The sequence below is a fragment of the Dasypus novemcinctus genome, chromosome 15, assembly GCF_030445035.2.
Source record: "Dasypus novemcinctus isolate mDasNov1 chromosome 15, mDasNov1.1.hap2, whole genome shotgun sequence".
NCBI classification, from domain to species: Eukaryota; Metazoa; Chordata; class Mammalia; order Cingulata; family Dasypodidae; genus Dasypus; species Dasypus novemcinctus.
Window position 1 is genome coordinate 32045531 of NC_080687.1, and position 144179 is coordinate 32189709.

The 144179-nt window shown below is 36.1% G+C and overlaps 1 protein-coding gene, 1 long non-coding RNA gene and 1 pseudogene across 6 annotated transcripts; 2 read left to right on the forward strand and 1 right to left on the reverse strand.

Moving 5' to 3' along the window:
* Window positions 1-1203: 1203 nt before the first annotated feature.
* TPP2 (tripeptidyl peptidase 2) lies at window positions 1204-101881 on the reverse strand. Of its 4 annotated transcripts, XM_004458396.2 has the most exons (30): window positions 101515-101881; window positions 94070-94198; window positions 80187-80282; window positions 79068-79175; window positions 76260-76384; window positions 70394-70575; window positions 67299-67453; window positions 66507-66583; window positions 64398-64525; window positions 59256-59355; window positions 57449-57597; window positions 54382-54497; window positions 53678-53846; window positions 52820-52977; window positions 51996-52072; window positions 48588-48694; window positions 45049-45203; window positions 43362-43478; window positions 43007-43107; window positions 41636-41732; window positions 40718-40855; window positions 38559-38803; window positions 38008-38086; window positions 35855-35893; window positions 28870-29015; window positions 19331-19427; window positions 18261-18391; window positions 5180-5387; window positions 3873-3992; window positions 1204-2114 (listed from the first exon to the last, which is right to left on the reverse strand). In XM_004458396.2, the coding sequence occupies exons 1-30, from the start codon at window positions 101677-101679 to the stop codon at window positions 2025-2027; spliced, it is 3804 nt and encodes a 1267-aa protein (XP_004458453.1). In that variant the 5' UTR covers window positions 101680-101881; the 3' UTR covers window positions 1204-2024. The 4 variants fall into 4 exon arrangements, 3 of the variants coding, with proteins under 3 accessions (XP_004458453.1, XP_004458454.1, XP_071064313.1); XR_011645810.1 differs by lacking the exon at window positions 35855-35893 and having other exon boundaries at window positions 18250-18391; XM_004458397.2 differs by lacking the exon at window positions 35855-35893.
* Window positions 85041-86697, forward strand: LOC139436575 (matrin-3 pseudogene; annotated as a pseudogene).
* A 23-nt stretch (window positions 101882-101904) lies between the features above and the next one.
* LOC101424003 (uncharacterized) lies at window positions 101905-114153 on the forward strand. 2 transcript variants are annotated; one of them, XR_011645811.1, is made up of 4 exons: window positions 101905-102158; window positions 104385-104509; window positions 108844-110331; window positions 111730-114153. It is a non-coding gene; the product is annotated as an uncharacterized lncRNA (long non-coding RNA). The 2 variants fall into 2 exon arrangements; XR_011645812.1 differs by having other exon boundaries at window positions 101908-102158; window positions 108844-109050.
* Window positions 114154-144179: the final 30026 nt, after the last annotated feature.

Genomic DNA, 144179 nt, shown 5'->3' on the forward strand with positions numbered 1-144179 from the left:
AAATTACAAGTGTTGGAGAAGATGTGAATAGGAACACATTTCTGGTGGGATATAAAACCACAATGAGATACCATTTCACATGCACTAGAATGGTTACCATTAATAAAATGAAAAATTACAAGTGTTGGAGAAGATGTGGAGAATTAGGAACACTCATTCATTGCTGGTAGCAATGTCAAATTGTGCAGCTGCTGTGGAAGACATTTTGGAAGTTCCTCAGAAAGTTACTTATAGGATTAGTCATATGACCTGACAATCCCACTTCCATGTACACACTAAAGAACTGACAGCAGGGACTTGGACAGATAATTAAATACCAATGTTCATAGCAGAATTATTCACAACTGCCAAAAGATGGAAGCAATCTGTGTCTATCAACTGAAGAAGGAATAAACAAAATGCGGTATATACACAAAATAGAATACTAGTCAGTTGTTAAAAGGAATGAAGTTCTGATAGATGCAATAACATGAATGAACCTTGAAGACATCATGTTGAGTGAAATAAGCCAGACACAAAAGGACAAATATTGTAGGATTTCACTGATATGAAATAATTAGGAATAAGCAAATTCATAAGGGTCAGAATCTAGACTACAGGTTACCAGGGGATGGGGTGGGAGTAGGGAATAGGGAGTTAAGGCTTAAGATATAGAGTTTCTTTTTGGGATGATGGAAATATTTTGGTAATGGATGTTGGTGATGATAGCACAACATTGTAAATATAATTTAATAACAATGAAATATATATCTGATGTGCTTAAAAGGGGAAATGCATATGGTACTAGAATAAAAATTAAAAAGAAAAAAATCCATGGACGTGCACAACACAGTGACCCCTAAGTTAAACCAAGGAATACAGTTAGTAATACAGTTATAATAATATGCTTTCATCAATTGTAACAAATGTACCATACCAATGTTAGGTGCTAATAATAGGGTGGTATGTGGGAATCCTGTTTTTTTTTTATGCATGATTATTCTGTCAACCTACACCTTCTCTAATTAAAAATAAAAAAGGTAGAAATAATAAAAAGCTAAGCATATACAAAAATTAACACAGTAAGAACTGGAAATATACTCAAATTATTGCAAAAGTATACACTTTATGAAATAAATTATGTCATGTAGATTTTTTTGTCTATGGATATTATTTCTGTTCTAATCCCAAATTTTATTTATGAAAAATTAAGACCAACTTCAAGAAGCTTCAATATTACTTTTATTAATTATAAAACAAAAATTAAGATATCAGAATGCATATGGTGTACTGTGATCTTGGTTTTGTACATTTATTCATGTGTTTAACATTATTTCAACTTTAATAAAACATACCATATGTGTTATCTTTATAATACCTGATATAGATTTAGCTGTCTGGCACTTATACATGTAGTATTAGTTCATTCTGATGCTATGCACTCAAGAGGATGTTAAAAATGATTTGCCTTAAATAACTCCAAGATAAAGATTTATTGAAGCAGTTATGCTCCAGCCACACATTGGTGACAGTTTTATTTTTTCGCCTTAATTGAATGTAAACGTTTGCCAAAAAAACTAGAAATGAGGTTGTTACTTTAGTCCAATAAATAATTTTAGCTACACTTAATGTAGCTTTTTTAAGGCCTTCATACAATTGAAAAATTGTAGACCAGCATGTTAAAACCCTGTTCATTTATAAAATAAAAAATAGAATTTTACAGGTTTGCAGTTAAAAGTTACTGTTCAGAACCTATCAGGCATGCAATAAGCTGCAACCCAACTGAAAGTCCTTGGTATTGGCAGTCAGGGCACATCCCGTTGCCAGCAATGTGAGGCATTAAGAAAACACCATGATGTCAGAGGTCTACATTTACATGTATTAAGCCACACGCCAGTGAAATCTCGGATAAATACACATCATTTAATAATCAGCATTTGATAGAGGATGAAAACATGCATTATACTAAAAATGCCACAAATCTGTTTTTATATCCATTCACTATAAAATTTTCTTTTTTAAAATTGTAAGTCTTGGTTCCTATTTTAGAATACACAATAATCAGGAGGATACATGATGGGGAGCCAGTTTTCAGTAAAAGATGCACAATGAGTCCATCCGAGTAATTTCATCAGCTATAATAAAAAAGAATAATATATTATTAAAACAAACATATTTTTCAAGCTCATTATTTAGGGTAAATTCTTTTATTAAGTATTTAATAGCAAAGAAGTAGCATATAGAAGCCTCCTTCAACCCAAACAAGTAAGCTTTCTTCCAGCTATCAACCAATCTTCTTTCCTAACCAACTTTTTCCTTTCTTCTTACCAAACCAACCAATTTTCCTTCTTTCTTACCAATCTTCCTTCCTATCAACAAATCAACCAAATTTCCTACCAACCATCTCCCTTTTCTACCCATCTAGCCTCCGCATTATTCCTAGAAATTTTCCCTTCTTCTCTTCTTGCTACTAACCTTTTCTGTCTTCCTCTCTTCCTTCCAATTTAACTTACTTGATCCGTTCCTACCAACCTAACTTATTTTTTTTCATCAATTTTTTCCTGCGCACCCAATGAGTCAAACACTATTCTAGGCACTGGGAAACAGCACTGGACAAACTCACTTCTTATACTCAGGAAACTTGTTCTATTCAGTAAAGGCAAATAATAAGCAAATGAATGAATGGATGAATAAACAAGTAAATAATTAAGATATATATTAGGTATACAATAAAAATAAAATGTAAAGCAATATTGGGAAGTTAAACAGTCAAGTTAGATAATAAAGAAAAGGATCTCTCCAAGGAAGTAATATTTAACCTGAAATATCAATTATAAGAAGAAACCAATCATGTGAAAACGTGGAGAAAAACATTCCATATAGCAGGAACAGTTAAAGTCAATGTCTTAAGGTAGGAAAGGGCATAGTTGTTGTAGCCAAGCAGAAAGAAAGCCATGTGGCAAAAGCAGAGCAAAAAAGGGGAAATGTGAAATAAGATACAGTCAGAGAGGTAGGCAGGGGCCAGATCACATAAGGTCTTATGGGCCACAGTAAAGAGTTTGGATTTTATTTTAAATGTGATGGAGGTTCACCAATAGGTGTCATAATACATCTTTTCTGGTTGATGTGTGGAGCACAAAACAGTTGGGGAGCACAATGCGTGGGAGAGAAGTTAAAACATTTCTGGATGCAAATGTCTGTATGGATCTCTGGCTTCACATATGAACTGCTTATAGATTATATTCTATGTGATGAGAACCACACTAAATTCTTTTAACTCTCAGATTCAAAGATTTGAGGAAGCTAACATAAAATATCTTACAATGGACTGGCAAGAGTAAAAGTAAAGATAACCTATAGTTTACTTTCATTGTCACTATTTCCACAGGAACTCACTGGTCAGTTTCACATTCAAAGAAGATCTTAATATAAATCAAAATTACTCTAGACCTGGATCCTTTGCCTCATTTGATACAAAATTCTCCTACTTTCATATATCCTATAGGCATAAACCATTATGCAGGTATTAAGACAAGGTAAGACTAAAATCATTTCTGTAGAATTCAATAAATCATTATACTTGTTAATTTGACTTGTGCAAAAAGCTCAACTATAGATTTTCTCTGTATGTAATATGATATATGATAAAATAATGACAAAATGGCCTATTACTGTAAATGAAGATTAAAACCAAATGAAAACTCTAAAATTTCTACCATTTTGGAATTGAGTCAACAATGTATTTAAAAGGAATTATAATAAATTATATTCATAAAAGAAATTCTAATTATACATCTCCAAGGCATTTTGCCTATGTTCTAAACACTGTCAAAGCCAAGAGTATCTAACACAAGAGAGTTTAAATAGAGGTTTTATGGTGTCATTTCACTTACCTGAATACAGTTTTTCCAGTTTTCTTTTGTTGGTTTCTCTTCCACAAGTTTAGTTGCAAATTTAAGGCCTCTCCCATACATTTTATTTACTAATGCATGCTTGTATGCAAATGTCAAAACCTGTGATATAAAACAAGATTAAAACTTCTCTATGATATATTTACATTTTAAGGCTTGCAGGTTTTTATTCATTTTTATATTTCTAATAGCAAGCAGAGTATTTGGCCAATTGTAGACATACAGTCATTGTTTGTTAATAATAACAGCAAATTATTGTTGAAGACCTTCCAGGTACTTAACACTCATTCATAATAGGCCTATGACTATCCTCAGTCAAACTGAGGCATCAAGGTTTAATAACTTGCCTAAATTAACATAAGATAAGAAAGTAGTAGAGACTGGTCTCAAGCTTGTTTCAAGGGGTCTGATTTCAGATTGAAATTCTTAATCTTTGTGCAACACTCAGTCCTTCAGTGTTCTGATCATAGCTGAGTACCTTTTATATATGTATACTACTATACTACTGTGGAAAAAACTGAAGCATAAAAGAATTTTTCCTATTTACTGAACCCTTTACTGCAAATTACCATATTTAATCCTGAAAACACACTTTTGTCTACTAAAAGAAAACAACTGCTTGTGCTGGGTGAGAGGTTCTACTGATTTAATCTACTTTAAATTTATCTCCACAGGAAAGAAAAGTGATAAAAACTTTTAGTTATATAATCTCTAATGTGAGTAATATAGTAGAGACCTAAAAAGGACATAAAAATAATTTTATAATAATCAAAATCCAAAAAAAGTCAATTTACTTTTACTAAACTTTTAAAACTCATGAACTACAAATCAAGATAATTTAGAAGTTAAAAGGGTTTGAAGAAAATAATTATCTAAACTAATCAAAGCAATCTCCTCCCATTCCTATGAATTACAACATTAATAGATGTGAAAAAGTATATAGACAATTTCTAGAAGAATTTATTAATTTTAGCTTCATACACAACTGGTTTAATCTAAAGATTATTATATATATTCTTACAGTTTTCGAAATTAGTGTGGCTAACAGCCACTTTGTAGGCAGATAAAATAATGGCAAAATGTTTTTTTAAAACAGGTAAGACAAATAGAAATCAGCTAAATATAATGTCTTCTTCAGAGCGGAGTTTAGTCTTATTCCATTCAGTCAACTCACCCTTCTGGCTAGTAATCTGTGAAATAGTAAGGAAGCAAGAAATGGGGCACAAGAAAGCAGTTGTTTTTGAAGTAATCACCAGGAACTATGCTAAAATAAGAAGCACAAATGTTACCTTATTGTCAAAAAGATCACTCCATTTTGTAGTTTCCCAAAAAGTTTCTGTCAGAGAATCCAAAGTACTTTCTCCTTCCTCCTCTTTTCCTTCTGCATCACATGAAACAGCCCCATCTTGAGCGTCTGACTGAAGAAGATGGTCTGCCAGTGCACATCCTTTTCGACAAAGGGCATCTACGAGGGTAGATTTTTGTTTGTCCATATCACTGTATACCAAAAGATGAATATTTCACATATCAGTAGAATTTCTTTAAAAGTAAAATCTTAACCTGAATTAAAATTCATACATTTCCTCCTAAGATTCACAATGCAGAAATATTGTATATGTGTGTACATATACTTGAATTATGTACCATACGATTCCTTTAAATTACTAATAAATATCAAATGAGCCACTATATTACACATGAATATTAAATGAGTTAGAGTAAGCTATACTTGGCTGAAATAGAATGCCCAAAGCAACAGAGTTTAAAGATTAATGGGTTCTAAATTCCATCAGCTACATAAGTCTTAGGTTGGTGGTTTTTAAGTTTTCAGATTCCTTACACATATCAGTTATTATATATGTATCTGTATGCATGTACAGATATACAAAGATGCTCTTCTAATCACTGAACATTTTGTATAAACCAAGCAAACGAATATAAAGCTCACAAATAATGTGCCAGTAAGTGTCAAACATTTAAAAATATTATTTCATTTTATGTTCAAAGCAATTTTATGAGTAAGATACTATTATTACTGATAAGTTCAGGATTTCCGGGAAGATGGCGGACATGGGACTCACATCTCTCCTAGCTAGAGACAGGCAGAAATGGCCTGGAATAAAATGTTCTAGGGTTTAGGACACCAGGGGAAGGCTGGATGCTGCCCAGAAGAGACAGGGGCAAAGGAAAACAAGTGCAACGGCAAAACTGTGAATTAAAAGCTACATGCTTCCGGCATCCTCCCCCACCCTATAGACACTTTTGAATTCTCAGGCCTTAGGGCGAGAGGCTACAGACAAACGGGGTCCCAGGGGTCTACCTCCCCAGGAAATGGGAGAGGGAATTATCCTAAGGCTGACACAATTTTTGACCTACAAATTTGGTCTGCTATGTTCTACAAGCCCTTCTAGGCTTCCCTTGGAAGCCAGCACAGGACTGAAGAGATCCAACCCTCTCTACTGACTGGAACTGTTTGTTGAGGATGCAGAGATGAGTGGAATTATTTCCTACACAGGAAAAGGGAGGGGGCTGGCAGCAAAACCTGGAGAACTGCCTCTGAGAAAACTGGAACTACGAGACTCATAGCTTTAGGCAGAGTACTCTATCACACTGATCCACTCTGTGTTGCAGTGAACGCACACCACACAGACCAGGCTTTGAACTGAGAGGTCTTCCAAAGAGCACCATCTGCTGGCAGACCAAGGAAGTGTATGCGATGAAATTAAAAGTAAATAATCAGGAAAGGCTTTTTCTGGCCTTTACAGACTTCCTCTCCAAGGCCCTTGGAAGCAGGTATGCAACTCATTACTGGGTCCAGGGCCCAGATGCGAACAACTAATAGAGATAATCCTAAAGGCCCAGAACAGGTTGAACTAAGAATCCTAGAAGCAATAACAAACAGCCTCCCACCACTAAACCCCTACAAAAGAGAGAGAAATTGAGCATCTGAGTAAACTCACCATAATCAGATGCATGGATATCAGCAAAAAATTACAAGCCATACTAAGAAAACGAAAGAAATGGCCCAAGCAAAGGAATACATCAAAGCCCCAGACGGGAAGCGGACTTGGCCCAGTGGTTAGGGCATCTGTCTACCACATGGGAGGTCTGTGGTTCAAACCCTGGGCCTCCTTGACCTGTGTGGAGTTCGCCCATGTGTAGTGCTGATGTGTGCAAGGAGTGCCCTGCCATGCAGGGGTGTCCCCACGTAGGGGAGCCCCACACACAAGGAGTGCACCCCGTAAGGAGAGCCGCCCAGCGTGAAAGAAAGTACAGCCTGCCCAGGAATGGCATCGCACACCTGGAGAGCTGACACAGCAAGATGATGCAACAAAAAGAAACACAGATTCCCGTGCCGCTGACAACAAAAGAAGTGGACAAAGAAAAACACACAGCAAATAGACACAGAGAATAGACAACTGGGGCGGGAGAGGGGAAGGGGAGTGAAAAAAAAAAATCTAAAAAATAAAAATAAATAAATAAAAATAAATTTAAAAAAAAGCTCCAGATGAGACACAGGACTTGAGACAACTAATCAATGAGATTCACACACAATTTCCAAAATCAAATTAATGAGCTGAAAGACAATATAGACAATATTGGACATCAATATAGGACATCAAGAAGACACTGAGAAAACACAAGAATTTGAAAACTGGAACAGAAAAGTAACAGAGCTCATGGAAATGAAAGGTGAGATTAAAAAACCACACTAGAGACATATGACAGGAGACTCAAAATTGTAGAAGAAAGAATAAGTGATACAGAAGACAGAACAACTAAAATTGAAGAGATGAAAGAACAGAGAGAAAAGAATGGAAAAAATTGAGCAGGGGCTCAGAGACTTGAATGATAACATGAAATGCAAAAATATACGTGACATGGGAGTTCCATAAGGAGAAGAGAAGGGAAAAGGAATAGGAAGAGTATTTTAGGAAATAATGGCAGAAAATTTCTGAACTCTCATGAAAGAAATGAACTTACATGTCCAAGAAGGACAGCACACCCCACTCACAATAAATGTGAACAGACTTACTTCAAGGAACATACTACTCAGAAAGTCAAACATCAAAGATAAAGAGAAAATTCTGAGAGCAGCAAGAGAGAAGCAAACTATCACATACATAGGATGCCCAGTAATATTTAGTGTGGATTTCTCATCAGAAATCATGGAGGTGAGAAGACATGGTATGATATAATTAGGATACTGAAAGGGAAAAAGTGCCAGCTGAGAATTCTTTATCTGGCAAACTTGACCTTCAAATACAAAACTGAGTTTAAAATATTTGCAAACAAACAGAAACTCAGAGAGTTTGTAAAAAAAGAATCCACCTTTGCAGGAAATATTAAAGGGAGGCTTACAGCATGAAAGAAAAAGACAGGAGAGAGAGGCTCAGAAGAGAGTACAGAAGACAAGAAAAGAAAAAAGGATAACAAAAAGAATAAAAGGACAGATGGAAACAAGACATGACATATAAAAACCAAAGAATAAAATGTGGAAGGAAATAATGCATTTATAGTAATATTATTGAATGGGAGTGGATTAAACTCTCCAATCAAAAGATATAGGCTGACAGAATGGATGAAAAAAAACATGAGCCATCCATATGCTGCCAACAAGAGACTCACCTTAGACCCAGAATACAAACTGGTTAAAAGTGAAAGGTTGGAAAAAGATATTCCATGCAAACAGTAACCAAAACTGAGCAGGGATAGCTATACTAATATTGGACAAAATAGACTTTAAATGCAAAAAAGAGGTAAGAGATACAGAAGGTCATTATATATTAATAAAAGGGACAATCCACTAGGAAGAAATAAGTCATAAAATAATTATGCACCTAACCAGGGTGCCCAAAATACATGATGCAAACTCTGCCAAAACTGAAGGGAGAAACAGACATCTCTACAATAACATTTGGAGACTTCAACACACCACTCACATTATTAGATAGAACAACTAGACAGAAGAGCAACAAGGAAACAGAGAAGTCAAACAATATGATGAAAGAGCTAGACCTAACAGACATAGATAGACATTGCACCCAAACTCAGTGGGTTAACGCATTCTTCTCAAGTACTCATAGGTCTTTGTCCAGGATAGTCCATGTTAGGTCACAAGGCAGGTCCCAATAAATATAGAAAAACTGAAATTATACAAAGCACCTTCTCAGATGATAACGGAATGAAACTGGAAATCAATAATAGATGGGAAAGAGGTAAATTCACGAATGTGTGGAGGTTGAAAAACACACACCTAAATAATCAGTGGGTTAAAGCAGAAATTGTAAGTGAAATTAGTAAATATAGAGATGAATGAAACAAGAACACAATTTATCATAACTTATGGGATACAGTGAAGGCAGTGCTGAGAGGGAAATTTATAGCCCTAAACACCTATATTAAAAAAAGAAGAGCTAAAACCCAGTATCTAACTGAAAAAAACTGGAGAATCTAGAAAAAAGAACAAAACATTCCCAAAGCAAGCAGAAGGAAAGAGATAATAATAAAGATTAGCATTCAAATGAAATAACAATCAACAAAACCAAAAGCTGATTCTTTGAGATTATCAGTAAAATAGACAAAATCTCAGCTAGATTAAGAAAAAGAGAGAGATGCAAATAAAATCAGATATGAAAGTGGGGGACCTATAACTGACCTGGCAGAAATAAAAAACATCCTAAGAGAATACTATGAGAAACTGTATGCCAAGAAACTAGACAACCTAGATGAAATGGACAAATTCCTAGAAATGCACAAACCTATACTGATACTACAAGAAATAAGAGAACCTAAGCCAATCATGTTTCAAGAGATGGAATCGGTCATCAAAAATCTCCCAACAAAAAAACGTCTAGGACCAGATGGCTTCACAGGTAAATTCCACCAAGCATTTGGAGAAAAATTAATACCAGTCTTGTTTAAACCCTTCCAAAAAACTGAAGAAGAGGGAAAATTATCCAACACATTTTATGAAGCCAACATCATCTTACTACCAAAGCCAGATAAAGACCCTGCAAGAAAAGTACAGACCAAATCTTTCTAATGAACATATATGCAAAAATTCTAAACAAAATATTTGCAAACAGAATCCAACAACATATCAAAAGACTTATACACCATTACTGTGTGGGGTTTATTCTTGGTATGCAAGGGTGGTTTAACATAACGTCAATTAATGTAATATAGCACATTAACAAATTGAAGGGAAAAAAACCCACATGATCATCTTGATCAATACAGAAAAGGCATTTGACAAAAGAATCCTTTTTTTTTAAAAAAAGATTTATTTTATTTATTTCTCTCCCCTTCTCCATCCCCTTCCCCAATTGTCTGTTCTCTGTGTCCATTTGCTGTGTGTTGTTTTTGGCTGCTTCTGTTGTTGTCAGTGGCATGGGAATCTGTGTTTCTTTTTGTTGCATCATCTTGTTGTGTCAACTCTGTGAATGCGGTGCCATTCCTGGGCAGGCTGCACTTTCTTTTGCACTGAGCGGCTCTCCTTATGGGGTGCACTTCTTGCGCATGGGGCTCCCCTACGCGGGGGACACCCCTGCGTGGCACTGCACTCCTTGTGTGTGTCAGCACTGTGCATGGGCCAGCTCCACGTGGGACTCCCCTATGCGGGGGACACCCCTGCATGGCACTGCACTCCTTGAGTGTGTCAACACTGCATATGGGCCAGTTCCACATGGGTCAAGGAGGCCTGGGGTTTGAACTGTAGACCTCCCATGTGGTAGACGGATGCCCTATCCACTGGGCTAAGTCCACTTCCCAAGAATCCTTTCTTGATAAAAACACTTTGAAAGATAGGAGTATAATGAAAATGCATCAATATGATAAAAGGTATATATGAAAAACCCACAGCCAACATCATACTCAATGGGAAAAGGTTGAAAGCTTTCCCTCTAAGCTTGGGAATAAGACAAGGATGTCCACTGTCACCACTGTTATTCAACATTGTGCTAGAAGTTCTAGCTAGAGCAATAAGACAAGAAAAAAAAAAGATATCCAAATAGAAAAGAGGAAGTAAACTGTATTTGTGGATGACATGATCCAATATTTAAAAAATTCTGAAAATGTCTATGGCAAAGCTACTTTAGCTAATAAACGAGTTCAGCAAAGTGGCAGGATATAATATCAACATGCAAAAAATCAGTAATGTTTCTGTATACTATTGAACAATCTGAAGAAATCAGGGGAAAAAAATTCCATTTACAATAGCAACAAAAAGACTCAAATACTTAGGAATAATTTAACCAAAGAAGTATAAGACCTATATGCAGAAAACTACAAAACAATGCTAAAAGAAATCAATGAAAACCTCAACAAATGAAAGACATTCCATGTTAATGGATTGGAAGACTAAATATTGTGAAGATGTCAATCCTACCCAGACTGATTTACTGATTCAATGCAATATCAATCAAAATTCCAATGGCCTAACTTTACAGAAATAGAAAAGTCAATTACCAAATTCATTTGGAAGGAAACATGTACCTGAATAGCCAAAAGCACTCTAAAAAAGAAGAGCGATGTGGAAGGAATTTGCTTGACCTTGACACATATTACAAAGCTACAGTGGTCATAGCAGCATGGTATTGGCATTAATATAGACACACTGATCAGAGGAACAGAACTGAATCCAGAAATAAAACCTCACTTTTACGGCCAACTGGTTTTCAACAAACGTACCAAAGCCATGGTAACAGGACAAATCATTCTCTTCAGTAAATGGTGCTGGCAGAACTGGATATCCATAACCAAAAGAATGAAAGAGGACCCCATATTACTCCTTAAACAAGAATGAACTCAAAGTGGATCAAAGATCTAAATATAAAAGCCAGGACCATAAGACTACTAGAAGAAAATGTAGGGAAACATCTTAAAGATCTTGTGGTTTCTTGGACCCTACACCCACAGCACAAGCAACAAAAGAAAAAAATAGATAAATGGGACCTCCTCAAAATTAAACACTTTTACCCCTCACAGGTCAAAAGGGTGAAAAGACAGCCAACTCAATGGGAGAAAATATTTGGAAATCACATATCTGGTAAGGGTTTCATATCTATGATATATAAAGAGATGCTCATCTCAACAATTAAAAGACAAATGACCCAATTAAAAAATGGGCAAAAGACTTAATAGATATTTGTCCAAAGAAGAAATACAAATGGCAAAAAATACATGAAAAAACGTTCAACATCACTAGTGATGAGGGAAATGCAAATCAAAGCAACAAGGAGATATCATTTCACACCTATTAGAATGACCACTATTAAAAATTCAGAGAACTATAACCATTAGGAGGATGTGGAGAGATAGGAACATTTATTTACTGTTGGTGGGAATCTAGAATGGGACAGCCACTATGGAGGACTGTTTGGCAGTTCCTAAAGAAGTTGAATATAGATTTGCCATATGATCCAGCAATACCACTTACTGGGTATATACCTAGAAGAACTGAGAACAGTGACACGAACAAACATCTGCACACACATGTTCACAGAGGTATTATTCATGACCCAGGTGCCCATCAACTGATGAATGGATAAACTGTACTGTATACACATGATGGACTATTATGCACATGTAAGAAGAAATGAAGTTGTGAAGCATATGACAACATGGATGAACCTGGAGGACTTTATGCAGAGTGAAGCAAGACAGACACAAAAGGACAAATACTGTATGACTGTGCTACATGGACTAAATATATTGCATAATCTCATGGAGTTAATAACTTGAATATCGGTCACCAGAAATAGAATGAGGTTAGAGAATGGAAAGCTGAGGGTTAACTTGTGCAGAATTGGTAAAAAGTATGTGCACTAATCTTTGGAAATGAATATAAAAGATGAAAACCCAACATAACTATTTGTAACTAGCTATACTATTATGTGGGTATGACAGTGGTTTAAAGGGAAAGTCATGTATATGACTATGAGGAAAGCTAAAAAATGTTAACATGGGACTGTACACCATAGTAAAACCGTATGTGAAATATGAATATGGATAAAATTGTATATATGATTGTTTTTCTTTGAAACTGAACAAATATATGTCAATACTATATACATTTAATACTATTAATACTACAAGATGTTAATATCATACACAAAAAACCCACGTTACGCTAAGTGAAAGAAACCAAAGTACTACTTACTGTATGATTGTTTATACAAAATGTAAATATTAACCAAATAATAAAGACGAAATTAGATTAGTGGTTATATAGGGCTGGGAAAGGATACAGGGATTGAAAGGTGACTGCTAAGGGGTGTGGAGTTTTTTCTTTTTGGAGTAATGAAACTGTTCCAAAATTTTTTTACGTGGATGAATGCACAGCATTGTGATTATACTAAAAGCCAGTGATTATACACTTTGGATAGAGTGTATGGTATGTGAATATATCTCAATAAAACTGCTTAATAAAAAAAAATACTATTATTATCCCCATTTTACAAAGGAGGAACTTGAAGCCCAAAGAGATTATATAAGTTGTTCAAGGTCCCATAGTTAGTATGTGGCAGATCCAAGATTCTAAGCTTAACAGTGTAGTTCTGGAATCCGAGCTCTTAATCATTAACTCCAAGTTAGGAATCTTTATTTCTTCTGATGTGTTCCAAGAGCCTAGAACAATGCTTAAGCACAGAACATTCAATAGACAGTCTCTAGAATGCTTTCCTTAGTCAAAAATGCTTAGTGGAAGCATTCTGTCCAACTCCTATCAGTAAATGTGAAAGCAGTGAGGACAGAAAGTGCTGAGAAAATGACAATGTGGCACTTAGATATGTGATGAGCTGTCTTCAGCAGTAAGAATGACTTTGAAGGACCCCGGGTGAAACATTCAACAATGGGGCTATAAAATCAACATTCAACAATTAAATTGGGGGTGGGAGGTAGAGATTGGGGGATAACAAATTCAACCACTTAGGTGCTCAAGGGCAAATTAGTGTTGGACACCTATTAGTCCTAAGTTAGTTTAAGAGGCTGTATGTTAAGAAATTTGAAGGCTATGTTTCATAAAAAGTTCTGCTGATGAAACATTTCCTTTGACCAGGACATTTTCAGAAGTTCAAAGCCCATTTGAATCTACACCTCAAACAGGAGTGGTAGGGCAATGTGGATAGTATACTTGCCAAGAAATTCTCTATTTGCAGGTTTCATCAAAGAGGATAATCAATCACAGACCTTAACGCATTTGCAATGAAGATGAAGCTATGTCTAAACAATGTCTAAGGGATTCAAGGAATGTTAAAGCTTTAAAGAACTTTCATTGCCTTTTCATGGAAAAGTGTCTAGGGACTGCAGTTGTAATCTTCCTTTGGTTACTTTGGACTTGAGAACAAAAGGATTTATAAGTACTCACTGAACTTAAAAGGTGAGGGGCATCTATATAGCGTCTCATTTATTGTGAGTCCCTTCACGACTACTCTGCCCACCTTTAGATGCCAGGATAGATGTCTTTTAAGCAGTACTTCATTTACTGTTTACAATCAGTATGGCACACTTATTATCCCCATTTTGCAAAGAAGAATAAGGGCCTTGGTACAGAAATGGACTTAGAAAACAAGTTCCATCACTCATACCAATACCAACTGGTTGCCTAGAGAAGGGGTAGAATAGACGTAGAATGCCGAACAATAGAAGGTGGGGGTGGCACAGGGGTTATATATTTACAAGCTATGGAACTAAATCACCTGTAAAATCCCTTCCTATTTTAGCATCTGCAGACCCAATAATCTCAATTCCAAATGTCTGAAATACTCCTTTCTTACCCTCTCCTAACTTAGTACTGACCTGTTCAGACTGAATATCTAATACATTCATGAGGGTTTCCACACTCAGAAAAGTCAGCTTTCTTTCCTTTAGGCTTTTACAATTTAAAATATTTATTATACATCTTAATCACATTCTATCTAGTAATTTTATCTTATGTATCAGCTTATAAGTTTCATAAGGGTAGAAAGTGCCTTCTTCACTTTTTCCAAATCTCTCAGTGATGTCTTACATAGCGTTTGCTCAATAAACATCTTTTTAATTGGATCTAGTTAGTAACCTATAAAGGTAATAATAAATTACATTTTAGGAAGCAACGTAACCTGAATCAGACACTCTAATGGCCTATGTAAGTAAATTACAGTTTAAATTTAACTAAAGATGGATATTAGATCACATACATAAAGTTAATATTACTTTTAAGATTATGAATGACTATCTTATAATTTTAGACACATGAATGATTCAAGTGAAAGTTATTCTGCATGGCAACAAGAAACCAATGCTCAAGTTTGCTGCTACTTGCCCAATAGATAATACTTATAAGAAATATTAAATATTTCCTGATAGCAACTAGCCTTGAAAGCAATGTATTTCAAATCTGGAGATGGTCCTCTGTTCAAAGACAATCTGATCAGAGTCTATTTTAGTTTGGCCAAAGCAAAGGCCTGGGGAAAAATACTTTAATGACAAGGATGGACAAGTTGATCCAATGCTGCTAAAAACTTAACTAGCTTCACTGTTAGAATTTTTACAAAGTCTTATGGCTCCTTTCTAGTTTCATCTCAGTATATCTGAAAGTCTCTACAGGTACATTCTTTAACTGTCAGTACCCCATTTTATTATTATTTTTTGGATAGCCACTGGAGTCAGAGTGTCCAGCAATCTCCAAAGAGTAGAAACTGAAAAAAAATTGAGATTAAAAATAGTGAGAAAAAACTGAAAACACTATTCATATTGAACTTCTGGCTAACTTTAACCTGGAATTAAGATTTTTCTTCTGCCAAAGATTAAATGATTAACATTTAGAAAGCAGTCCAAAATATCAAAAGGAATAAAAAGATCTTATTCTTTACTAAAATATTAAAATGAGCAACATACATACACTTGAATTTGAGGAAATAATCTTATTAAGTAAGAAATAACAAAGTGTAGGGGACAGTAAGAAATAAAACAGTAGGGGACAGCTAAGGTCAGATGCTATAGTGAGGACAAGAAAGACAAAATAGGCCACGGTTTTTGGCAATTAGGTTATCAGCAGTCACCTAGGGAAGACAATTTTAACATGACCAAGGATAGACTCATTCTGTAATAGGATAAGCAGTGACTGGTATATTAAGGAAGAATTGCAATGTGAACTACTCTTGCAATTAGCTAAGGGTAACATGAGGAGATACAAGACATTTGAATATGCCTGCATGTTGAGATGAAGATCCCTGAAGTGAGAATGAAGATAAGGAAAAATGGTCCTGTTAATGGGGTACAGTTATGAAGGTAATGAAGGGAGAGAACTCAGTTATTTAGACAGAAGGGTTAGTCTTGAAGAGGGGAGTCTCCTCATCTGTGAAGGAGGAGAATGTATATAGGGAAAGGGGATTTGATGCTTCTACCTTCAAAAGGCATATTAACCTTTTGAATAGGAAGGGAAGAGGATATAAGGAGTTGCTTATGAAGAAACGGAGGGCACAGGCTTTTGAGACAGATCTCAATTTGAATCCTGGCTCTACCAGTTTGTAGCTTTGTCACCAAAGGCAAATCATTTAACTTCTCTGAACTTGTTTCCTCTTCTATAAAAATGGGGTAGAAATGTCCCTACTTCATATACTTTGTGGAAGATTAAACTGAAATGGGGCAATGTATTTAAAATGGCTCAAATAGTCCCTTGTATATAATAGCACTTAAGTGGTGGTGGCTACACTTTACATTAAGAACAGAAACAACAAAATGGCAATGTTTTGGGATTGCTCCTTTGGAAAATATGAAAAAGTGCTGACATTGGTTAAAATAATAATTTAGAGTAAATTTTATTCTACTTGGAAACTATTGTAATGTGAAGTATTTAATGAACAATATTCATTAGATTGCCTATAATATGCTAATGGACGTAATGTGCCAAGAGTTCTAACAGTTTAGAATGCAAATATTTATTATTTATGGTAAAAAATAAACATATTATGACGGAAGTTGATGGAATCTTTAAGAAAAGTTATAGTAATTTCAGGCAATCTGGACAACTTTGGTTTATTAGTTATAATAACTATAAAAGAAAGAGGACATTCCCATCTTTATCATGCAATAACTCCCTAAACTGAAAATAAGCCCAAGTGTTATGAGGAAAAATTGATATTGAGAGAAATGCAGGGAGATTATGGTATGAGTTTATGGAAGGATGAAGGTGACTGTAGCAGTTTGATATGGTTATGAATTCCAAAAATAGGTATTGGATTATATTTGTAATCTGGTCTGTACCTGGATGTGATCAGGTTATGATCAGGGCTTTAATTGGGCCACATCATTAGGGCATTGAGTCTCCACCCCTTGGTGGATGGGGACTCACAAGTAAAAGGCATAGCAAAGGACAGAGTTGAGGGTTTTTGATTCTGGAGCTTTAATGTTGGAGTTTGATGCTGAAGCCTTAAGCTGGAGCCCCAGGAAGTAAGCACAAAGAGGAAAGAGAAGCAAGCTCCAGGAAGGGAGGAACCCAGGAAGCCTGAACCCTTGCAGATGTCGGCAGCCATCTTGCTCCAACATGTGAAAATTGACTTTGGTGAGGGAAATAACTTATGTTTTATGACGTGGTAACTGTAAGCTCCTACCCCAAATAAATACCTTTTATAAAAACCAACTGATTTCTGGTGTTTTGTATCAGCACCCCTTTGGCTGACTAATACAGTGACCAAATGGCAGACTGGTTTAAAGAGTTGTAGGACAGTTAAACCAATATAAGGAAATCACACACTGACATAAGGAGGAACCACATCAATCACAAACTACTTAAGCCTCTCTGTTTTACATATAATACCAACATATAACACTAGGTTTTATAATGGTTATGCTATAAACTCTTCCCTCCTCTTTTCTCCAAACAATGCCATAAAGCCAGTTTCATAAAATTAAACTTGCTAGATAGTGGCTTTACCTTAATTTATTTTTAAAAAAATAATTTTCTTTATTAGGCATTACAAACTAAATTTTAGTTTTTCTAATGGTACTTGGCAATAGCTAAAACATTATTTTTAATATTTTAAAAATTATTATGATTTTGACTTTTCCAAACATCCAGGCCACACAAATCCTCAAGTGGCTGGACTATTCAATCACAGCTAGTAAATTCCTCCTCTTGACAGCCCCTAATGGTAGAAAACACAAACCACTTTTCTTTGACTTCATTTTAAAGGATTAGAGAATATTATTTCAAAATATCTTAAGTAGGGAATATCCAAATATAGATCATTTAGATTATAAAGATATAACAGTATTAGAAAAGAGGAATTTTCTAAATAAGATTGCTACTTAAAAAAAAATCCCTCCTTTTAAAAAAAAAGTTACTAAGATATGAGATGCAAGAAAGAGTATTTACTGGTTAGGTACTTTTTTATAGTAGCTGCATCGGGCCTCGGGTCAGTCTTCATTGCAATAAAAACTGCTAGAGCCGTTTGATCTATATGAGAAATAACAGCATTTGCAGCTTCGACAATTTCACTCAGTCTTTTCATTCGTTCCTGGGGAGTAAAAAAAGAGGAAACAAGAAAAGTGATGTACGATTCATTATACTGAAGCATTTTTACTTTTGTGTCAATTATTAGAGGTGCAACTAAAGTGTGGGGACAATGGAATCTTGGAGTTTGGCTCAGATATGAAAATACCTAGTTTACATTTCCTCTTGGAGTTAAATGGTAAAACACTAAGCAAAATATAAAGTAAAATGTATCTTTGTTAACAAAAGCAACTCCTTTTCTGTATATCTGAAGATTTTACAGATGTGATTAGTTTTTAGTTCCATACCATATAACAAGCAAAAAAACCAGTCAGCAGAAAATATGAAATGAATTCTCCCTAATCCATAATTAAAAACAAGAAAATGAGAGCAAACAAGAATACAACCAAAAGAGCCCATAACTAAGATTATGATGGTATTCTCAGTAATCTGCTCTTTTCTTATGAAAACATTTTAGACGTCCTCTTTATACTTCCTCTAATTATGGCTGGCACTTTACTAATACAACGATTACTAAGGAGAGCTGGTCCGTGTTAAGACTGCCTGAACTAAAGCTAATTTTCACAAATGAGACTCATTAGTAAAGTTAATGTAAAGCAGGACATTCTTCTTTCACTGAAGATGCTGAAGAATTCCAAGCAGCCAGGACCCTTCTGATCCTTGCACTTATGTTAAGGCCACAAAAGCAATCCTTAGGGAATCCTATCTATTAATACTCCCACTGAACAAATACTGAGTAGCAATCCTCAAAATATGTGAGCTAAACTAAACTCATAGTGGCCAGGTTCTGTAATTAACAGTAATGAAAATAGCTTAGAATGGTCAATTTGATGAAAAACATTTTCAGTCAGTAAGAAGATAATATAAAGATGCAACTCTATTCAACATACAAACCTGATCTAATAAAACAAAACTAAGATTATTAAAAATGAACATGTCCAACCTTTTCAGCATCCAACTGATGAAGTCGTGCAACATACAGAGGAAGATAATTAGGACAGGTTTCTTTCAGTTCATTATATAAATCATTAGAATCCAGCCTATGTAAGTAAGAGAGAGAAACAAATTATTTCATTTGTTTGGAAATTTCAGCCAATTAAATAAAGCATTACTCTGGATTTTAAGTACAGTTACCAAGAAGGACATAAAATTCTTTGCAGGCAGTATAAATGCTGACCTTAAAAACCAAAAAATTCCACAAACAAAAAAACCCAAAAAACCAAAAACCAAACTGACAACTATTTAAATTCAATTTAGATGGTCAGATAAAATCAACAGTTTCCCCACATACTAGCGATATCTAGATTTATGAAAAGGAGGAAAAACACATTCACACATAACAATATTAAAATGTCTAGAAATACCAAAGATCTCTAAGAAGAAAATTTAAAACTTTTCTGAAAAACCTAGTGTTGAATAAATGACAAGATAGTCCATGTGCCCAGAGGGGGAAGTTAAATAAATTAACTATGTTAATTCTACCTGATTAAATGTAATTGGGAAAATATAATTCAAATTAAAACCCCAATGGTGAATAAATATCATCAAAGACAGGTCACCTAAGTAAATTCACTGAAAATATTACCAAAATTCCATAGTAAATAGTGCAAAAAATAATGTTGATTGGGTCCTTTGAGAGCGAGAGTAATTATTTTATGAAAATAAGTTTAACTATTAACAAAATTTAAGTCCATATGCAACTATTTACTAATTCTAGTACAAACAGTAAGTGCTGCATATTTTTCTTTCCCTTCCCCTCTAAAAACAAGAGCAAAATGAACATTTTCATTTACAATTAACTACTGCAGTTTAATTATAAAGAGGACTATTTTTGTGCACAATATTCTTGATAAGGTTTCATAGATTCTGCAAGGAGGTTCACTTTCTAAAAACAACTTTATTTGTAATATTTTAAAAGTCACCTATTTAAAGGGTATAATTCAATGGTTTTCAATATATCCAAAGATATTTGCAACCATCAATATGTCAATTTTAGAATATTTTCATCACCTTAAACAGAAACCCCTGTGCTCTATAGCTATCAATCCCCACTGCCATCCTCCACGGCCCCAAGTAATCACTAATCTACTTTTGTCTCTACATTTTCCTATCCTGGGCATTTCACATGAATTGAATCATACGATATGTGCTTGTGGCAGTTTGATATTTATGAATTCCAAAAAGAGATATTATGTTTGTAAACTGGTCTGTTCCTCTGGGCATGATAACTCTTTGATTGCAGTAAATTCAGGGATTTCACTTTTACTTCAGTAAATCAAGATTAGGGCTTTGATTCAACCACATCGTTAAGAGTGTGTCTCAGTGTTGAATCCCAGCCCCCTTTGTGAGCTGATAAAGCAGACTCACAAGAAGTAGATACAGAGAAGAATACAGAGGAAAAGAGACAGTCCCATAGACATGGCAGAGGCCCCAGGAAGAGGTGAGCCTGATAGTTTGCAGCTGAAGAGAAGAGCAGCTGAGAAGCCCTGAGAGATGAGCATTATGCTAGCCTACAGCTGAGATCAGAAGTTGGGATCATGGAGCCTTAAGAGGAAAGAAGGCTGAACCCTACAGACATTGTCTGCCATCTTGCTTCAACACACGGCAAATGACTTTGGGTGAGAAAGTATTTCTTATGGTTCCTTGAGTTGGACTCTTTAGGGTCTTGTGACTGTAAGCTTCTACTCCAAATAAATATCCTTTATAAAAGCCAAGAGAATTCTGGTACTTTGCATCAGCACCCCTTTTGGCTAATATGGTACTCTTTTTTCACTTAGCACAATGATTTCAAAGTTCACCCATGTTATAGCAAGTATCTGGACTTCAACCCTTTTATGGCAAAATAATATTCCATTATATGAATATAGGACATTTTGTTCATCCATTTGTCAGTTGGTAGACATTTGGAGTTTTTCCCTTTTAGGCAATTATGATTAATGCTGCTATAAACATTTGTGTAAAAGTTTTTGTGTGAACATATTTTTCTTTTTCTTTGGTACATACCTAGGAGTGGAATTGCTGGGTTGTAGCTCTATATTTAATCATTTGAGGAATTGCGAGACTCTTTTCCAAAGCAGCTGCACCATTTTACATCCCCACAGTGAATGACAGTTCAAATTTCTCATTATCCTCACCAACACTTGTATTACCTCACTTTTTGATTCTAATCATCCTAGTGGGTGTGAAAGGTATCTTATTGTGGCTGCAGTTTGCATTTGCTGATGGGTAATGATGTCAAACATCTTTTCATGTGCTTGTTTGGCTAACTGTTTATCTTCTTTGGAGAAATATCAATTCAGATCCTTTGCCTATATTTTAATTGGGTTGATTTTTTACTATTGAGTGCTAAAAGTTCTTTATATGTTATGAACACAAGTTCCTTACAGATATACAACCTACAATTACTTTCTCTTATTCTGTGGGGTGTCTTTCACTTTCTTGAAAGAGTTCTATGAAAAGAAAGTTTTACATTTTCATAAAATGCAAAATCTCTTTTTAAAAATGTTGCTTGTGCTTTTAGTGTCATATCTAAGAATTCAGGGTCAAATTCAAGGCCATGAAGAGTCAACCTTATGTTTTCTTCTATGAGTTTTATAATTTTACTTCTTACATTTAGGTCTTTGATTTATTTTGAGCTAATTTTTGCATATGGTGAGCGGTCAAGGTTTCGACTTCATTCTTCTTCATGTGGTTCATTTCCCAGTACCATTTGTTGAACAGAATATTCTTTCTCCATTGAATGGTCTTGACACCCTTGTCAAAAATCAGGTGATCACAGACATATGGTTGTACTTCTGAGCTCTCAATTCTATTTCATTTATCTATATATCTATCTTTGCGCCAGCACCACACTGTTTACTGTTGCTTTGTATTAACTTTTAAACTTGACATGGACTTTAACTTCCTGTTTTAATTTCCTTCACTGCTCAAGGAAATACCATAAAATAGGTCTGCTTAAAAACAGGAATTTATCAGCTCAGTTTGAGGCTGGGAAAAATGTACAAATCAAGGTATCAAGGTGATGCTTTCTCTCCAAGGACTGTGGCGTTCTGAGATTAGCTGCTGGCAGTCATTGGTCCTTGGCTCCTTTATCACGTAGTAATACACATGGTGGTCTCTCCATTCTCTTCTGAATTCTGCTGGATATCAGCTTCTTGCTTCCTGCAGTTTTTTCTCTCTGTCTGGATTTCATTCTGCTTGTAAAGGACTTCAGTAATAGAATTAATACCCATTCTGATTCAGTTGGGCCATACCTTAAACTTAAGTAACCTAATCAAAAAGTCCTACTTATGATGGGCTCACACCCACAGGAATAGATTTGGATTAAGAACATGTTTTTTTTTTTTTTGTGGGTATGTATAGTTCCAAACCACCACATCTATTCATATTTTCTATTTCTTCTTGAATCAGTTTTGGTAGTTTGTGTGTATCTAAGAATTTGTCCATTTCATCCAAGTTATCTAGTTTATAGATATAATTGTTCATCAAGTTCTTTTCTAATCATTTTATTTCTGTAAGGTCAGTAGTAATAAACCCTTTCATTTCTGATTTTATTAATTTGCAGCTTCTCATTTTCTTACAGGCTAAAGATTTGTCAATCTTCAAATAACCAGATTTTGGTTTCAATTTTTTTTTCTATTTTTTGTTTCACTAATTTCAGATATATGTTTATTATTCCCTTCCTTCTGCTTGCTTTAGGTTTAATCTGTTCTATTGCCAGTGACTTAAGGTAGAAGATTTGGTTATTGATTTGTGAGATCTTCCTTCTTTCTTAATATTTGTTTTCACAGCTACAAATTTCCTTCAAAGAACTACATTAGATACACCTCATGAATTTTGGTATGTTGTGACTTCATTTTTTATTCATCTAAAAGTATTTCCTGATTTTCCTTTAGATTACTTCTTTGACCCACTGGTTTTTTAGGAATGTGTTTTTAAATTTCCATGTATGTGCGACTTTCCCACATTTTTTTCTGTTACTGAATTCTAAAATTTTTCCCTGTGGTTGGAGGACATACTTGGTATAATTTCTTTTCTCTTAAATTTATTGAGATTTTATGGCCTGGTATATGCTCTTTACTGGAGAATGTTCCATGTATACTTAAGAAGAATATATATTCTATTCTTATTGGGTGGTGTGTTCTGTAGTGTCCCATAGATGTCTGTTAGCTTTAGTTATTTTGTAGTGTTAAGTTTTCTATTTCTTTTTTATCTTCTGCCTGGTTGTTCAATTCATTACTGAATAGTGTGTTGAAGTCTCCATTATTGTTGAATTATGTTTCTCTCTTAATTACTGTAGGTTTTTTTTCCCACCCCCTGCCCCGCTCCCCCACCCAGTTGTCTGGGCTCTGTGTCTATTTTGCCGCGCGTTCTTCTTTGCTGGCTTCTGTTGTTGTCAACGGCACAGGAATCTGTATTTCTTTTTGTTGCGTCATCTTGTTGCATCAGTCTCATGTGTGCGGCGCCATTCTTGGGCAGGCTGAATTTTCTTTCACGCTGGGTGGCTCTCCTTATGGGGCACACTCCTTGCGCATGGGGACCCCCTATGTGGGGACACCCCTGCGTGCCACGGCACTCCTTGCGTGCATCAGCACTGCACGTGGGCCAGCTCCACACGGGTCAAGGAGGCCTGGGATTTGAACCGCAAACCTCCCATGTGGTAGATGGACACCCTAACTACTAGGTGAAGTCCATTTCCCTGTAGGATTCTGCTTCTTGTATTTTGGCACCCTGTTATTAGGTACATAAATATTTATAAGTGTCACATATGGTTTCTAATGGACTAACAATTTTTAAGTCTTTTGCTAGGAAGAATTTTGTTTTAAATTCTATTTTGCCTGATGTTAGAAGAGCCAATCCAGCTTTTCTGTGATTGCTATTTACATGATATAACTTCTTCCATCCATTTACTTTTACTCTACTTTTATCTCTGAATCCAAAATTTGTCTCCTGCATATACTTGGAACTTGTGTTTTTATACAGTCTGACAATTTCTGCCTTTTGACTGGATTGTTTAACCTATTCATGTTTAATGTTATTTTTAATATAATTGGATTTACACCTATAAGCTTCAGATTTTTCCTATCTTAATTCCATTGAGATATAGCGCTATTACCCCTCTATAGCTCCTGTCTTTTTTGTGGTACTATTATATATCTTAATAATATAAATACCTTAGTACTTTTCATTGGCAGTCATTTCCTTAGCCTGACCCAGCTTTGTTCCTACCCATCTCCTTCGTGAATATAATAAAAAATTATTTTATACAATTGCTATTTAAATCAGTTAAGAGAAGAAGGATAAGAAACATGAATTTATACTGTCCTTTGTAATTCAATACTTCACTTTACTAGCGCTTTTTGTTTTTTCATGTGGATTAGAATTATCAACTGGGTTAACCTGCTTTCAGCCTAAATAATTTGTTTAGTATTTCATGTAAGGCTCCTAGGAACAAATTCTCTCAGTTTTGGTTTATCTGTGAATATCTTTACTACATCTGCATTTCTAAAAGATTAACTGTTAGATATAAGATTCTTGCTTGAGTTTTGTTCTTTAAGCACTTTTAAATATGTACCCCATTAACTTTTGGTCTTCATCGTTTCTATTCAGAAGTCAGCTGTTAATTTTATTAGGTGTTTTAGTTTCCTAGGCTGCTGAAAGCAGGTATCATGAAATGGGTTGCTTAAAAATGGGAATTTATTAGCTTAGTTTCTTTTTTAAATTTTAAAATGTCTTGCTTTATTTTTATTGCTATTTATAAAGTAAATATTTATTTCAACTTAAAAAAATAAAGTAACAGACAAAAGGCAGCTTAACAAATTATGGAAGCACTACTTTAAACAATTCTGCTTCCAGATTTTAGGCTGCAAAAAATGTCCAAATCAAGGTATCATCAAGGCAATGTTTCCTTCGCAAAGACTGGTTGTTGGCAATCCTGGACTCCTCTGTCGTACAGCAAGGCATGTACTAGTATCTGCTGGTCTCTCCCTTCTCTTTCAGTTTTTCTTGCTTTCAGCTTTTTGCTTCTGTGGTTTTCTCTCTCTTTCTCTCTTCACCCTATTTATAAAGGACTCCAGAAGAGGATTAAGACCCATCCTGAATAAAGTGGGTCACACTTTAACTGTAATAGCCTCATTAAAAGATCTACTTACAATGGGTTTATACCCACAAGAATGGATTAAGAACATACCTTTCTGGAGTACACAGTTTCAAACCATCACATTAGGGTTCCCATTAATTGATGAATCATGTTTCCCTTCCTGCTTTCGAAATTTTCTCCCAGGAGCAGACATAGCTCAAGTGGTTGAGCACCTGCTTCACATGTATGAGGTCCCAGGTTCAATCCCCAGTACCTCCTAAAAACAAAACAAAACAAAAACAAACAAAAAAGCCAATTCTCACTGGGGAGCAGATGTAGCTCCGTGGTTGAGCATTTGGTTCTCACGTACAAGTTCCTGGGTTCAATGCCCAATACCTCCTAAAAAAGATTTTCTCCTTTTTTAAAACTTTCATCATGTCTATTATGACATCTTTTTAGGGATCACTTTGCATTTAATCTACTTCATTAAGCCTAGATGTATATATTAGTGTTTTCCAATGATTTTGGAAACTCTGAATATTTCTTCTGGTATCTCCTCTCCTTCCAGTACTCCCAATTACATGTATACTGGTATGCTAATGGTGTCCCACACTGCTCTGAAGCTCTGTTCATTTTTCTTCATTATTTTCTTTCAGACTGCATAATATCTATCACTCTATCTTCAAGTTTGCTAATTCTTTCTTCTGCCAGGTCAAATCTGCTGTTGAGTCCCTCTGGTAATATTTTTCATTTGAGTTATTTTACTTTCAACTCCACAATTACCATTTGCTTTTTAATAATTTCTATCTATTTAATGATATTCTCTATTTGATGTAACTTTATCATATTTTCCTTTACTTCTTAAATGGTGCTTTTTTAAAACTTCTTCAAACATATTTATAATGGCTATTTTGAAGTCTTTTTCTGTAAAATTCCACATCTGGTTGCTCTCTCAGGCAGTTTCCAGTGTTTTGGGTATTTCTTTGCATGTCTTATGATCTTTTACTGGAAACTGAGCATTTTAAACAATACATTGTGGCAAATAAGGGTACCTGTTACCATGCTGGAGCTTAATACTGTTTGCTTGTTTAGTGACTGCCTGGATTATTTCAGTGGAGTCTATTTCCTCCTAGTAGGTAATGTTAATAAGCCTCTGATGTTGCTCCTCAGGGGTATGTAGCCTTAGGGATACCTACAGTAACCCTGGGACTACACTAGTTTTTGGCAAGGCTTGACCTTCTCTTTCCATGACCAAGCCTAACTGTTAAATTCCACTATTACCAGCTGATTGCTGTACTGTTTTCAATGATTCTTGGGGAATAAATTGCTCACCAAACAAATCCCATCAAAATTTGGTACCTTGAAGGAATAATTACCAGAGATTAGTGTTTTATATATATTTTTTCTGACCCCAGGAGTACCCCAGTCTAGCTGTCTGTTTTCCTGATTCTGTCTCACAAACTAGTCAGTGAAACAGGCTGACTAATCTCTGATCAGTCTACAAATCTCCTGTCAATTGCTTTCATCACAACCTCCACTGTTTTTTAAGAGCCATCAGGCATGAACTGCTCAACGGTTCTGTTGCAAATGAAATCAGTTCCTCTGGGATGAGAAGAGGAACTGTTTTAATACCTGCTCTTTCTCCCAGGCAAATTATCTAAACCAGGGCTCTGGAGCTGGGGTTGGGGACACTGGCATGCTTTTTCTCTTCGTGATACTCCTACTTTAGGAGCTGAGTGCTTGCTGGAAGGGGAGGAAAGTAACTTGAATCTTCTCTGCTTGCCTTTCCTGATGTGGAACCACCACCTTACAAGTTAGGACAAGGATAATTTTGGACCCAGTATTCTCAGCAGTGCCACCCCCAAGGGTGAGCCTTGTTTCATTAATGGAGCTTGTGTGGAAGAAGTGCCTCTCAGGTACCCTCATATAGCAACAGAAAGCTTGAGGTTAGATGAGAAATGCAAATATCCTGCTCATCCTGTGAAGAAAGCAGTGTTCCTAATTGTACCAATTTGGACTGCAGTTTCTGTCTTGATGACGTGAGAGCAGGGACGGAAAAAATAGTCTGCATTCAAATACAACTCACTTTTCTTACTGAATTTTGTAGGTTTTCTTGGATAGATGTTTACACATTTGCTGTAGGTCTTTAGGACTATTTCCAGGGGATTTAAAGGTATTTTTTTAAGTAACTTTCACCAGTTTTACTGGGGAGCAAGTTCACGGAACTTCTCAGCTGTCATGCCAGAAGCCAAACTCGGTAATTTTACTTCTGAAGAATTTACATTTGTACTTTCAACTGCTTATTATATCCTACAATTGGCCAGAGACTGACCTGAAGACTTCCAGTGGAGATAGAACCTAGTTTTAAGTGGGAAGTATGTCTGAACATGGATTGATATTATAATGATTTGTTTGTGAGGAATATTTTCACATTATGCTGACTTCTGTTCCCTATAAGACTTTTTTTTTCCCTGTAAGACTTCTTAAACTGCAAATACACATAAATATTCAGCTAATGAGGACTCACAAAGTAAGTCAGTGGTTAAAGAAATAATAACAGATTAAAAAAATAATAGATTCAACTCTATCCAATAAATTTCTACTATGTGAAAAGCAAGCTTAAAGGCAAAGAATAAATGGGGGATATCTGTGACACAGCAGTTATTATCTATTATATTAAATAGTAAAAATTGATAAGAAAAAACCTAAAATCCCAATAGACAAATGGGCAAAGAACATGTTCAACTGACAGAAACTGCACAATGAAATAACATAGAAAAAGCTCATCTTCAGAAAATAAATAAATAAAAAGCTCATCTTCGATAATATTTCATGAAATGCAATTTAAAAGATCAGTAATGGCTTTCCCGTCAAACTATCTTAGCAAGGCTTATATTTAATAATGTAGTTCACTGTTGGAAACGGTACAGGGGATAAACAGACTCCCTCATATACAGCTGGATCGAGTATAGTTATACTGAGTTTAGAAAGCAATTTGATATTTCTGATTCAGTAATTATATTTTTAAGATTCTATATCATGGAAATAATTAGAAAATATGAAAATATGTATAAAATGGTCATCACAGCATTATAGAAAAAAGCTGTGACCATATATGTCAAAATATTTAAATAGATTATATTGCATCCATAGGAACTTGTATGAAGAAGTCATTAAATTTTGTGTGATATATGTATCTAAAAAAAAGATAAAAAAAGAAAAAAGTTATTAAAGATGGTATTTTAAAGGACTAGTAAATGCTGCAGGAAATAAATCAAAGAGTAATTATAATCCTACCATCCAATACAAATATGTATTTTTGAATACAGTCTGCATATATGCACAATATTGTTTGGAAAATAAAAACACACATTTAGAGGATAAAAATACATTTAAAAACCTACTTTGTCATCCACTGAATCTTAAGATCTCGTAATGCTTCAGTAAACTCTTCTTTTAAATCTTTTTCTTTTTCTGAATCTTTCTCTTTGCTGCCATTCTTAGTCTTTGTTGGTGGAGGAATTAAATAGTAATGAACAGGGATTATATCCTATAAATGTAGAAAGATATGCTTAGATTAATTACTTAATTTTACATATTTTATAATCATCTTCACTAACTGGTTATATATGACATAGGCTGCACTTAAATTGTGCTACACTGTATTGCAGATTATAAAGGCCCCAATATTTAAAAAATTCCAAAATGTGATCAAAGTAATTTCATCCAAACTTTACAGTATCCATGCTTACAATAATATCTCCTTTAAAACAAAAGAATTAAGGACAAACTTTTCTCCATTTTAGCATATTTAGTATTCTTAGTTTTGCTTCACAGACTGACGACAAAAGCCTATTCAGAAAGTGTAAGAAATTAATGTGGAGAGCTTTCATATTTTATATCTGAGAAGGGTAGAAAATGAAAAATTTTGGGGGTGGTTTTAAATTTATTTTTTTACAGCAGTTCTAGGTTTGCAGAAATATCATGCAGAAAGCACTGCTCTACCTCTCTTCCATATATTGCTTCCTCTATTATTAACATTTTGCATTTGTGTGACAGATTTGTTACAAATGATAAGCCAATATTAATATAATCACATTATTAACTATAGTCCATAGCTTATTTGAGTTCACCATCAGTGTTGTACAGTTCTATTTTGAAAATTTTTTTATTGTGGTACCATATATATATAATATAACATCATAACTGAGAAGGGGAAGAAATAAGTTTAAAAATATTTTTAAAAATCCTCTTTTCTCTCTAAATAAGTTTAGAGAGGAATTTATTCCTTCATTCATTCCACAGGATTTACTGAGCCCCTATAATATACTAGGAGATGTTCTACTGGAGTTGAAAAACAAAACAGACAAGTTGCTTCCTTGTCTGCAGAGAACATGAATTCTATTGGTGGGGAGATAGCCAATAATAATATAAGTAAATAATTTCAGATAGTGACAAATGTTATGAAGAAAATAAAATAGAATAAAGGGTTAGAGAGTGACTGCTAGAGGTAAGGTGGGGAAACCAATTTAGATAAAGTGGTAATAGAAAACCACACTAGGTAGGTAATACTGATCTGAGACTGAATGAATAGAGGAAACCCATTCACTCCAGGAACCAGTATTTGAAAGTAGAAAAAAGAGTAAGTTAATGACATGACTAAAAACTTTTGCTTTTTGTTTAACGACTCTGGATATTGCATGTATTATTATTATTATTATTACTTAAGTAATCCTTGAAATTAACTGAAGAATGGGTATTAGAGGGCAAAAATGGAGGCAGGAAAACAAGAACACAAATTCAGGAATCCAAACGGTGTGCTGAATGAAAGAACAAGCAGGAGGAATGGAAGAAAATGAATAGATCTGAAATATTCTTTGAAGATAAAATAAGTAGGGCTTGCTGACGGTATTTAAAACTATGGGGGGAAGCAGATGCGGCTCAAGTGATAGAGCTTCCGCCTACCATATGGAGGACCTGGGTTTGATCCCTGGGGCCTCCTGGTGAATGAGAAGAGAAAGCGTGCCCACACAAGTACCCGTGTGGTGAGCCAGTGCCCTGCGCAAGTAAGTCAGGCAACAAAATGATGATATATCAAAAGATAGACAAGGGCAGAGTCAAGATGAAGTGCAGCAGAAACCAGGAACTGAGGTGGCACAATTGGCAGGGAACCTCTCTCCCCATTAGAAGTCTTCAGAATTGAATCCAGTGAATCCTAGAGGAGAGAAAATGAGAAAAGAAGACAATACTGACAGCAAAAACAGCAGGGCAGGAAGTGGGGAAGCAGGGGAAATAAATAAATAAATCTTAAAAAAAAACCCCAAACAACTATGGGAATGAATAAGATAAGATAGGGAGTAAATATAAAAAAGACTAAGTCTAGGACTTGGATTAAAGCATGCCAATAATCTAGATATTTCTAAGAGTGAGAAAGCGAGAAAACAGAGAACATCTGGGATCACAGACATCCTGAATAAAAAAGTTTCAAGAAAGAGGGAATAGTCAACTGATGACTTGCTGAGAAGTGGTGTATAGATGGGGAAAAAGAAATGACTGTAAAATTTGGCAGCACAGAAGTTGATGATTACCTTGACAAGGGCAATTTTACTATAATATTAAGAGATTGATTAAGAAAGAATAGAAGAGTGAATGGCAAGTGAACAAATATACATAATTCAATGAAGTTTTATCTTGAAGACAACAGAGAAATGAAGTATAATTACATTTATTCTGTTATCAAGATACTAGTATATAAGTCCTTATGAAGTGTATGATAGTTAATATTATGTGTCAATTTGGCCTGGCAATAGCTACGGTAACGTTTTTTATTCAAACACTTACTCACTCTAGATGTAGCTGTGAAGGTATTTTGTAGATGTGGTTAACACCTACAATCAGTTGAAAAGATTACCCTTTAATAGTACCTATCCAATCTGACCTACAGATTTTGGATTTGCTAGCCCCAACAAGAGGCAATCAATTCCTTAAAATAAATTATACATATGTATATATCTCCTATGGTTCAGGAACACTGACTTATAAAAGAAATAATGTATTATCTGGGAAATGAAATCACACATTACAAATACCTGCTAGACATGTATTTGGCAGAACAACCAGATGTCCTTAATTTAATATTAGGTCAATTTCTCAAATTCGATCTTCACATTTCTATTTAAAATGCTGCTAAGGAGAGCACATATAACTCAAGTGGTTGAGTGCCTGCTTCCCATGTATACGGCCCTAGGTTCGAGGCCCAGTACCCCCTAAAAACAAACAAATGAAAAAACCAACTCTCAATAGGAAACAGATATAGCTCAGTGGATGAGCATCTGCTTCCCATGTACAAGGTCTTGGGTTTAATCTCTGGTACCTCCTTAAAAAAATGCTGCTAAGTTAAAATCTTATATTCATTTTAATTCAGTTTTTAAAATTGGAACAAATTATGCAACCAAAATTACTTTTACTGTCCTAATCATAGTAATTCTAAACAAAACAAAACAACTTCACACAGGCTGAGTAAAAAATAAGATTGCAAGCCCCCACTTCCCCTAATACAGGATTTTTAGGTACAAATCCTACATAAATATACCCACTTAAATAATTTTCATAATCTGTATGTGGGGGTCTAAAATAATTATAATAGTAAATATTAGAAATTACTGTTATAGTTCTAATAGGACTCCAACATAAACAATAACTAGTATTTCCAAGAATCTCAATAAAAGCACATAGAACCACTTTAATGCACAATAACCATACAAGTCCATGTTTAGTCATCAGGTGCCACTCTTTCTCTCTGAGGTCAGGGAGCCAAAGCCTATCAACAAAGGCCTTAGAGAAACTGAGAGCTGGAAAAGGACACATGTATTTTGCTTGGGCTAGCTCTTTCCAGATCTGTCACCTATCCTGCCCTTCTCTTCTCTTTCTTGAGGTTTACTCTGCTACAAAGGGCAGTCCTCAGCAAAACCAAGTTAAGGTGCTTGCAAACTTGAGTTGATAATGTTATCTCCAAGTTCCTATAGAAACAGATTGCTTAAGTGTTATCTGCATACAAACGACAGCATACCTGACAACTGAAGATGATAAATGGTCCCCAACACCTACTCTCTGTTAATATATTTCTACTTGCTCTTTGATATCATGCTTATCACTGATGAAACTTTCCTTAATTTAAAAATTAATGGGGTGCTTTTCTTTAGTTTCCCATGCCTCCCTGCACTATTCTAGGGAGAGGACATGGCACCGCAGGGTAGGAAACCAGTGTGTTGTGAGGCAATTCCTCCTCTGAAACTCAGAGTTAAGGCACTTACTTTAGAAAGGAGAGAGAAAACATGAATTTAAAATGAGCAATATATTAAAATTAATTTATGATTAAAAATTAGACCTAATGAAAGCCTATAAAAATAGGAAGAAATAATTTATCACAGCAACCATGTATTATCACTAAAACACAAAAAAAGACAAGCAAAGTTTATTATGAAAGATTTTAGGGAAAAAAATCAAGTTTCTTGTAATCAGCATTTTATATATTAAATACATCAAATTAGCAATTACAATATTAAGCAGGATCTTATAAAATATCTCAAGCCAAGAAATTACCATTAAAAATTATAAACATGGTAGTTTTAATTCCTAAGAAAAAGAATTAGTTTTCATTTACTTTATTAGATCAGAGTCACCTGTTATTTTTATACACAAATATTTTTATAATTCACTTCTTAAGGGTGGATCAAATTATTAGAAATGATTTTGTACCATTAAATCTTGGGAAATCTGGATTACGTTTTAAAAACAATCAAGATTTGGCTCAATGGACAGAGCATCCGATTACCACATGGGAGGTCCTAGTTTCAAACCCAGGGCCTCCTGACCTGTGTGGTGAAGCTGGCCCAGCACAGTGCTGATGCACGCAAGGAGTGCTGTGCCATGCAGGGCTGTCCCCCACGTAGGGGAGCCCCATGCGCAAGGAGTGCACCCCATAAGGAGAGCTACCCAGCGCGAAAAAAGTGCAGCCTGCCCAGGGTGGCGCCACACACATGGAGAGCTGATGCTGCAAGATGACACAACAAAAAGAGACAGATTCCTGGTGCTGCTGACAAGAATATAAGCGGACACAGAAGAACACAGAGCGAATGGACACAGAGTACAGATACCTGGGGTAGTGGCGGGGGGCGGCAGGAAAGGGGAGAGAAATAAATAAAAAAATAAATCTTTAAAAAAAAAAATCAAAAAGAATCCTCAGTGCAGGAATGCTTTGAGGAGTTCCCTACAGCAGATACCAAGAGAAAAATTTTTTTTTATGTTATTCTAGCTCTTCACTAAATATTTAACAAATGTTCAAACTGAACATTATTTAGAAAGCCAAACCTATTTGTCAAATTAATAATTATTCTGTGGGCAACATACCATACCACACTTAAATTTTGGTTAAAAAATTCCAATATCCTTAGTTCTTAAAATATTAATCATCATTAAATTAAAATTTTTAATAAATTTATAGCACCAAAATAGCTATTTTAAAGATTAAAAGCATATTGGTGTGGTATTTATAACCTATAAAAATAACTATTCTTTCATACTATAATGAACTTACAAGAAAGTGATAAACATTTTCAAATCAAAAGCCAAAGAATGAATCTGCTGAGATTTACATTTTACAAAAAGCAAATTGTTATTTTCTTAGTAACTAATTACATATGTATTTATCTTTGTAACGTGTCTATACTACTACAGTAGTAATTTTTAAAATAAGAACGTTACTATATAGTGCTTGCCTTAAAGATAGGGAGAAACAAGTACAAAGCTTTACTAATCATTAAGTAATAAGAGCCTTCCTATACATTTGATACTTTTCTGCCTCATACAACCTAATTTAAACAAAATCCCCACCCAAATCCCAAAAGGTTAAACAAAGTATATTAAAGGAAGAAAAAAACTGGCCATGGCCTTCATGATATACGCCTTCTATTTTGAATGGGTTCCTACAATACTTTCTCATTTTGTAAAGTAGTGCCTTTCAAACTATTTGCAACTGACCTAAAACATATACCTATTTAATATATAAACATGAAAATATAGTTTTATGATACTGACATTTTCTATTTTATTCTATTTTTCCTTCTAATGCTGGTCATGTTCTATTAAATGAATTTACATGGCCGACAAATCAGTCAAGACAGTCGGTTGATAAAAACTGGTCTACAGGTAAGTAGATATTCCTGCATCTGGGAAGATGACTCACAGTGGATTTTGTTTGAATAAAGTGGTTATTATTATTTAATAGGGTGGAACATTTCAGGTGACATTTAACGAAGGAATTTCAACTATTTAAAATGGTGATTGCCAGTCCCACACCTCACACCACTGTGAATTAAGAAAAATAAAGCTATCTTTTGTTAGATTTTAAAATGTAACTTATCTCTTACTATTTATGGTTTTAAAATGTTTATGCTTTAATTTTTGTTCAGCAGTCCTTATTTTTGTTCCCGTTATGTGTTCACTGCCTTTTGTCTCTGACCTTCTGGCACTAAGAAGTTGTAAGAACAGGGAGCAAATTTCATTTAAAAAAGTTGGAATATTTTATTAACAAAATCAGCCAATTTAAGAATCTTTTCAGACCTTAAAAATAAAGCACTTTATCCTATGTAGTTAAAAAGTACCATTCATCTCTGTAGGATTTTAGACATACAAAACTTCAAATATTATTACTTGGTATTGTATCTGTAATTAAGACAGGGAGAGAATTAATTTTTTTTCTGTATGCATATAAAGTGGGGGCCTTCCAGTAACTTGTGAAAAAAAAAAAAGCATTTATAAAAACAGTATGTTGGGGAGCAAATGTGGTTCAAGCAGTTGGGTGCCTGCCTCCCACATGGGAGGTCCTGGGTTTGGTTCCTGATGCTTCCTAAAGTAGACGAACAGATGCCACAACCGCCACAATGAGCAGATGCTGCAATAAGCAACTGAAGCAGGTGCTGTAAAGAGCAAAGGCTTCAACAAACAGATGCCGCAACCACTGCAATAAGCAGACACCACAGGCATTAGATGGTGCAGCCAGTGGGGAGTGGATGTGGCCCACGTGGGAGAGGTCCCGAGTTTAGTTCCCGGTGCCTCCTAGAGAAGACAGGTAGACAACAAACAGACAGATGAGGGAACCATCTTGGGAGGGGGGGTAGTAAAAAAATAAATAAATCTAAAAAACAAAACAAAAACCAGTATGTCTACACTGTAGGTATAGCTAATAACACTTTATTACAGAACTTAAAGGAAAGGGGAGATTTCAAAAAATATTTATAATAGTGACAGAAAAATGTTTAATATGCAAGTAAGGTTTTAAGACATCTCGTTCTCTCTCTCTTTTTTTTTAAAAACTGTGACAATCAGTACCTTTTTAAATTTTCCTTGTCGTTTTGCTGCAGACTGCCCCTGGGAGTTAGAATGACATTCTGTAAGAAAACATGCATAATCTACACAGGATGGAGACACCACTCTAATTTTCTTCCAGTTTATGTTCCACCTATATGTGTCACAGGACTTAAAAGGGTCAGGTCTATGATCAAAATGGCATGCTTTAAAAAAGAAAGCAACACTGCCACTTTAATGAAAATGCACGCAAATATATTATATTCCTAAAGGCAAATGTTATTCACCCTTTTCATTTAAAAAAATAAGTAGAGCAAAATCAATGTCATCAAAACGTTTTTGAAAACATTAAATATAGCTGACAGTCTGCTTTTAAAGGATAGCACAACAATCACACATTCGTATGTATTCTTATAAAAAAGCATCAAAATTATTGTGCAAATAAAACTGAAGCAAAATTAAGTTATTTTCCCAACTACCAAAAATGTAAGAAATGTAAAACTACTAGGGTAACATTAAATAAACAAAAGTATAATTAATTTGATGGTTTTTGCTTTCTTCCCCCAAAAAGCTACCCTGATAAAAAATAACTATAATTAATCCCATGAGTTCATAACAATTTCACAATTGCCTCTGAATTGCTGAAAGAATGCATATATTTTTTGTAATGATAAACTTCTTTTTAGATTATAGATTTACAGAAAAATTACACCAAAAGTATCGAGAATTGCATATCCACTGCCACCACCACTTCCCCCTTTTCAATAACGTTTTGTTCCTTATAAGGAAGTGGACTCTTCACGAGTAACCTAGTGCAATACATAGACTGGGATCTATGCTTCCCAGGAAACAAAATCCACAAAAAAGATGACCAGGATATCTTATTTAAAATCAGTGCATCAATGAAATGGAAAATCATTAACTATTAATTTACTTCAAATTATACAGAAGTATATATATATAAATAGCATAAACTGAAATGAGACCAAACAAATGGCAGGGTTAACAACTTTTACTAAGAACAAAATTCTTAAGTTATGCTTCTACCACAGTGAACAAATGACCTTTGGTTCAACAGTGGCAAGAAATAAATATATTTTTAAAAGATGAATGTGATCATTTTGATTATTTTATAGTTTTAACTTTTTAGATGGTGAATTTACTTAATTTTGTAAGTAATTATTGCTAACGAGAAACACAAAGACACGAGAATGAAAACTTTTAATGACACTGAGCTAAAATAATGACATGACAAAAGTTGATGGATATATAGAAACATTATTTTCATAATAATTTTACTAGAAATTACAGATATAAAACTAACACAGGTACTTACAAAAAATGTAAAGCTTATCTCTAAAACATAACGAGATACATGCTTTTAGCAAAAAAGCAGGGAGAGGATATGGCTCAAGCAGTTGAGCTCCTGACTCCCGCCTGGGAGGGCCCGGGTTCAATTCCCGGTGCCTCCTGAAGAAACAAAAACAAAAAACAAGCAAAACAAATGAAAAAACAAAAATAAAAAAACCAAAAACAACTCAGGGAAGTGGATGTGGCTCAATGGCTGAGTGCCAGCTTCCCACATACAAGGTCCTGGGTTCAATCTCTGGCCCCTAGAACCTTAAAAAATAAAGTGTAATTCTGAAATTTTTAAGACAATGTCAAAAGAAATACCTCATATTTACCACCTATATAATTATGTAAAATTCCAAGAGAAAGGTCTGTACCAATGTGTAAGATATTGTTTAAAAGTGATTATTGTTCTGACTAGTTAACAGAAAAGAAAATGATTTGTTTTTATGGCCATATAATATTATGGCCGAAATCCTATAAAATGCTCTAATTTTAAACATGTCATTTACCTAAGCCACATCTGATATGAACCTATATACAAAAGAAAACATTTAACAAGAATTTCAAGTTATGGTAGCCATGCCCAAGGTAGGACAGGTCCAGAGCTTAAGGACTCAGGCTTGAGAAAAAGAGGACCAAAGATTTAAAAAATAAGATGCATTAAAAAAAAAAACAAACCCAAATATTAACAAACTCTTACTATTAAAATATTTTTCCAGGTATATCTTTTCTTTTACCCATTCTGAAGTGAAATTAATTTCCATATTTAAAGAAATGGAAATTTTGGAATAGGATAATTCCAGTGTAAAACAACTAATACTTACAGCCTTCTTTCCAAGTTCAGTCTTTGATAATGTTAAGGATCCTGCTAGGTAGCATCCAGGTCCTGCCCCTTTAGGAATCCTAAAAGAAAATCAAAAGCAAGAGAGAGAAAAAAAATAAAAAGGCAACAAAAGAAAAATTGCAAAAAGATAAGTAAGGGGAAAAGAATCAAAACAATTCCATTCTGAAATAATTCCCATAGTCAAGGTTTCAAAAAATCCTGCTTCCCATGTATGAGGTCCTGGGTACAATCCCCAGTATCTCCTGAAAAACAAACACACAAACAATAAAAAAAATCCCAACTCTCATTTGGGGAGCAGATATAGCTTGGTGGCTTAGCACCTACTTCCCATGTACAAGGCCCTGGGTTCATTCCTTGGTACCCCCTAAAAAAAAAAAAAAGACAAAAACAAACAAAAAAAGGGAGCAGTAGCCTAAGTCTAAAATGGTAATAATGACAATGTTCTATAAATTCAGTCTAATGTACTGAACTAACATTAAAATATTACAGTATATAAGATAGGTATTAAGTAAAAAGAAGGTTATCACTTACTTATCATCAGGTAAGGAAGTAACAAAGAATGGCTGGTTATATTTGGGTGGCAATGTCAAATTGCTTGATTTCTTCTTTCCTAGAAGTGCAAGACTATGATTTTCATGAATATCTAAGCTCAAGGTATTAGATAACCTATGAGAAACAATAAATGGAAGATCTTTAAGACGTTCCAAATCACTGATTTGCTCATGACGAATCTGTAGTCGAATTGTATAATCTCCTTTCTCCAATTTCAGAGAGTACTAAAAACAAAAACAAAAAACAAAAACAAAAACAAATTTGGGAAAAGTAAAGTTTAACCAAGTGAATGAACTGAAGTCACAGTAAGAGGACAAACAGGAACAATTCTCATTTACAGAGTGCTTACACTACGTGTGGTACAATGCTCGTTACTATACACACAATTACATATACACACAAAGTCCTTATTTTGCTAGTGAGCAAACAGGCTCAGAGATATTTAGTGAATTGCTCTCATTCTTTCCACAAAAGAATAAACCCATACTCTTACCAAAATCAGTGACTGTTGAAGACTGATAAAAGTAATGGTTTTGTAGTTCATGGGCACTCAATGATATGCATAAAACACCACCAAAATTAACAAAACTAAACCATGGCACGCAAAGAAATAATAAAACACAGCACAATAATTAAGGTGCTCTATGACACCTAAGACAAACACATACATGAAAATATATATGAGGTCTGGTAATCTTTATTATAGACCCAAAATGCCAGACTCCTTTATCACAAACAGGAAAAAGAGGAAGCCAACAGAGCTCAAAGAATACAAATCTACTATCCTCCATCTAGTTAATATGTACAGGAGAATGGGATGAATAAGTTTGAAAGTACTTCTGGGGGTGGATGTAGCTCAAGTGGTTAAGCGCCTGCTTCCCACGTACGAGGTTGGGTTCAATCCCCAGTACCTTCTAAATAAATAAATAGGATTAAAAAAAAAGAAGTACTACTAAATAAATCAAAGACACCAATCTTAACTGGTAAACTGTCAAATAATGATAAAAATGGGACATAAACTTTAACTCTGGATTCTCACCTCTTAGTAGAAGCTTCTACTCTTTTCCTTCTAACCTCCCAGCTGCCACTTCTTTTATCATGAGTAACAGTAATTTAAGCCTTACTGTTTAAGAAGAGTCTAAATCACTTAAACCAAAGCTCAATATCATTAAGAATGCAAATTTTACTTTGGCTCTAAGACTTACAAGGAAGTGGGTGTTTCCAGCACTGCCTAGAAGGAGGCTATTTTATAGGCTGGATTCAAGAATAAACACTAAAAAAAAAATAATTAAGAAAAATAAAGGTCTTAAATAAAAACTGAGTATCTTTGCATAATACAGGGTATTCAATAATATCCTTGAAACTGGATATGGCAATAGCTAACATCACCAAAAAGTGGGTGGAACAAAATATAAAAAAAATAAGAACCAAACAAATACTATAATAATTCTTGAGGTTAAGTCATGTACTGGGAGCAAATTCTACCTCACAGGTGTCTTTTCTTCAATATACACACCACAGTACATATTTGAAATAAAGTTCATATAAAGTAAATATGATGGCTGCTGCCAAAATACACTTAAGTACTTGTATAAGAAATTTATAAGTAAAAAAAGGAAACAAAACAATAAAGAGGGTCAAAGTAGTTTGCAAAACTCTTCTCTCTACCATGCTCTCCTAGTAAGAAGAGGAGCACAAAAGGACCTTGGTCTCTATTGGCCACTGTCATAGTGATCTCTTACCAAATTCAAACCTGAGATAATTTCAAGGTGTTCACCTATTTCTAGCCATTTGCTCTAAATATTCAGAAAGGTGGAAGAAGAATAGAGAAAGGAGAACTACTAAAAATAAAAAGCTAGGCTGGCCAATATCTTCAGGTGTCATACTTTTACTCTTGGAACCCAAAACTTGACTCCGTTGAACTTAAAGGGCTGAGCAAGTTTTAAGTTTATTTTGACAACTACAGAAATACAAAACAAAACCTGAGCTTTTAATGGTTTGTAAAAGTACTAAATGTAAACACTTAAAAAAAAAAAGGAAAAAAAAAAAAGGATATTACCATAACAAGAAAACCAGGGATTCATTAGTTTAGGAAATAACTTCTGTTAATTCTAAAAATCACTGCCAGATTTATATACCTGATGTGGATAAGCATCTCCTGAACCCATTTGTCTTTTGTTCTGATCAAAAATAATCCACAGTTGGCTGTCAAATTCTGATTCATACAATAATTCACAAAGTAGCGGGCAGCTTGGAGTTACTTCCCCACTCTTGGGCTATAAAAAATAAGAATGATTACTTGACATGGTTTACATATTATTTCTAATAGAGATGTGTAATATTGTTATTGATATGAGACCTTATAAATTAAAAAAATGCTTCCTTGCAGTAAATAACTTTAAAAACAGAACATTCAGTATGTTGACAAAAGTAAAAGACACTTATTTTAGAAACTGAAAAATGCAAACCTAGGTATTTGTTTTCATTAATAAAGCAACATATGTTCTTCATGACCTCTATTATCATGCAGAATTGAAATACGATAATTCACTGAAATCAATCTTCTCCCTAACATTAAAACCAAATTCACATTGTGCTTTAGTACGAGTTCCACTGAAATCTTACTGATCCTACACGAACTCTTTGAACTGACATTTACAATGGTGTCAGCAACCTTTACCACTCACTGAACTTATTATTTTGCTTTTTTACTGTTCCAGTGTCTGCTTCATAGAAACCAACCAGGTCCAGTATCACAATCAAAAGGTATCTGGCATTTACAAGACATCTAGCATGATTACCACTATATCAGCTATTAGTGAATACAAAAATTAAGGCTTAAAGGGCAGACTACCACTAATTTAGAGTTTGCAATTTCAAAGTTGAATTAAAAATCACAATTTCCTTAAGAATAATCTCAAATTAATCAATGTTAATTACCTGATTACATTTCAAATATATACCTTATACATTATCCTTCCATTTTCAATTTTATGATTTACCAACAAAACACAGAAGACCATTATAGCAGTATAATTTATAATACAAACACTTACTTGATGAAAGTTATATGTCAGGATCATTTCATATAGTTGACGATTATTTGGCAAAACATCTCTTGATCCTAATGGTTTTGTTTTTGCACTCAATGGGCTGTAATTATGCAATCGCATAAATCACTTGATTCAAAAATTCATTTACTGAGACAAAACTACAAGCAACAAAATCTATAACATATTACAAGTAACAAATGAGCATTCCTAAAATTGTCTTTTCAGTATATTTTATACTCTTTTAATCGTTAATTTATCCTCCTTAACTGACTGCAATATACACAGTTCACAGTTTGCAATAAATACTATTACAAAGATAATCTCTTCATGATTAAAACATTCTCAAATGTTAACAAATAGTTCTTAACATAACCAAATCCAAGGAGTGGAGATGACAATCCCCCGGAATGCCAAAGAGGTAGGTTGTTGTGATTTGTGTCCTTCATGCTGAGGTTTAGGCAGGTGCTCACAGCATGGGTCACAACAGGCACCACATAGGTGCTTGCTACAAGTCGGGTGCCATACACAGTACTTTGTTATTTAATCTTCATAGTAATTGTCGAAAATAAGTTATAATACAAATTTTATAGAAAAGAACACCAAAACTGGGGAAAAAAAACTTTTTAATATGATAAAAATGTAAGTTAAAGTTAATCTACTATGCTAACTTTATTCCAATTTTTGATATTGGGGGAAAACTTTAGGATGATACAAGTTGGATAAACCTGGAAATTAAAATCTGTATTGCTAATTCTACAAGGAAGTATATGTTTAGATATTACTGTGCCACTGATTACTATCCCTAATTGGTTATCTTAATCCTTTTATTAATAGGTTTCACACTGATATGAGTTAAGATTGATTAGGCAAAACTCGGGTATCGTTTTAATACTGTGAGTATGCAAGTATAGGTCAGGTGCCCTGCTTATATATGGGGAGCTGTTGGGGCATAAACGTTAGATACACAAGTTTTTACTACTTGATGAAATTTTCCAGTATTGCAAGTTTCTGAAAGTAATTGGGTAAGTATCCACAAAATAATGTCAGAGAGAAGGCTAACTAGTGTTAAGTTTTGGCAATAAATGAAAGGTTAATGCCAAATAATTCACTGAAGTTTACTGCATGACTGGCATCAACTATCACAACCTTCCATCCTTAACCTTGCTGGTCGGGTAGGACAGTGAGGCTGGAAGCAGTTGCTGGGGTGCCTCCCAGGGACTGATCAGGATTTCTAGTCTAGAAAGTCACAAACTGAAATTCATCTCTAGCATTTCACAGGTTAAAAGAAAAAAGATCTCTTTTCAAAAAATGTCAGAAATCCCCTGCCTCTGCATCAATACTCAACATTTCCAATATTTAAACATCTAATAATACCGGAGTGTTTGGACCCAGCTCTTCAAAGTTATGCAGGGAGCCAGATCTTCATACTTCAAGGAAGACTGAACATCAAAACGGTTGATTCCTTCTGATGCATGCTATAATGAACATTTATCAAATTAGTTTCTCCAACTTTATTAAACATGAAACTGCATTTTTAAACAATGCATATAAAATAAATGTTTCTAATGCAAAGTTAATTTAAAAGCAACCATGAATAAAGACTACTGTTAGTTCAGAACCACAGGTAATAGGTAATTTCTCAAGTAAAGTTTAAATCCAACTAATGAGGGTACTTTTAAGCAACACAAAAAACTGACATTAAAAATTATGGAAATGTCATGGAACTTACAATATTTAACTGAGAAGCAGTACAAACTATCCCATGGAAAGAAATGGTATAATCAATATTGACATCACTAAGACTTGCCCACCAACGAGCAATGCAAAATTCAATTGCTTTTCCACCCTGCAAATAAAAATAAAAATAAACAGGTAAATGCTTTTTCTCATTTTTCCTCAAATTACAGAATACAAATACTATATATTTCATAGCAATTCTTATGCTTTCAAACTTTTCCTATTTTTACAGTGAGAAAACTTTAAGAATATTGGTCAAGTTACACAAATCACAGTTGGATAAATGGAGTCTAGGCATAACAATAATTATTTACTCATCATTCTACATTTCTTGACATAAAATACCTGAGACAGATTGAGAGTACATGTAATAAAATAATGATGAAAAATAAATTGGAATAAAAAATAGGACCAAAGTAAAATAATTAAGAACAATGACAAGAGAAAGTATATTATGGCTTTACAAGAAGTGATGTTTTATTTCATGTGTCAACTTGACCAGGATATATGGTATCTGGTTGTTTGGTCAAGCAAGCACTGGCCTGATTGTTGCTGTGAAGGTATTTCATACATGCATTTGCATTTACAGTCAGTTGAATGCATCCAGGACTGATTGTAACTACAATAACAAATGTGAATGCCCTCAGCAATGAGGGGAGTATCCTCATCCAATCAGTTGGAGGTTGTAAAAGCAAGAACTGAGGACTTCAGAAGTGAGAAAGAAGTATTACTCTTCTATTTCAGTCAACGAACCACGTACAGGGGAATTCAACTGCACCTCCATTTAAGTTTCCAGTTTGTGAGTTATCCTACAGAATTCACATTTGCTAATTCCCACAGTTGTGTGAGCCAATTTCTATAACAAATCTTATATATATATATATTTTTTTCTGTCAGTTCTGTATCTCTAGAGAACCTTGACTAATATGTAAAATATTCAAATAGCCATGGTTTAGTTCAGGCTAAGAGGTGCCTGAAAAGCAAATGAAATTATGATCACTTACCAAGTTTTTCCAAAATAAAAAAAAAAAAGGAAGCAAAGTTGTTCCTAGCCCTGACTTTTAAATTAAGCTTTCCAGTAATTAGTGCATGGGCAAGTTTAAAAAGATGAGCCAAAAAACAATGACACACAGAAGGACACACAGTTGTGAAGTAATTAGAAACTATAGTAAGTATGGGAGGGATCATGATACAATAACTGAAAACATAAAGAAGTTTAAAAAAAAATGTCAGTACATTCACATTCTACAGAGGAAGGATTAACCATCATTTCTAATGCTATAAATAAGAATGGAGTAGAAGGCAAATCTGCCAGTAAAGCGGTTCCTCAAAAACAAGGTGTTAAAATAACTTAAATGACATGTAAAGCATTAGATAAATCTAATGTACTTATTTATAAGGAAACAATCCCAAGTAAGGTCCAAACAATAAGGTGTCAGAATCTATCGGATTAGCACTTTTCTTTGTCTAAATCAATCAAGAGATAAAAAGAGATTTTTACTTCCAATTTAGTTTCAAGTATTCTAATTAGACTACCTAACTACCTACTTCATTTATTTAGCATTCACAAGATATACAAACAAATGCACTCAGAATACAAACTTGAAAATTAAATACCTAGTCTACATTAAGAAAGAAAATAAAGTGCTTTAGGATTTCCGAATGTTATTTAAACTTACTAAGACAGGAAAAGCTTCACTCAATGTTCCTTTTTCTGGAAGGGAACAAAATTTATAGAATTCATGACTTCGATATGCTCTTTGCTTCACAAGCTGTACTGCATGAAGAACAAATTTGGCTGACACCTCAGAAGAACATGAACACACTGTAATTTCTATAAGAAGGAAAGAAACAAAGTTTTCAAACAGCTAGTAAGACTTAAAAGATGGACTTGAAGTGATTTTAACGTCTACTTGCTTAAGGAATAATAAATCAAGAATAAAAAGATATTCAAATGAAATTGCTTATTTTCTTATAAACAAATAATTTAGAAAATATATTAATAAAGCTGATGGGGTCAAGATTTAGGTATGGTTAGTAAATCAGCATTAAAATGGACAACCACTATGCTGCAAACATCATGAAACAGCAAGCTGTCTATAGATGAACACAATTACCCTAATTAGGGTAGATTTAAAAATCCCTCCTATCTCTGTCTCTAAATTCAACCTTTTCTTCTCATTTTAGCTAAAAACCAATCAATTCCTGATAAAGGGGATTATAATTTTGGAAACTTCTCTTTGTTTTCATATCTAAATCCCATTAGTATTTACTCATTCAGTATCACTATAACTTTTCTTAGTCTCTTCCTCTTGATCCATTTGCATCCTATTTGCTTCTAGAAAGCATGACCATCAGAACTACATAAGCTTAGCTTTATTCTTAGGTAGATGGAAGTAAGAAAAAATCCTTCTGAAGCAAGACTGGCAGCTTATTTTAAGTATACCTGCTCTAATTTGAAGGAACTAAAGCAAATTTCAATTCTCTAGTATATTAGGAAAAGTTGGCACATAACTTTTTGAACCGAAACAATTGCTAAGAATTCAAAATCCAGTGTTATGACTATTATTAGTTATTAGAATAGGAATTATCTATAGGACATTTCTAATCTAAGACTGCTAAATGCTTATGAGCTACTTCCATTATGGAGCATCATATAAATTCTTACAAAGAAGTAATTATTTCCAATATCAATCTAAGAAAATCATAATAAGAGCATTAGGATTACTGAAATTTACCACTACCAACTATCAGATTAATACTAACTAGCCATAGATTTTAACTCTTTACTATCATTAGTGTACATTTTACCAGAGCCTTTGTGTTGTACAGCTACAAGAGGAATTATGTGAATGGTACCCAGATTTGCTCAATACAGCAGGTGACTATAACCCCCGGAAGAACTGTCAAGTGTATAAATGTCATCTCAGTATGGACATGCTATGTATCAGGAACTTCATAAAATCTTTAAAACTTATGGAAGCCTGAAAACAATATCTCTATTTGAAACAGGAGTTCAGATAGTTAAGGAACTTGTCCAAGACAACTATTAATGTGTGGCAGAGTCTATATTTGAATCCAGACCTGTCCATCTCCAAAGCCTGTGTCCTTTTCCACTACTCCACGTCATGTTCCTTGACTGCAAACTAAAGGGTTTGGACTATATCCTCTACAGACATCACCTATGAGAAAAAAATCTCTGGAAGTAGGGTCCTTTTCTATTAGCCCTTTGAAAAGGGCCTGAAACATAAATAGTACATGAAAAGATTTCTAATGAATCAGTCTAGTGTAACTTCTGATAATCCTCGAAAGGATTGTAATACTGCAATAGCTCCTTTGTTATCCAATGTCCCAACTAAAAGGTCAGAGAAGACCCTATTTAATAGTTGCTTTAACTCCCAGCTTTTGCTATTTATTATTTCACCCTTATCAATTACACAAAGCAAGAAAAGCCTTGCAGAATGTTAGCTATACTTAGGCTGGAGCACAAGCCTTGCATTTCCTGTGATACCCAATGACAGACACATGGACTGCAAATAGATGACCAAAAGATTTTATGAGAAACTACAAAGACAACCAGCTCTTCCCAAACTAGGTCTCATACAATATGGTTTTATTATTTCATTCAGAAAAAGCTCTCAGAACAGATACATCTGTAATTACATATAAGCACAAATAAATACATCCCTAAGTTAAATATGAAACATTTTTATTAAAGACAACTAACTATCTCATTCTGATGTCACTAGATGAAATAATCTATATAAAGTACATAGCAGAGTGCCCAACACGGGTATTCGATAAGTTCTGGCTATTAATTTAAATTGACTGTCATTTGACTGCCTTTATTTGTTTCCTGCCTAATGAAGGATGTTGTTAATGTAGGAAAGTGTGGGAAGGGTAGAGAGCTGGGTATGGGAATCCCCTACATTTTTTATCTAACATTTATGTATTCTAAGTATCTTTAAAAAAAAAAAAGTATTAAAAAAATCGAAGTATCTTAAAAAAAAAGTATTAAAAAAGGAGATATGATAGCTTACATTCTACTTTCCCATACTGATTTCTGAATTGTCTAATTACTTAAGAAATGTAATTTGTGAAGGAAAATATGGTATATATGACATATGATTACTCTAATAGGACTGTAACATATAATTCCACAGCACTGTTTTTAGCAATCACTGACCTACAAAATGTAGGAGACACTAAAATAAAAACCTTATATCCATCAACCATGTGGGATCTAAGCTCTCTCTCGATATAGAGGTGGAGTGGACATCACCAACCCAGGGTCCACAGGATGGAGGAATAAAATATGGATTAGAGTGAATTACTGGTATTCTACTACAGAACTATTGTGACTAGTAATGGAAGAAACTATAGCATTGATCTGGAAAAAGTGGCCACGGTAGTTGCTGAGGGTGAAGGCAGGGAGAGGGAAGAAGAGATGAGATGTGGGGGCATTTTCGGGACTTGGAGTTGTTCTAAGTGATATTGCAGGGACAGATGCTGGACATTATATATCCTGCCATAACCCACTGAATGCGCTGGGGGAAGAGTGTAAACTACAATGTAAACTATAATCCATGCAGTATAGCAGAGCTCCAAAATGTGTTCACCAAATGCAGTGAATGTGCCATAATGATGAAAGAGGTTGTTGATGTGGGAGGAGTGTGTATGGGGGGCGTGGGGTACGTGGGAACCTCTTATATTTTTTGTGATCTACGTACCTTAAAAAAAAAAGACAATTTAATAAAAATAATATATAAAAAACCACAAACGAAAAAAAACCAATTGACATATTAAAAAAAAACTTACAAGCTTCCAATATACAGTGACGAGAGCTCTATTTCTAAAATTTCAAAGCATAAAGTTTGAGGTTTAAGCAACTGCTGGGGTTATTTAAATCGATTTGTAGTTATGGGTTTTTTCTTTAAATCACTGACTGGAAAGATATTATTCAAACTTAGCTTAGAACTTTGAATATTAAAGCATCTTAAGGTGGTTGAGGTAATTTGATGTGTAAGCTAAAACAAAATAGTATTTGATCTTAAAAAAATTATTGAGCCTAACAGCAAATCTAGTGTGCCAGGTATATAATATTTTTCAGAGAAAAGTATGTATATTATACATACATGAAATTTATGTAGTCATAATCCTATTAGGTATAGAATGTATATAAAGGTAAGTGGTTAAGACAAATTTTAATTTTACTTACCAGCCCATGTTGCACCCTCAGGAACTTCAATGAAATGCCTTCGAATTTGACCAGGTTTAAAATGTACATCTGTAAAGGCTAGATCATAATGTGATGATTCATTTACTCTGAAAATTAATAAAAATAAATTATTAAAAAATGATTAATCTCTTGTAAAAAGATCTGGTATGCTACATTTTATTGCATAAATGAAAGAGAAAAGTTCATTAGAAATAAACACAGGGACTTAAAAGCTGGTTAAATGACAGCATGTACAATATTATCCCACTTTTGCAATATGTTAGCAGAAATAATTTCTGGATAGTAGGGATGAATTTCTTTCTACTTTTTTCCCTTTTTAAAAATTTGACTGTAAGATATGCACATATAAATGCACAATTAAAAAGTGTTCTTTTTTTTAATTAAAAGAATTCTAGGGACCAGATGTGGCTCAAGCACTCAAGCACCTGCTTTCCACATGGGAGGTCCTGGGTTCGATTGCCAGTGCCTCCTAAAAACAAAACAAAACAAAACAAATACAAAAGCAAAAAACAAGCAAATAAAAAACAAAACAAAACAGAAATTCAACTTAGGGGAGCTGATGTAGCTTAGTGGCTGAGCACTGGCTTCCCACATATGAGGTCCCAGGTTCAATCCCTGGCCCCGGTACCTCAAAAAAAAAAAAAAAAAAAGGAATTCTACAACATTCATAGTTTTTCAATGACCAGAATATGGACTACAGTGAATCCTAAATATTACAATTATATCATTGATGTGGAGACAGTGGCCACAGGAAAAAGAAGTGTGATAATAGGGCATTTTCAGGACTTGGAATTGTCCTGAATGATAATGAAGGGATAGATGCAGGACATTGTATATCTTGCCATAACCCACTGAATGGACTGGGAGTGACTGTAAACTACAACATAAACTATAATCCATGCTGTGTAGCAATGCCCCAAAATGTATCATCAAATGCAATGAATGTACCACACTAATGAATGAAGTTGTCAGTGTGGGAGGAGTGGGGGATGTGGGGAGTGGGGTATATGGGAACCTCTTACATTTTTTAATGTAACATTTTGTGTGATTATGTACCTTTAAAAAAAAGATAAAAAAAAAAAAATCAAAGGTAATGTTTGTGTGACATTAATACTGTCTTACAATTCATAAAGGTATTAAAATAAACCCCTCTGTAGTTTCAAAATGCTCCTGTGCCATAATGAAACAGGAACGAACTACTTTGATAGCATTTTTGTAAGAAATCAATGAAACATAAAGATCAAGGATGTAATTATCCACTATGGAAGCCTAAAGTCTGTTCCAGAGACAAACTGTAGTTGCTAAGAAAAACACTTAATGAATGCCTACTTTATATAAGGTACTGTGTTAGAAGCTAAAATTATCTCAAGGAATAAGATATGGTCCCTTGCCCTAGACAAAATGATCAGAGGAGTTTAACATAATATGCTCTGGATAGACAAGGAGTGCTAAGGGAGACTAGAAGAAGGGTTCACGCAATCCTCGGTTCACTTAGTTCATGCAAAAGGAGACAGGAAAGCTTCCTGGGGGAGATAAGCTGATTCCTGAAGTTCTTATATATTTATTACCTTATCTAAGTTCCTACTAGACTTCTAGGGAATATATAACTGTGAAAGTAATTGTTCTGCAATTATTCCATTAGTAGTGTACGTCACATCTGCCCAATTTCATTTTACATTTCTTATGGGAGATTTGCTGCATATTTAATATTTACCAGAGTTAACTAACTCAATAGAAACTGTTATTTAGAACTTTTTACTCATTTTCCAGTGTTCTCATAATCTCAATCTCATCCTTTCATTTACTAAACAATATGTTTTGTTTTGTATATTCTGCAAGACAGTGTTCACATATAGGAACACATAAGAGTCCTTGTGCCTATAGTGAGCTCACACAAATGGGTTAAATTTAATAAAAAATTACAAAACATTGATAAAGATGAATAGCAGAGACATGTAAGAAGTGCCATGTAACAAAGGGACTCACTTAATCCAGAGATGACCAGGAATAAGCCTAGCAGTAAGTTAGAGAAAAGAAATTGAAGCAAAGGCATCAGCTGTGCAAATGCACATTATCTCAAGACAACTTGCAGTGTCAAAATCAGAGAATTCATTGAAATGTGCTATGTGATATATGGAATGACAGGAAATATAGCTAAGGCTAGACTGTAAAGGTTCACTGTCTGCTATTTTAAGGAGCCTGGACTTGATCCTGGGAGGTTCCACTGATACATTTTAAGCAAAAAGGAGTATGATGAGATTTGAGTTCCCTGGTTCCAGAGCAGAAGACAAGATGGAGAGGTAGGTAAAAGTTTGGAAACAGATGTAGCAGTTGGGTATTATTTATGAAGTCCAAAAATAGATATTGAATTATGTTTGTGAACTGGTTTGTTCCTCTGGGCATATTAGATTGGATGGGATTCAGAGGTTTCACTTTTACTTAATTAAATAATGAATAAGGCTTTGATTGGGCCACATCAGTAGGATGCTGGGTCCCCACTCCCTTGGTGGGTGGGGACTCACAGAGAAAATGACAAGGCAGAGGATAAAGTGGGTGTTTTGATCCTGGAGCCCCAGGAAGTAAATACAGAGAGAAGCAGATATGTGAGGAAAGAGAGAAGGCTTCATTAGAAATGGCAGAGGTTCTGGGAAGAGAGACAAGTTGTTAGCCTAATAGTCTACAGCTGGACTTGTAGAGAGGTGAGCAGCTGGGCCTGAGAGAAACGAGCCTTATCCTGCCTAGAGCTGATATTGGAAGAAGCCAGGATCACAGAATCTTAAGAGAAAGAGGAAGCCTGAACCCTTGCAGGCATCAGCAGCCATCTTGCTCCAACACATGGCAACAGACTTTGGTGAGGGAGGTAACTTACACTTTATGGACTGGTAACTGTAAGCTTCCACCCCAAATAAATATCCTTTATAAAAGCCAACAGATTTCTGGCATTTTGCATCGCACCCCTTTGGCTAAGACAGTAGGCAGCTAGAAAAGTCTAAGATCCAGGAGAAAATATTAATTTCAGACACAAGGAGAACAAAAAGGAATGGTAGAAGAGAATGAAGTAATATTATTGAATACTGCAGAGGGATTGAGAAAGATGGAAGTTTAAAATATCTTCAGAATTAGGCAATTAGGAGATCATCAGTAACCCTGGTAAAAAGCAGTTTCACTGGAGTGGCAGGAGTAGATGCCAGAATGCAACCAGTTACTCTCACAATTAATGAGCAACAGGATGACTAACCATGTGCCACCTTAAACTTCTATCTAGAAGCAGACCTAAGACTGGACCCAAGTTACCTGGTTGTGGCCAATTAATCTTTTAAAAGTCCATAGTACTACCATAAATAGCCATTAAGTGGAAAAGTGAACTTTTAATAACCTATTACTTACTTTGCTGCTATAACTGCTGTTATTGGAACTCTGAACAGAGGACCTGCATTAGGGGATGCTATATCATAGCCACATACCTTGGAAAAAAGAATGTTAAGTTTCAGTATCAGTAAGGAAATTAAAAAAAAAAAAAAGTAATCTATTCACAGAATAAATTAATCTAATCTTAAAATGTAAAGGTCCTAAACACAGACTGACATCAGGTCACAAAACAGCAATTATTCTAAACAAATACATGTATATAACCCTTGACTGATACAGATTAATAAGGAAACGGGACTAGGACATCAAGTACAAAATATTTAAATAAATCCATTTCAATTATTCTCAACTGAAAATAAACTACATATTACTAACAACTTTGTAAGCAGAGATATTGTTAAGATACTATTTTCTTGACTAAGGTTTTGTTAGTAGGAGAACAAAAACATTTGGCATATGAGTTGTCAAAAAAAAGATTATTTTATGCTTATTTACAACTATCATTTGTTTAACAGATGTTTTCTTCTGTAGAATGTTAAAAGGTAACTACAGCGTAAGTCTAGCTGAATTAAAACAAATTCCAAATTGGAGGCCTAACTGAAGAGGTTTTGCTATACTACTTCTTTCCCTTTCTTCCCTTACACTAGGGCACACATGATATTCTTCAAAGTACATTACAGCTTGCAAGAAGAGAATCATACCAAAGAGCAGTAAAATCAGGCTAGTGTAAAGGTCTAGTTCATAACAAGAAAGACACTGTAAATAACACTTGGCATGGTTAATTTTTAATTGTTAAATATTTTAAAGAGTAAAAGAAAGTAAGAATTACGATAAGCTTATACCTCTGTATAATGTAATCCTTCTCTTAAGCCCCGTGGATCCACACGTATGTTTATATGTCTACATTGATTCATGAGTTCCAAATGGCTAGGGCACTGAACCCAAGATGAATTTGAAGTTAAAGCTAAGTGAAGCTGAAGGGATATTTTTTCAGAGTTTTCTGGCATTAAAAAGACCAAAATTTACAGATTAGTGGTTTTTTAAATTTTTCTTCCATTTTAAAAAGTTCTATTTTCTCTCAAGAAACATTAGTAATTCGGTTCAGACTCAGTTGTAAAATGCAGTAAACATGGACCTCCAAAATGCAGATTAAATAAAACAGTCCTGGCAATCCTTCTTACATTTTAGGATAGCTGGAATCCTTCATACTTTTATTTGAATATATTTCATTATTGAAGATAACACCACTTGGCTGAAATAAAGACTGCCAAATAAGTAATGATGGCTATTTTGTTTATGGCTAATTGAACTGCAAAGTTCTGCCTGGCTGTTTCTACCTCCCATTCTCCAACTGAAAGATTTTTCTTATATCCAAGTACTAAAAGTGGGAAAGAAAAGGAATTTCATGTTTTACTATTTACAATTTAACAAACTTCTGTGTCTCTGTAGGACCATTCTGCTTTATTTCTCAGTAGTCATGATGCTAACTGAACTGCCCTTATATTGGGATTCCTAATTGGTCTCACATTTTCCCTAAAGTCTATAAGATTTAAAGCAGTAATACGATAATTCACGTTTTCTCTTTAGAACATTAGTTCAAAACAGCATTTCTCTATTATATTCTTATTCATTTATTATATTCAATAACATTTGAATTCATAAATTCAAATTCCTCAGCTTACCATCAGTTTATTACTTACCTGTATTCTCTGGAAATACAGGTTCAATGCCAACACCGTGATCTGAAGGTGCAGCTACCTGAACAGGATCTCGGAGGTAAATGCCACGATTATTTCCAACAGTAACAGTGAAACCTAATTTATTAGCAAATGATGTGTCCTGAATGAGGTAGTCGTAAGCTTTATCAACCTAATCAAAAGATTATAAACAGTAAGGTATAAATGGTTGAGTCAAAAATTTTTGTTGCAAACTACCAATTTAATATTGGCTGTAGCTAAGCACAGGCAAAAATTTTAGTTTCTATATCTCTCTCTCGAAACTGCATGGTCATGCCAAGTTAAGACGGCAATTCTACCTTTTTTTAGACAAAATAAACTTCCGAAGTACTACGACTACACTTACCATCCATTCTCCCTATTCACACCATTATTCTCAAGTGACCAAATTTAGAAACTGATTCATTTGCCAGCCATTGATTTATCAGTTTTTTTACTCTCTTTACATTTGCATTTCCAAACTCTACACATTCTAGTGTAATAAATTTGTCTTAACCACAAAATTAATTGTCACATCCATTTTGCTTACAGTTAAGAGATAGTATTACGGCCATATAATCCAGAATTTAGATATACTGAAACCCTGTTATAACAGGAAATATTATCCAATAATAACTAAGATATTATCCTAATGGTTTACAACTTATTTTTCATACAAACAACAATACCTGGATAATACCATGTCCTTGAGCAAATACTTCTATATTGTCAGCCTTCACTGCAGTATTTTCTAGAGCTCTTCTAACTGAATGAACTGTGTAGTTAACATTATTAGCTTTCAGACCTAAAATTTTTTAAAAAGGCAAAAAAAGTAGAGTTAAAGATCTCAAATCTTGAAACCATCCCTCCCCCCCCAACCAGTATAGCTGGTATGTAGATTTTCTGGGTTTAATGTCTTCTGTGTCAACACTCAATTTTAAATCCTTTTTTTCCCTTTACTGACCTAAACAGTCTGACTCAAATTATTTGTATCACACAAAGACTTTATTCAACAAAAATTACTGGGTGTCCCTATATAATGGCATTAATGCAGACCATGCAGAGATGATATAAATATATGAAGCAGCTAGGTGTTCAGGAAATGGTGGGGACTATGGTAAAATGGGCTACTGCCTAAAACCATTCAAACACATTTTCTTTAAAGCACTGCTAGTCAAACAATATGGTTGCTGGTAGTGCTTTTCAACCAGTTCTTGTTAAAAACACTAAGGGAACCTAAAGCAAACAAAGAAGATGCTGAGGCCTCATCACAGACCAATTAAATCAGAATCTTTGAGGGCTGGGTCTTAGGCACTGGTATTTATGAAAAGCTTATGCATTTCACACCCACTAGAGTGGTTACTATTGGGGAAAAAAAAAAGAAAAGTAAGAGTTAGAAGGGATGGGGACAAATAGGAACACATGTTCATTATTGACAGGAATATAAAATGGTACAGCCACTGTGGAAAACTCTGGCAGTTCCTCAGAAAGTGAAGTATAGAATGACTATATGACTCAGCAATCCCACTTCCAGGTAAAGAGCCAAATGATTTGAAAGCACAGACTAGAACAGATATTTGCACACTGTGTATTCATAGTGGCTTTATTCAGAGCTGCCAAAAGATAGAAGCAACCCAAGAATCCATCAACAGATGAATCAATAAACAAATTGTGGTTTATACATGCAATGGTATACTATTCAGTGTGAAAAGGAATGAAATTCTGGTACACATGACAACATAGATGATCCTTGAAGACATCAAGTTGAGGGAAATAAGCCAACATGAAAGGCCAAATATGGTATGATCTCACTGATATTAATTAATTATAATATGCAAATTCATAGTAAAAAACTAGAACATGAATTACCAAGGGATAGTATGTGTGCAGAGAATGGGGAAGTTAATGCCTAACTGCTGTAGAGTTTCTGTGTGGGGTGACAGAAAAATTTTGATAATGCATGGTGGGGATGGCAGTGTAACATTGTGCATGTAATTAACACCACTGAATCATATGCTTGAATGTGGTTAAAAGTGGAAATTTTAGGTTGTATATACATTACTAGAATAAAACAACCATAGGATTGTATAAGACGTGGACCCTGATATAAACTACAGACTCTAGTTAATAATTATAATATTATTGATTCATGAATTATAATATTATTGATTCATGAATTATATGCAAAGTATTAATAATAGGGAATATGTGTGTGTGAGGATGGGTATATAGGAATTCTATTTTCTGCAAGGTTTTTCTGTAGACGTACAACATCTCTTTAAAAAAAAAAGCTTCTCAAGTGATTCTAGGATGCAGTCAAGTTGGGAACTACTTGTTCTATAGAAAGGATATGGAGATCAGCAAAAATTTGGAAGCCATGTATTAATGTCTTATTGTTAGACATAAAAGGTAAGTAAAATAGCATCCCTGCCTTCTCCAGAGTACATAAAACATATAAACATATTATAAGAAATAAACAAAATAAAAATGTAAACATTATGATATTGAAAGAGCAAATCAAGCAGTGACTAATTTTGCCAGTGAGAATCTAAAAGGCTAAGATTTATCAGTGGGATTGGTAGTCAAGTTTTGTCTTGAATGAGTAGGAATAGACCTGGTGAAAAAGTGGTAGAAAGCAATTTTAGGCAGAGAAAATGACATGACCAAATATGGGAAGCATGAGAGAGGTTAAAGTTCTTGGTAAGGCTGAATAGGGCTACAAATGAGACTGCAGAATCCCCTCAGTATCCATCCTTAGAGTTTGTACTTAACGTAGCAAATAACATGTATTGAAAGAGGTTTTAAAATAAGTGGTATATAACTAATGATTTGTTTTTGGAAGCTCTTCGGTGATAATAGGGATGGAATATGTCTAGAGACACCTGAACAGAGAAGACTATTCCAAGAGTCAATTAAGGTATGAATCAAAGTGGAAGGCAAGGAGAAAGGAAACTTGAATAAAGAGAAATTTCTGAGGTGGGATCTTTAAAACTGCCTAGCTTCCCTAACTTTGAGTTCTAGTCAACCGAGATGTCATCTTATTTAATGCTATAATCGTCTTGCACACTGCCCCAGAAAATCCTCTCTGCTTCATTCTGCTCTACTGCATATATTACCTTTATAAATATAAATTTAATTTGTAATATAAGTTATTCTTTATTTTGTTCATAGTCTCTATCTCACCCAGCTATAATGCAAAACTCTAAGCAGGCAGGTATTCTTGCTGAGTTGCTCACAAATTTACCCAAGTGCTAAAATAATGCTTGATAGTCATTAACAGCAGTCAGTCATTAAACATATGTGCTGAATGAATATCAGTGTTATCAAATAAAATAAAAATAATTTTTATCTTAAACTTTACTTTGATCCCATGACACTATCAATTCTACAAAATTTCTACATAAGAACTACAGAAAATAAAAATACCCATCTATAATAAGGTAAAACAATTTGCTCAACTGTTTTTTATGGATACTATTTGACTTTATTTTATGCTATAAACATAAAAATGTTTAGACACTTAACATCTACTTACTTAAACTTATAAATAATGCATAGGTTTTAGAACCAGGACTTAAGATGAACTGTAAAATGATACATTTCAGATCCATTTTATAATGCTACTTCTAGCTCTTAAAAAACAATGACAGTATGATTGAAATATGTATGAAATAGTCAAAAACTTACCATCACTTTACTGGAAATTTAAAAATAGCAATAAGTTAAACCATGTATCATAATCACCAAAGTCCTTACCTGAAAGTATAAGGGCAATGCCTCCACATGCATTAGGAGAAGACATTGAGGTCCCATTCATAAGCTGAGTTCCTCTTAATGTCCAGTTAGGAACGGAAGCAATGGCTCCTCCTGGTGCACTGATACTCACTCCAAGGGCCCCATCAGCACTAAATGTAAAGCCATTACAATTTGTTTATGATGGAAACCTGGTTAACTATACATTCATGAAAGGGACACTGGTTAAATAAACTATAGTACAATGGACTATCTGTAGTCATTACAAATCATAACAAAAATATTACTACAGGAAAATCATTGGGGAAAAATTTGCATGTTTGTGTGTGTCTATCTGGGCTTAGACAAGATAGGAAAAAGATGTTGGGTTTATTTATAGAAAGAAACATCTCATACAATTCTCTTATATTCCTTTAGGGACCTTGCTCTAACTCCTTGAACACACTATTATTTTGTTTGTAATATGCAAAAGGTTTCCTTTTTGTTTAAGGTGAAATATAGCAAGTCCAAAAGAATTATAATGTGAGGCACATTAGTAATTTTAAATTTTCTAGGAGCCACATTTTAAAAAAGGTAATAATTGGTGAAATTAATTTTAATTTATATTTTATTTAACCCAATGTATCCAAAATATTACCACTTAAACATGTAAATCAATGGAGGAAAATTAATTTATAATCTTTTTTGGTACCAAGTCTTCAGAAATCTTGTGTACATTTTAAACTTAGAGCACATCTTGATTCAGTCCAACAGGATGTCTAGATGAGGTCTTTGGCTAAGGAAGTTCTAATATGAGTTAAAGTCCTTGGAGTTCATTATCATATCATCAAACACAAGCCTCTGCCCTAAGTAAAGCAATAAAATAATGGAATACTACTTCCTTCTCCTTGGAATAATGGCCACACATTTTCCACAGTGGCTGGTTGAACTCTTTCTCTATCATTCTTCCCCCAAATGAATGAACTAAACTTGTTCTGGCTAGAGAAAGTAGAGCAACTTGGTGTTACATTTTTACACAGAGAGCTGAAGGAGAGGGAAATAATAACTTCCTCTTGAAATAAGTTGGGTTGGTGATATACCTTTTAGTGAATATCTTAAAACACATATATTTATCTATTATCTGTAAACATATTCATACCATATTAATGAGTGACAAAAGTAGGTTGTAAAAGTGCCTGAGCTGGGACAGGAGCCTTATAAGAGAGAGGAAAGCGGAACCCTTACAGACATTGCCCGCCATCTTGCTCCAAAATGGGACAACTGACTAAGGTGAGGAAGTACCTCTTACGGTACCGAGTTGGACTCTTTAGGGCCTTGTAACTATAAGCATTTACCCCTAATAAATATCCTTCATAAAGCCAGATGATTTCTGGTTCTTTGCATCAGCATCCCTTTGACTGATTAATATAGTAGGTTATAACTTCAAAACCATGAGCATAGATATACAGGCTCTATAACTGCAACGCTTTAAGCTTCAAGGAGCAAATGGTTTTAACAAAGTTCAATTTTCAAAATTATTTAAAACAAAGACTCTACTGCTTTCTATACGTTCTTATACTTTTATTTAGATTTTCATAAATGAAAGATTATGGATATAGGCATAACAATTAACACTCATATTGGTTATGTCATATATTTGGCATTGAAATAAATATTTGTTTACCTATAATGAGATTGTAAATCAAGTTGAAAATGTTCAGAAAGTAGAAACCAATGGAAAGAAGCAGGAAATTTTCTAAAACTCTGCCCCTCAACAATATAAAATTTAACTAAATAAATGTAATACTTCCATTTACTATTTTCAACCTACCTAGGGCCTCTAGAAGACCAAGTATATTGATTTGCAGGTAATTTCTCTCTCAGAGAATACTCAGCAACCATCATATCAGGAGAAACGTAAGCACCAACACCTGTGGAATGGATTTCATTATTAACAAAAGGAAACAAAATATGGATCCTCTAAATCCACTGTTCACTTAGCTGTGTGACCTTGGGTAAAACACAACCCTATACTATAGTTATCTCTGTATAAAATGCAAGGATAAGAAAATTTAATAACCAAAAATATTTTACTACATAGCAGACATTATACTAGGTACTTTACTTTTGGCTATAAAAATATCTGTCTGCCAGAATTATTATGTGGATTAAATATAATAAAGTACCTAAAAAATATGTAAATAAAAGAAAAAGAAGAAAGCAGATCATTTTTTAAACTATAAAGTAGAACCTTAACTTTGGAAAAGTAAAGGAATTAATCAATTGACTGTCCTTATTTTTAAAATAATCATTGAATCCAAAAATCTATCCATCAAATCCATATTGGTAACAAATAGTAGACAGCATACCTCCCCTCAAAACAATGGCTATAATTTAATGATCACATAACAAACTAAGAAAAAAACATGCTAGTCTCCTGGATAAACATGAAAATAAACTAGTGAAAATGATTAAAATCATACAGCACAGATATAAAACCCAGCCCTTCAGAAATCTGGAAGCAGGGCCCAGACGCTGAAAATTAACTAACTATATATAATCCAGGTCAACCAGTTCCTAATCATAATGCTTGTTTACACATATTCAAAGTAGAAGACAAGATGAAATATTTGTGCATTAAGTGGACTTAGGTTAAGAATAATGCCACATAAAACTGAAATCATTTTATAAAATTTAGTTAAAAATTTGCAGTTAATCTGGGGATAAGAATATCATAAAATAGCAAGTACTATAGCAAAGCAGTATATTCTTAACCTTAGACACCCTTCAGGTCTATTTTCTGCTTCATTTTAACTTGTAGATCTAAAATATCTACAAAACTGGCAAACATAATGATATATTATTGATAGGCACTGTTGTTTGAACACATGAGCTGCCCAAATTATTTAAGCATAACATTTTAAATTACATAAAGTTAGACCTTGTTTAATTAAAAATCAGAAATGATGAAACCATGTCCTATAAATTTAAAATTAGTTATTTTAAGACAAAAAATTAAATAAAAAAGGACCAGTTTTTAAACTTTGATACCCAATTAACATGATATGTTATTCACATATACACCAGAAAAACTGTATAAGACCAAAATTTTTTTTATGGCCATGCTTCCAGTCACAAATAATAAGAGGTATACACCTTACCCAAGCTCAAAAATACACTTAAACAATTTTAAGCATCATTTACTACATACTTGTCCTTCCAATTCATCCTCCTCATTCATGCCTCTTATTTAAAAGGGGTGGGGGACTGCTGGGTATATACCCAGAAGAACTGAAAGCAAGGAAATGAACTGATATATGCGTACCAATGTTCATAGTGGCATTATTCACTATTGTCAAAAGCTGGAATCAACCCAAATGCCCTTCAACAGATGAATGGATAAAAAAAATTGTGGTATATACATACAATGGAATATTACCCAGCCATAAAAAGGAACACAGTATTAACACACAGGACAATATGGATGAATCTTGAGGACCTTATGTTGAGTGAAACAAGCCAGGCACTGAAGGACAAATATTACATGACCGGATAGGAATTAGGAAAATTGAGCAGATTCACAGAGCTAGAGTTTGGAAGATAGCTTTACGGGAAATAGGGAGAAGGCTGTGAGCCAATGCCCATATAGGCAAAATCTATGGTAAGGTGGAAGGGTGTAGTTATACAGTGGAGGGGCATGACAGTGGTGCAGTCATACTATGGGGTTAGGCGGTGCAGTTATGTCAGGGGAGTATGGTGTGGAGGGGGATTGGACTGTCCATGGAAGGGGGGAAGGTTAGGGGAGGGAACAAGGACACTGGAGAATGGCGGGTACATGGTTGAAACTATACTCTTGGGAATGCTCTTTTGGCAAGAGCAAGGTAGGGTTACTAGTTTAGGGTGTTGGATGTGGTGGGCATTTGGACAGGATGCACATGGGGCAGGCTTCTAGGGCATAGTGTTCATCTTGACATAGTATGTTATTTTAGTGGGTGGAAACCCACATAATGAGCGGGAAGGTGTTGGACTCCCACCCTGGAGAGGCATGCTATGTTCTCAAATAGAGGGGAGTGAATCTCTTGAGAGTATGGGTGGTGCCCAATAGGGGAGGACAGACCAGTGTGTCAAGCCCTCAGTGTTGTGGCAACTTTGAACCTGATCCTGCAAAGAATGAAGCCTGGTGGTTGCTGTGGGTCCCCAGGGGAGGGGTAAGGAAGAATAGAATGGATGGCACAGGTGGCATTTTGAGGGCGATGGAAGTGTTCTACATGATCTTGCAATAATGGATAAAGGCCATGTTAAGTTTCATTAAACTTTATAAAAGTATATGATCCGAAATGTAAATCACTGACCAAGGTTTGTAGCTTTGCGTCAATATTTGTATATCAGTTGTACTAAATGTACCATCCACATATAAAATGTTGTTGTATGGGACGAGGGAAAAAGGGGAGGCTGCTGGTTATATGGGAGTCCCCTATATTCTGTATATGACTTTGCTGTGACCTAAAAATTCTTTGAAGACAAAGTTAAAATATAAGACATTGGGGGAATAAATGGAAGAAAATGTTACTGTACATACAGGACAAAAGATCTTAACAATGATGAAAGGCAAAATGTAAAAAAACTTAAAAAGTATTTTTTCATTATTTTATTATTCCAAATTTTAAAAATTTTAACATTTTTTAAAATTTTATTTCTTATTTTTATAACTATCATTATTATCTCATTTTCTTATTAATTGTATTTGGCTATTTTATTGGCTTCATTTTTGAAGAAGTTTTGTATCACAGAAGGGTTACAACTGGGGCAGGGGAGAACCATTTGTGTGGGGTGTCAGGGATGGGGGATACATGGGAGAAGGTTCACCTGGGCACACATATAAATGTGATCAGTTGTTCATGGGGCATTGTCACAATGGGTGGAGATTCACACAATAACCAAAAGAATACTGAATTCCCATCCTGGGTATCTCTGCCACATTCTCTAATAAAACAGCAAGAATCTCCCCAAGTACAGAGGCAGTGGCTAGTGAAGGAGGATGGTCCAATGATGGACCCTTGATATTGATGACTGTGCTTATGAATCTTTACTCTTGAAATTGAAACTCAGCCTAGTATTATAGGGTACCTAAGTGTTACCTCCATTGTTGCTCAAATGTGACCTCTCTCTAAGCCAAATTTGCCCCAAGGTGGGTCATGATTCCCAGGGACATGCCTTCCTGGCACTGAGGGATTACTGCCAGGCACCAACTACCAATGCAACTGGAAAAAGACCTTGATCAAAAGGGGGAAAAGGTAAAGACAAATGAGTTTATATGGCTAAGAGACTTCAAAGTGAGTAGGGAGGTCATTCAAGAGGTTACACTTAAGTATGTTTCAGCAGGATCTCAGTGACTGCCAAATTAGACACTTCCACAAATAGTGGGGCTCTTGATGGCTCTGGAGACACCCAGGCACTATGGTCAGGGCAGACAGCTCATGAATTTGGTGCCTTGCCAGTGGGCCCTACTTTGAGGTTTGTGCTTCCCTGTGTGACAGAATTGGACTCGGTTGTGGTTTCCCAACACATGGCTCTTCTGTCCCTTCTATTTGAACCTATAGTTGGTGCTGGAGTTGGTAGGTGTATGTCCAAGAGACTTGAATATTTGGGCTGTCCATGTGCCAGCTGGGCCCTGAGCCTCAATGGAATTGCAACACTTACTCTCCAGTTCATTGGATGCACCCAGGACAACTAACAAGGAGGTTATGATGGACAACCATCATACCAAGGAACTGAGAGAGTCTACAAATGCAAGCAGGAGAGTTCCATCCATTGGCCGTATGGGACTAAAGGCCCCTCTTTATTTTAGGTGGAATGGGCATCACTATCCCAGAATCCTCAGGATAGGGGAATGAAACTGTGGGTTATAGTGGACTTACTGGTATTTTACTATAAACTTATTGTGATTCTAACAAATGGAACAACTTGTATCATTGATGTGAAGGTAGTGGTCACTGGAGGTTCTGCGGGCAGAGAGAGGAAAACAGGTATAAAACGAGGGCATTCTGGGGACTTGGGAACTGTCCTGAATGACATGACACTGCAATGACAGATACTGGCCATTATATATCTTGCCATAACCTATAAAATTGTGTGGGAGAGAGTGTAAACTACAATGTAAACTACAATCCATGCTTAGTGGCAATGCTACAAAACGTGTTCATCAATTGCAATGAATGTCCCAAACTAATGAAGGATGTTGTTAATGTGGGTAAATGTGGGAGGTATGGGGAGTGGGGCATATGGGAATCCCTTGTATTTTTTATGTGATATTTATGTAATCTAAATATCTTCTAAAAAATAAAATAAAAAATTCTTAAAGTAATAACCACCCCTTCTTTTCTCTAAGAAATGCCAAAAAAAAAGGGAGGGGTATATATTTTTTTTGCACAAGAAAGAACTAGCTATATTATAAAGTAAATTTTTTATTATTTTAATATTATGACTCCTAACTAATTTTGAGTTCTCATAACTCTTGTTAATGGTTATTTCGTTCCTTCTACAGGTTTAATAAAGCTCCCTTACTCTAGATCTCACTCATGTCCCATGATATTACCCAAGAGAAACTAAAGGAGAAAACTATACTATAAATAAGTAGTTTTACACTATAGAAAGTAAAATACGTACCTTTATTTATATTGTTCACTTAATCTAGAAAGCTCTTCCCCTGCTTTTTTCTATCTGTTGACATCTTCATTCCTATAACTCTTCCATAAAGCCTTACTTAAATTCCCAAGCCAGAATTAATTGCACCTTTGTGAGACCATAACACTTCATCTGTACTTCTAGTAAACTGCCTACTTTAAATAAGCTGGTTCTCCTATTAGATTTTAAGTTCTCTAAGGGCATACAAGGCCCACAATGTTTGTGCATAAAAATTCAATTAACATTTAACTGTACAGCTTTGTTTTTAAAGACATGTTAGGGAACTAACCTATCACACTTGATGTAGTTCCACCTGGACAACCTACTGTGGAAAGGCATGGACCATTATTTCCAGCACTTGAGACATAAATTATATTATGCTTCCATACTGCTTCATTAATTACTTCACAAATTCTCCTGAAAAAGGAAACAGAAATCTTTTGACCATATACAAATGAACTTCAAGAAACATATTATTGTAATGTAAAAATGCACTCAATATGATTTATATAAAATAATAAACTAAAATATGGGTTCCAGGTAGAACTAATAAAGAAAGACACGTATAAGGGGGTATGCATTAAAATCATCTAGGGGAGCATTCTCTTATTAATTGCTTAGCCTATTCCCAAAGTGTTTATAATACAAAAAAATTGTGAAGGGGAAATAGGCACTAGGAAGAACTAAGAAGTAAGATTTTAAAATACAAATTTAGTCAAGGCCTGTGGCAAACGAGAAACATTTACTGACATTAATTAAAGGAGATGAAGTTATACTAAGAAGAAGAAATAGATAACAGAAAAAAGACATAGAACCAAAGGACACTCTAAAGTCTTAAGTGTGAATACCTGAGCAAGGAAAGACTAAAAGGGTGATACTCTAAAAGGATGAGTGTCAAAGAAAGGGAAAAATACACTTAAGACAATGAAGCAAAAGGAGATGGTGCAAGATTATGTTCAAGAATGAACTGATTTGAGGATGACAGGGTGCATGTTGTAAGGTCAGTACTGTTTTATCTCACAAGAAACCTAGCACCAGTTTTCTAAGAAACTATGTTACTTGATAACAGCAAGTTATAGTATCTGGCCTAGTTAAATTTCCACTGTGATAGGACTTTAAATATAAAGAACTTTTTATTTTAAAAAATATAGCACCCAGATGATAGTTGTATTTAAGTGGTTTGGTGGTACAAGTGGGGGAGGCAGATAATCAATAAGTAAGTAAATACAATAACTATGATAATTGCAAATAGTAGTTAATACAAGGAAAAAAGGTAATTAAGGTAACATGAAGTCAGGGACATGGCTCTGGATTTGGAAGTAGGAAGACACGGATGATATGGCAAGAGAGGAATGGAATGAAGGGGATATAAACCAGATTGAACTGGACTAAGAGATGGAAATGGAAGACTGGAGAGTGAATATGTACACCTACCTAAGTTTTGCTGAAAAAGTAAGTGAAGGGAGTATGAAATGAAAGATTTTTTTTTTTTAAGATAGTAGATATAAGAATGTGTTTGTGTACTGAGATAATAAATAGTACAGGAAAGGAGAGAGTGATGATACTGAAACAAAGTTTTTAAGAGAGTGAGAAGAAAAAGACTCCAAAGCAAAATGTCAAGTGAATTTCGATCATGGACACTTCTTTCACTATAAAAAAAGGGAAGCAAAGAAGGTAGGGTCAGATTAAGTACTAAGAATATCAGTGAGGTCCCTTCTGAGTGCTTTCATTTGTTCTGGGGAGAAAGTGGTGAGTTTATCAGTATGGGAAGAAAGCAAATGATGCTGAAGGTCTGAAAGGAGAAAAGAAAGCATAAAATGGTCATACGGAAGTGAAAGGATAAACACAGCATGACTGAAAGACAACGTTATGAAAAACTGAAATTTGTGGTTATAAATTTAAAGGGCAATATCAGTATATAAGGTCTTCAGAAACATTCAGCTTATCAGGTACAGGATCACTGAAGAGAACATTAGAATTCAAGAAAGTCTGTGATTCTGTCAGGTAAATACAACAGAAAAGTTCAGGTATTTGTGGAGTTAATTAAAATGATAGACCTTGGTATCTAAATTGGTGAGGAAGGCCGTGAGGATTTAGTTGGGCTGTGGATGGAAGTATCAGAATTGTTGGAGTGGGGCTAATAGAAGTGCTGCAGAGGAAAGAAGGTCTGGGATAGAAATAGAAATGCTTGAAATGGAGGTTTCAGGCATGGTCCAATTATTAGCATTAAGGATGTCAAAAAAAAAAAAAAAGACAATGAATGGGGGCCTGAGGTCTAGGAGACATAAAGTTATCATCTATCACAGCTTCACAACTATTATTTTTCAGTCCTGAAAAACACAGAATACCCTTCGTTACTTAAGGTTCTATGGCTAACCATTTATCAATGAATACTCACCCGGAATTTGGCCAGTGAGTTGCTTCACCATAGCTATAGTTGACAAGATCACACTTGTGATTTATAGCTTCTATCATCTATTAAAGAGATTAGAATTTTTAAAAAATCCTAAGCAGCAATTTAAGGAGTAGATTAGCCAGTAAAAGAAAGGTAGTTAAGCCCATAGTTTCTTAACCAATCATATACTAATTTAAATCCAAATTCATAAGTTACTTCTAGGCATATGGTAATAAACTTAAAAAGCAAGCAAACCAACAAAAACATGGTAGGGGTGACACACAATATAGTAAGTGGTCAATAAAAATAAAACTACCATGTCCAGAATGCATTGGGGGAAAAGGAGGAAAGAGGTAAAAGGGAGAGGAGTAGTCTTTATGAGATTCTGAAATCACTAATGAGGTCAAAGTAAAAATGTAATGGATATCATAAAATAGAATGCAGAGTATTAGTTGAGGTTTTAAATTCCCCTCAGTTTCAGGAGTAGCTGGCTAAGAGGTCTTTTTTAATTTTTATTTTTTTTAATTTAAAGTATCTCAAATTTGCTTGCTAGGGGATTAAGCAATTTATAAAATAAAATTTTCATAAAGGTTAAATGAAAAATATTTATCCTAATAATTTCAAATAAAATAATTATACAATGAATTAAGTATTTTTGTGCCTTTTTGGTACAAAACACTATACAACAAATATATTTCAAGCTATTCTTCATAAACTGGGAGTACTTTATAAACTTAAAAATTATCCAAAACCATCAATCATAAATCTTCTAACTGATAACTCACAAATACTCACAGCTCTTATGAGGCCTGTGCCAGTTTCCATTGTGCTTAGTCTTGTATCACCAATCTTGATTGAAAGAATCTGAGCACCAGGAGCAACACCATTCCGTTCGGGTTCTTCAGGAAAATGCCCAGCAGCTATACTAGCTACATGTGTTCCATGAGCTCCTAAATGCAAAACGGGAAAAACTGACAAAATATTCTCACAGAAGATTTAGTTATTTAATTCAATTTGCATATTAATCACAATCAATAATCAAGTTAAATATATACTTTATCTTCGCATATAATGACATATTATTTTAAATCTCTTATCAGTAAGTCACAAAAATTAAAACTCCTTGAATACACTATTCTGCTACCCCTGGATTATATAAACTTTAACTTCTTATACTGCATACCATTTGGACATTTAAAAATACCAACCATGTGCCTGTGGGCCTATCACTGCAATATGTACTACTGGCAACACCAAATTAAAATTTGGCAACACCAAATTAAAATTCAAGGAGTTCATAATATATTTGGGGGAAAACACATATATAATATAAACTTACTAGTTGCATAATTTTAAAAAAACTATACCTGCTACAGAGAACAAGATCTACAGGAATCAACTTGAAAGAGCAATAAGGCTATAGTTATCAGCAGAGGCACTGTGATCTATGATAAAGGTGGCATGTAATGCCAAGTAGTGAAACAAGGTTCGTCTTTTCAGTAAATGGTGCTGAGTCAGTAGACTATATCTACCATAAGGAGAGAAAAATTATCTTTACACCTAACAAAAATAAAATTTCCCATAGATTGCTGATATAAATGTGAAAGGAAAAACTATAAATCTTCTAAAAAAGATAAGAGAATAACTTCACAACCCTGGGATAGGCAAAGATTTCATAAGCAGGATGCAAAAAAGCACTACACCACACAGAGAAATACAATGAGAAATCAGACCACAGTACAACTAGGGATTTCTGTTCACTGTATTAAGAAAAAGGAGAATCCAAAAGAACTATGGGTAAAACACTTGAAAACGCATTTATAAAAAATGGATATCCCAATGGTAAATAGATTTATGCAAATGTGTTCAACTTCAGTCATTTGGCAAATGCACATAAATACCATACCTCTATCTTCCAGAATGGCTGAAATTTAAAAGGCGGTAATAGTATATGCTGACAAGAATGTGCATTAATACCCTGTTGAATTCATGGTATATTTATTGACTACTTACACTAGTAAATATCACACACTACAAGATGAACCTCACAAAAATAAAGGTGAACAAAAGAAGTCACACACAAAAGGATATATACTGAATGACTCCATTTATATAAATGGAAAATTACTGTATTAGGTTGAACCAAGTGAAATTGCCACTATTTAACTATTTCTCACTTAGATAAATACCAATATCATATGGTCCAAACTAATGTGAAAGTAGAAATCAGGATAACATTGGGAGAGAATAAAGGCTAGTGAATAGAAGTGACATGACTAATGTTTTCTTTCTTTACCTGGGTGACGTTACACAGGAGTGTTTATTTAATGATAACGTATACAACTGTGATTTGTATACAACTTTCTGTATGTATATTACACATCAGTAAAGTAAAAAACAACAAAAACTGGGCCATTTTAGTGAAAAACTTTCTTAAAATACATGGGTAAAAGAATTATTTCACTACTGTCAGAAAAACAACAGTACAGCAATGATAAATGACCTGATATTCAGTTTCAATATTTAAGTGACAACAGATGTAAGAATATTTACACTTAATCTTGGAATATATTAGGTTGAAGCATATAAAATTGTTGCTCTTGAACCATTTTTGATCTAAAAAAAATGGCAATTTCATATGCCTCAACCTAACAGCTTTTTAACTATATGCATCTATATTAAAATGTTGTTCTATGTATTAGAATAGAGAGTAGGTGAAGCTCCAGAAGTGAGAGCACATGACTTTTCTAATTGGCATTTCTGTAATGCTGAGAATTCTTAGCTCTAGCTAGCTACTGTCATGCTTGAACACGTTGGCGATTCTTCCTTTTATATTTCCTTCCCCGCCCCCAAAAAAACAGGAAAGTGGAATTTTAATGTAATTTATCCCCCCCCCCCAATAAAAGCCTTATCACCACCAGTTAGGAATGGCAAAAATTGAGGAGTGGGTGTAGCTCAGTGGCTGAGCACCTATTTCTCATGTATGAGGTCGCAGGTTCAATCCCCGGTACCTCCTAAAAAAAAAAACACCACTAAAATTAAGAGACTAAGTGTGGCTAAGTATGTGGAGCAACTAGAAGTCTCTTATACATTGCTGAGGATAATGTAAAACAGTACAACCACTTTGGATAACAGTCTGGCAATTTTTGAGGGTGATGTGTATGTTCATTATCTGTGATGGTAAATTCATAGGTATATACATAAATCAAACCTTATCAAATTGTATATATATGTACAATTTATTGTACTTCAACTATTTCTCAATAAAGTTGGAGCAGGTGCACAACAGAGTTAAAGCTCTTCTATCTACTTCTCTTTATTCCCTCCAGAATTAACTATTATCCTGAAGATGGTATATATATTCTTCCCATCTATGTTTTTTATATTTTTTACTACACAAACATACACTGTATAGTATTATTTGGTATTTAAATATTATATAAAAATATTAATACAAAATGCAAAAATGTTTCATAATGATTTTTTTAAAAGTCTATTCTTTATTAAGGGACATATAGATAGTTCCCATCTTGTAAAATTACTAAGACAATTACAATAACAATGCAGTGAGTATCCTTTTATTTGACTCTTTGTGCTTATGGGTCAACTTAAGGATGACTATTTGGAAGTAAAATTATTGTTTATAAGAGAAATATGCAGATGTATTTTCAGATGGTGGACTATTCTTGAATTCTTGAAATGAATCCTATGTGGTTATAACTTAAAAAAAACAATACCTGGATAGTGAATCAAATCACATTTATGATTACACAGTCCTGTAGTTGGGACCTCTAGATTAAATTCTCTGTAAGAATGCTTTTGGCTGTAGGAATCAATCACATTACCACCTCGTGGATTTTTCCTTAATTAGCAAATTTGAAACAGAATACCTCCACTGGTCACAATGGAGAGCAGGTTTCCATCATCATATATATTAACGGAGTAATTCAACATCTCAGTTGTGCCAAAAGAACCATATTCTTGGGCCTCTTTATAGTTTCTTAATACAGTGGCATTATTCAATTCCCGGCCTTCATTCAATTCCCCACCTTCATTCGAATCAATGCAGGCTCTGTTAATTGAAAATAATAGTAAACATCAAAGTTATCAATTGTCTTACCTTTCTAAAAATCATGTCATGTAATTTCTCAGGTATCATCATCTTACTACTCTTATCTACTTCTACCACAAGAAAAACAATTAACTGCCTTGTTTAGATCCCTGTGTTTCAGAATTATCAGGAAATAATAGGTAAGATAACTTGTAAGAACCAGTACTTAACTGAAGCCATGGACAAATGGCTTTAGGAAAACTGTTCATCACAAAACCTTAAGTAGAAAACCGTATGGTCACTTAAGAAATTAGAACAAAACTTGGGCTAGAGCTTTACAACAATATAGGGTGATTTTGACACATAGCCTGTGCCTTAATTCCTACTTTTTCTTTTAGTATTGTTTTCCTGAATATAGCAGTATGTAGGCCACATGAAAGTAAGTAAAGCAGGTCAAGTCTTGGTTCCATAGCTATGACAACCTTAAGCAAACATTTATTTATAATTAAAGAGGTTGAAGGTTTACAGAAAAATCATACAGAAAATAAAATTCTTATATACCCACATACATACAATTTTCCTACTATAACATTTTGTATTAGTGTGATATCTGTTATAATTGCTGAAACAATATTATAATTACACTATTAACTATAGTCCATAGTTTACATTAGGGTTCATTGTGTTGTATGGGCCTATGTTTTTAAAAAAGTGGTAACATATATACAACCTAAAATTTCCCCTTTAACCACACTTAAATATATATTTCATGGTGTTAACTATATTCACAATGGTGTGCTACCATCACAATCCATTACCAAAACTTTTTTTCTTTACAAAAAGCTTCTTCTACAGTTTTATGATTATCCTATCTCGCCTCTTTCCCTATTTTATTAACTTTTTAATTGTTCAATATATATTCCAAACATTTTAAAAAGTGGTCTGTTTAATACTAAACAAATCTAACAATATAAAAAAATCATAAAAGGAATGTACATTATTTAAAGAGGTCAGTATTATGTTTTTAGCTGTTATACCTTTGCATACATTTTTCTAAGTAAGAAGAATTGTTTTAATAGTCTAAGACAATCAACACTGTTACTATGAATTACTGCAAGCCCACTAGTATAGTACAGAGAGGGCATTTATGATAAATACTAAGGCATATATTTCATTAGTAAACTACAACAATTTGCAAAGAAGGATGCCTGAAATAGTGAGTTTGTTTTTATGTATAACCAATGTGTGCCTAAAATGATTTACAGCATTTCAAAAAAAGCCACAGCATAGCAAGGTACAGAATACTTAACATTGGTGGGAAAAACGAGGCAAAGAGAAAAGTAGGCATATCAAAAATATTGTGGTCAATATTTAAAATATATACCACCATATCTTTCACATTTGCTGGAGAATGTGGTGCATTTGACTCGAAATACATGTTATTTAGACACCATCCATCCTGGAAATCTAGGAAGTCCTCCCTTTTCTTTTACCCAACTCATCTAATCATATAGTTCTAGATCTTTACTATGTTTACTCTGTTTGAATGAGTGTGATGACCTGCTACATGGTGGGCCACTTTGTCTCTACACTGTAGCTACTGTGGTTTCAAGTCTGCTCATCTCTGATTCCTGCTTAAAACCTTCAATATCTTCCAGAGCTCTTAGAATTAAGCTGAAAATCCATAACAAAGGTCGTCATAAACAAACCTGTTTACCTTCTCCACTTCCTTCTCTAAGCGCATATATACTCATTGACGACACTAAACTTCTTACAGTTCATCCAACATTCTTGAACTTTTCCCTCTACCTTGAACCCCTTTTCTTTTGGTTAACTAACTTGTGCTGGCCCTTTAAATCTCAAGGTATCGTTTCTAGGAAATCTTTTTTTTTTTTAAGAGTTACTCTTATTTTTTTTAAGATTTATTTTTTATTTATTTCTCTCCTCTTCGCCAGCCCCCCCCCCAATTGTCTGCTCTCTGTGTCCATTTGTTGTGTGTTCTTCTCTGACCGCTTCTATCCTTATCAGCGGCACCAGGAATCTGTTTCTTTTTGTTGCATCATCTTGTGTCAGCTCTCAGTGTGTGCAGTCCCATTCTTGGGCAGGCTGCATTTCTTTTGCGCTGGGAGGCTCTCCTTACAGGGCGCACTCCTTGCGCGTGGGGCTCCCCTACGTGGGGGACACCCCTGCGTGGCATGGCGCTCCTTGCGCGCATCAGCACTGTGCATGGGCCAGCTCCACACGGGTCAAGGAGGCCCAGGGCTTGAACCACGGACCTCCCATGTGGTAGACAGACGCCCCATCCATTGGGCCAAGTCTGCTTCCCCTAGGGAATCTTTCTTGATGTCTCCTAGACTGGTTTAGATTTTCTCAATACGTGCTTCCATAGAATCAACTACACTACTCAAAAAAGAATTAATGAAGTAACATCTCTAGCTTTCTCACAGTAAATACAGTAAGACATTTCACAGGTCAGTTTCTTATCATCACCATAAAGATGGAGTGACTCAACAATAGAGTCATCATAACAAAACCTAAATTATTACTGACTTCAGCAGAGCTCTACAAAAGGGCAAAAAAAAAATGTGGTGTGAGGTTATAGCTTTTTGGAGGTCTGGATTGGCTTAATTTAAGGAAGAGTTGTTAGACTACAGAGAAAGGGAATATTAAGATGAGATTCCTAGATGGGATTGGAGAGCATGTGTGAGAGTGGGGAGGGAAAAAACCATAAAGTCCTTGAATTTCTTACACATTTCTTTGTCCAATTTTCTAAGGAAAGAATTCACTGCTTTTCAATAGAATCTCAAAGGAAACAGGGCATAACAAGGTTAAAAACCATTGAGAAGAAACCAACTAATAGCATTTCTTTTATGTAATCCTCTGTAAACATTGTTTCTCTCAACCACTTTTTGACACGGAGTTTGACACTATACATACTGAAGAGTATAGTTGTAAAAGTATAGTAAAAGATAGAGATATGGGTTTAACAATTTGTGATATTGTGGCAGGGGTAGACCTGATATTCTTTGTAAAAACAAACCATGCTCTTAACAAAGAAAAGGTCACTTTACGTTGCTTCAAAAATGGGCCAAGAGAACACTTGCAGACAGTACCTAGATTTGTCTTAGGTAATTTGGGGTCTTCAAGACTCAAAAAATTAAAGATCTAACTCTCAAGATGAGGGATCAAAGTCCTACAGTATATTCAGTATTGTGCAAAAAAAGTTAAATTATATCTGGAAACAAAATGTTGTTGTCTTTTTCACTGATTTGAATAACATTTTTTAAAATGTTACTCTGGTGATTTCAGATTTTTTTTCACTTAATGGTCAATAAAATTTCATTCCAAATACAAAAAGTTCTAAAAGATGTTAAACATAGTTGTTGATAAACTGTTAGAATGTATTACTTGCTTCGTGAAATGCTTTAAAGACCAAGGAAATTTCTGGAAACATACATTGGCACCCTGGACACCCTGATTCAAAATTCTTTTCCCTTAGGACAAAGTAGTCTGCAGTATTTTCAGCACCTGTAGGAAACAGTTTAAATGGGAGATGGAAATGATACTACCTATTGTCCCACAATCCACTCCCTGCTAATATTTTAATATTTTTTCCAGTTGTTTTGTAGTATATTTTCTCACACGTATTTAATTTTGTTGCTGGCATTTTCCACTTTTAATCTTAACTCTGTTGCCACGCTAGAACCCACCTGAGGCCATGTATCACTTAGAATGACTGTACTGGGTTTGACTAAGTGGCATGTACCAAAATTAACTTACCTACACATCTAGACAATTTTTTAGTATTATAAACACTGATCAAAACCTCCTGCAGGGAAACGGACTTTGGCCCAGTGGTTAGGGCGTCCGTCTACCACATGGGAGGTCCACGGTTCAAGCCCTGGGTCTCCTTGACCCGTGTGGAGCTGGCCCATGTGCGGTGCTGATGTGCGCAAGGAGTGCCGTGCCACACAGGGGTGTCCCCCGCGTAGGGGAGCCCCACGCACAAGGACTGCGCCCCTAAGGAGAGCCGCCCAGCGAGAAAGAGGGAGCAGCCTGCCGAGGAATGGCACCGCCCATACTTCCCGTGCCGCTGACAACAACAGAAGCGGACAAAGAAAAAAACAGACAACCGGGGTAGGGGAGGGGAAATAAATAAATAAAAAAAATAAATCTTAAAAAAAAAAAAAACAAAACCTCCTGCAAAAACTTTTGGAGAAAAATTTTTCAAAGCATATGCATATACATATATACACCAAAACAATATACCTGGATATATACAAAAATTGTATTAATGTTTAATTTCATTTGAAGTCTTTTTATATGTAATAATATATTTTTACATGTAATATTTATTTGTAATTTCTTCATCTTTATACATTGATTTATATTTACATTTTATAAATGGAATCATAAAACAACATATCTGGTTTCTTTCACTTAGCATGCTTTTTTTTTGTGATATTAACATTTTGTAGTATTAACATATATTTGCTCAGCTTCAAAGAAAAATGGTCTTATATATGCAATTTTACCCATATTCATATTTCATATGTGGTTTCACTAAGCTGTAAGGTTCCATGTTTATTTGTGTATTTTATTAACACCTTCAGTCCCAAATGGAGCTGGGGTTTTTCACTGAATTAAAAATTTTATATACCCATTATCAGAGAGAGTTAGTAACCTATACATAGGGGAAAGCCTTGAAGAACAGTGCATTGCAATGGTAAACAATCTGAGAACAGTAAAGTAGTCATGTTTTGTTCTGAATCTGCTACATCTAACGAAACAATTCTTTCCATTTGAGAAGAGACTCAAACTACAAAAGGATTCTTACTTTTAAGCTTCAAGGAGGGGTTACTGGTTTATTGCAGAATATCCTAAAACACACACTTGCATAAACATTTGTATTAAGAACATATTCTTTTGTTCATGCTGATAGTAATTAAAGAAAACACATTAACCAATTCCAAGGAACACTGCTGCAGTATACAATTTACTAAGAAAGAATCTGAAAAGGTATGTGATAAATAAGTCCCTATTAATCACCAATATTGTGAGTAGTAGCAGTAATAGCAGTAACAGAAGCAGCAGCAGTAATAGCTTACATTTATTGAGTGCTTAATATTTTCAGAAATATCGAATTTAATTCTCACAAAACCCTGTAAGTAGATACTACTATTTTCCCAACTAACAGATGAGAAAACAGGCTTAGAGAAGTTTAAATAATATGATCAAGGTCATATAACAAAGACTGAGCTCTTAGCCATTGTCTTATACTCCCTAGCTTCAACTTAGGTATCTTCTCTCTAGTCATAAATTTTCACCCAACTTTCCTTCTTTGCCTTAAAATGGTTATACAGAAATTTTTGCAAACATTCACTTACAATTACTTTTCAAGTTGTCCAGCTTCAATTAGGAACATTTCTACATATACCAATATTCAACTTTTTAGTATGTGGTTAATGAAATAAATTTCTTTAAGACAGATAAGGGTCAGGTTTATTATATAATATACTAACACTAAGAGGTTCAAAAGACTTGCCTAAAGCTGCCCCAAAGCCAATTATGGTTCCTATATAGTTTGCTTATTGATACTATTGTCACATAACCCAAAACTGGGCAGCACTGAAGCATTTAATGTTCTTCAGAGTAAATAAAAATATTTTTCAATAATGAAGAAATATAAAACACATCAAGTTTACCTCCAGGTATCACCATCATGCCACACCAAGCAGTCATATACAGGGCCAGGATCACTATATTTTTTCTCAAAGGAATTCAGCAATTCCACTTGACTCTGAAGCTCCTCCTTGATAAGTTTACATGCCTAATCAATTAGACATGACATTAATATTGGTAAATTTCTGAAAAGTTCTATTAACATAACCAAAGATACAATGTGACCTAGTAGTTATTATCACTTTACCCTGGAAAAGTGTCTTTTTAAGTCGTGCAACTTGTAGTCCAATTTAATGAAGCAGATACCAAATAATATATTAAACATTAAGAAAATACTTCCTATCTCTCATTTGATCACTTACTCTATCTGCTTTGTGAAAGATGCCATGACATGCTGGAGATATCATCTGGCAAAGATGGTAATATATCTGTAATCTGTATTATAACTACTTTCCAAAAGTCACTCTAAAATAAAATTGCTATAATAGGTTAGCAACTTTTAGCTTTTTATATTAGGACTTTTTCCCATTTCAAATTTATAAAACCATGAGTCATTTTATCGCCTTCAGAATTTGCAGCACTAAGTTATATATGCACAAAAGGATTTAATGGGGTAATAAACTTTATTTTAAATCTGTAGTCGTGAATGTAAGTAACGAGTACTTTAAAATAGATCAATGTATTAAATAACAACTGACATGCAATATATTTCTCTAATGTAGATATACAAAACCTCTTCAAAAACACCCAAATGTATTTTTAAAAATAAAGCTGCTTCATGCTACTGTGATGGAGACTACTGAAAATATTGACTATCTGGCCTTTTATAGAAAAAGTTAGGCAATCCTTGATCTAGAGCGTTTAATATTTGTGAAACCAATTTGCTTTCTATAAATAGATTATTATTAGTACTCAACTAGAGTCAAGAAATATGATTTCAAATTCCAGTTCGGCCATTTTTTTTCAGCTGTGCAATCGTGTGCAAGTTACTCATCTTTATGATAATACTCAGAACTAATCCATCAAAAACAGTTAAAATAGGAATTATCTAGTGGTTATCAAACTTCACTGCAAATCACAATCACTTGAAAAGTCATTAAAAAAAATAAATTCCATGTCTCATCCATCCCCCTTATTAAATAAAAATACTAGGGGATGAAGTTCAGAAATCTGAATTATTTCTTAAAGTTCACCAGGTGATTTGTAAACAGCATATCAAGTCAGCATCTGGGAACCAAGTAGTATAAGCCTCTTTTATAAAAATAAGGAATGTATGGTCCAATATATTAACTGAAATACAAAGTATTTTTAATCCCCTTTAAAAAAAGATGTAAGAATATTTACACTTAATCTTGGAATATATTAGGTTGAAGCACATAAAATTATTGTTCTTGAACCATTTTTGATCTAAAAAGTGGCAATTTCATATACTTCAACCTAATAGCTTTTTGTTGTTGTTAACTACATGCATCTACATTAAAATGTTATTCTATGTATTAGGTTGCTCACATTCATCTAAACACTCTTAGTACATATGTGTAATAGTATATAAATATTTTTAATTTTTAAAAGACCCCAAAATCTTAAGTAATTCTTCACTTTTATTTATTTAACATCAACTATACATTTAGGGAAAAAGGCAATTATAGAGAAAATTTTGTATACCAAATGTAATAAAGACAGCAGTCTATGTGTACTATATTTAAGGTATCTAAAAAATTAGGTTGAAGAAGTACAAATAATGATGTAATAAAATTATACAGCTATTAAAAAATGGATGATATCCTCAGATAAAGAGAAGTTAACACAGGTCAGTGGCTCTCAATCCTATGAGCACATTAATTAAAGCTCCTGGGCAGCTCTAAACAATGTTTGCCATCCCGACAATGTTTTGATTTAATTGATCTTTCACACATAAGCACAGGCAGTTTTAAAAGCTCTTCATATGATTCTAATATGCAGCCAGGATTGAGAACCACTAAAAATAATTCCATTTTTGATTAAGGAAAGGTACATGTAGTGTATGCGTGAAAAGAAAATCAGGAAGGATAAAGACCAAATTATCATTACTGGGGACTTCCACTTGCTACTTTATACACTTGTAGCACATATCATTTTCATAATAAACAAAGACATTATCTTCATTTTATAAATTATTCAAAAAGCATTTAATGGTAAGAATGTAGAACAATGGGAACTCTCATATACTTCTTGTGGGAATATGAAGGTACAACTACTTTATGACCAAAAGACATGCACAAGAATGTTCATAATAGCCAAAAATTTACTATCTGCAGAGTAAGTAAACTGTAGGACACTGAAACAATGAAATATTATATAGCAATGAAAGTGAAAGAACTACTGAAACATCCAAAATGAATAAACAGCACAAATGTAATGTTTAGCAAAAAACGTTATCCATAAAATGATACATACTAAATGATTCCAATTAACAAAATTCAAAATAGGCAAAATCATTCTACTGTGTTAGAAGTCATGAAGGTAGTTGCCTTTGGGCAGGAAGAAGGGAGTAGTGATTAGAAAAGGCATGAGAAGGATTTCTGGGTGCTGCTTGTAGTGTTTGTACATAGCAGCTTTATAGGGCATGTTTACACACTTATGACTTAGGTATATTATGCCTTAAATGAAAAGATTTAAAAATTAATAAACACATGTATAAATTGGCTTCTGAGTAAATAATAAAGGAAAAAGTAGTAAAATTAACCACACACAAAAAAAAAGCTCATGAAAGAGCAGTATATTAATTCTCTAAGAACTTTATGGTAATATGATTCCATGATAGTGTTTAAATAAAAATGATTAGCACCAACTTGAGAAAGGCTATTATTATTGGCAACATCAAATTCTTCCTGTTTTCTACAGGCTTCTGCAAGGGCCACTCTATGAACAGGGTCCCAGATTTTTTCCTTTCGTTCTTTCTGCAAAGACAGAAAAATTACCTTTCAATTAGATTGGCAATATTCAGGTAAATCTAGACCGTCATAATTTATATGTGGATCTACTTGTTATTAAAGTTTGTGATACTGTACAACTCTCATAGAGGTTAAAATAAAATCACGTAGATTCAAGTCAATAAAGTGATGAACCAATTATTAAAAACTGATTATTTGATTATACCTATGTTTTGAGAAAACAAGTTTACCAAGGAATATTTAAATGTATTTTTATATATTATATTCCCCAATTTAAATTCTCCCTTTCTCCAAAGAATAATACTATGTCAAATAACTGACTGAATTCCCTGGCATTTAAAGTAAAAATAACACTATACTCTGGGACTTTACAGAATTGGAAAATGCCTTAAGCCAACTGTAGGCAGAGGACAGAAATAAAGCCTATGGTACATTCTGATGGACAGAGAGGCTTCCTCAATTTCCCCTCTCTCTAGATTACTTTTTTTTATAGCTTCTTTTACTTGTTCTTACTTCATCTCTAGGGTCTTTAACCCACAGTGTCTCCCCAAGGATGCCTGCTAAAAGCATCATTTCCATTAAACTAATCATCTCAACTGAACCAAGGGAAGGGCCACTTTAGCTTAACCATTTTTGCATGTCAGTTTGTATCTTAGTAACAGAGTTTTCTATTTAATATACTACATAAATATACTGTGGAGCAGATACAGCTCAAGTAGTTGAGTGCCTGCTTCCCCAGTACCTCCTAAAAACAAACAACTCTCATTTGAGGGCAGCTGTAGCTCAGTTGTTGAGTGCCTGCTTCCTATGTACGAGATCCTGGGTTGAATCCCAGATACCTCCTTTAAAAAAACACTAATACCCATGTGTATTTCAGCTGAAATTTTAAAATAAAAAAGTACCCAATAAATGCTAAGTCATAAGCATTATTTTTAATGTTTGTTTTTGGTTTTTGTCTATTTTGTTTGAAGAATGATTAGGAGATATACAAGTCATTGATACCAGGTGGTACATTACCTGTATCCTTTCCTTGAGAGCCTTTGGATAGAAGTCGTAGCCATTTTTTATGCCAATATGATATTTGCCTGTAGGATTTGTCCAGCTTGCAGGAATCTACAGAAAAAAGTAAATTGTTCACTCACTAAATGCTTCCCAATTCCCATGATAATATACTACTGGGGAAAAAAGGTTTATTGCTACTCTAATGTATTGTAGCCTGAATGAGCAGGCCCATGTATTACAGTAATATTTTTAGTATTCTGAATAGCCACTTATCCATATGACCACTTCTTTTTCTCATCCATAAATAAGATGGTTTTTACAAAGTGCTTTTAACAAATTGCTAAGATCAATGGCATTTCATCTCCCCCTTTGCCACTCTATTGCCCATCAACTAGGGAAGAGGAGAAGCAATTTACAGAACTTTTTGTATGCTTAGAGTTCCTGTTGAGGAAAAGAAGTTGACTCTTCTCTCTAACATATGACAGGATAGATACTAAATAAAAGTTACTTGCGTTTTTAAAAAAAAGCCCAAAAAATCACATTAATTGTATAAAACATCTTACACTGGCCTCTTCAACTGAAAGTATTTCAAAATAACACCTAGAGCTTTTAGTTAATAGAATGATATAAGAGTATGCCCAGTTTACCAAAGGTGGAAGAAGCAAAAGGAAATTAAATTGCCTGCCCAAACAACAGAAAGGTTGAAAATTATTCTATCATGGAGACCAAAAAATTCAGTGTCAAGAAAAGGGCTTCAAAGATAACTAAATCAGTCTGTGAATGCAAACTCTCATTCTAACTAGGTGGGACACACAAGATGATACTACCTCATTTATGAAAGAAGAAAACAGCCCCTACCTTATAAGATTCCTGGGAATAATAAAATGAGCATCAACCAACTTAAAATGTCAATGAAGAAAATGTACGCATATTCTTTGCAACCACAGGACCCATGATCAATCAAAAACAGCTTTTAAATGTATATAAATTATGAGGTTGAACTACCTCAGAGTTGGTTGACTCATCAATCCTCACTCATGCAATGTTTAATCAACACATCTCCATGTGGCTCACCAAATTATTTCCCATGTAGAAAACTTCTGGATGAAATTTTCTCATAACTAAATAAAGAAAAACAATCATTCACAGAATTTTGAAGAGTTACTGAATAGTGATTTTTTTAAAAGGTCTATGTCTCATTACTCATTTGTGAATCAACTGAAGTCTAGAATATTTGGAATTTCAAGTATGTTGGCATATAAATTAAGAGCTTTTCATTTAAAACTAATTTTCTTTAGAGAACAAGGATTCCTAACTTTAAATTTAAAAAATATATACGTGCAAGTGTCCTGCTACACAAGCTTTATAATCCTAGCAACAACTTCTTTGTATCAAGAGATTACAAAAAACTGGGAAATATTAGAGGATTAAATGGAATCATGAATTAAAATCATGGTGAAATAAGCAAGTGTGAAGACATATTTAATCAAAATTACTTTTATATGTCATACAACACAAATAATAAAATATACATAATTTATATTTAATTATAAGAGACAAAAATTTGCAGGGCCCAAGCAACTAGTTATTTGTCAAATTTCTATTATGTATTTTCCTTATAGGAAAGGACGACTAGTTACAAAAATTTACGCAAAAAAATTTAAGAAATGAAAGTTAGAATCATGGTTATGCTATCTAACTTCAACCAAACTAGAGTAAAACTTAATTTATATGAGCTAACTATGGGATATGGTACTTTACATACTTTATATATTTGAGTATTCTATATAAATGAAGCTATTTTTGTCTCTTTAAATTTTGAACACTTTAAATTTATAATCTTTAAAATGGTTTTAATTACTTGATTTTGATATGGCATACAGAATCTCCTTAATTACTTCTAATTTTATGTTTCCCTGTCTTAAAGAGAGGATGCTTAACACAATGGGACATGTTTCTTAATGAACCATGTCATCACAGATGTTACTATACCATGCAGTAAAATCCATATATACACACACACACAGATTTTTTTTTTGCATTAAAACTGCATTTCAGACTTGTCAGTCTCATGATACTGCCAGTGCACTATTACATCTAAATACTGTGCTAACTGGTCAAGTCATTGGATTTACCTTCTTTTTCTTAATATATAAGAGTAAATTCTGATGGTCCAATAAGGAGCCCTTGATACTGATGATGATGCTTAGGAGCCTGTATGCCTGAAATATGAACTAGGCCTAGTGCTGCAGGGTGCCTAAGAGTTACCTCCTGAGAGACTCCATGTTGCTCAAATGTGGCCAATCTCTAAGTCAAACTCAGTATGTAAATGCATTACCTTCCTCCCAATGTGGGACATGACTCCTGGGGATTAGCCTTCCTGGTGCCAAGGGATTACTACCAATCACTAACTGGAGAAGCAACTAGAAAGAGACCTCGAATAAAAGGGTGAACTCAGACCGGCAGAACTTGAATAAAAGGGGAAATAGCAAAGACAAATGAGTTTATATGGCTAAGAGTCTTCCAAAAAGAGTCAGGAGGTCATCATAGGGGTCGCGCTTACACACTCCTCAGCAGGACCCCAGAAAAAGCCAAAGTAGATACAACCCTAGGTACTGGTTCTCCTGAAGGCTATGGAGATCCACAGGGTATATAGTCATGGCAGATGGATTTGGAGTTCTGTGCCATGTCAGAGGGCCCTACTTTGGAATTTGTACTCCTGAGTGTGATGGAGCTGGACTCAGATGTGACTTTTCTACACATGCCTCTTCTGTCACTTTTACTGAACCTGTGGTTAGCGCTAGGGATGATCCATACTCAGGAGACTTGAATCTCTGGACTGCCCACCTGCCAGCTGGGCCCTGAGCCTCAGCAGAGTGGTGACTTCTATTCTTTGGTTCGTTGGTTTTACTCAGGTCAGCTAACAGGGAGGTGAAGATGGTCAACCACCACACCAGGGAATCAAGAAAACCTACAACTGCAAGCAGAGGAAGTGCATCCATCATCCATGTGGAATCTAAGCCCCCTCTTGATCTAGAGGTGGAGTGGACATCACCATCCTAGGGTCCACAGAATGGAGGAATAAAATATGGACTAGAGTGGACTTACTAATATTCTACTATATAACTATTGTGATGAGAAATAGAAGAAATTTTAGCATCAAGGTGGAGAAAGGGGCCACAGTATTTGCTGAGGGCAGGGAGAGGGTAGAAGAGATGTGATGTGGGGACATTTTTGGGATTTTGAGTAGTCCTAAATGATACTGCAGGGTCAGATACTGGACTTTATATATCCTGCCATAACCCACTGAATGTACTGGGGAGAGTGCAAAGTACAGGGTAAACTACTATCTGTGTAATACAGCAGTGCCCCAAAATGTGTTCATCGAGTGCTGTGAGTGTGCCACAATGATGAGGGAGGTTGTTGGTGTGGGAGGAGTGGAGTGGGGGTAGGGGTATATAGGAACCTCTTATATTTTTTAATGTAACATTTTCTTTTGTGATGTATATATCTTCAAAAAATACAATTTACAAAAATGATGTGGTGGGGGGTAGGGAGTGGGTTATATGGGAACCTCTTATGTTTTTTTTTTAAAATGTTTTTTAATGTAACATTCCTCGTGATCTATTAGCTTTAATTAAAAAAAAGGGGGGGAAAAGAATAAAATCTGATGACTTAAAAATGAAATAAGCATTGTATTCCCTTCTAAAATACCACTAAAATTACAATAAGGAAAAAATGAACCCAAAAGGACAAAGAAAATGGGAAATGAGACTATGAAAACTAAAAGTCACCACATGTTGAAGGTTGCAAAGTGAAAGAAGACAATGAAAATTAGCGTGGAAATGATGGTATTTAATACATGGCATTGGTACAATTGGGTCTTCATATGGAAAGTTCCTGTCTCAAATATAACAATTCCAGGTGAATTCTATCAATAGAAGAGACATGAAGAGGAAAACTGAAATGTTTTAGAAAATATTATAGAATATTTTCATAATCTTGGAGTCAAGAAGGACTTCTTCAGTTTTTCATGTGTGAGATTCAAGAGAGTCATATGTTGTTGCATGTAGCAATAATATGTTCAATTTCATTGCCATGTAATATTCCATGGTGTATATATACCATACATTCTACTACTGATGAGTTTTCCAGTTTGGTGCTATCACTAACAGTTCTTTAGAGAACATTTTTGTATATGTATCCTGTGTACATGTGTATAGATGTCTCCAGGATACGTACCTAGGAGGCAAGTTACTGAACCATGGATATCTACCTTTACTACATGTATTTAGTCAGGGTTCTCTAGGGAAACAGGATTGACAGGAGATATCTGTAAATAGTATGAGGTATTATAAAATTGTCTGACAGGACTGTGGTGATGCACAAGTCCTAATTCTGTACAGCAGGCTGCAAACCAGGAGCTCTGATGAAGGTCCTTGATAAGTTACTCGGGAGACACTGATAGTTTATGACCATGGATATCATTCTCAAGAACCTGGTTATTATGAAAGAATGGATTATGAAGATGACAGATTAAGAGATGTAAAGGTGTAGGGATGATTCTTTTTTGGTGAGACCTTGGATAAAAATAAATTTGAATTTGGGTATGAGAGAATGGGACATAGTCCTGCCCTCTTACAAGAGATGTCTCTCTGAGAAAAGCAGCTCTCCTCCAAGTAGTAATACTGAGGACTTCTAGGACTCCTACGGAAGAGTTACCCCCATCTATACTCTATACGTGATTTGCCAGTTTGTTCTAATAAGGAGTTGGGTTGTCTTATCAAGGGAAGAAGCCACAGTCATTGATGCCAGCTTCTTCTTGAAATCTTCCCAAAATGGAAACTTGACAATGATACAGGACAAGAAATGAGGGATCCATACATGTTGTGGCAATCTACAAACCCAGCACCGGGAATTCTGGGACTTCCACCTCCCTCATTTTATCTTGGGGGACAAGTTGTTGGACCAAGAGGAAATAAGGTTTTCATGCAAAAAGGCAGAGTTGAAACTAGCAAAGTTGTTCACATCATGGATTTTTAGTAAGGGAAAAACTTGAGGTACCAACTGTTACAGCTGGTGGAACCACTTGGAGTCATTTGAAATCATCTTATTCTAATTAATGGGGCATTCATTGAAATGGCAACCACAGAAGATGCTCAGGCTGCAGGTGATTATTATACAACCACACCAGCATTAGTATTTGGTAAGCCAGTGAGAGTTCATTTGTCCTAGAAGTATAAAAGAATAAAGAAACCTGAAGAGAAGCCAGATCAGAAGTTTGATCAAGCAAGAGCTTGGACATGTGAGACACCTCAGCATTTTAATTTACCCGATTCTGGCTATTCTAACAGTGCTGTCCTCAAACTTGCTAAGCCCTATTGGGAAAATAAAGAATTATATACTGATGAGGATAAAAAGTCAGGCCTTTATTGAGATGGAGACCAGAGAAGATGCAATGGCGATGGTTGACCATTGTTTGAAAAAAGTCCTCTGGTTTCAAGGGAGATGTGTGAAGGTTGCTCTTTCTGAGAAATATAGAAATTTGGTACTGAGGATTCCAACAGAGGCACTGACTTACTGAAAAAAAAAAAAGAAACAACACAAAAACATAAATTCCAAAAAAGATTGTATTCTTCAGATGGCAAAGAACACTGATGGCTCTCAGAAGACTGTAAATACAGGTGAAGGTAAAGAACAAGAAGAGAAGTCAGGTGAAGATACTGAGAAAAAGACAAACGATGACCAGACAGAATAAGAAACTAATATGCTTCTTGAATCTGAAAATGAGCTACTTGTAGATGAAGTAGCAGCAGCAGAACTGCTAGAAAGTGGCAGTTCAGTGTGAGATGAGCCAGACCTTGCAAATTTAGGTGATATGGCTTTTGATGAGAAGGAGCCTTCACACAAAGCTGTGAAAAAAGATGCAAATGCAAGTTCTTCAGCAGCTAAGTAAAAAGCTTAAAAAGCGTGTTTCCCAGGGAGTATGGAAGGTTTTGTCAATCTAGATGAGGAAGATTCGGAACTTCAGAAACAACATAAATTTGGGCATGGCATTTAAATCTGGTGATAAAAATAATGATGGTTTGGTTGAAATTAAGGTGGACAAAATCAAGGAACTTGATAAAGAAAATGAAGCAGCATTAGAAAATAGAAAAACAAGAATACAGAACGAGGTGCTGAATCTGCTAAGAATGCTGATGATCTCAACAAAGACACAAGTGAAAATGCAGATGACCAAAGTGATGAAAACAAGGAAGACTATACAATCCCAATGTTCCTGTTAATATAGACTATGTGATACCTAAAACAGGGTTTTATTGTTAGCTGTGTTCACTTTTATACAAATGAAGAAGGTGCAAAGAATATTCATTGCAGCAGCCTTCCTCATTATCAGAAACTGAAGAAATTTCTGAATAAATGGGGAGAATAAAGGCAAAAGAAGGAAGCTAAAGATATTCAGGAAACAATGATTTCAAAAGAAAATATGGTTCTTTGTTTTTTATGTTTAATGTTAACCTTTTAAAAATACAGTACTGGCGGCGGACTTGGCCCAGTGATTAGGGCGTCCATCTACCACATGGGAGGTCTGCGGGTCAAACCCTGGGCCTCCTTGACCTGTGTGGAGCTGGCCCATGTGCAGTGCTGATGCACGCAAGGAGTGCTGTGCCACGCAGGGGTGTCCCCCACGTAGGGGAGCCCCACGCGCAAGGAGTGCGCCCTGTAAGGAGAGCCACCCAGCGCAAAAGAAAGTGCAGCCTGCCCAGGAATGGTGCCGCACACATGGAGAGCTGACACAACAAGATGATGCAACAAAAAGAAACACAGATTCCCCTGCCGCTGACAACAACAGAAGCGCTGACAACAACAGAAGCGGACAAAGAAGACACAGCAAATAAACACAGAGAACAGACAACCAGTGTGGGGGGGAAGGGGAGAGAAATAAATAAACCTTAAAAAAAATAAAAATAAAAATAAAAATAATACAGTACTGGGAGCGGATGTGGCTCAAGGAGTTGAGTACCTGCCTCCCACATGCAAGTCCTGTTGCCTTCTAAAGACAACAAACAATGAGCAGACAACACGCAGACATCAAAAACAACAAGCAGGCATTGAGCAAAAAAATGAGCAAAACCAAGACAATGAGCAAACAAAGAGCAAAAAAAAACAAATGAGCTAGAAGCAGATGTGGCTCAAGTAGCTGAGTGCTCATCTCCCACATGGGAGGTCCTGGGTTCGGTTCCCAGTGCCTCAAGACAAAACAAACAGACAATGAGCAAAAAACAGTGAGCAGACAATGAGCTCAAACAACAAGCAAATGAGGGCAAACAATGAGCAAAAAAAAAAAAAAAAAATGACAATAAGCAAAAATAACAAGCAAACTGACAAGGGAATCATCTCAGAGGGGGAAAATACAGTACTGATAGCTAGAAAAAATACTGTACTCTTGTTTTGTGGAAAAAATAATAAGTGTCTGTTCATGTGTTTAAGTATTACAGTAAAAATACATATACGGTTAAGTTAATGAAGAAGTTTTATTTTACCAGAACGGCAACAGACAGAAATACTTTGTAGAGACTGACTCCGTAAGCTACTTAACGTAACTTGCACCACTAAGCAAAAGATGTAGAAACATTCAGAGAAATGGAATTTAATAGTTCCAGGCTTCAAAGGAATGTCAAGAACTTTGGATTCCATTCATTTAAGAACAAAACTAATTGTATTTTTATTACTTTCATTTGAAACATTCCGTATTTTAATCCGAGCATTGTAGACTTTTTATTAATGGAGTTTGAAGCTTTTGGTTGCATTTCATTTTTGGAGAAGTTCATTAATGTGAGATTGGCAATTAAAATGCAGGTGCAGTTTTCTTTTAATGTCATGCTGTTGTTTAGGTACTAAGAAATAGTAAGTAATTGGCTTTAGATTCTGTAATTTTCCCCCTAAGTTCCTACTAGATTCTGTATTCTAGTAGTCAATGTATTTCCAGTGAAATGTAAAATATATTCCTGTCCTCATTGACCAGTATTAATTCTTAAGGTCTTATTTATTGCTTTGTCACTTGAATCCTGTAGCTGTTATACATCTCTGGGATAAGCAACATTTGAGTTTTGAAATGTGTAAACCATCTCTTCATATTTTCAAGACATAATTTTACATTTCTGCATTTTAAAAAGTTTGGCCATAATTCTGATGCATGCTTCTCAGACATGTATCTGCACATTGTGACCTTTATGGAAAGAAATATGCATATATAATCTGTGTTCACTTGTAACATTCTGCTTGCATCTGTGGATTCAAATTACTGAAATGAATACCAGTAAAGAAATCTAGGCCATGCTCATGTTCACTGGTTATACATGTTTGGAATGTCAACAACAACAACAAAGAGTCTGCCTGCACACCTTTGGCCAACTGATCTTTAACAAAGGTGCTGAGTTTATGCTGTTGGGAAAGAAAACTGTAGTCTGTTCAACAAATGGCACTGGGAGAGCTGAATAGCCTTATCCAAAAAGTTGAAGGTTTACCCTCACACTACGTAAAAAAAAACCCAAAAAACTCCAAATGGATCAAAGACCTACCTACATAGAAGAACTAAAGCTATAATAGCAAAAAAAAAAATTTTTTTAATGAAAAAAATAAAACAAAAAGAACTAAACTTATAAAACTTCTGGAAGAAAGCATAGGGAAACATCTTCAAGACCTTGTGTTAGGCAGTGATTTGTTAGACTTCACACCAGCAATAAAAGAAAAAAAATAGATAAATGGGACCATACCAACATGAAAAACTTTTGTGCATCAAAGGATTTTTCAAGTAAGTAAAAAGGCAATCCACAGAGTGGGAGAAAATATTAGGAAACCACATATCTGATAAAGGTTTAAGATACAGAATATATGAAGAACGTTTGCAATTCAACAACAAAAGGACATACAATCCAATAAAAAAATGGGAAAAACACTTTAACAGACATTTCTCCAAAGATACACAAATGGCTGACAAGCACATGAAAAGATGCTCAGAGTCATTAGCCATCAGAGAAATGCAAATCAAAACTCAATGAGATACCATCTTACACCCACTAGAATGGTTACTTAAAAAACAACAAAAACCCAGAAGATAACTGCTAAGGGGATGTGGGAAACTGGAACACCTGTACACTGTTGGTGGGAGTGTAAATTGGTATAGCCATTGTGGAAAAGAATATGGAAATTCCTTAGAAGGTACAGAATTGTTATATGACCAAACCTTCCCACTTCTAGGTATATACCCAAAGATTTGCAATCAGGAACTAGAATAGACATTTGCACACCAGTGTTCAGAGTAGTGTTATTCAAAATAGCCAAAAGGTGAAAGTAATCCAAATGTCCATCAATGGATAAATGGATAAACCAAATGTGATGTCCATACAACAGAATATTTTTCAGTCATAAAAAGAAGTGAAGTGCTGGTACATTCTATAATAACATGGATGAACTTTGAAGACATTATGTTGAATGATACTATATGCCTTCCCTTATATGAAAACTTAGAATAAACAAATTCAGAGACAGAAAGCAGAATAGTGGTTACTAGGGGTAGAAGGAGACAGGAGAGAGGAGAGAGGGAGAGAACCTGAGGTCACCCTGGCCACCTTTTCATAGCATGACTCCTTGAATACTGATAGCCAGACATCTCCTATTTCCCACTCTTCCCTCTAAATCCCAGGTCAAGACTTTGAGGTAATTGAGCATCTCAGTGTAAAAAAAATAAAGCTTATACTCATATTTTGGGGTCCCCCAAAAGAAACTGTGGTATCGTTACCCTACACAAGGCACACCACAAGACCCTGCATGGAGAGTGCTTCCTATCAGCTTTTTTTGTGTGCTGTGCTAAACAAGAGACAGCCAGTGAAGACCAGACACCTAAGGAGAACTTCTAAAGTAAAAGGCAGAGGGCAAGGAAGAAGAGGAGGAAGAGAGAAATGAGGAAGAGGAGGAGGAAAGAAATGAGGAAGAGGAAAGAAAAGGACAAAGAAGGGAAGAAGGAAGGAGAGGAGGAAGAGAAAGGCGAGTAAAAAGAGAGGGCAAGGAGAAAGAAACAGATGAGAGGAAAGGAATAGGAGAAAAAAAATTTAAGACAATATAATATTCCGAGATTTAAAATGACATATACATGACACAAAGAATATGTTCCAAGTAAACATAAAGGGGTTTTTTTAATTGCAATTAAAAATAAGAAGCAATAATTTAAAGTCCGTACAAGGGTTAGAAAATAATTTTTAGGAAATCTTAGAAACTTTTCAGGAAGAAAAAAAACCACACAAAAGCAGTAAATAAAAGGTGGAAAAATATTAAGAAAATTGGAAAATGGATTCAAGAGCTCTGTTATGAGTTGAACTATCTTGTTCCCGCCTCCCCGCCCCCCCCCCCCCCCAAAAAAAAGATATGTTGAAGTCTTAACTCCCAGTAGCTCAGAATGTGGCCTTATTTCAAAATAGAGTTGTTGTGGATATAATTATTTAAGAAGAAGTCATACTGGAGTAGGTAGACCCTTAATACAATTATGACTGGTATCCTTATGAGAACAGAAGAGACATGGAGACAGAGACACACAACAAAGGGAGATGGTCATGTGAGGATGGAGGCAGAGGGGCTGCAGTTACACAAGTACAGGCCATGGAATAGTAAAGACTGCCAGCCACCACCAGAGGCAAGGAAGAGGCAAGGAAAGAGTCTTCTCTAGAGCCAATGGAGAGCATGGCCTGGCCAACAGCTTGATTTCAGATTTTCAGCCTCTAGAACTGTGAGACAGTACATTTCTACTGTTTTAAGCCACCAAGTTTGTGGTAATTTGTTATTGCAGCACTAGGAAACATACAATTAATAGATGTTTCAGATAAAAGACAGCAAAATCATTGGGAAGGATATTATCTAAGGAACAATGCAAGAAAAACTTTCAGACCTGAAAGCTCAATCCTTTTTTATAAAGTAATTTTAATTAATTTTAGATAAAGCCTAAAACTAGAAAAAAAAAAATTCAAGAAATAAAAAGGAATAGCATGTTATTTAAAAATTTGAAGATAAAAATTTAATATACCAAAGCCTTATTCCTGGTTGTGTGGGGAATGTAAGTGAAGAGGGAGAGAGGTTGGACAAGGGACTTAACTTTTCTTGTTAGAAGCCTTTTGAGTATTTTTGACTTTTCTAAACTATGCAGAAATATTGAATATAATTTAAATTAAAAACATCCACCACATGCTATGCTAAAAATACTTAACAGCAGAACGAAAGAACAGGTCACCAGGTTGAGAAAAGATAAAAGTACCAATCTATCAATTTTCAGATCTCATTTAACAGCCCTATACATAGTAAATATAATTCTACCTTTGAGCACTAGTGTTATCATTAATTCATGTAGTATGAGCCATGTTTTACTACACAAAATAAATGACTACAGAAGTATGGAGAGTAACACTTTATATGTTCCTATATCTGTCTGACTTATTAGGAATGCTCTCCAGTTGCCCAACATAACCCATAAGAATTTCAAGTTTCTCTTTGAAACATACACTAAATAATAAGGTTGTCTGGGGAAAGACAGGGAAAATCTAGAGTAATTCATATGTATAGAAACTAATTTCCCTGGAGTTCACAATCATTTAAAAAAGCATATGGAAAGGGAAGCAAATTTTAGAATATTAATGCCTATAGTCGGCCTGGTAGGCAGAATTTTAACATGAACCCCAATGACCTATGCCCTTGTATAGTCTCCTCCCCTAGAGTGTAGGCAGGACCTGGGAATCACTCCCATGATTATGTTATGTTAAAAGGCAAAGGTGCAGAGATTTTGCAGATGCAGTTAAGGTTCCTAATCAGTTGGCTCCTGTGTTAATCAAAAGAGCTATTATCTTGTGTGTCTTAAAACAACAGAAATATATTGTCTCACAGTCCTGGAGGCTAGAAGTCTGATTTAAAGGTGTTAGTAGGGCCATGCCTCCTTTTAAACCTGTAGGGATAATCTGTTTCATGCCTCTCTCTTGGCTTCTGGCTTGGCTTGCCAGTAATCCATGGAGTTTCCTGCCTCAGGAGTCACATAGCATTCTCCCATTTGTGTCCAAATATCTTCTTATAAGGATACCAATTGTTGGATTAGGGCGCACACTAATTCAATCTGGCCTTGCTATTTAACTAATAACATCTTCAAAGATCCTATTTCCATAGACGGTCACATCATAGACTGGGATTACAAGAAAACATCTTTTTTTGTGGGGAGGGAGTTCAATCCCTAATAACGGGTGGGACCTTTAAGTGGGGAACTAGAGCCATGCACGAGATCAGAGATTTTACTGCTAGTCTTGAAGAAGCAAGCTGACATGTGTTCAACAACAGCAAAGAAATGAATTCTACCAAAAACCATGTGAGCCTGGAAGAGGACCCTGTATCTCAGATGAGATCACAACATTTGACTACAGTTGTGTTGACACCCTGAACGGAGGACCAGGTTAAGTCATGCCTGGACTCTGACCTACAGAAACAATGATAATAACTGTATATATTTTTAAGCTGTTATGTTTGTGGTAATTCATTATGTAGTATAAGAAATTAATACATGGTCATGAAAATCTTATCCAAAAGATAAGGCCTAAAGCAAATTTCAGATAAATGGCAGAAGGTGAAAAGAATTAAATACAGCTCTTTAGGACATCTAAATATCACAATGCTATACTTCAAACTAATTCTGCATATTGGTTTAAATCAGGGCTCCTTAACAAGGGGTTCATGGAAAGATTTCAGGGGGTCTGTGAACTTGAATTGAAAAAAATCAACTTATTATCTTTATTTCCTCTGACCTGTAACTGAAATCTAGCATTTCTTTCACTTATGAATGTATGCAATAAATAAATTATAGTAGTATTCATTTCACCTGACTGGCAAAGGGGTCCATGGAACAAAAAAGGTTAAGAACCCCTGGTTTAAATAAGATTGCTAAGTCAAAGCCAAAATTCTGCCATTCCTCAAATTCATTAACTATTTCATAAACTACTTTATCCTTGTTGTATAATCATTTTTTCATGGTTTAGCTTACCCAAGTCTTTCTACCAAGGACAAAGAATAAGACACAGTCAGTTGTTTAAGTCCATAGCTCCTATAGCCTCAATATTTCTTCATGTTTAAGTTCACAGGAAAATTCATGAAGGGAGAGGAAAGGATAAAGGCAAATCTATTATCTGGTCACTTTTCCTAATTTTCTATTCAAAACTTAAAACAGTCTGGCAACCACAGTGAAAAAGATTCCAGTTCTAAGTCTCCTATCAAAAAACAAAACAATGGCCTCTTAAGATGGTCCCTCAAGATCCATTCCTCCTATTATTCATGCCCTTGTGATATCTCCTCCCTTAAGGATGTACTGGATTTACTGACTCACTTCTAATTAATAGGATTTGGCAGAAGTGATGGGATGTCACTTCCAATATTACTTTATAAAAAGACCAGGGCTTCAACCTTGGATAAGCTCACTCACCTTGGAGGAAGACAGCTGCCATGCTGTAAAGGAGCCCTGTGGAGAAGCCCATGTGGTGAGGGGCTTAGGCCTACCAATAAAAAACTTGAAAGTAAACTTAAAAATGGACACTCCTTTCCCACCCAAATGGAGCCTTCAGATGAAACTGCAGCCCTGCCAACAGATGGCAACCTCATGAGAGATCTGGAACCTGAGGAACCCAGTGAGGTCACACCAAGATTCTTGACTCATAGAAATGGTGAGAAAATAAATGTTTGTTGCTTGAAACTGTGAAGTTCTGAGATAATTTGTATGTGGCAATAATACTCATCCTACCACCATATTTAAGGTAAAAACATTAGATGCCTTGAGGCAATAGCACAAAAACAGAATTCACTAAGAAAATAAGAAGTCCAACCTTAAGTACTCTTCCTGAAAGACCAATAATTTCACCATCTTTTGGCTCTACCACTGTAGCAGTATTCACATCACCACTTCCCGTTGTATCAATGATATCAATGATTTTTGGTTTTCCATCAGTTGTAACCTGAAAATTAAAAAACAATTATATAAGAATTATACATTTTATATATAAATATATAATAGGAATTATACATTTTAGTTTTTTATGCTTAAGGAAAGCAATGCTAACTCCCTTATCTCTATATATAATTTCCTACAAAGTCAAAGTGGTTCAAGAAAATGAAAAGATACATTCATTTTAAGCCAAAATCCTGACAAATACTAACAATAAAATTTAGTCATGGAAACACCACAGAATTCTGCAAGTGGTTTGATATATTCATTTTACAAGTATTTTTTGAGCATTTACTATAGGTCATACTCTGTTTTCGGTGTTGGGATACAGTAGGAATGAAAACACAAAAACCCATGACCTCACAATCTTACATACAGTGGGAAAACAGTGAAGAAATAAATAAAATATATGTCAGATTGTTATAATTACTATAGAGAAAAACTAAGCAGAGAAGGGGGACAGGTTGTGTGGGGCATTCACTTTAAACTAGACTGGTCAAGAGTGGCCTTAATAAGGTGGTTAATATTAGCAAAGACCTGACGAAGGTAAGCTTTGGGCTAGACAAGTACAAAACTTCAAGGGAAAAATGTTTAATAACATTCATGATTGGATGCCACACCAGCACCTCAAACTTAAGAAGTCCAGAGTTCAATCTATCATTCCCCTTCAAATCTGTTTCCTTCCAGGCTTTGCTATCTCAGGCATCACCACACAACCAGTTGCTCAAGCCAGAAACTTAAAGTCCTTCTCTGATTCTTTACTCTAGCTTACTCCTCACATCAAATCTATCAGGAAGTCCTGTTAATTCTTTCTCCAAATAGTTTGAGTCTACCTTTTTCTCTTGATTTTCACTACCATTATCCCAATCTTCCAAACCACCATCATCTCTTGCTGTTAAACTTATCTTCTCCTTACAGGTTTATTCCATTCTTAGCCCCCGCCAAGAGTAATCTTAAAACAAACTGTATTATGTCATTTTCTGCTTGAAATTTTTCACTGGATTCTCAGTCAACTCAGATTTATAAAAAGTCCTGCAAGATCTGATGTCTACTACTCCCAGTAACTCATGAGTCTAACTACACTGGCCTCCCTTCAGTTCCTGGAACATGCCAAACTCTTCCCTGCCTCATGTCTTTTTGCACAGGGTCTTCTGTCTGGAATTCTCTACTCCTTCAGGTATACCATGGATTCCATTTCATTCTTCAGGTTTCTACCAAAATGTCACCTCTTCAGAAAGTCCTCTCCAATGATCTCTTTAAGTCCTTATTCTCTTACAATATCTTGTTTCCTTCATAGAACTTAATCCAATCTGTAATCATATATTAATAGTTACATGATTGCTTGTTTATTTACTTTCCCAATTGGAACAGAGGCTCCATAAGGGCAAGGACTATGACTACCTTTTTTACCTGTTTACTCAATACCTAGCAGTATCTGTTAGGCACTCAAAAAATATTTATTAAGTTATTGAATAATCTGACATTAATTACTTAGCATTAAGACTGATATTCCTAAGGTACGATTTATTGGTCAGCCCATGAATGTCCATTTGAGTCATAAAGTAACTGCTAAAGGTTAAGGGTAGCACTATAATTTCACAGCTGCTTTTGTGGGAAAATTAATTTCTGGGCTTTCTGGATTAGCTTCACAAAGAAAATTTGAAGTATTCAAGATATACGTAGTTAGCTACCAGCAGGAAGTAGGCTTGTCTTCTTTTTTTTCCCCCCAGAAAAAGAAGAAGAATATACTTCTCTAATCTCAAGAAAGAAGCAGGAATGTAAAAAATGCCAGTGTGACAAGAATACAAACTTTTGGGCCCCTTTTCTACTTCAAAAACTCAAACTCTTTTTTAAAAGATAGGATTTAATATCTGATTATAGAAGTCTTTCTGACCAACACTCCCCCCCAACACCCAACACCAAGTACTTCCTCGAGTATCCTCAAAACTTTGTAATTAAGGAATACCCTAAAGAAAGAAAAAAAAATTAACTATTTGCTGGAAACAAAGGCACATAATTTTTTCTTTACAAGTGCTGGAGACCCCAAACCTCACTCCAACTATGTTGCCATAGGGCGAGCAGAGATCTGATAGCTTTCCTGAGGGGCCCATAAGGCTTCCTAAACATAGCTGATATTTTTACGCACAGTTGATATTTTTAAGTTGGATATTTATTTCTTGGGGTATGGTCCATACTAGTAACAAAAAAAAAAGTGCTCTAATATATATACATATATATATACTCAGAAGGCTCAAAATCATAATTTTAAAAAATCACTCAAAATCAAACCAAATCTTAATATTAGAATAAAATTTAAATAAGACACTGATTTTGAAGGGATGGGCTGAGTAGCTTAAAAAATAAAATAATGAAAGAAAACATAAGAAAATCTACCAAAATAAAACTGGAAATTAAGAGGGAAGATAACACACTCCTATAAAATTAAAAGTAGCTAGATCATGTATTAATACAAGAAAATAATATATTTTAAAATGTGTTCCAAAATATATACATAATTTGAAAGATTCAAAGTAGTACAAAGAACACAAATCTTCATCTTAGCATTTAACGAATAAACAACTTCAATGACTTGAGATGAAGAATAACAAGAGAGCACTTACAACTCAGACACAGATTGCTCTAATTAGAAACCTCATTACCAGTATGTAAGCAAAGGAAAAACCTAATGGGATTTAGTGTTTTATGGTTTATTTACCATTAACTATTTCCACAAGCTTTACTTATAAGAATTCCATCCTATACACACACACACACACACACACTCTCTCTCTCATTAAAAATTCTTATATGTAAAATCTTACATTACATGTATTTTTCACTTTATTTTTAAGTAAAGGCAACCATTCCACTGGAGATAATAATATAATAATTATTAAGACTTTATGGTTAGGAAGAAGGAGTTTTTTTAAAAAAAGTAAATCCACTACCTCAGAATTTTGCAATGGAACTTTCAGTAGAAGAGGAAGAAAGAAATTGACATAGCATTGGAAGTATATCCCTCATCTTTGAGGGAGATGGTGTCAACATGGGAAAAAAGCACTGAAAGCATGAACAAAGAGATATTGTGAGTACAGCTAAGGTAATAAAACCTTATGTATTGGGGTGGGAGACTGAGAAATGCTTACTGGACGATGCCTGTTGGATAAAACAGAAACAGCCCAAAGCTTTCCCCAGAATGCCAAGAATCTAAGTTACTTTGTGTCTTCACTGAAACAATTAAGGTGGAAGAGCTGGTGACAGTTGGGGAACATTTCACTAAAATATAGACAGGACCTAAACAAAAGGGGGAGGGGAAGTATGCAAACTAGCTGCAACAAAACAAAATGAATGTATGAGTATTAAACTGAAATTTCAGGGGAGGAAGATACTGAAAATATTCTTATAAGCAAAGGATTTCATAAACAAATACTATTATGGTACTGTTACTCTGAGAACATAAAAATGACTAAAACTGTCTCTGGTTTTGGAAAGCTCATCATTCAGTTGGGAAGACAGATAAGTAGAGATAATTTCAATATAAGAGAATAAATAATTGAGGTAAGAACACTCTATGAAAGCATAGAAGAAAACCACTCAGCTTGGGGGAATGAGGGAAGGCTAGCTGAAAGAGAATAAAAATTAAAATTAATTGCTTAGTACCCAATAATATATATATATAAAACATAATAAGTATAAATAATTATATTTATATCTGACAATTTACTTAGTGTACTCCTTTAATTTGGTGAATGTAAAAAGAGATTTTTATAAGATTAATTGTAATCTTCCCAAAATCTTTTTTCCCTATGAGGAAATTAGACATTATGCACATATATACTTCTTTTCACTCAATAAAAAGTTAAAGTTCAAAGCACAATTCATACAAAATGGATTAGGATTTAAAAGAATTTTAACTTACCAGGAAAAATATGTGTAAAAGAAATACTAAAAATATCCTAAGTGTTATTAGGAGGATATGAACAAACTCCTGTGAGAACAAAGAGGGAGAAAAAACCAACTAAATAACTGTTAGGGGGCACTGGGACCCCCTAGGTCCTAGCACAATGCCTGGCAAATACACACCAATGTATGGGGTGGGGGGGGTTGGGAGGGTGAATTAAATCAGTTGATACCTCAAAGACCCAGCTGGATCTTAAAAAGATGGAGTAGTTTTACAGGTGATTTCAGAAGGCTTAAAGGCAGATTAAACACCACATGCAAAGGCATGTGTTGGCAAACAACATCTGGGTGACTGGAAAAGAAATGTTCATTATGAAGCACATGGTAAAGGGTGGGGGGAGTGGAGTGGATATGGACAGAAGGTAAGAACTGAATCTGCATGAAGGTAGAGTAAGATGGTGAAGGGCTTTATCAACAAAGTTCAAATTTTTAGATTTTTACACATAAGGAGCCCCAAAAGTTTTTGTTTTGTTTTGTTTTAAGCAGGAGTATAAAACAAGGTTTGTGCTTTAAGAAAATTAATTTTGGCAATGTGAAATACAGATCAAAGAGAAGAAAAGCTGGTGGCAGGGAGACCCGCTGGCTATTTCACATATATTTCCAGATCCAGTTCATGTCCCATTCCATCCATAGTCTGACTGGTCCAGCTATTGATGATTCCCCCTTTTCAATCTTTATAACAATAACAGCCTGCTGGACTACATTATTTAATATAATATTAAGTACCTGGCAGGTACCCGAATATTTGCTGAGCAAGTATTTAATCCTTTATATAATTAATATAATCTCATGCTATCTATTCTTTATTTTAAACATGCCCAGAAAGCTGACACAAAAGAGATATGGGCCCAAGAAAGTCACCAAAGGATGAAAAAATCCACTGTGTCCTTGCAAGTTTTCACTGTGTCTCTAATCCTTTACTCATATCCCATCTATCTTTCAAAATAACAATTTCAATTCTCCTCTTCCTATTTTGTCCCTTCCTTCCTATTTCTGTACATCTTATCTTAGTGACATATACATAAATTTACAAAATAAATTTGTTAAAGGAAAAGATAAAAATCTTTAAAAATCCAAGCCAATGTACTGAAGTTCATTTAACTGGATGTATATAGATTAACACCTCAGAGTTATTAGAAGAGTTACATTTTCATTTGATTTCAATATTTTTACTGCTCAAGCATTTATGTTAAAATATGCATGTATATAATATATATTTATTTTTTGCATAGTCAGATTAAAGACCCAGAACAAACTCCTTCTACTAAATATCACTTAAGCCACCTGTAATTAATCCTCTCTTAAAATTACTTTCACAGCGACCCTACAGGGTTAAAATTATCATTACTTTACAGGGAGTAACAGAATAATCTGATAAGCAGATCTGGGAAATTCTACAAAATAATTTTTTTCTTCAACAAAAGACAGTACTCTCTAAACTTTCCTGATCCTCCTGACAAAAGAACCAGTAAACAACTTATCCCAGCTGTTCTCCCACTTTTTTTTTAATCCTCCACCTTGAGGCTTTTTGCTCGCTGTCTGCTCTCTGTGTCCATTCCCTCTGTGTTCTTCTGTGTCTCTATTTATTTATTCTCCCCCTTCCCTTGTGGCTTGCTTGCTGTCTGCTCTCTGTGCCCATTCGTAGCGCGCTCTTCTGTGATTTTGCTTGTCTCCCTTTTTGTTGCGTCACTTTACTGAGCTGGCTATCCGCAGCGCTTGCGGGCCAGGCCGCACTCTGGGGCACCCGCAGCATGCAGGAGAGCCTGCATTCACCAGGCCCTGGGACATGAACCCAGGGCCTCCTATATGGTAGACAGAGCCCAACTGATTGAGTCACAATTGCTTCCCTCTCCTCCCACTTTTATCCCTTTGAAAAGTAAACATACACAGCAGGTTGGAAATCATTACTACTCTGTAATAAATATTCAATGAAGTAATAATTGTCACTGTATAAATTTTAAGAATTTAATACAACATAGATACTGTAGTTACCAGGTAAGAATTCATCACCTGCTCCTCTAATTCACCCTAGATGCCCTGCAGGGCCACCATAATAAGGTCTGCTGTCTGCCAGGATACTACTGAAGAATTAACATAAGGAAGCAAGATTCCCAGAGGATTTCTATAGAGCGGTTGTTCAAACTGGCTTTCCTTTTTCCCTCCTGCCTCACTTCCTAACCTCCAAAGTGCTACCCCCAATTATGAGAGAGCACAAATAAAGGGTTCAGAGTGGTGAGGGGAGGAGGAAGACAATTGTTTTGTAGAAATGGGGGGTGAGAGGAGATGGTTAAGATATACAGGGAGGACTGATAAATACATAGGGAAGAGACCAACATACAGAAGGATTAATAAGGGAGACAAAACTGGAACAAAAGTGAAGTTTTTGTTCATTACTGGATTTTGGTTAAAGGCTAAATTTACAAATGCCAGACTTCAAAAACTTTAGGCAGAATGCCTTTAACCAAGAGACATATATTACCTTTCGCTATGGAATCTTAATCTAAACATTTCAAAGTTGTCTAAAACAAAATTAAATAATTTTTAAAAACCGAAATTAAAGTATGTTGTCTTACGTTCTGAGGTTTAAAAAAACACGCCTAATTTTACAGTCTGAAAAGTTCGCAAAAAAAAAAAAATTAGATTCTTCTTAAGGAAAAGGAAGACGTACGGTATGAGAGTCAATGACTTTAAACAAATATGTTACAGAAGATCGATAGTTTAAAAACAGAATACATAAAACTACCATAGGAAACAATTCCGGAAGTTGACTGAGTTATCTTCTTTGAAACCCGGCTTTCGTGTTTGAAGGCAATTTTTCCCCAAATCAAATCTCCGGAACCACAACAATAAACACTAAGTTGATACGTCATTTGCCCCAAGTGTATGTCCTCCGCAACCAGAAAATTATTTTGAAAAGTTTAAAATTCTACTTTGAAAACTGCAGGCAAGGACCGGTGGTCAAGACGCGAGGGACCTGCAGAGGAGAAAGGCAGTGGTGGTGGAAAGGAGCCCCGGGGTCTCCGGCCTGGCAATGCCTAAGCACGAAAGGACTTTCTTGGGGCGAAAGGCGGACTCAGGCTCTCCAAACCAGCCGCGCCAGGCACGCTGCTTTTGTCTGGGTCAGGAACAGGGCCCAGCCCCGGCTCCGGGCCCCTTGCCCATCCACGCCGCCGGGTCCCCTTCGAGGGCTCTAGTCCCTTCCACGTCTCGGTGTGTGCCCGGGTATGCCTCCTCCGCGCTGCACAGTGCTCAGCTGCACCTCAGAGCGGGGCTTCGGCCTGCCGAGCTCCGAGGATGCGTCCCTGTCCCTCTCATGTCCCTGACCGCCTGCGCCCCCGCGTCCCGGGCCCTCTGAAGCTGTCTCACCTGCATCCCCGGAGCTCCGGGATCGACCCCCGTGTCCAGAACTGCGATAAGCACCCCCCGTCCGTCATACTCCGGGTACCGGCAGAGAAAGGAGGCGGCCCCGGTCTCTTTTTTCGGGAGGAGACCGTGAAAAGGGAAGGGCTCCTCGGTCACAGCGGTGGCCATGGAAGCAGGCTGGAGGACGAGGAAGAGGCAAACTGCCAGGCTGCGCGCGGAAGAGCAGCGCGGGGACACACAAGCAATCGCGGAGAAGGAGGCGGGGCTGGGGGCGCGGGGCCGGCCCCACCTTCCACCAATCCCATCCTTTCAGGTGGAGTCGCGCGCGGAGAGTTGCGAGGCAGCCACTGAAAGGGCGGTGGCGCGGCTGGAAGGCCAATCACGTATTGCTACGTCAACTAGCCGCGCCGCACTCCGGAGTTAGGCCGAAGTATTGTCCAGGCCTCAGAGAAGGAAGCAAAAACTGAAAAAATTATTAGAGGGTTCGGTTCTCGAACTCGGGGTCTTAAAGAAATCCAAATTTGGGATCTTTTAGGAATGGGCTGACCTCCAAGCAAAGGATACCTGTGTCCCGGAGCGAAACACTCCCGGGGAGACGAGGAAAGAAATGGACCTTCAGCCAGGTGTAGCGGGAACCGTCCCGTGGGGCAAGTGATGATTTTCAGACTTGAGGTTGTGGACGAAACTTTTAGGTGCAGCTACTCCAGAACCCCCGGTCCAGTTGTGCTGCGTGGAAGAAATGGAGCCTATAATGCACGTTTAGTGCCTAGGAACCTAGTATAGCGGCGAAAATCTCTGACGTAAATTTTGAAAGAGCTCTCTAACTCAGTATAGAGTTTTGTTTTTTTCTCTGAGAGTGTGGTTTGTGCTTCTTTGAGCGGGGGTGAGGTGGGGGGATAATTTGGGTGGGGATAGCCAAGTTTCAGTCTACAGGAATTGGGTTTTTGGCCATTATTTGTAGCCAGACACAAAGCTCCAAACTAGAATAGGCTCCTCCTAACCTCATTGCTTACACTTAGCTTCCGCGATTACTGAAAAACATTTTTTTTAAAAAGTTGAAGTTCCAACTGATAGCTCCTAAGGGCTCATAGCTCAGTTTCCCAGCCCCACAAATTATGAAGGCAATTTTAGAATCATACTTTGCTGTTCTTAAGATTCACAGTGATGGCTCCCAAATGTCTTATGCTGCACTAGTGCTTTAATGATGTTAAATATCTGTGTTTATGTAGGAGTTATTAGCCACTTTTTGTTTTAGAGACTTCTTTGGCAATATGTGAGTCCTACGGACCCCTTCTCAGAGCAATGTTTTAAATGCATAAAATGAAATATATAGGATTACAAAGGAAATAAATTAGGTTAAATACAGTTACGAAAAATATTGACCAACTTTGTTATATAGTTTTACATGTGTGCATAGTTATATGTGCACTGCTTTTTGCATTAAATAACAGTAGCAAGTCTAATAAACGACTATAATTTTAAAGTCTGAAAAACTTAAGTTACATTTTGAGATATCTGCGTTAACTGTTAATATGATAAGCTAAATTCTGTTAGTGGCAGAGTAACATCTATAATTGAAGGAAATACTAAATTAGGTGTTCAGTGAAAATAAATATATATTTTTTCCTGCACATGGTTTGAATTGCTTGAATTCTGTTCATGAACCCCAAGTTAAGAATGCCTGGTGTAAAGAGAAACACTGTGTGTATACCACAGGATTTATGAGGTCTTGCCACAAAGTCTCAAAAATTATTTTAATGGCTACGCAATGCTGTCAACAGTTGATTTGACCATTTATTCATGCTATATGGCTTAGAGAAGCATTTTCTCTTAAGTGGAGAGCACAAAGAGAAAAGTTGTTTCCCTTTCTATACCCAACTGTTTACATTAGCTCTAGAAAAGAACTTCAGATTACTTCAACAGGAAGGGAAAAAGAATGACGAACTCTCAAAGGACATTCACTATAGGGTTTATATTAACAAAATGGAATGACTCCCAGTTTCAAATGAACTGTAGTCCAAACACCTCATTTTGTAGATGAGGAAACAGCTAGACAGATGAACTGACTGCCATTGGTTCAAAACAAATTAATGAAAAACTAGATGTCCAGAATATTTTTTACTACAACAAATCATGCTCCCCTGCCAGAGTAAGCACCCAATGAAAGAATGGAGAATGATCTGTTTATTATGAGACCAATGTGCAGACGTTTTATTAGACTCATATAACAATCTTCAAAATTTTTCTGCTTATGTAAGCTATAAAAATGTTTTAGAGAATAATATATGTTTTTAGATGATATCTGAAATATTTCATCACAAATTTAAGACAAAAAGTATTCAACTTCTGTCATTTACTGTATGAAGCTTCTGTCACTCATTTAAACATATCCAGTTGAATGTAACCATTATAGCTCTTTGATACCTAACACTATTTAAAAAATACTTGAACATGTTCCACTTTAAAATCAGTTGGACATTTTACATTACTTTATTGTTGCAACTTTTCCATTTTACTTCACCGAAAGAATTTTACCCTAACAATTTACATTTACAATGGAAAGTTATTGATCACTTTATCATCTGCAACAAAAATATGTTTAATCAATATTTACCTTTAATTAAAAATAGTTTCCTAGGATCAAAGTATTAAAATTTTTCTTTTGGATTAATCTGCCTTTCCACTATAAAGTTGATCAAAACAACATGAGTAAACCTTACGGTTTGATTAAAAATTGTAGAACAAAAAGTAAACTTGTTTTTAAGGAGCTTTTAAGGATATTCATTAGATCAACCATTAGACTTTGATTAAAGAGGGTTTTATTAATAGTATTTCAAATCGTCCTTTTTTTTGGTGCCCTATTATACTTGCAGATGGTGTACAACAGCAAGATTTGGGGTGCATTGGATATGTCTGTCTTCTATGAAATGGAGATCTAGTTGTACAGTAGAAGATTCAAGGGAGAATGGATGTATCTGTCAACATAGGCCATAGTCAGGTTAGTTTATAATAGAGCAGATATGGAATTAGATTGTCTCAAAAGTGATTGTCTTGAGATTATTTGTGACTTTGTACCACAGTTGAAGAGCACTGTTCTGTATAACCAATATAGTCATTTACTCACTGTCTTCAAGCATAGTATGCTACAGCTACACATTATATTTGTTTATACCTCTTCCCTTGATGTAATGACCTTCTCAGCCTAGGGGGATTGTGGTGGCTTAGAGCTATGTATCCCAGAAAAACATATTCTTAAACTTAGTGTATTCCTGTGGGTGTGAACCCCTGTAAATAGGACCTTTTTTTTTCCTGAGGTTACTTCATTTACGGTGTGGCTCAACTGAATCAGGATGGGTCTTAATTCTATTACTAGAGTCCTTTATAGGCAAACTGAAGTTCAGACACATTGAAGACTGGAGGGAACAGCCAGAAGGTGATCATAAACAGGACTCAAGAGAAGCCAGGAGAGGCTGGCATTTATATTGCCATGTGACAGAAAAGCTAAGGACCAAGCCTTGCCAATAGCTGGCTCCAGAATGCCACCATCATCTGGAATGAAGTATCATCTTGATGCTTGGTTTTGGGCTTCTCATAGCCTCAAACCTGAGCCAATAAATTCCAGTTGTTTAGGCTAACCTATTACATGGCGTTTGTTTTAGCAACCAGGAAGTCAGTTTTATCCAACTTAGCAGTTCATTGGATATCAGAAGGAAACAATTAGCGAATTCTTGGAGGAAACAAGGTATAGATCAGGGGTTCTTAACCAGGATGTCAGGGGGTCCATGAGCTTGAATTGAAAAAAATCAACTTACTATCTATTTTCTCTGACCTCTACCTGAACTGTAGCATTTCCTTCACTTATGAATGTATGCAATAAATTACAGTATTATTCATTTCATATCATATAACAGTTGCATATCTCAAAAAATTGCTTACACTCATCCATACTTTGAAATTATAGTGGTTGTTAGACCCGATGCTAGTTGAGTGTCATAAAACTATCTGCCATTACATTCTGAGAAAGGGCCCATGGTTTTCACCTGACTGGCAGAGGGATCCGTGGAACAAAAAGGTTAAGAACCCCTAATAAAGATAAATAAAACAAGTGCTTAGAAATGGGAGAAAGAAGAAGGGGAGGAAAGAAAGAAAACAAGGTCAGGCAACCAGGGCATCAGTCACTCTATTTAGGGTAAAATAATAAGCTGGACATAAAAACCTCACCCATACTGCATTTATCAAAGCAGGAAGTGCTGAGTCATATATCCTTGATGCCCACCTTTTCTTATCACCTGCCCCATTTGTGACTACAAGCTAATGCATAGGTGGGGTGAAAGGAAATAATTTTGATGTATACCTTGCCTGTGAATCACCTTTGCAACAATTTTTGCACCATAGCATTTAGAAAATATTTTAAATCAATTATCCGATACTGTGTAGAGATTGTGTAAGCATTCAACAAGTCCCATTTGCCAGACTTAGAAATCCTACATTGACACCGAAGCCACTCCTCTCCTGGGCAGCACCCAGCCGAAGACAGTGAAATAGAAATTATGAAGCAGAACCATGCCTGTGAGATGGGCAACTCTTTGAGCCTTTGGCTCAAGGATAACCCAGTAGCTTTGTCAAACCTTCCCTAGACTGCATGGCAGTCTAGGATCTTTCACACAACCTTCTTTGCCTCTCTTTTTTTTACTCATGGCCAGACTTATGGCTGATTTTATGGCTTTCCAGTCTTTTCTGACCACACAAGCATTTCCCCTAATAGAATCCTTCCACATTTAATCCCATCTTGGTGTCTGCTTCTCAGAAGCCACCAATATTAGATTTAGACACCAGAGCTTACAAAAAAACTGAGGGTTAGGTGCTGCTGTTCCCTAAAGTCAAAAAGCATTTATTACCATTTTAAACTAATATACCAGCTTCCTAGCCTCTTCTCAAGTTCAAATTGAAATGTGTGGTCTGATTGGCAAGACTTAAGTTACTTCCCTATGCTTAACTGTAAAGGGGTCTGGGAAACTGAGTTCTAGCTTTTTATTTCTGGTTTTCTACATAGAGAGGCAGAACTGTCAATATGTGGAAAATTCTATAAACATAGGAAATATTGAAATGTTGAAAATAAGTCAGGAAGCCACAAATAGTGAAAAATATCCACTATACCAACATCAATCATTCATATGTATTTTTAGCCTTGAAACTTCTATGACTAAATCCTTTTAAATATCCTTGCTATTCAGCTCCTTTCTATTCTTTCTACCTCCAAACCAAAGTAAGTGATACGACACAATAAGTTCTAAATACTTAAGCCTCCAGTAATAAAATGGTAAACTGGGCGATTTGGAGCAAGTCTCCTAATGAGGACCGAAAAAATGGACAGCATACAGAAAATGTCTTACAGATTACCTGCTTGAAGATGCAGAAAGCTAACAGTGCAGTGAAGAATTTCTATAGAAGACTTAAATTGAGAGTTGTGAGCCTAACGTTTGGAAGAGCTTTTCCTTTCAGGGCTTTTGCCAATTCCTAGAGATGTTGCTAAGAGGCTGAGTTGTTCTTTTTTTTTTTTTTTTAAATACAGCCTCCCAGGGCTAAGATTACAAAAGTTGAAGTCCAGAGCCTGCCAAGACTGGGGGAAGTAATGGTAAACTGCCCATGTTTTCAATAGGGCTCACAAAGCACTGTACCCTAGAAATAGGAAATAACTGAACGTAGACTCAGCCCAGCCCTCTCAGGAGCAACCCCAATTATATTATATATATACATATTATAAATATCTGAATTTGGATTAAGGCAGTGGTTTTCAAGTTTGGCTGCCCATCTGAATAACTTGGAGAACTTTAAAAATATTGTTTGGACCCATTCCCAGAGATTCTGATTTAATTGGTCTGGGGTTCATCCTGGGTATTGAGATGTTTTCACTCTCCCCAGGTCATTCTAATGGGTGGTCAAGGTTGAGACACACTCTGCTAGTTCTCTCTGGTGTCTGGCAGAAGCAAAAGACTTTAAAATATCTGTGTTCACTACATTCAAGAGGATAAAGTTAAGATTGAGAATTTTGACAAAGAACTAGAAAGTACAAAAGAAGCAGATTTGGAAAATAAATAGAAATTCTAGAACAAAGAAATACACCAACCAAAATTAAGAACTCATTGAGAAAGTTTAATAGCAAATTTGATACAGCTGGAAAGCATTATTGCACTGACAGGTCAGATGAAAATATTTGAGAATACCTAGACAGAGCATTATGGAAAATACTGTAGAAAGAAAAAGAGTCATGGAAGTAACAGAAGTTCTAACAGGATTTTAGTAAATGAAAGCAAATGCAATAAAAAGCAGTATTTGTAGAGATAACTTGTAAGAATTTTCCAAAAGTGATGAAAAGCATCAAACCATATATTCAAGAAGTCCTATAAACGCAAAGCAGGGTAAATAAAAAGAAATGCACATCTAAGTGCTTCATAGTAAAACTACAGAAAAGAGAAGATAAAAAGTACTCAGGAGTAAAAGATTACTCTCAAGGAGCAAGAATGACTGGCAACTGAATCCTCAAAAGAAACAAAATCAGAAGAGAGTGGGAAGATTTCTCACCAATGTTGAAAGAAAATAATTCCTGACACAGAATTCTGCAGCTAATGAATGAAGATGAGGTTAAAGACATTTTCAGAAACAAAAGCTGAGAGAATGTGTCACTAGGAGAGTAGCAAAAAAGTGTTAAATGATGTTCCTTAGGTCAAAGAAAAGTGATCCAGGTATAATGTTGAAAATGCAACAATAAATGAAGAGCAAAGAAAATGGTAAATATGTGGGTAAATTTAAATACTAAGGAAATAATAAAATTAACGTAGTATGAGATTTAAAATACTCCGAGAGTTAAAATACCTTAGAGCAATGGCAAGTAATTTGGGAGGGAGATAAATGGAATTAAAATATTCTTAAGTTGTTTTTCTTGTTTGGGAAGGATATAAAAATCAACTCAGATTGTGATAAGTCAAGGATACATGTAACCATTGAAAATGTGGTAGAAGAAGATTTGCCATGCAAACTTTAACCAAAAGAAAGCTGGTAAAGTTATTAATATTAAGGTAATATAAGTTGTTAAGGTAGTAATATTAAGGTAAACTAGGGCGAAAAGCACAAATAGAGATAAAAATGGGTACTTAATAAAAAAATTTGTAATGGTTCTAAATTAGCATGAACCAAATAATGGTGTCAAAATATATAAAGCAAAATAGTACCAAATGAAACAAGAGTGACAGTCATAATTAGAATTTAATATGCATGCCTCAGTAGCTGCTAAGTGGACAGGAAGGCTATAACCCCTCTATTTTTTGTCCGTAGATGATTGGACCAGAAGTGGACTCTTGACAGGAGGCAACCAGAAAGAAGCAGAGATGTGTGCATTGGAGGCTTAGAATGAGGATTCATGAATGGTGGAATCTCAGAGCCTCCTGCTGGGGGCCTCAGAGCCATCTTTAATCCAGAACTATTCTAGAGTGCTATTCTCAGAAAAGCCCAGTCTCATTGAGATTCTGATTTTGGATTGAGGTGTGACTCCCTGTATCCTTTTATTAAAAACTCTTATTTGTTATTCTTTAGAATTTTCCTTTACTTAATCAGAAGGGCCTTAGCTAGAATAAGGCACATGACATTTATTGTGGTTCAACCCAATTCTTGATATATATTAATCAGCAAAAACATACACCCACTGAATTCTATGACAGTAAATCACAATTACTATAACAAATATATTAAACACCCACATGGTCATGGAGTAATGGGGAATCATTCAAGGTGTAGTTCCTTCTTTCTGTTGCTTCACTTCAGGAAGCAGCTCAGATAGTCTTGGGTCTGAAGATGATTCAGCTCAAGCAAATGCTATGAGCTCAGACTTGGACCTGCCTAACCATGGTTATTTGTAGCACCTGCATGGCCAACTTGTCTGCCCAAGTTTGACATGCCAAAAAGCATCCTAGGCCTAGGATTCCAAATAAGGGCAAGTCCCAGTGGTGATCTCTAGTATTCTGAATTGAACAAGAGAGGTAAAGAATGTAGCAGTTGTGGTAGGTTGAAATATATCCTCCAATTTAGACATGTTCTTAATCCATGTCCCTGTGGGTATGAACCCATTCTAAATAGGGTCTTTTGAAGATGTTATTTTTGTTTAGGATATGGCAAACTGACTACGGTGGTTTTTTTGTTTTTTTTTTTTTAAGATTTATTTATTTATCTCCCCTCCACTTCCTACCCTGGTTGTCTGTGTCTGTTTGCTGCGTCTTGTTTCTTTGTCCGCTTCTGTTGTCAGGGGCATGGGAATCTGTGTCTCTTTTTATTGAGTCATCTTGTTGCGTCAGCTCTCTGGGCGGCGCCACTCCTAGGCAGGCTGCACCTTCTTTCGCGCTGGGTGCCTCTCCCTACGGGGCGCACTCCTTGCGCGTGGGGCTCCCCTACGCGGGGGACACCCCTGCACGGGAGGGTACTCCTTGGCGCGCATCAGCGCTGCGCATGGGCCAGCTCCACACGGGTCAAGGAGGCCCGGGGTTTGAATCGTGGATCTCCCCTGTGGTAGACGGACGCCCTAACCACTGGGCCAAGTCCGCTTCCCCTAAAGTGGGTCTTAATCCAGATTACTGAAGTCCTCATAAGGTGAAGGTGACGGAGAAGGAGGAAGTCCACAGGAACCTGGAAGAGAAAGAAGTGGACATGGCTATGTGACAGAAAAGCCAAGAAACCCCAAGGTTCCCAGCAGCCAGCCTCAGAATGTCACATAGTCTTCATGGAGAAAGTATCTCCTTACCTGCTGCCTCAATTTGGGGCTTCTCCTAACCTGTGAGCAAATAAATTCCTGTTGTTAATGCTAATTCATATATGGTATTTTTTTTAGCAGCTGAGAAACTAAAAAATACTATCCTCAATGAGAAATGTAGAGCCCACCAAAAACTTTGATCCTCAAACAAAATATTATACCTGTAAAGAACCTATACAATGTTTAGAATGTTCGGTATTCCTACCAAAAAACTAAGCAGTAGCTATATAAATTCCTCCAAAAATTGGTTATAAGGGGAAAGACGGCCAAGTAAAGAACTTGTAAAATAAGTTTTTCCTTGCTCTGTTTCTCAGCAGTGTATATTTCTTAATATCTACTTGGTGTGAAAATGATTTGCCCATAATAAAAATGTAGATCAAGTTTTAATAAATACTTATGGAATAGCAGTGTTCCTTAAGCAAATTACAGATAATTCTTTTTATTCCTTCATTGCCTGGTAGCATACCAACTGGCATTTGGAGGAATGGAACCTAAGAGAATACATTGGTACTGACTATAATTAGGATACAGGATACTATAAGGCACTTAATGTATGGATGTAATTATGGTACTGGTTACTCACCGGCATTGAATGTATGAGTAAATTGAGTACCTAACATCTTAAATTCTAAAAGACTTCTGTCAATGCTGGACTGAAATATGGCAGTAGCCAAGTTCTCGTTAGGTTGTATGTTGAATGACTACAATATTTCTCTTAATCATAGGAAAGTAAGATTCCTTCTTCTCCCTTGCTGAGTAATGGGAGAGATCTGGTCTAGCTCTAAGCCACTAGTTGTGGGTTTTGTATCGGGAAAGAGGGTAAGCAAGAATATGAGACAAAAGTCTAGAGGCTCCAGAAAATTGCATGGTGCTGGGGCCAGTGTGTGAAGCTGGCCTGAACCTCCAACTAGCCAGGCTGCTAGGAACTTCTCAACTTCTCTCCTGTTCCCTGAAAGTTCTGGGGGTTAACTTTTTATTTCCGTTTCCTCTGCTAGCTCTCTGCTTCTCAGAACAATGAACATAATGCAGACTGAAAACTTTCCCCCTATTTCCCATTTGCTGAAATAAAAACTTCAACCTTTTAGAGCTATTCTGATTCAGAGAGGATATAAGGAAAGATCTGTTTTGTCCCCTCTCCTTTCTTTAATGTCAGACTTGATAACCAGTTCATCCAGATGCTGAAGGTAGATTGTTGGTAGCAGAGAACTGAAGTGAAGTTCACCTGCATTTCAGAGGAACCCAGATCTAGTTTCTTTGTTATTTTTCATTGCTGTGTGGAAGTGGGGCAGAGGATGGGGAGGGGATGTGATGTGGGGTGAAGATGTGATGTACTGATGATGGCACACGTGCCTTCTGGGGGAGGGGGGTGTAGCATCGCTGTGGAAGACACGCCGTGTCTCATCATTTCCTTCCCCTCACAGTCCACCTTGCACAGGAGCAGTGTGGACCTTGTCTGCGTGTGCGCGCGTGTAAGCTGAAGACAGAGAGGAAAACCCCTACAGCTCTGAGGAAAAGAAGGAAATGCCTGCCTGTGATTGTTGGCCACATGGATATAACAACTGTTCTTTTTGGTGGTTCATTCCCAAGAGATAGGTAGCATGTTGCCAGTATTTGATTTAGTCCCCAGAAAAGTGGTAAATATGTTTTAGTAAGTGCTTTGAGACCATTTCAAAAAACTATGTCAGCACAGTTAAGAGTAGACTTGGGGGAAATCTGTAAAACAAGTTGCTTGTAAGAATGCAGAGAAATCATCTTTATTTTTGTACATAATATTATAAAAATACTTGTAATACAATAAAGAGACTGCACACTGTCCTTGCTAAAACAGTATAAGATGCCATAGTATAAGATGAACTATTGACCACCTGTCTTCTTACGTACTTACTGTCTAAATACTGAAATGGCTCACATATTCTTGATCTCTACTTGGGAGCATTGTATATGTAAGATTTTGATAATAAGTATTTTTTCCACAGATTATCATATCATTTTAATGAATACATGCATAATGGTAGGATCCAAGTTTCTATGAATCAATTTAATGTAAGCTTGTTAAGTGAGCTAATAGGAATATCACTGCTGCTTATATATACTGTGTATCTAACCGTATCTGAGTACTCAGTAGATATTAGCACATCTTGAAGTATTAATATCAACATAACAATCCTATTTCATTTAAAAAATAAATGTTTTTCCTGGATAAATCTGCACTGCATGTTCATTTTTGAAAACATGGAAAATACTGAAAAATTTAGAAGAAAAATTAAAAGCACCCTAATTCCACTGCCCAAACATAGTGATCAATGATAATATTTTAAGCTTTGTTTTACAAAATTATACTGTTTTCATATTTGAATTTCATATACGAACTTTCCACTTAAACTTATATTAACACGTATTTTCTGAGATGTAAAAACTTATTTATGAACATGATTTATATTGATTATATGGTTCAATGGATATACCAGAATTTATTGAACCATTTAATTGTTGAATATTTAAATTGTTTCTAACTTTTTGTTTTTATAAGTAATATTATAATGAACATCCTTACAGTGAAAGTTTTGATTGCATCCCTGATTATTTTTTTAGAAAAGTTCCTAGAATAGGAAATTCTTGGTCAAAATACAGGAACATTTTTAAGGCTTGAATTCTGAAAACCAGAACAAGTGGAAAGAAAATGTTCATCAGCCAACTAGAAATGAATATGTAAACAAAATGAGTATAATTAGATCACTTTACCAAAATAACTGGGTGGCCAGCTTTTGAAATAATTTCAAGCCCAAAGGACATTTGCAGATACTAACATATACATCAGCAGATAGAGTGGGGCACTTGATCGAAAATAGCCAGTAAGGGTTCTCACCCAAGGCCTTTTTAAAGAGTTATTCTCAGCAGTGTTCCATCTTGAGGGGCACAATTTGGTTTACTTGTAAAAACTTGTTATTCCCTGGAGTACACCCTTAATCATCTGTTTTTAATTTATGGAGGTCATTTATATTCTCACAAAACAGCTCATAAAAAATTAGTGCTGGCATTTCTCCAAAGAAGATATACAAATGGACAAGATGCTCAATGTTACTAGTCATGAAGGAAATGAAAACAACAATGGAATACTGCTTCACACCTACTTGGATAGCTATAATAAAAAATAAAACAGTGGAAATTAAGTATTGAAGAGGATGTAAAGAAATTTGGAATCTTCCTACAGTGCTGGTGGGAATGGAAAATGTTACAGTCGCTGAGGAAAAGTTTGGTGGTTCCTCAGAAAGTTTAAACAGAATTACCAGATGACCCAGCAATTCTACTCTTAGCAATTCCACTCCTGAAAATGGACTTAAATTGATGTTTGTACACCAATGTTATAGCAGCATTACTGGCAATAGCCAAGAGGTAGAAACAACCCAGACATATACATCCATTGATGAATATATAAATTGTGGTATATACATACAAGGAACACCATTCAGCTATAAAATGAATGAAGTTCTGATACATGCCACAAAACAGATGAACTTTGAAGACATCGTGTTGAGTGAAATACTCCAGGCACAAAAGGACAAACATCATATGATTTCACTTGTATGAAATATCCAGAATAGGTAACTACATTGAGACAGAAAGTAGATTAGCAGTTACCAGTGTTCAGGGAAGGGAGAATGGGGAGTTATTGTATAATGGGTTTTTGTCTAGGGTGATGGAAAAGTTTTGGAAATAGTGGGAATGGTGGCACAACGTTGTGAATGCAATTAATGCCCCCGAATTGTGTACTTATAAATGATCGAAACAGAAACTTATGTTATTTGTTACCACAATAAAAACAAATTTGTGTTGATTTGAATAAATCTTTTACTATTCATTTGGCATTATGCACCACTTATCTAGGTGAAGGCTGCGTATATCCTTACTTGATACATTGGTCACCGCCAAACTTCTCCTTCGAAAATTATGCTTTGTAGTTTTACATGACTCTGTTCATTCCAACCATTAGCTCATTCCCTATTTACTACCCTATATTTGCCAATGACTTTGTATTATAGATTGCATACCAAATATCACTCTTCTCTGAGAGGATGTACAATGTCCTAGTGGATGGGAATCCTTATGCTGAGCTCGGTGAATGTCTCCTACTTCTATGTGAATTTTGTGTGTGCTCATTTTCTTAAAACTTCATTGTTCTCAAAGAGTGTCATGACTTAAGAAAGATTAATAGCCATTGTCTATGCTTCACAGTTCCTTAATGTCCCAAAAACATTCTTTTTCATTATATTAAACAAAATACTCCTATGGTCATCACCCAGAACTACTCTAATTCTAAAATCCTAAATATTGATATTTCACTTAAGCATTGTCTTTCAGGACTCTCACTCCCCTACTCTTGTTATACTTGCTCTTACAGAACTGCCCAGGTGGAGGAGGTGGGTGAAGGTGCTTTGGCCTTGAGATTAACTCCTCAGCTACCCTGTCAGGCTAAGGAAGGTTTTTACTTCACTTAAGGTGGGACATGTTGATCTTTATGGTCTCTTCTAACTTTGAGGTAGCACAGTGTAGTGGTTAAGGGCATGGAGTGGAGCCAGAATATGTGGGTTTGAACCCTGGCAGTTTGCTTACTGGCTCTGTGACCTTGGACCAGTGACTTGACTTCTCTTGTGCCTCAGTTTCCTAATAAATAAGAATGCTGGTATAGTAATACCAACCTCTTAGGGATGCTGCAAAGATTAAACATGTTTGTATAAAATGTATACAACTATTACTCATGGTAAGCACTAGAAAGTGTTTACTAGTTTGCTTAAATGGCTTTACTATTTACAACTGAAAATTGGCTATAGCTGAAATTAAACTGCAAATTGACGTAAGAAAGCACACTAACAAACTTTAAAAATATGTATTCAATTTTATAATTATAATTTATAATTCTCCCTAACAGAAGTACCAAATATCCCAATTCTTTTATCCATATAAACTTTGATCCATATAAACTTTGATCACATGTTCTTTTGCATGTGAGTATAAATCCTAGGAAACCTAAGTCAAAATCAGTTCAGTGCCTGGTGTTTTTAACTCAGCATTAATTTTGCAGTAGTGCCACCTCCTGGTTGGAGTTTACTTTTACAAGCCGACATCTTGTCTAGACACACAGTGCCTGGAAAATTGTGATTTTATTCCAGGGAATACTGGAGTGAGCTAGGGTAAACCAACCCCGGCAGACAATCTGCTGAAACACTGGCCTTATAAGTGCTGGAAGATGAAAAAACATACAGAAAGCAGGAAAACATGAAAAAATGAATGTCATGCTAAGTGAATAAACAATAGTGTAATTGGTTAGAACCCTTGTTTGCTTTTGGTAAATCAATTCTCTAGAAAGATAGAGTGGAACTGAATAAGTTACAGGAAAGGTTAAATAAGATGATTATGTCCAAAAGATGGGCTTTTCTACAGTTTTGAAATTTCAGGCTAATAGAGGGAATGCTGTGTTTCAAAACCATTCTGGAAAAGTAACTATGGATAGTGTGGGTGAATCAAGAAATTATAAAGTTACAGTAACTTTAAGGGACTCGTTAGGGTGGGAGGATAAGGAAAATAAAATTTGAAATATTCTGAGAATATTTAATTCTCAGAATGACCCTACCCCCGTCAGTTTTGTTATCACCATTCCAGATATGAGAAAACAAGATCATAAAAGTGAAGTGTCTTGGTCAGGTTTATAGAATTAGTAGGTGACAGCCATGTGTCTGACTCCAAAGGCTGTGCTCTTGCCATTATGACTTGTGCTACATATCCCATTTTCATTTTTTTAAATTATTTTTTTTTAATTTTTGGTAATAGGAAGGAAAAGGAGAAAAAAGGAGCTGATACTCTACCATTTACTTTGTGCCATGTAGTACACTAAATGCTTTCACGTAAGTGGCTTCATTTATTTTATGTTGTCTTCTTGGAACTCATCTACTCCTCAATTAATGGCAGAAATCGTTGTCATTTGTCTGAACAAGGCCTTCCCTTCCCTTTTCCTTTCTTTCCTTTTTTCCCTTGTTTGTACCTGCATCTTCACTTTCAGCCCCAGAGGGCACATGTCTTAATTTGCCTCAGCTGCGATCATAAATATAACACAGTGGGTTGGCTGAGACAATGGGAATTTATCGGCTCATGGTTTCAGAGACCAGAAGTCTAATATTAAGTTATTGGCAAGACACACACCAAAGGACAAATATTGTAATGTCCCACCGATAAGAAATAATTAGAATAAGCAAGTTCATAGTCAGAAACTAGGATACAGGTTACCAGAGTCGGGTGGGGGTAGGGAATGGGGAGGTAATGCTTAATTGGTACAGAATATCTGTTTAGGTGTGATGGTAGCACAACACTGTGAATGTAATCAACACCACTGAATGATATATCTGAATATGGTTAAAAGGAAAATTTTTAGGTTGTATATATGCTACTAAAATAAAATTTTTTTAAAAAGTTTCACAGAAAACAAGCAAAACACATACAAACAAACCCTGTTAGGATCCTAATGGATTCTAATGCATTAAATTTATGCATTTTGAAAAAGCTGACTCAGTACAATTCATTTTATTTATTTTCCCATTTGTTAAGCATTATTTATTTATTTATTTGTTTGTTTATTTATTTATTTATTTCTCGCCCCTTCCCCCCACCCCACCCCGGTTGTCTGTTCTCTGTGTCTATTTGCTGCATCTTTTTTGTCCACTTTTGTTGTTGTCAGTGGCACCGGAATCTGTGTTTCTTTTGGTTGTGTCAGCTCTCCGTGTGTGTGGCACCATTCCTGGGCAGGCTGCACTTTCTTTTGCGCTGGGCGGCTCTCCTTACGGGGCGCACTCCTTGCGCGTGGGGCTCCCCTACGCAGGGGACACCCCTGTGTGGCAGGGCACTCCTTGCGCCCATCAGCACTGCGCATGGGCCAGCTGCACACGGGTCAAGGTTTGAACCGCGGACCTCCCATGTGGTAGGCGGATGCCCTAACCACTGGGCCAAGTCCGCTGCCCAAGCATTTATTTTTAATCTGTGAATACTGAATTTTAGGTACTGGAGATCAAGCAATGCACTACACTGAAAAATTTACCCACTTCATTGATTTAAATTAGAATAAATTTGTCTTTACTTTTTTTTCTCTTTTTCTCTGACTTTATTTTGTGTATTTTAAATAAGATTGGGCTCTAATTTGGTTGAACTTAATCTGTAAGAATCCAGGAAACCTACACTGGGGTCCTTGAGTCCGAAAGGATTTGCCTTCACATCTTCTGGGCACTAGGGGAGCCCTTAATTTGGTCTACTTTAATTAACAGTGTGGATGGAGGACATTGGATTCCAAATACCAGGGCATGCAGGGCAACAGACACTATTTCTTTTATTACTATTTCCCAACAGTCTGTGGAAAATTGGCTTATAATTTTTAAAATATTATTTTTCCAGGTTTTAGTATTAGCTGTACTTTGGGATTAAGAAAATGAATGGGAGGTGAGGAAGCAAATCCAGGCCAAGCTGCTTGCAGATCAGTTCTGCATCTACACCATCCCACTGATTGTCTCAAACATTTCACCACTGACCAGTATGGTAGAACTCCACTTGGCCTTCATACACAGTGCTTCCACCAGCAAGGTAGGTCATGGGGAGTATCAGGCCTGTGGAATGTGAAGCTAAAAAAAAAATTAAACCTACTTTTAAATTGAGTAATAAAAATACGTATGTTCTGGGTGGGAAAAAAAAAGATATCAGCAAGGCTGGCTTTTTCCTGGAAGACTGTAGCATTCTGGTGCTGGCTGCTGGCAACCCCTTGGATTCCTTGGCTTTTCCATCATATGGCGATATCCTCTCCATTCTTCTGCTCTTCCAATTTTTCCCACTGATTTCCAGCTTCAGGCTCTTTACAAGGCCACTGATAAAGTGGATTAAGACTTGCCTTCATTCAATTGGGCCATACCTTAATTTAAAATAGCATCTTTAAAAGGTCGTATTTACAATAGGTTTACACCCACAGGAATGCAGAGTAAGAGTAAGAACACGTCTAAATTGGGGTACACAGTAATAAATAGGGACAGTGATAAATTTATAGTTAAGATTTAAAAAGGAAGTAGGAAAGAAATTGAATATTATCCTTTATGATAGAACTTTATTTTTATTAATGATTTCTGAATGTGAACTTCATTAACACATTAGTAAAAAGCAATACTATTAATGTAGAGAAAACCTTGAATAGTTAGAAGGTGGCAAATATATTGCCTACAACATAAGGTATTTAAAACTATATAATCGAATTAAAGGAGTTGTAATATTTTAAAGTAAATTTACATTATAGTTTGAGAAGTGTTATACTTAGCAGATATTATGATGGAAATGGTTTATGTTTCTTTATTTTTCACTTACTGATGTTTTCTGTATTCATATTTCTAAAATATAGTAAATATATTATCAAAATAACTATTTTGACATTACTTTCTTCTTTGGGGGGAAAATGAGACTCCTATCAAGTAAGAAATTGTGTTTGTTAGTAACAGATCTGAAATAACAGTGGCTTAAGCAAAATAAGAATTTTTTTTTTTTTACTTTTAAAAAAATTTATTGAAGTATATCACTCATACTTAAACATACATAAACAATAAGTTTACAGTAATAGTTGTGAACCTACAAAACAAACATATATAACATCATACAGGACTCTGGCACCTCACCCTACAACTAATACCTTGCATTGTTGTTAAACCTTTTAAACTAAAGAGTAAAGAGCATTGTTAAAATATTACTACTAACCAAAGTGTTTCCCCCAACCCCCCTATATTAGCCAAAGGGGTGCTGATGCAAAATACCAGAAATTGGTTGGTTTTTATAAAGGGTATTTATTTGGGGTAGGAGACTACAGATACCAGACCATAAAGCATAAGTTACTTCCCTCACCAAAGTCTATTTTCACATATTGGAGCAAGATGGCTACCGATGGCTGCGAGGGTTCAGGCTTCTTGCTTCTCTCTGGGTTCAGGGTTCCTCTCCTCCCAGGGCTTGCTTCTTCCTGGAATCAGGGTTCCTCTTTTCCTGGGGCTGGCTTCTCTTTCCTCTGTGAGCTTACTTCCCGGGACTTCAGCTTAAGGCTTCAGCATCAAACTCCAACATCAAAACCCCTCAACTCTGTTCTTTGCCTTTCCTTTTATCTGTGAGTCCTAATGACATGGCCCAATCAAAACCCTAATCATAACTTAATCATGCTCAGGTACAGACCAGATTACAAACATAACCCAATATCTATTTTTGGAATTCATAGCCATATCAAACTGCTACACACCCCTATTATTATTATTATCATTATATCATTTATATATGAACATACATAAACAATAAGTCTATAGTAAAAGCTGTGAACTTACAAAGCAGACATGCATAACATCATACAGTGGTCCCATACATCAACCCTCCACCAACACCTTTCAATGTCGTGAGATGTTTGTTACAAATTATAAAAGAATATTGTAAATCTTACTACTGATTATAGTCCTTACATTATTATTTTTTAAATATGTTTTTTATAACAGAAGTTATAAACTTATAAAACAATCATGCACATGTGCAGAATTACCAAACAACACCCCTCTATCAACACACCACACTGTGGTGGAACGTTTGTTACAATAATATAATATCAACTGATTATTGCCACATCCATAGTGTACATTTGGTACACATTTTCCATACTGTCCCATTATCAGCACAGTACATCTTTGGTGTAGATGCCAGGACATTTTATTATTACTGCTAACCACAGTCCATAGGTCACTCCAGTTGTATCTTTCCCGTGCTTCTCCACATTCCCACCACCCTGCAATAGTGATGTACATTTGCTCTAGCTAACAAAGGACACTCTTCCATCTATACCATCAATAACATTTCTCATCCACCTCTTGGGGGTGCTATTCTATTCCTAGAATATTCTCTAGCATTCTGTATAATTGGCATTTACATCGCTAGATCACCATTTTCAGCCACATCCCCATTTATAAACTAGCTGTTTCTATGTGTTACCAACCACTCTATACATTTCCACAATTTTACGGTAAAACAAATTAAAACTGCTACATACATTAAACATTGGTAGTCCATCTCAGTCCTCCTCTTATTTCCTGTAAGAATCCATCACCTACCTACCAATGGAAGCTATTTTCCTACAATTTCTTCTAGAAGCTTTATGGTTATTGCTTTTATTTTTAGGTTTTGATCCAGTTTGGGTTAATTTTTGGATAAGGTGTGAGATAGGGGTCCCCTTTCCTTCTTTTGGCCATGGATTGGGTATCCTCATTGGGTATTCTTTCAGCACCATTTGTTGAATGGACTGTTCTGCCTGAGCTGTATGGTTTGACAGGCCAGTCAAAAATTATTTTACCACACATGTGAGGTCTGTTTCTGAACTATCAGTTTGGTTCCATTGGTCTATGTGTCTGTCTTTATGCCAGTACCATACTGTTTTTACCACTACAGCTAGGTAATATAATTTCAAGTCTGGAGAGGAGAGTTTACTTTTCCCTTTAAAGATGTTTCTGGCTATTCAGGACCACTTACCCTTCCAAATAAATTTGATAATCATGTTTTCAATTAAAAAAAAATTCTGGGGAAGCGACTGTGGCTCAATCAGTTGGGCTCCATTCTTCCATATAGGAGGCCCTGGGTTTGCTTCCTGGGGCCTCCTTGTGAAGGCAAGCTTGCCCGCATGCTATGGAGAGCCACCAGCCCACAAGTGCCATGGAGTGCTGACTCAGCAAGGTGACGCAACAAAAAGAGAGCCAAGTAAAAACACAGAAGAGCACGCAGCAAATGGACACAAAGAGCAGACAACAAGCAAGCTGCAAAGGGGGGGAGGAATATATAAAAATAAATAAAGACACACAGAAGAATGCACAGTGAATGGACACAGAGAGCAGGCAGCAAGCAAAATCCACAAAGGAGGGGATTAAAAAAAAATCCTGGTGGCCTTTTTATTGGGATCGCATTGAATCTGTATATGAACTTGAGTAGAATTGACATCTTAATAATATTTAGTCTTCTAGTCCATGAGCATGGAATGTTCTTCCAGTTATTTAGACCTTTTTTGATTTAACAATGAGTTGCAGTTTTCTGAATACAAGTGCTTTATAATTTTGGTTAAGTTTATTCCTGACTATTTTAGTTTTATCTGTCATATTTTATTTTTACCACTCTTTTGACACGTTTACTTTCATTGATATAATCTTCATTTCTAGACTCTCTTCCAAGCCTCTCTCTCCTGTCTTTTCTCTTCAGGCTCTAGCACACCCTTTAAAATTTCCTGAAAATCTGATCCCTTGATTAGAAATTCTCTGTTTCTGTTTAATCTGTGAATATTCTAAACTTGTCCTCATTTTTGAAAGACAATCTTGCTGGATATAAGATTCTTGGTTACAGGGTTTTCTCTTGTAGTATCTTAAATATATCACACCACTGTCTTCTTGCATTTATGGTTTCTGGTGAGAAATCAGCACTCAATCTTATTGGGTATCTCTTATATGTTATGCATTGCTTTTCTCTTGCTGTTCTCAGAATTCTCTCTTTGTCTTTGGCATTTGACATTCTGATTAGTATGTGTGTTGGAGTTGGTCTATTTGGATTTTTTCAGATGGGAGTAAGTTGTACTTCTTGGACATTGGTATCTATGCCCTTCAGTATGGTTGAATATTCTTCAAATATTCCTTGTGCCCCTTTTCCCTTCTCTTCTCCTTCTGGGACACCCATGATACATATGTTTGTACATCTTTTGCTGTCATGTAGTTCCCTGAGACCTTGTTCAATTTTTTCCATTCTTTATCTATTCTTTTGTATGTTCACTTTCAGAGGCCATTTCTTCAACCTCACCAACCCTTTCTTCTGCCTCTTCAAATCTGCTATTATATGATTCCAGTGTTTTTAAATTTTCAATTATTGTGCCCTTTATTCTCATTAGATCTATTTTTCTATGTATGCTTTCAAATTCTTTGTACTCATCCAATGTCTTCTTAATATCCTTAATCTCTTTAGCCATCTCATTGAATTTATTAAGGAGATTTATTTGAATATCCATGATTAGTTGTCTCAACTCCTTTATGTCATCTGGAGGCTAATCCCGTTCTTTTAACTGGGCCATATCTTCCTGTTTCTTTGTATGGATTGTAATTTTTTTTGGTGTCTTGACACCTGGCTTACTAGGGTATTTATTCTGAGTTCAGTTTTTCACTTTAGTTTAGGGCTTCCTGCCATTTCTTCCTTGCTGGTTGTGCAGTAGGAACCGAGGATGTAGTTGGGGCTATGAGCTGTGGAGGCTCAAGCTTCCCTCATTACACCAGGGCCCAATGAAGCTTCTCCCAACTTTCTCCTTTGCCAGGGATAGGGACAGAGTCACAGCTGTGCGGAATAATCCAAGTCATGTAGGCCTAGACTCTAGTTGCCCAGAGAGATTGATTAAGCTTCATGCACCTTTCTCCCCTGCCTGGGTCTGGGATGGAGCTGCAGGTGTGGGCAGCAATCTATGCCGTATGGGTCCAAGATGAGCATGGTTGCCCCAATAGACTTGTGATTTTTCTGTCTATGCCGGCCAAATGTACCTGCAGTTACCTGGATAGGCTGGTGCAGGGCCTGCCATCCTCTTTTCTGCCAGTGGTGGGGCAGACGCCTAGGCTGGGGCTGAAGGCCAAATCTAGGTGAAAGAAACCGGTTCCTACTGTCACTGTGATTTTTGGACAGCCCAGTTTCCCCTAATGCTGGGGGTGGAGTCAAAATGGTGGCTACTGGCCTCTTTCTGACCTGGACAAGGTCAGACTTTAGCTGTTCTTAGGGTTATCCTCTAGCCAGCCAAATCCACCAATCAGTAGCTGAAATCGGTGGCCAGCCATCTCTTCCTCCCCTGTTCTTGGGAAATGGACCTTCCAATTCCAGCCACAGAATAGCTCCTGGGGCAGCTTGTGCTGCCAAAGTAGGATGATCACTGGCCTCCACGGCTTGGCCGGTAATTTCCCAGAGAGGCTGGCACAGGTCCCCCCCAGGTTCCTCCCTGCTGGAGGTGGCACTGGGGCCTAGGCTAGAGCTGCAATCTGATGTGGGTGGAAAGAAGCTGGTCCCCACCAGCACTGGGGTTTTCAGTCTGCCTGCTTCCCCTCATGCCAGATGCGGAGTTAAAATAGCGGCCACCAACCTCTTTCTGACTTGATGACAGGCTCAAACCTTAGCTGTTCTCAGGATTATACTTTAACCTGCTGAATTTACCCATAATAGCTGAAGTTGGTTCCCACCGTCTCTTCCTCTCCCATTTTTGGGAAGTGGAGCTTCCAATTTCAGCCATGGAACAGCTCCAGAGGTGGCTTGTGCCTCCAGGGGAGGATGGGCACTGGCCTCCAGGGCGTGCGAATCTTCTCTGCAGATGGGCAGTCTCCTCCTTCCATTCCTTTAAGGATGTGGCAAGATGCTCTTCTGGTCTCCTGGAGTCCCCAGACAGGCTTCAGCTAGCTCCAGAGAGCTCTGGGTGTTTACTAACTGCCTTGTAGCAGAAGCTGACTCTGGGATCTCCTTACTCTGCCACCATCTTGCTGGTTGTCCAAGAACTTATACTTTTTATAAAACGTAAAGTCCAGATGTACTTCATTGACCTTTGAACATGGTGGTATCAGGGGCCCAAGGTCCTTCTGCTCTGCTCTCTTTAGATCCTGGATTTTCATCTTTAAGCTTTTCTCATGGGTAACAGATGGTCACTGGAGCTCTATTATATTAATTTTCCAGGAAAGACAAAGGAGGAGGGAGGGAAGGGAGAAAGAGGAAGGAGGCAAGGACAAAAAAAACTGTCTACTGCCATTTATTTCTCCCTGACCTTTTCTCTCTGTAAGGGAGCCTGGAAGATGCTATTTAACTGATCTCCCTGATACCCCACAATCCCCACAATACAGAGGTTGCTTAGTAAGAAGGGAAAATAAATGTTGGTTAGGCAACCATTTGCAGCATCTGCCACACTCTTAATCATATTTTACTCAATACAGGATTACTCACTGTGAATGTGTATTTAAATATATTGGATGACATCCTAAGTAAGAAAAATTTATATGTTATAGGCATTAAAAAATTAAAACCTATAAGGAACCTCCCAACATACTCTGGGTCCAGTTTTCAGTTCTCTAAAAGCTGCCTCACTGGGGATGGGGGTGCTGGAGGCAGAGCAGGTCAGTTTTTCATTTGGTTATTCATTCATTCAATAAACATTCATTTAGCAGCTATTATATCCAGGCATTGTACTGTTTTGGGGAGTGGAAATAATTACTGTATTTGTATAGTTTATAAAGGAATTTTATCTATACTTAATCCTCCTGTAACACCAAATGGTAGAAACAGGCATTATTTCCTCAAACTATACTTGAGGACATTGAGAAACAGGGAGGTTAAATAGGAAGTGCAAGTCATAAAACAAATATGTATCAGATGCAGGACTTGAACTGGAGAATTCTAACTCATGTGCATTTTCCAGTCCTCAGGTTTTAGAAAATGTTGTTAGTTAAAGGACCAATACAGCCCTTACTCTTTCAGAACCTGGAGTTTATATAGGTCAAGAACTGCCCAAGGCAGATCTTTTGGGCTTCCAGGGCACTTGCTCAGCTCTCATATGAGCATTTGAACATGGCCATTTGAGTTCATTATTTCTAACCCCTTGCCTTTTTTTCCCATGCTAAATATGAAGTTAAAATTTGAGGCAATGGCCATGGACATACCCAGATTTTGACAAAAGTTCCTCCCCCTTTTGTTTTTGTAAAAGTAATGCATAACAATAACTTGTATTCAATGCAACTAGTAAGGGTTCAACAGTAAAGATTACTTACTGCTAAATTAGAGTACAAATTCTATACATTCCCTACCTCCATCATTCACCTCATCAGAGAGTAAAAATGAGCGAGAGAGTTCTTTGTTAGAGGAAAACTCTTCAATCCATTCTGATGTATAAAGTTCAATGCCTTTCTCACTACATTGATTCTTGGATCCCGTCTCAGGATATGGATAAAAAAATCTCACCACTCAAAAGTGGTACTTTGGCGGTGGACTTGGCCCAGTGGTTAGGGCATCCGTCTACCACATGGGAGGTCTGCGGTTCAAACCCCAGGTCTCCTTGACCCGTGTGGAGCTGGCCCATGCATAGTGCTGATGCACACAAGGAGTACCCTGCCATGCAGGGGTCCCCCCTGCTTAGGGGAGCCCCACGCACAAGGAGTGTACCCCGTAAGGAGAGCCGCCCAGCATGAAAGAAAGTGCAGCCTGCCCAGGAATGGTGCTGCACACACGGAGAGCTGACACAACAAGATGACACAACAAAAAGAAACACAGATTCCCATGCCGCTGACAACAACAGAAGCAGACAAAGAATACGCAGCAAATAGACACAGAGAACAGACAACCGGGGTGGGGGGGGGAGGGGAGAGAAATAAATAAATGAATCTTTTTTTAAAAAAAGTGGTGCTTTTCCTAGAGTGATTACAACTGAAAATGGGAGGATTGCATCCAGCATCCAGGTGGAATCTGAGCCTCCTCTTGACATAAAGGTGCAATGGACACAACCAATCCAATGTCCACATAGAAGAGGTGGCATTGGATTGGGAAAAGTGGACATAATGGACAAAGGGTATGGGGAAAGGCAGGAAGAGATGAGAGGTGGAGGCGTCTTCGGGACATGGAGCTGCCCTGGATGGTGCTTCAGAGGTAATCACCGGACATTGTAAACCCTCACAGGGCCTACATGATGGAATAGAGGAGAGTATGGGCCATGATGTGAACCAATGTATATGAGGTGCAGAGGTGCCCAAAGATGTACTTACCAAATCCAATGGATGTGTCATGATGATGGGAACGAGTGTTGTTGGGGGGGGGGAGAGGGGGGGTGGGGGGGTGGGGTTGAATGGGACCTCACATATATATTTTTAATGTAATATTATTACAAAGTCAATAAAAAATTAAAAAATTAAAAAAAAAAAAAAGTGGTGCTTTCTTCGTAGCAACAACTTATTTGAAAGAAACCATAACAATTGATTGAAATAACTTGTGTTCAGATGCTCAGGTAGAGAATCTCGGATCTAAATGCCTCAATGGCTGTAGGTGTGTTATCTATTCTCAATTATTCAGATTTTCAAAATGTATTTAAAGACTCAATATTCTTGAGGCAAAGTCCACTAACAGCATTAAATTAATGCGTGTATGCATGAAACGTGTTATCGTACTATAATCCTTTTTTTTTTAAGATTTATTTTATTTATTTCTTTCTCCTCCTCCCCTCACTGTTGCATTTGCTGTGCTTGTTTGTTGTGTGCTGGTCTTCTTTGTAGGAGACACCAGGAAGTGAACCTGGGACCTCCCATGTGGGAGGGAGGCATCTAATCACTTGAGTCACCTCCACTCCCTGCTTTGTTATGTTCTCATTATGTTTTCCTCTGTGTGTCTCGTTGCATCAGCTGGCCACACCAGCCTGTCATGTCTGCTCACTGTCTTCCTCGTCTTCTTTAGGAGGCACTGGAAACCGATCCTGGACCTCCCATGTGGCAGGTGGGAGCTCAATCCCTTTCTCCACACCTGCTTCCTATAATATTTTTAAACAAAAAAACACATGCTAAGTTTCGAGTATAGAAAATAAAGGGTTATTGTATTTTTTTAGATAGAAGTGAGTACCTACAAGAGTTAACTGGTAAATTTTGTTTGTTTCTAAACATCTCAACAGAAAATAAAGCAGATTTAAAGTGCCTCTTTTTACAAAAATTCTCTCCTCCCCCCTCCCCCCCATTATCTGCTCTCTGTGTTCATTTGCTGTGTGTTCTTCTGTGTCCACTTGCATTCTTGACAGCCACACCGGGAAACTGTGTCTTTTTTTGTTGCATCATCTTGCTGTGTCAGCTCTCAGTGTGTGTGGCACCACTCCTGGATGGGCTGCACTTTCTTTGCATGGGGTGGCTCTCTATGCGGGGCACACTCCCTGCATGGGGGGCTCTCCTATGTGAGGGACACCACTACATGGCACCGCACTCCTTGCGCACATCAGCACTGCACATGGGCTAGCTCCACACAGGTCAAAGAAGCCTGGGGTTTGAACCACGGACCTCCCATGTGGTAGGCGGATGCTCTGTCAGTTGAGCCAAATCCACTTCCCATTAAAGTGCCTCTTGATCTTATTGTGAAGCATGTAAACCAAAATTTATTCTTGTATTGATACTTGAATATTAAGTAAAATGACTTTTTCCTTTTATTCCTTTTCTAAATCCAGTGACAGCCAAAGCTTTTAAATTTCATATGCCTCTTTATACATTCACTTGTAAAAAACAGTTCCTATCATCTGGAAGTCAGTCAGCCATCTAAACTAAACATAGATTTGACAGCCCCTATCTGGTAGCTCATAAATATAGATTTCTTTCAAAGAACAAGGAGCTGAGCAGTGTTCCAAACAAGAACAAACTAGAAGTCTCTGGTTTATCGTCTATATTTGGACTCAGGAGATCGTTAGTCAGCTATATTATTTATCTCCTACACAAAAGTATTTCAAGGTCTGTGGGAGTTTTCTCTAGTTAAGGTTGATCAATCTTTATTACTCTCGATTTATAGCTTCCAGATGCTCAAGCTGGTGAAGACTTTTTTTTTTCTACTTAAGGAAAGTAAGTTCCTTATTTGCCATTTTCAGCTATTTTCAATGACTTGAATGTGCACAGCTATTAAACATGAGTAATAGACATAGACGAATTTTCTTTTAAAGTCTTTGAGAAACATCCACAGCACAGTATATCATGATAAAACAAGAGTGAGGGAAAAGTGTTAACAGGTTTATGCCTTTGAATTAAATATGACTCCCCTGGACTTTTTGGAAACCCATACATTTTTGAAAAACTCTACATTTTAAAACAAAGAACTACATTTAATTTGTTTAGTTAAATAAATGGTTTATACATGAGATTTTGTGCTAAACCCTAATTACCATAGAAGAAAGAGCTATATTTAATATAACTGTGTTCAGCTTAAAATAAGATCTCTATATAAAATTTTATACTAAAAATTAATTATTAAATTAGCCCCTGGGCTTCTGTGTGATTATGGCTTGTTGTTACAAATCCTCTGCCCCACTAAATTGTACTCCTTTTTTACGACTGCAAATCTAACTAACCCACCTTGGATTGTCATCGTAAAATTTTACCTCTGCCAATATTTCCTTCTAATTCTTAGAGATTGATGATACAAATATGATCTACAATTTCTTCCTAGTAAAGTAAGCCAATCTAAGTTGCAGTCCCTTGCTGCATCCTCTCTGTGCTCCCAAGGCATCATGGCTTCTTTTGGGTGGTTTCCATTTTCACTTCTGGCTGATGGGCCCTGGTCTTTGTGCTTTTGGCTATAGCAGTGCTATCTTGTCTTGTCCCCTGGTCTCCCCAATCCCATCTTCAGCAATTCTCTTTCAGGGATCCTTTCTCTATTATGAGCCAAATACAGCAGTTGAGGAATATCAGTTTTGATATCTACACCTGCTCTCTAATTCCATGATGCACCAAGTAATGATATTTGCCTTAACTTAATTTCTATATTAAGTCCCTTAAATTTTCCAAAAAAATTTTAGGTTACAATGCATTCTGTCAGTTAACAAATATTCCAGAAATATGCATTTAAAAGCCTCCTGCAAATGCAATTCAAATAAAAATTTCAATTGGGAAAAAACAAACGAACAGTCAATATACCATCTCAGGAGACGCAAGGCTAGGATCATCTGGAATCAAGGCATCCATGCACAGTTCATAGGAACAGTTCCCTATTATGAGAACTTTTCAATATCTTTTGATTGAGAAAATACCTTATGTGTATAATGATTCTTTTACATGACTTTTAATATTTTTGGAGATATTAGCTCTAAGGCTCAATGCCAGTGAAGATTGGAGGAGACACTTTAATACAGTAAGCAGACCAGGAAAGTGTTATATGCAGGAATTTTTTTTCCCTTTTTAAAATTAGCCACTCAGAAGCTTGTAAAGCAAGTAAATGGGTGGGAGTTAGGGCTGAGAGATGGGGAAGAAGAAACGGAAGCAGGGGTTGGAACAACTATATTTTCATTTTAGTGTTTAACAAGTATAATCATGCAACGGGGGCGACTGCACTGAATGTAAAATCATCATCAGGATGCTGCAGCAAGGTGTTACCACACTGAGAACAGAGGTGAGGAGCACAGCAGTCAGGAATAGCTGCAATGGAACATTTTTTGAATCACAGAATGCCTATCATGTAATGAGATTTGCATATATAACTTTTGCACACACTCCTTATTAGACTTCCATCCACAGTTCCTATGTTTTCTGCATCTTTTATGGCTCTTCATTGCTGAGTGATTGGCCAACCAGCCCACCCCCCAAGTTTCACAATTTAAGTGAATATCCCAGAATGTATAGCCTCCTTATGATTAAAGAATAGGGCCATACTGGGAGGCATGCACTCCATGGCCAAATGTCTTCCCCGGTAAAGGCTCTCTCACCTGCTGTTGAGAAAAGCCATGAAATGTAGTAATAGTTGTTATGTGTTGCAAGAAGTCTTTGATATAATAGACCCAGGTTTTGTGAGGCAAGTGCCTGAGCACAAGAGGTACTCCATAAATATTTACATTAGTGGTTTCTAAGATTTGCATTATCGATACCATCTTTTCAGCCCATTATTCTGACTGGAAAAATGGAAATTCTGAGAAAACAAGCAAGTTCTGTATTTCTAGATATGAACATACCTAAGGAAAGAATCTGATCATAAATTTCCTACCAGATTGTAATTTCCACATTGTTTATGCTGAATTCTGTTGCACATACGTATGTGATGACTGCTCAGACAATTCCCTGTGACACTTCCTCAATGAGAAGGCATCTGTTTGGTCTCAGTTGGGAAAGCAAGCTAAAAATGTCTTCACTTTGGCATTAAATCTACTTATTGGAACAGTGTACATGCCAAAGTAGATTTTTCTTTTCTTTTTTGGTAAAGTATTTCACATTTACAATTTATTTCTGGAAGTTATATGGGGACTTTACAAATTGCATATAACCTAAATGCAAAGGTGAGAACATGTTTTTACTAGCCAAAAATGGTTATTGTTTTAATTATAACATAAAGCAATCAGAGAGAAGACTTTCTTAACTAGTCATTTGAAAAAATTCACTCCTGAGAAAAATCACAAGGACACACACATATATTAGTTTAGCAGAAAAATCACCTCTCAACCTAAGCCAAAAATATACTCTCTACTGAAATTTACCACAAAAGGAGGACAGTTAGTTTTTACAGTAAGTGGAAAATTCTCTACTTAAGCAATGGAGAATGATTCTAACTCTTCTTGCCTTCAGAAAGAACTAAGTTATTAGGTAGAATATGTAACTCTTCTTTGGGAAAGAAGTGTTTTAGTTTGCTAAAGGCTGCCAATGCAATATACCAGAAATGGGTTGGCTTTTTAAATAGGAATGTATTAGGGAAAAAACTTACAGTTCTGGGAGTGGGTATGGCTCAGTGGTTGAGCGCATGCTTTGAAAATAGTAGGTCCCAGGTTCAATCCCCTGTACTGCCAAAAAATTAAAATTTTAAAAGCTTACAGTTTTGGGGCTGTGAAAATGTCCAGATCAAGGCATCATCAGAGATGTTGTCTCACCTAATTGCAGCTGTGGGTGATCAGGCGCATAGCGGCATCACCTAAAGATGCTATCTCTTGGTGCTCAGCAGTAGCTGATCAAGCACATGGCAGGGCATAATGGCAGCCCACTAGTCTCCCCTCCTTCAGCTGTCTTTCAGCTTCCAGATGCTCTGTGGGCTTAGCCTCTTGGGGGCCTTGTTGCTTCAGCTCTGGTCTGCTCCACTGATTCCAGTCTCTGACCTCTCTCTCAGCTTCTCGAGGTTTCTGTGGCTGTAGGTGATTCTGGAGTTCTCCCTCACATGGCAGGGTAAAATGGCTGCTCTCTTTCTCTGTGTTCCATTTATATAAGAGTCCAGTAAAAGGATCAGGACCCACTCTGGGTCGTGCAATCTAATCAGTGGCCCTTAACTGAAGTGATCTAATCAAAAGCAATCTAATCAAAAGGTCTCACATACAGTAGGTTCACATGCACATGAATGGGTTAGCTTAAGAATATAATTTTCCAAGGTCAACAAAACACTCAGATCAGAACAGGGAGCATTATTTTTAAAGAATTATTTATTTCTCTCCCCTCCCCACCCCCCAATTGTCTGCTCTCTGTGTGCATTCACTGTGTGTTCTTCTGTGATTGCTTTTTCCTTATCAGCGGCACCAGGAATCTGTGTTTCTTTTTCCTGCATTATCTTGTGTCATTTCTCCGTGTGAGTGGCACCATTCTTGGGCAGGCTGCACTTTCTTTCACGCTGGGCGGCTCTCCTTACAGGGCACACTCCTTGCGCGTGGGGCTCCCCTAGTGGGGGACACCCCTGCGTGGCACAGCACTCCTTGCGTGCATCAGCACTGTGAATGGGCCAGCTCCACACTGGTCAAGGAGGCTTGGGGTTTGAACCGTGGACCTCCCATGTGGTAGGTGGACGCCCTATCCATTGGGCCAAGTCCACTTCCCTGGACAGGGAGCATTAACAGGACATATTTTAATGTTTTAGTGCTACCTGGGAATTTCTCGTATTTGGTATCTGCAGTAGTAGTGCTGGAGTTTAGTCCTGTGTGAGAGCTTATACTGTATAACAAAAGAGTGTACATGAACCAGTAACTGGTGACATAATAGGAATGAATGGTAGCTAAAATAGTATAAGTGTTGGAGAATAGATGTTTTTATAGTGGAAATCTCTCACCAAGAGAACAGTGGTAGTCCTTTTTTTTTGTTTGCTATCATGAGAAAATTTATGATTTTTTACACTGTAGCAATTTGATATGGTTATGGATTATATTTGTAATCTGCTCTGTACCTGGGCGTGATTAAGTTATGATTAGGGCTTTGATTGGGCCACATCATTAGGGCATTGAGTCCCCTTGGTTTGTGGGGACTCACAGATAAAAGGCATGGCAAAGGACAGAGTTGGAGCTTTTGATGTGAGGATTCTTAATTTTGGAGTTTTTATTTTGGAATTTGATGCTGAAGTCTTAAGCTGGAACCCTGGGGAAAGAGACAGAGCCATTTGCCAGCTGACCTTGTGGAGAGAGGCAAAGCCTAGAGAGCCTCATAAACTATAGCTGACCTGGAAGAGAAAATAGAGAAGCTGAGCCCAGAGGAACCCAGGAAGCCTGAACCCTCGTAGATGTTGGCAGCCATCTTGCTCTAACATCTGAAAATAGACTTTGGTGAGGGAAGTAACTTATGCTTTATGGCCTGGTATCTGTAAGCTCCTACCCCAAATAATACCCTTTATAAAACCAACCAATTTCTGGTATTTTGCATCAGCACCCCTTTGGCTGACTAATACATAGAATGGTGACCTATATTTCATAATTTGGGTAGGTGATTTCATGCATGTTTGATGTTTCTGCTAGATGTTGGGACATAATAATTTTTCCCATTGGGCAGTTATGTTCCCTCAACACAAGGGTAAATGGTTATACTTATTAGAGTTGAGATGTGGGGACAATTTACAGCAATAAATTACATCTCCAGGGTAAAAAGGAGAGTGCTATCTCTGGGGATGTCAAGATTAGGAGAAAAGAAATGGCTGGAGTCTGTGACAAGAAACTGGGCGAGGGAGGTTAACTTGACTGGGATGGCTCCATTAGAGCACAAACAAACTTTGCAACCTGTGGTGCCTTTGATTATTTCTGTTTTCTACAACCATCCTGGGGATATCACAACTATGGAAAGATACCCAGGGACATGCCTCTATTAAGTGAGGCATGCATTAACAGGGCTCTGTGCTACTTAGGAAATCTATTAGATTAAAGATATTATGGTTTTCTATTGATTAGTTGAGAGCTGTAGAAGCCAAAGGAAACTCATTGGTTCACTGACTCTAAGAAAGTATCAACCATCCAAAACTTTGGCAGAGGAGATATAAGACAGAGCCTGAGTATCAGCTGGCACCAGAGACAAAATGCCACCAAGACCCCTTTTTCCAGTTCTTGGCTCTGGTTTACTTGATGTATTGGCTTCTGTCTTATTTTATACTCCCTCTGTACATGATGAGAACGCGTGGAAAGCAGGAGCTCAACCCCTGAGCTACACCTGTTCCCTGGCTACTGACTTCTAGAGATTAAAACCAAGCTCATGGTTTCAGCCACCAGAGAAGGATAGCCCTTGATTTCTCTCCAGTGTGAAGTTAATTGTTTTTTTCAAATGTCAGAGAGGTGCTAATTTGGGATCTATGGTTCAGAGGATCAAAAACCACAAGGAAGAGACTCATTGGACTAGCTTGGCTCACAAACTCATCCCTGCCTGAATCAGCTATGGTTGGGGTGGGGTGGGGGAGGGTTGGGGAGCAAGTGAGAATATGGCTTTGCCTCTGCATCCATGTTGATGGAGCAGGCCACTTCCCAGGAAGAGTTATGCTAAGTAGACATCATGTAGATTTTGAGTAAGGAGTAGGGTTATGGTAGATAGAATTATGTACTCCAGGAAAAAATATGTTCTTAATCTTAATCCATTCATGTGGGTGTGAACCCATTGTAAATAGGACCTTTTGAAGATGTTATTTTTAGTTAAGGTGCAGCCACTGAATCAGGATGGGTCTTAATCCTATTACTGGAGGGCTTGTAAAGAGAAAATCACAGGGAGGAGCTCGAAGCTGGAAGTCAGTGGAACCCAGAGGAAAAACAAAAGGGCATCACCATGTAATGGGAAAGCCAAGGAACCCAAGTATTGCCAGTCAAACAGAGTGTTCCCACCCCAGCGATGAAGCAAGTCTTCCAGCCTCTGAAACTGTGAGCAACAAACTCCTGTTGTTTAAACCAACTTATTTTGTGATATTTGTCATAGCAGCACAGAAAAGTAAGACAAGGCTAATTTCATCTAGTCAGAAAAGCAGGAAGTGAATTCATTAAAAAAAAATTATTTGTATCTGAATGACGCTAATTTTCTTTATTAACTCCTAAGTCCCATTTTTTGTTTTTTTTTTTAAAGATTTTTTTTTTATTTCTCTCCCCTTCTCCCCCCCTCCCCAGTTGTCTGTTCTCTGTGTCCATTTTGCTGCATGTTCTTCTTTGTCCACTTCTGTTGTTATCAGTGGCACGGGAATCTATTTCTTTTTGTTGTGTCATCTTGCTGCGTCAGCTCTCTGTGTGTGCAGCGCCATTCCTGGGCAGGCTGAACTTTCTTTTGCGCTGGGCAGCTTTCCTTACGGGGCGCACCCCTTACGCGTAGGGCTCCCCTATGTGGGGGACACCTCTGCGTGGCATGGCACTCCTTGCGCGCATCAGCACTGTGCATGGGCCAGCTCCACACGGGTCAAGGAGGCCCAGGGTTTGAACCACGGACCTCCCATGTGGTTGACGGACGCCGTAACCACCAGGCCAAGTCTGCTTCCCGCCATTTTTTGTTTCTATTGTTCTTACTAAAAGGCATAGCACAAAATAGATGCTAAAAAGAGTTTTCCTAAATTGAACTGGATTAATTTTCAAGTCAATTACGACATGCAAATGTATCTTACAGTTTTCAAATACATTGTTGAAAATTATAGGAATTAATTAAAAAATTTCCTTTCAACATCTGTCACACACACACATCATATCACATAGACTTTACTTGAGAAAGGGAAAACAAGATAGAGTTACCAAGAGGAGAAGGCATGGGTCCCCCACCCTCCTGTTATCCCAAGAGACAGATATATCAGAGTCTGTGGGACACATATGTGGTTTGAATTTCAGTGAAGAGACCATGCCACAATGGGTCTCTCATGGACCAAGAGTGAAAACCTTTTCAGTGGAGAACACTGTGTCCATTTGGGAGCCAAGCAGTCTGGATTTGGAGCCAATTGGTTGCAGGAGTTGTCTGAGGAAGCAAGCTCCCCAAATTTGGTGACTTTGGGGGACTTGGAGAATTAAAGCTGCCAGACCTGTGGGAAGATGAGCTTAGAAATAGCCCTTTTGCTGGAAAAGGGGGTGCTCACATTGCTAGTTCAAATTAGCTCATTATGCAAACCAGAGTGGGCCCTTACAGTCCATTTTGGGACCTAGCAAATAGTGGGATGCAGATAAGAAAGATTGCTTTAAAATTGAGGGATCAGTGTATACAGGGTATTTTTCCTTTTGCTCCTCCAAGTCCATTTTCTGTCCTTCTTCACTCTTATTTGTACACTAGGAAATTGACTTTTATCATCCGTGATCTCCTTTTCTTTCTAGCTTTAGGCCAATGGAAAGCCCTGGCATAGATAGGATGTAGATAGGAGAGTAAGTCTGGGATATTTTTATAGCTCCACTCTTTATGGTTTGCTATGAGTTGGCTTCATCTCTCTATCAAAGTCTGCAGCTCTAGTTGGTTGTCATTCTTCTATCATGGGTATTTTCTCTAGTTTCTAGTATTCCTGACTGTGCCCCTTAGACTTTGGTATATCTGCTTCTGAAGTGGCTGATGCTTCAATACTTGTCTGTGACAACACTCCTAGCACTCAGCAGGGGTGTCCAGGTATTATAAGCCCAGTTGCCCAGGATAGGTAATTCTGTTTCCTTTAGTTGAGGAATTAAATTGTAAACTTGAGAAAGTTTTCATGTAAGATTATAGAAAATAAAGAAATGAATTTAAACTTCTTCGTAAGTAAGAGCTACACAATTACAGCAAGAAGTTTTATAATTCTGCTCTTGCCTATGCTTTTTCTGTTTTTAAGTTGTTTAAAATAGTTAAGATGGTGGTCTTCTAAGTGTGATCATTGGACTCCTGAGGGTCTCTGAAACCCTACGAGGGGATTCAACTATTTACATAATAATACAAAGATGCCATATGCCCTTTTAACGTGTTTTTGCCTGTTATGAGCCTGTGACTTTAAGGAAAACAACTGACAGTTTGTTGCCAATCATGAAATTTGAACTTTCAAGAGAAAATTCAAGCCTTGGAAAATGTGTATCTGTCACCATGAGCTTGACAGCTTCCCAGCACTTAAATACTTTTCCCAATGAAATCGGCAGCGATATTAACAAATAAGATGTTTTGAAATTGCGAAATAAAATGTGTTGACATATGAAGGTTTACATATCTTGGTGAACCAATATTTCCCACATGACCAATGCATGATGTTACAAAATGAGTTAAAAAATCTATTCAAATTGCAAGATAGACCAATGAAATTTAATGTTACAGAATACAAATATCATTAATATGATTTCAGATTCCACATTGCAATGAACCTTTAAGAAACTACCACTTGTTGAATTTTGGTGTGGCATCAAAAAAGAATATCCACAATTATTTGAAAAGACTATTTAAAATGCTCCTCTATTTTCGAATTACTTATTTGTACGAAGCTGGATGTTCTTCATCTACTTTAACCAAAATAACCCATTGCAATAGACTGATGCAGAAGATGATTTGAGAATACATCTGCCTTCTCTTAAGCCAAACATAAAGATATTTACAAAAGTATAAAACAATGCTATTCGTTACTCATATTTTATTGTTTTGGAAAATATAGCTATTTTTACTATTTTTATGTTAACCTATAAATATTTACAAATTTATCCATTTTAATTTTAATATATCTCATGTCAGTTGCTATGATACACAAAACAAATGCTCTTTGGGGTTCACAATACTTTTTAAGACTGAAAAGGATCCTTAGACCAAAATGTTTGAAAATTACTATGAGACTTTGATTTATTAATCATTCATGTCTGATTTCTTAAAGGTATAGAAGTTTCTTAAAGGCCTCAGAAAATCTTCCTTGTTAGATTTGTAGATCTGTATTTTAAAATATTGAAAGAATCAGATTTTTACATGTATAATTGTAGTTTGAAATTCCCTGAGAAATTTATTAGGCATAATAGTAGTAGTGATTATTTAAGAAAGATTCATGAGTTATATTACCAAATTGATTTAATAGCAATTAAAGAATCAGTGATAGTTTTGTTCTTATGTTTACACAGAAATTAGTAGTTTGATATATAAATATAATAAGATTTGTCATTAAAATGATAAAGGCTATAAAATAAAAAGTTTAAAATTTAAACTTTTATAAATTACACCATATTTAAAACACAAGTAGGCATAATAATCCTCTCATGAACAAAATATCCCCTCAAATATTTAATAACCCCACTTACAAGTATTAGCAGAGTATAGATGCCTAAGAAAATGGGACACAAATACATTTTGATAAAGGATTCAGGGACATCAGATGTGTCTCCAGAAAGAACAAGTCAGTAAGTATTGCTCCTAGGGATGAGTTTAGGGGAAGTTGTAAATGCAGGGACATTCTGGGAAGAAAGAGGGACCAGCAGATGCATTGGGTATTGGTGATAATCTTTACCAACATAATCAAATGTGGATGGATTAATGTTTAGAGATTCATATCCATGAAACTCAAGAATGTTGCTACAAATGACTTTAACCTAATTATGATTTATTGCCGGTTCTTTCTGCCTGGCCCTGCCACTCCACCCCCAAATTCCACAGCCTAGATTCTGGCCATATTGACCTCTGTACCTTTCCCCAAATACCTTTCTTGTCCACCTGTGTTTACACATACTATTCTAATTGAATATGAGAAATTCCAGTTGAGTGCTAGAGGTTTCTGAATCCTACACAGATAGTTTGTTATTATTTAGGGACTTTTGCAAAAGAAACTGCTCAATGATTTAAGAGGGTATATGCAAATAAAGCAATGTCCCAAGGTTTAGTAGACATGGCCTTGAATAGGGATAGATTCTTATACGTATTTACATGCCTTTTAAAACAGGGCATTATTTTTAGAATTACATAGGCCACTTACCATCATGGGTATATATAGAAAATAAAATCTCATGATTACAATGATTTTCTTGATATAGTTAATAAGTCTCTCATAATACTCTAATATTTCAACAAGCCTGAAGATATACATTTTATATCTTTGATCTCTTCAACTATTTCAGAGTGGTAGTGAATTTAAAATATATATATGTATATATACAGTTTTTTTATCTTATTTATCCATAAAGTCTAATCAAATTTCTTGCCAGCCTTGATCTCCCTTTCTTAATAGCCCATAGCCTTCAGTGTCTTTACTACATATTTTGGTGTATCAATTAGATTTGGTCCTATATTATATAGCATAGTACAGGTTAGTCATGATTATAGCTACCATTATTAAGCACATTATATTTATGTGTACCTAATCTCTGCTCTATGTCTTTGAACAATGCTGCAAGGTAGGTATCATCCATATTTTATAGACCAAGAAGGTGAAGTTCAGAGTGGTTAAAGTGACAGCTAATATGTGACAAAGTCATGGTTAAAATTGGCAGTCTCTTGGACTCCAGTGTCCCAAGTCTTTCTACTGGGCTATTCTGCTTATCCAGGAAATTGTTGTAGGTTAGTAATTTGAAATTTGAATAACTTTTTTTTTGAGAAACAAAAGCTCCCCTAAGTTTACTGAACTTACGTTGTACCTGTATAACAATATATACTGTCACAGATAAATATTTATTTATGTATTCCAACTTGATTTACTTTGAATATTTCTTTCCCAGGTAGAGCAGCAGAATTTGGGAACTTGAATTCCCAATTATTTACCAGAAACCAACTGAAGTTTCTTTGGTTTGGCATGGTATCTGGTATGGTAGTGAATTAAAAGTCATGAAAGAAATTCAAAAGGTTTGGGAAATAAAATACTTTGGAGTGGAACTTTGTGGTCTTTTGTTTAATTAGACCCTTATTTGGACAGACTCTCTTCTTTTACACTGTTATTCTAGAAGAGTTCTCTGGTTGCAGTGCTTTTGTCTACAGGCTTTAATTTCCACTGCAATTTTTTTTTTAAAGATTTTCTAGGAATTGAACCCAGGACCGTGTATATGGGAAGCAAGCACTCACCATTGAGCTATATCTGTTCCCCAATTAGAGTTTTGTTTGTTTGTTTTTAGGAAATACCAGGGATTCAACCCAGGACCTCGTATGTGGGAAGCAGGTGCTCAACCACTTGAGTTTCATCTACTCCCTCCACTGCATTTATTTATTTATTTTCCTCCACTGCATTTTAACAGTTGATTCTGATGGGGTTTTTTATCCTCTGGCCTACTGTGGAATAGAACAAAATTGCTCTGCTTCTCCCAAATAACTGAAATAAGCACAGTCCTTTACATATGTTTAATGGTTTTAAACCACTAACATCTACAGAGAAAATGGTAGTAGAAGTAATAAAAATGTAAAAACTTAAAAGTTAATAAGTCTTCCAAAAAAGTTGCCTGGGTATTCATTGGATGCAAATGAATAAGAACCCTTTCTTAACTTTCCTTTGCTACAAATCCATCTCCACTATCAGGAACTACAAATAATGTTTTCTTTCCTTTCTTTCCCAGAATTAGTGGGATTGGGTCTCAGTACTTTATAAAACAAAGTTCCATCTTATATCTCAGTTGCATGGTCCTTGAAATTAAATGTCATTGTTTTGATTGCCTCTTGGGGGCAGCAAACCTTCAGAGCTGAATGACATTTTTCTAAATGGAATGGTACTAAATTTCCAATGAACCACTGTCAGCTCATTTGTTTTGTCTTCTCTGTTGGAGTTTGCTATGATGTCACTATTTTAAATCCATGCTCCAATTCATTAACTAAAATAGTAAACTGATTAATCAAAATCAGATGTCTTTGTAAATTAAGAGAGGACAAATTTGCATGTTCAATGAAAGGAGCAATTGATAAGTTGGCTCACAGCTAAGTTTAGCTCACTTTCATTTTTCTAAATATCTATAATGTATAATGTAAAATTTCATTTTTATTACCAAATTACCCTTAGAAGTGAATTGCTATTTAACTGTTTTATGTGTTTGTTTCCCTATATGACTGTAACCTGCATAAGGTCAGAAGTCACATGTTAAACTTTCATTTATTTTCTAACTATCCAAGTACTTGTTAATGTATATTTGTGGGTACTTAATAGTGAAACCTAATGGCTTGAATGTAATTAAATTCTTTTAATGAATATTTAAATATCCTTTTTAGGGCAAGCATGATGCCAGATGTTTAGGACACAAAGATGATTAAGATATAATCCCTTTATTTTCAAGAACCCCACTTGTCTTATTTATCTTGTGCCCTTTGTGTATAAGTAATAGAGGCAGGGTTATAGAGAAGGACACAAGAGAAAAGGCCACCAGGAGAATCTAGAAGTCAGTGGAACCTGGAAGAGAAAGGAGAGGACATCACCATGTGCATTGTCATGTGACAGAAAAGCCAAGGACCCAAGTATCACCAGCAAGTTTCCCCAGAATGCAGTTTTTAGGGAGAAAGCATAGCCTTGCTGATGCCTAGATTTCGGACTTTGCCTTAGCCTCAAACCGTGAGTCAATAAATTCTTGTTGTTTAAGCCAACTGAATGTACGGTATTTGTTTTAGCAGCCTGGAAATTAAGGCATCCTTTTATATAACAAGTGAAAATATGAAGAAACATATGACTGTTGTTCCTGAACAAGGTATTCCAAATGGACATTGCATTCCTTTCTGTAAAGAGATGTGTATGTTTGTGGTAAGAAAGATTAAATAATACGCAAATTCCATGGTTTATTAGGGAGCCTCCTCCCTAGGCTGGCTCCATTCATTTATTTAGGGAAAGGCTTGACCCTTTATTCAAGGTCTAATAAGAATGTCTGGCAAAGACTTTTGCCCGTCAAGGATGAAAGGGATTAAGTCACAAGCAGGCTTTGAGTAACTTTCACCAAGAAGCTGGAACCTCTAGGCTCTCCATCTTGAAAACATGAAAAGAAAAAACTTGGCCCACCTGCCCATTTAGGTACCAAAATGGATGGTCCAAAAATTCCCTGCAGAAGCTCAGCTGTAAGTAGGAGGGAGGCCTCTTTGATTTCCCTCAACAAGAGTAAGCATTGCCTCAAGGATGTTCATACAATTGACATGTATCACCTCCAGGTGGAGGGCCCAGAGCAAAGCTTAATTTAATAAGGAATAAAAGGTTCTCAGAAAATGCATTGATGAGTTTCTCTCCTGGTATCTTGAAATTTCCATCTTATGGCGATCCAAGTTCTAAAAATACAGTAAGATACAGCCCAAGGAGGAAGAGTAGCTCTAGATTGGGAAGATCAAAAAACAACATGTAAAATACAACATAAAGAGATGATTACGGTTCTCTGGGAGCACAAAGAATGGAAAAAAAAGTCTAAGGAACCCAGGAAATCTGAACCCTCACAGCTGTCGGCAGCCATCTTGCTCCAAATAGACTTTGGTGAGGGAAGTAGCTTATGCTTTATGGCCTGGTATCTATAACCTCCTACCCCAAATAAAAAGCCTTTATAAAAACCAACCAATTTCTGATATTTTGAATCGGCACCCCTTTGGCTGACTAATACAAGAGGTATTGGCTTTTTTGCTATCTCTCAAACACACCAACTATGTTTCTGCCTTCAGACTTTTGCACATGAAGAATCCCTGTACCTAGAACACTCTGCCTTTATATATCTACAAGACTTACTCTCACTTCCTTCAGACCTTTGCTCCAATGCCACCTTCTTAGTTGACCTTGCCTGGCTGCTCTTGACAAAACAGCAATTTCTATTTCAACTCCTCTCTTTTTGTCTTGTCCTCTCTGCTTTATTTTTTTTCCATATCACTGATAACCAACTACAGTAATTAGATAATGTTTCAATAGATATCTAGATAATTTAAAATTGTATTTTCACACACATTTTCCATAGGATATCTCAACCTAAATAATTTGTTTAAATTTTAGGAAAATGAGACTGTCTTGTCTTTAATTAAAAATTTTGAAGATTAAAAATTTGATTTCGGAAGCTGTATGCTTAGCAGTGTGTAAGTGGCTAAATAGAAATATTTCCTTTTTAACACGTGGATGATATCCTAAGAAAAGCTTGAAGCAGTTTTTAGAGGCATTCAGTTTCAAAAATGATTAAGACAATAATGATCCCTGTTGCCTACTCAGCATTGATTCCTTCTTTCTTACTATTCTAACAGATCCCCAAATTATTTCATATATATTCTCCCCAAGGCAGCCAGGTGCCACAAGGAAGCTGACTTCACCCCTTTCTATGTAATCTCATTGTCCTTGCCAGCAATTAGCTCAGGAATATATTTGTGACTTTATTCTGACCTTTGGGGATTTAAAAAGAAGTCTGCAGCAGCCATTATACAACCAGCTTGGGGTTGACACCAACGCTAAGGACGTTAGAGCAGAGAGAACGTTCCTGAATCCTTGAGGACATTGATGATCCACCAGGTCAAACCCTGAAAGCCACCTTGCCTGTGCACCTTCTGTTATTGTGAGATAATAAATTTCCATATAGTTTATGGTAGGCTTTCTGTTACTTGAAGGTGAATCCTAAATGATACAGAAATTAAGATTTCATTTAAATTCTATTCGGACTGTTCCTATTTATTAAACATTTTTGTTTTTAAATAAAGGATTTTGTAAATGATACTTGTCATATGCCATTCATGAAGAGGCCATTCATAAAGAGGCTAATAGGGAAGCAGACTTGGCCCAGTGGTTAAGGCGTCTGTCTACCACATGGGAGGTCCACAGTTCAAACCCCAGGCCTCCTTGTCCTGTGTGGAGCTGGCCCACACACAGTGCTAGTGCTGATGCATGCAAGGAGTGCCCTGCCATACAGGGGTGTCCCCCGTGTAGGGGAGCCCACGTGCAATGAGTGCACCCCGTAAGGAGAGCCGCCCAGCGCAAAAGAAAGTGCAGCCTGCCCAGGAATGGCGCCACACACACAGAGAGCTGACACAAGATGACGCAACAAAAAGAAACAGAACCCGGTGCTGGCTGACAACAACAGAAGCAGACAAAAACATGCAGCAAATAGAAAACAGACAACTGGGGGGGGGGGGGGGGGGGAAGGGGAGAGATATAAAAATAAATAAATCTTTTTTAAAAAAAGAGGCTAATATATAGAGAATAATATAGGCAGAATACAGTTTATCTGAAATAATTTGTAATTTTGTAATTTTTTTTATTCAAAAGTTAAAAATGTTCTCTTTTCATAATAAGAGGAAAAAGGGAGGAAGATGCTTTGAAATGATGGGTTGAAATGGCAGATTAGTGGAACGTCTGAAAGATTGGGTAAAAAATGGAATTTTAATAAATTAAATGCTACTTTTGAATGCATGGCAGGATGGATAATGGCTACTTACCAGTTACTTTCTAATTCTTACATTTACTGAAGACCTACTCTATACCAGGCTTTGGGTTACATGTTTCACATATGTCATAGCAAAATCTTCACAAGGGGTAGGAGCAAATATGCCCGTTTTGTAGATGAGGAAAATGAGATTTAGTGGGACTTAATTAACTTCTTAAGTCCACATAGATAATAGAGCCAGGAGCCTGACTCTAAAGCCCATATCTTGATCACTAGACTATATCTCCTGAGGTAGGTAATGATAAAAGATGTTTTCAATAGGTATATTTGTGACCTATTGGTACTGTAACAAATTACCACAAATTTAATGGCTAGAAATAACACAAACTTATTATCTTACTGAGGTGAGATGTCCAAAATGGGTCTCACTGAACTAAAGTCAAGATATTGGCAAAGCCTGTTTCTTCTGGAGGCTCTAAGGGGAGGGTCTGTTTCCTTAACTTTCCAGCTTCCAGTGGCCACCTGTATTACTTGGCTTGTGGCCCCTTCCTCCATCAGCGAGCATCATTCCAATCTCTGCTTCCATTGCCACATAGCCTTCTGAATGACTCTGATCTCATAAGTACCCTTGTGACATTTAGGGCCCACTTTGATAATCCCAGCTCAAAATCCTGAATTAAAAAAATCCATCTACAA

Coding starts and splice junctions, on each gene's coding strand:
- TPP2 (XM_004458396.2), bottom strand. CDS start 101,679: ATGGCCACCGCTGTGACCGAGGAGCCCTTCCCTTTTCACGGTCTCCTC. Junction 41,733..43,006: donor AGCTGGGTCCAAACACTCCG/GTATTATTAGAT, acceptor GCATAATTACAG/CCCATTGAGTGCAAAAACAA. Junction 29,016..35,854: donor GACAAGGAAAATTTAAAAAG/GTACTGATTGTC, acceptor CTACATTTATAG/GATATAATCCCTGTTCATTA.